The 144,179-nt window shown below is 40.2% G+C and overlaps 7 protein-coding genes across 14 annotated transcripts in view; 1 reads left to right on the top strand and 6 right to left on the bottom strand.

Moving 5' to 3' along the window:
- LOC130430364 (GTPase IMAP family member 8-like) overlaps positions 1-5,100 on the bottom strand; it is a 17,376-nt gene extending 12,276 nt beyond the window's left edge. The window contains exons 1-2 of the mRNA XM_056759452.1: positions 4,979-5,100; positions 3,727-3,833 (exon numbers count right to left, since the gene is read on the bottom strand). Of these exons, the coding sequence (XP_056615430.1) occupies positions 3,727-3,826 (100 nt within the window). The 5' untranslated portion in view covers positions 3,827-3,833; positions 4,979-5,100. The remainder of the gene's footprint in view (positions 1-3,726; positions 3,834-4,978) is intronic.
- Positions 5,101-33,651: 28,551 nt separating this feature from the next.
- LOC130430678 (eukaryotic translation initiation factor 4 gamma 1-like) lies at positions 33,652-34,560 on the bottom strand. The gene is made up of 4 exons (XM_056759823.1): positions 34,486-34,560; positions 34,015-34,293; positions 33,783-33,890; positions 33,652-33,696 (listed from the first exon to the last, which is right to left on the bottom strand). Exons 1-4 carry the CDS (start codon positions 34,558-34,560, stop codon positions 33,652-33,654), a joined length of 507 nt encoding a protein of 168 aa, XP_056615801.1.
- Positions 34,561-55,429: 20,869 nt separating this feature from the next.
- LOC130430363 (uncharacterized) lies at positions 55,430-75,906 on the top strand. Of its 5 annotated transcripts, XM_056759449.1 has the most exons (5): positions 55,430-57,607; positions 57,770-57,829; positions 57,896-57,962; positions 68,395-68,495; positions 68,798-75,906. In XM_056759449.1, the coding sequence occupies exon 5, from the start codon at positions 73,478-73,480 to the stop codon at positions 75,443-75,445; it is 1,968 nt and encodes a 655-aa protein (XP_056615427.1). In that variant the 5' UTR covers positions 55,430-57,607; positions 57,770-57,829; positions 57,896-57,962; positions 68,395-68,495; positions 68,798-73,477; the 3' UTR covers positions 75,446-75,906. The 5 variants fall into 5 exon arrangements, with proteins under 5 accessions (XP_056615427.1, XP_056615426.1, XP_056615425.1 ...); XM_056759448.1 differs by lacking the exon at positions 68,395-68,495; XM_056759447.1 differs by having other exon boundaries at positions 68,395-75,906.
- Positions 62,501-104,014, bottom strand: LOC130430365 (eukaryotic translation initiation factor 4 gamma 3-like). 2 transcript variants are annotated; one of them, XM_056759453.1, is made up of 12 exons: positions 103,666-104,014; positions 102,404-102,531; positions 102,082-102,231; positions 101,783-101,980; positions 101,553-101,693; positions 91,990-92,226; positions 91,792-91,896; positions 91,354-91,719; positions 63,403-63,543; positions 62,931-63,210; positions 62,697-62,804; positions 62,501-62,610 (listed from the first exon to the last, which is right to left on the bottom strand). In XM_056759453.1, exons 2-10 carry the CDS (start codon positions 102,449-102,451, stop codon positions 63,097-63,099), a joined length of 1,500 nt encoding a protein of 499 aa, XP_056615431.1. In that variant the 5' UTR covers positions 102,452-102,531; positions 103,666-104,014; the 3' UTR covers positions 62,501-62,610; positions 62,697-62,804; positions 62,931-63,096. The 2 variants fall into 2 exon arrangements, with proteins under 2 accessions (XP_056615431.1, XP_056615432.1); XM_056759454.1 differs by lacking the exons at positions 62,501-62,610; positions 62,697-62,804; positions 62,931-63,210; positions 63,403-63,543 and adding exons at positions 87,976-90,453; positions 90,578-90,856; positions 91,049-91,137.
- LOC130430366 (eukaryotic translation initiation factor 4 gamma 1-like) lies at positions 63,889-79,726 on the bottom strand. Of its 3 annotated transcripts, XR_008907777.1 has the most exons (8): positions 79,645-79,726; positions 66,784-66,911; positions 66,459-66,608; positions 66,160-66,357; positions 65,999-66,066; positions 65,660-65,850; positions 65,458-65,562; positions 63,889-65,386 (listed from the first exon to the last, which is right to left on the bottom strand). XR_008907777.1 is itself a non-coding variant. In XM_056759455.1 (6 exons), the coding sequence occupies exons 2-6, from the start codon at positions 66,838-66,840 to the stop codon at positions 65,802-65,804; spliced, it is 522 nt and encodes a 173-aa protein (XP_056615433.1). In that variant the 5' UTR covers positions 66,841-66,947; positions 68,393-68,489; the 3' UTR covers positions 64,061-65,801. The 3 variants fall into 3 exon arrangements, 1 of the variants encoding a protein (XP_056615433.1); XR_008907776.1 differs by lacking the exon at positions 79,645-79,726 and adding an exon at positions 68,393-68,489 and having other exon boundaries at positions 64,063-65,562; positions 66,784-66,947; XM_056759455.1 differs by lacking the exon at positions 79,645-79,726 and adding an exon at positions 68,393-68,489 and having other exon boundaries at positions 64,061-65,850; positions 66,784-66,947.
- Positions 104,015-122,480: 18,466 nt separating the features above from the next.
- On the bottom strand, positions 122,481-129,365 carry LOC130430479 (adhesion G-protein coupled receptor G7-like). Its single transcript, XM_056759592.1, has 11 exons — positions 129,308-129,365; positions 128,955-129,026; positions 128,667-128,821; positions 127,962-128,129; positions 125,022-125,134; positions 124,564-124,895; positions 124,031-124,112; positions 123,770-123,925; positions 123,517-123,676; positions 123,144-123,339; positions 122,481-122,986 (listed from the first exon to the last, which is right to left on the bottom strand). The coding sequence occupies exons 3-11, from the start codon at positions 128,694-128,696 to the stop codon at positions 122,919-122,921; spliced, it is 1,305 nt and encodes a 434-aa protein (XP_056615570.1). The 5' UTR covers positions 128,697-128,821; positions 128,955-129,026; positions 129,308-129,365; the 3' UTR covers positions 122,481-122,918.
- A 247-nt stretch (positions 129,366-129,612) lies between these two features.
- Positions 129,613-135,553, bottom strand: LOC130430677 (adhesion G-protein coupled receptor G7-like). Its single transcript, XM_056759822.1, has 7 exons — positions 135,475-135,553; positions 134,200-134,556; positions 132,228-132,341; positions 132,032-132,135; positions 131,788-131,940; positions 130,283-130,374; positions 129,613-129,763 (listed from the first exon to the last, which is right to left on the bottom strand). The coding sequence occupies exons 1-7, from the start codon at positions 135,515-135,517 to the stop codon at positions 129,613-129,615; spliced, it is 1,014 nt and encodes a 337-aa protein (XP_056615800.1). The 5' UTR covers positions 135,518-135,553.
- Between the last annotated feature and the right edge of the window lie 8,626 nt (positions 135,554-144,179).

Here is a 144,179-nt window from a genome sequence, read left to right as displayed (position 1 = left end):
GGCGCTTCTGGACAGTGCCCAGGAGGTGGCTATACCCCATGCGGAGTGAGCCCTCACTGCCAATGGGCATGGGAGATTCTGAGATCGGAATGCCGTCGTAACGGCATCCACGACCCAGTGCTCCAGCCTCTGCTTGGAGACAGCCTTCCCCTTCTGCTGTCCTCCAATACAGACACCGAGCTGGTCAGAGCTTTTTTAGCTCTGCGTGCGGTCCGGGTGGAGGCGCAATGCGCTGGACACAACACGAATCGGGTTGGGTCTTCCTCCTAGATGGGGAGCGCCTGCAAGTTCACCACCTCGTCCCGGGAGGGAGTAGTGGGAACTTTTTGGGCACGCATCCGGGCCTGGGTCTCAAGATAACGTGAGAGTTTCCAGGGCCGAATTCAAGGCAGTCCGGGGACACGGAGGATGCTCAGAGGTCCTCTACCCTCTTGAAGGAAGCGAGCGCCATCAGGAGGGCCGTTTTACTCGGGTGAGGAAGATCGGAACCTGGGGAAGGTCGCTGCAGGTAGGGACGATCCGCTGCAACACGTCGTAGAATTCATTGAATTCGTTCTGTTCGTAGTCATGAGCGAAGGCTCTGAAGAACAAAAGGTAAGTGAATGCTGCACGCCTGCTTCCTTTTATACCGGATGTCCGGGGGCGGAGCCCGGCATGCAAATTTCATTGGCCTCTTCTATAGTAGTCAGAGTTGATTGGTTCTCAAGGGGGAACCCCCATCTGTCGTTCTCGACACAACGTCGAGAGACCGACAGAAAGGGAACTCATGGTAGAACCCAATTTCAGGCAGGACTCAGGGATGACGGGGTTAACAGATATTTATTGTACTAAAAACAAGACAAAAAGGCATAACAAAACCCACGAGGGGGAAAACAAGCTAGGGTAATATATATAAATAAAGACACTGACTCACTAGACTATGAAAACACAAACACTTGATATGAACATAAAACTGACACTTACTAAGACACGGGGAACAGGAAACAGGAACAACAACTTAGCATAGAGCTACAGGTACAAGAAACAGCGAAAGCACAAAAGCTACAACTAGGTACAAGAAGTACAATGAACGGGCACAGGACAATGAACATGAGGATGTTTTAAAGGGAACAAACTAAAGAGGGAACAGGTGCAGGGTATGAACACTCAAAGGAAGCTAATTAACACAAACTAGGAAACAGGAGGGTAGGAACGATGACGCAGACCAGAGAGAGAAGAAATCGCCTCTCTCCCACATGAAACAGAGGATCCTGTATGATTCCACCTCTAGAACAAGAAATACCTGACAAGGTGAGGTGGAATCATGACAGAAAATAGTTTCCTTTTATATGGACAAGACTCTTTCATGGAAGGCTATCAAAACAGAGGATGCGAAGGCTCTACATGAATATGGTCTATTTCTAAGGAGCTGTTGCAATGCTATGGAAAGCATGAACTAAATGAATGAGTTAAACCACACTACCAACATGCAGATCATTCTCTCAAAGCTTCTTTACAAGCTCAGAGATAAATGGAGAGTTGTTGCAGATGAGTTAAAGGAACGAAACAAAAGTCAGACTACCTTTTCTGATATTGTAGACTTTATTGAGAGACTCAATAGAAATTATTTCAGATCCTGTGTTGGGTAATATCCAGGATACATTTCTTAGTGGAACTATAGAAGAAAAAAAATAGAATTATTCAGCCAATACCCAGAAGTAGTTTTGCTACCACTATTGGTTCAATGTCCGACGCGAATGAACACAAAAAGACGTTAAACAATAAAATATGTCTCTTTTGTGATGGTGAACATACCCTGAATGTATGTCACAAACTATCCAGAAAAGGTAACAGAGAAAAGATGGACTTCCTGAAAGCAATATGCTTTGGCTGTTTACAGACTGGACATATCAGCAGAGACAGCAGGAAAAGAAGTACTTGTACTATATGTAACTTTACACCTCCAGATCTTCATATTTTCCCACGTGAAAAAGCAAACACCTTGAACAAGCAATCTGAATTTAAGTCAGCTATTGTCTGTGCAATGATTTCTGTTCAATCCAGTTCTCCTACTGTACGGTTAATGGACCACTAAAAGGAATGGCCATAATTGATGAAGATGTTGCTGACCAATCTCCTGTAATGGTGAATAGGATTTCTGTAATGAAGGTGGAGGAACTGTGGAAGCAACAGTTTAAGGTGGATTTTCCTGAGACTGCTCATGGTGAACAGATTGGGTTATTGAGGGAAGATCAACAGTTTATGGATTTTGTGTCCTGTTTGATCGATGGCAATTATCACGAACTCCCATTTAGAAATATTGATGTGATCATGCCAATGAATAGCAGCGTGCTGTACATCTTCAACAAAAGGTTTAATGTGAATCCCATCCATGTTGGTGAGTTCTTGTTCCCTGGTGTTGTAGTGTAAGTCTAGTTGGTCATAGTTTATGTATGTAATATTTAGTCTTGTCTAGTCTAGTTTAGTGTAGTAAGTCTTTGCTCCTCTTGGTACCCTTTATGTTATGTTGTTTTACTCCCTCATGGGTTTTTGTTTCCTGTTTTGTATTATTCATTAAATGTCTTGTTTACCCTTACCCGCTGTCTGCTTCCAGGTTCTCTGTCCATGTCTCACCTCGAGTTTCATGCCAATTTCATTGGCTACTTCCAGCAGGATAATGCACCATGTCACAAAGCTCGAATAATTTCAAATTGGTTTCTTGAACATGACAATGAGTTCACTGTACTAAAATGGCCCCCACAGTCACCAGATCTCAACCCAATAGAGCATCTTTGGGATGTGGTGGAACGGGAGCTTCGTGTGTCCCACAAAGCTCCATCATATGCAAGATGCTATCCTATCAATATGGGCCAACATTTCTAAAGAATGCTTTCAGCACCTTGTTGAATCAATGCCACGTAGAATTAAGGCAGTTCTGAAGGCGAAAGGGTGTCAAACACAGTATTAGTATGATGTTCCTAATAATCCTTTAGGTGAGTGTATGCTTGTTGCTATGTTTACGATTGTGTTCGTAACTTGAACTGGTCTGTAGGAAAGCAGCCTGTCGCATCACTGACAGAGTGGAGGATAGTAGCTTGACCTCTCCAGAATGTATAAAATTGAGATTCGTCTGAGAAAAGGGGAATTTAATATTTTAAAGCAATGTTTGCTTAATTGTGACCACTTGGCAATGTTTTAAGGAATTAAACATTAATATATATATATATACACGTATCATTTTATATTCAAATTGTGAAATAAAGTTGGTTAAATGGTAAAGGCAGTGTGATCCAATAATGTTTACTATGGTAGGCTATTTGCTATCATGACATGTTCACAAAATTGACACTAGGGTGCTCTAAAATGCCAATAGATGTTCTGTGTAGAATTGATGTGCATAATTTGTTTTGCCTTTGAAGGTCACATAATCTGACAGCTGTCCCCCTACTTTTTCAATGGCTGCAACACCTCTGGGTTTAATTTAGCCTAATTGGTTGATTATCTTAACATGCTGTTTCTGAACTTTGTTACATTACACCGACACAACATATATATACTGTACAAATTTAATAAAAACATATTTTATTTCTACTTAAAACTGAAGTTTTTCCAGTTAAAACAATGGTCAAATTTGGAAATATCATGTCTAGAATAAACACCCAAAAACTGTTATAGAATATGTGTGAACAGGAACACAAGAACAAATATAATGCAATACCAAAAATTGTAATATTGTTGTTTACTTACAGACGCTGCTGTCTGATGAACTAGCATTAGTTTTATTAAGTAATCCACTGTCTGTGCCAGCAGATGAGTCCATATCATTGACTTGATTTCGATTTGTCATGATTTTACTAAAAAGAAAGTTAAATTAGTAAATACAGTGAAGAAACAAAAGTATTGTAGCACACAGGAAAGTAATTCAGACATCACTGGACATTGAATCATAAGGTTCTATTGGGATTCTTAGCAGTTTTGAGACATTAATCTTAAATGTTTTTGCATTAAATTTGACTTGTAGATGAAAACAAAAATCTTTTTGTTTTATAAAAAATGTCCCAAAATGTACACAACATAAAGAAAAAACACATCACTTAATATAAATTGTTACAGAGTTACAATATGTGAATAACAAACTTTTGCAAAAAATGTCAGATAGAATCTTATAATTCCAAGGCAACGATATGAACATGCAAACAGCTTTTACACACCAAATCAACCACACGGTTTCCTTGAAATCATGTGACATGGTGCAAAGTGAACATGTTTGGACGTGAGCAACCAAATGAATCCAGTTTACCCTAAATGAGGAACACAAAGTACACTACATCTCTAAAAGGATTTTCATAAATTATATTATCATGCTGTCTAGAACATTGGTTTCAGTAAAGACAAGTGTGTTATTATCTTAACTCGTAACTGAAAAAACTCACTACATTCTTCATCCTTCCTTAAAACAATCTGCAAACAAATGTGTTTGTTAAAAGACTGTTCACATCACTTAGTAAAATCAGTAAAATAATTTTCAGTGCCCCAGTACAGAGAACTCTATCACCAAAAACATTGACTTCACTTTGGAAACATTTTAAACTAACCTGCTAAACCTTTCACATATTAACAATTATTCAAAAGACACATTTGTGTCTTACATTATCTGACACAATTTGGTTATTAAAGTAGCTTGTACATCTAAATTTAACACAACTTGTGTTGTTCCAGACCACAATATAGACATGTAATTTTAAACTTATCTGTTTTTGCATTGTTGTAACACTTAAAGTAAGCGGAGTATGTTTCAATTCAAACTATTAATTGCATCAGAACCTCCTTCACAATAAAATTAAAAGTCAAAGATGGGCTTCTTTATAACTTGGAAAGAATAAAAAACTAATTAACGTACACACAGGATTTTTTGATTCAAATATATACTTAGACAATGAATGATGAAAACAAACCGATAAAATTCAAATAAATCAAACAAGTAAAAATATGGTCAAACCTGAGTGTATCTGTGTTTCAGTCCGTTAAGCTCCTGAATTCTAAGTTGCTAAAATGAAAGCTCTTAGCTTTGCACAGCACTGCGCTAACAATTATTCTTGAGTAGACAGCTCTCTATCCAATCACACGGTGTTTTGATGACATATGATCCCTCTACCAACACTGCATCATGTCCTGATTTTCTTGAAATCACGTGACAAAAAGAAAACCCTCTTGTGTAATCTTGCAATTGTTTGCATTTACTTACTGATTATATCTGCATATCAATGCTGTGTAATTATAAGGTTCTATCTGCGTTATGAGTAGTTTTGAGATATTGAGATTTTTTGAGATATTGTGCTTTCTCGCATTCCATTTGACATTGTCCCAAAATGTACACAACATAAAGACAAATACGACACATAATGTAAATTGTCAGAGATTAAGAATATGTGAATAACAAATTTTTGCAAAAAATGTCAGATAGAATCTTATAATTCCAAGGCAACGATATGAACATGCAAACAGCTTTTACACACCAAATCAACCACACTGTTTCCTTGAAATCATGTGACATGGTGCAAAGTGAACATGTTTGGACGTGAGCAACCAAATGAATCCATGTTACCCTAAATGAGGAACACAAAGGATTTTCATAAATTATATTATCATGCTGTCTAGAACATTGGTTTCAGTAAAGCCAAGTGTGCTATTATCATAACTCATAACTGGAAAAACTCACTACAGACTTCATCCTTTAAAACATTCTGCCAAAAAAATGTGATTGTTAAAAAACTATTGCATCTAAATTAAATCAGTAATATAATTTTCAGTGCCCGATTAGGGTTATCACTCATTTAAAAATGTAAGTGGCTTATGGTTATACATTCTTGATATTTCTATTTTGTTCTCCTTAGAAAAGACCGAATTCAAAGCCACTACCGTTGTTTTATTTGGGGTAGAATTACACCTAACGGTCAAAGCTGACTATATTTGGGGTTTCTGTGAGAGAAAAGTACTTTATCCAATATTCTTCTTTTGTTTATCAACTATATTTCTTTGATTTGAGACAATGTACTTTTCTGGTAATCTAAAAAAACAACCTAAGTTTTAGCTGTTTTCTTTATTATAAATTTTTGTTTATTCTCCTCTACAAAGGGAAACTTAACAGTCTGTAATGCTGTGTCGCCTTTGTGACGTAGTCGGAAATATCGAATCCTGTAACAGATGTGCTGTTGTGTTTGAGTCTCTTTTATTGGAGTGCACTTGCCACGCTCACATTTAACTTAGTTTTAATTTTACAAATAAAATACTCGGGTTTAATACACACTGTGTAGGCTAGTGAAGTGTTTTCATTAATAAAATTGTCATACACTGATGGTTGTTAGTGTGGCGGCGGTGTGGTGCCAACCGCCTTTTGGGGGGTAGAGGATAGTATACACTTCACTAAGGAAGACTGAGTGAAATACATGAGCTCAGTCCTCCCACCCAGTGCTTTTGGTCTCGTTTCAGCTGGTAACTGATTGTGGAACCCGTCTAGTTACGTTGCACGAAGCTTCAGAGATGATGAGGTGGGCTTCAAGATCTTCTTCATTCATGGGAGCCACCTGAAGTGTGTATGTGCATAAAGCTGGTGTATGAGTGCACAACCCACCCTCCTCAAATCTAACAGGACAGATGAGACGCCCCCACTCCTTAGTAAAAGTGACTTCAATTCATTACCGAGGCCCTGAATTATGGTCCTTCGAATGGCAGGGTTACGTCTGTACACAATGTTCTCATAGTTGCCAACTCTCGCGAGACAAATAAGCAACCTCAGCTTTAAAAACAAGCCCAAAACAAGCCAAATATAATTCGATTATTTATTTACCATCGTTCTAATTTATAATGAACTATTTTTTACAATAAAAGAGCCTGCAACATTTAAAGTGGAAATTCTCGTTTATTTTACAAAGGAAGAGAAGAAGATATTTAGCAAAAATCAGCAAACGTGAGGGCACGCTAACCACTCATCATCGATGACCTTTGAGCAGAATATGGTTGGAGAGATGGAAAAGAAGAAAAAGATAAGAGGCTTAAAGGGCTTTGTTGTACTTTTTTCCATACTTGGAATTGTTGGTGCCATTGTTTTCTCAAATTTACATGTTTTATTTATGTCCATCTAAATGTCATCGCTTGGATTAGAAAGTCACACCCCTGCACTTTGTATTACATTTTTCTCCAACGAGGGGAGAGGGGGAGGAGGGGGGCTGAATGTTTTAATGAAATACGTTACAGAATTTACATTACTTCATTGATTGGCAATTAGCTGTAATCTGAAAGTGTCAATCAATGCATGCAAGTAAAACGGTGACCATAAATTTAAAGAAACGAAATTGCTTGTCAAGTTTTCTTAACAAGCAACAAATATTTTTTTAAATAAGGCCAAAAAAACGCGGATTATAAAAGGATTTGGCAACTATGATATGTTCTCCCAGAAATTACCCTCGAGATCCTGACGCCAACAGCTCGATCGTACAAGGTTTGAAACGACGACGATACGTAGCATAGCCCATCCGATGACTTGACACTTCCTCCACGCAATGCATAATAGCAGATAAATAGCGTTTACCGTTCGTTTGAACAAGTAAAACCAAAAACTGACCAAAACGGAAAATAAACCACATGCGAGTAATTGACTCTGGTTACGTTAGTTGTTCGTGCTAGCAGCTAGCAGGCACGTTTCACTACTCCGCTCCCACTGATAATACGAAAACTCCTCTATCGCATCTTGTAACTCTCAAAGTTAACGCGATTAGACACTTAACAAAGTTAACAAGCGATACTACTGTGCATCATGGGTCTACGCAACTTTTAAGCGGTCAAAACTGCCCATAGATCACAGAACCTTTACGGTCGCACAACTTCACTCTGCCATTTCTTCTCGGAACACTTTACGTCTCTCTTACGCACAAATAAAAATGGCGGCGACCGTGGCAAAAACCAAATACAAATCTTTTACACAAAACAATTATTGTAGGTCCCCTACCTTAGCATTTTTATTTACAGCCTATTATCCCAAGGAACATTAGCTGGCAAACCATTTGACAGGAAATGTGTAGTCTATATAAAGGGAACGAATGTTATGGGGAGATTGGTCAAATTATGGCAGCGAGAAAGTGAATAGTTGTCTGAAATAAAAGACAGCACCGTCCGCGGAGCTAGTTAGTGGATTTGCAAAATTTAATTATAGATTATTTTAGTCCCCTGTCTACCATGTCAGAAGAATTCTCCACAGCTTTAGCCTACCAAGGGAGCAAATTCTGCAGCTCTCGCATCATGTTGGTCCAACTTTGTCGAGATAAACTCGACGGAGCAACCCCTCAGCCCGAAATTCAGCTGATGCATGGAGGCTCTTCGTTTTTATGCCGTGGGGAGTTTTCTGGAAGTGTTTGGGGATGTATATTGGTTGAGGAAGACCTTGGTTGACAAACTTCCTGCTCCTTCATGCCACCGATTACATAAGTATGCCTTTCGCTAGGCACGACGTGATGGAGGCACATTAAGACCTCCAAGCCATTGCGGGTGTCCTGCCAGTGATTGGTATTCTGGAAGGGACACTTATCCCGATACAGAAATGACTGATTTAGGCCAATAATGTGAATCGACACAGATCGTGGAGAACATTAACACATGATGGCAAACTATGAGAATATAAATGACCCTTTCAAAAACAAGCGTTATGCAGCGACTGTGTTCTTCCACAACCAGGGATGGCACAATATTTAGCTATCTTTAACGGCACGATTGTTTATTGCTTACTCGCTCTATCTGGTTCCGCACCAACTGCGTTACTTCAGAATTGTCATGCACGAACCAGTGGGCGGGGCTAGAGAAGTAGTCATTGATATCTTTCTGTGCGGAGGTCATTGATAGGTGCATTCCAGAACCTAGCGTTCGCTCGGCCTGGTGTCAAAAACAGAAGTAATCTCAGTAACAAGGGCGTTTTCAGTTCTGACACTTACATGATGTTCACGTGAATACAATCCCCACTTATATAACAAAAGCTCTGGTTAAAATTGTCATTTTAATTCAAGCCTCCTTTAAATGTTAAGCTTAAGTCAACGAACAACATTCGTGCATAAACTGCATCCTCTGTGCTCCTATTGCTGCAGTAGGCAAACTGATATGAGTCGATCGTGGATGGCAGAGAGCCTTCTGGCGTGCCAGGACCAGCCGCTCAAAGCACTTCATAATAATGGGTGCGAGAGGTACAGGGCAGTAGTGGTTCAGGCACGTTGGGCTGGAGTGTTTGGCAAATGCAAAACAAAAGTGGATTTAAAGCATGTTGACACAGCTGCTTTTGCAAGAGACAGGTTTAAATGTCTCTAAAAACTTCAGCCAGCTGCTATGCACATGCCCTAAAAATGTGTCCAGGGATGTTACCTGGTCAAGCAGCTTTGTGTGCACTGATCCAGCTTATTGCGTAGTAGACATCTATGGAGGAGAGTGTGATTGGTGGGTGGTCAACTGAGTGAAATGAGCTTGGTGGCAGTTTCTCTATTGTCTCTCTCCAAGGGAGCATAAACTGAAAACAGTATTTAACTAGACATAGATGAATAATAAGGGGTCTGTACATGGAAATGACATATTGTGAGCCTCAAATTCCATTCTTTCCCCCTTGTTGTGTTAATCGTGTGCATGAAAAAGACCGGTAAAAAAGAGGCCAATTCAAACATAACACCGACTGTGACGTAACAGTTGAAATGTATGCCCTCAACATTGCATATACCACTCCATGTTCTAGGCCAGCCGGAGGTGAAAAGCTGAATCATCAGATGTTCTACAGGCATTGTGTATAGGTTTGGGAAATTTCTACCAAATTGATATCACAATGTCTACACTCTACAGTGAAACCTCGCCATGATGATGACATCGTTGTCTTCGTTAAACAAGCCACAATGTTATGAAGTGAGTGGCTTCAAGTCACGAACTGCACAGAGACACGTCTTCATTATACAGCGTGAGCTGGGCAGTTATCAAGCCAGGCGTCTGTACTGTACAGTGCAAGCTTCTCAGGTAAATCCTCACGCACACCTTCTGTATGCAATTCAAGCTTGCGTCTTTGTACAATTATAAAGTCAGGCGGGTCTGCGCAAGTTTAGCGTCTTTTTTTTAGGGATGAAACCCAGCGTCTGTTGATATCTATGCGTTCCAGACAGTAATTGACTGCATAGGATTTGCAACCAAGTATTAAAAAGTGAAAGTTTGATTTATGATTATTATTCTGTTCCATTACTTAACAAGTGGGAGGCACATATGCAAACTGTTGTAATTCCTACACCGTTCACCTGATTTGTATGTAAATACCCTCAAATTAAAGCTGAGAGTCTGCAGTTAAAGCACATCTTGTTCGTTTCATTTGAAATGCATTGTGGTATATAGAGCCAAAAATGTTAGAATTGTGTCGATGTCCCAATATTTATGGACCTGGCTGTATATCACTAGCAGAAGCGATTTCTTTAAGACTGCAAGGGAAGCTCAGCTTCCCCTATAATTGTCAAAAAATGAATGGTCAAATATATGTAATATATATTAGATCATTTGTTCATTAATTCACATAGTCTGAACTAGCCAGCTAGCAAACTGCACAATATGGCAGACAGTGCTAATATTGTCGACCTGATTTTGGCAAAGCCATTAGAAAGTCTTCCTTACGAGGAGAAACTTAGAATTAAACAGCAGGGCAGATCAACACCTAAGATCGATTTAGTGCAAAAGATAGGGAAAAGTAACAGGTCTTTTCAGCTCTCCTGGTATGACAAAGTTAGCTGGCTGACTGGAAGTGCTGTGAAAAATTCTTAGAATTAGTCAATCCAGGGAAATTTGATGACATGAGACAAGCATTTCCAGAGGAGGCCTTCCAAAGTGTCCTGAAAAGTTATGGCCATCACTTTGATTCAGGGAGACTGAGGTCTGAACTTCAAGTCCTGTATTCAGATCAGGACTTGCAGAGTAACAGGGGAAAGCTGTGTGATTACTTGGTGTTCCTTAAAGACATGGAGTTGGACAGTGCAATGCCTCAGCTTTACAAACTGTTCTCATTAGTGGCAACAATTGGAGCTACATCTGCAGGTGTAGAAAGGAGCTTCTCCTGTTTAAAGCGGCTCAAGTCCTACACCCGTAACACAATGGGCCAAGGCTGTTTAAGCAGCCTAGCTCTGCTGGCCATTGAGAGGACACTGTTCAAGTCACTGGAAAAGACGCCTAGTTGGTACGACAGGGTTACAGAGCATTTTCTTGAAAAGGGACGTAGGGCAGAATTTACATATAAATACAGTTGAAAGAAAAAGTATGTGAACCCTTTGGGTTTACTTGGATTTCTTCATAAATTGGTCATAAAATGTGTTCTGATCTTCATCTAAGTCACAACAATAGAGAAACACAGTCTGCTTAAACTAATACCGCACAAACATTATACGTTTTCATGTTTTTATTGAACACAACATGTGAACATTCATAGTGCAGGGTGGAAAAAGTATGTGAACCTTTGGGTTTAATAACGGGTTGACCCTCCTTTGGCAGCAATAACCTCAACCAAACGTTTCTTATAGTTGCATATCAGACCTGCACAACGGTCAGGAGAAATTTTGGACCATTCCTCTTTACAAAAGTGTTTCAGTTCAGCAATATTCTTGGGATGTCTGGTGTGAATCGCTCTCTTGAGGTCATGCCACAGCATCTCAATCGGGTTGAGGTCAGGACTCTGACTGGGTCACTCCAGAAGGCGTATTTTCTTCTGTTGAAGCCATTCTGTTGTTGATTTACTTCTATGCTTTGGGTCGTTGTCCTGTTGCATCGTCCATCCTCTGTTAAGCTTCAGTTGGCGGACAGATGGTCTTAAGTTTTCCTGCAAAATGTCTTGACAAACTTTGGAATTCATTTTTCCATCGATGACAGTAATCCGTCCAGGGCCTGAGTCAGCAAAGCAGCCACAAACCATGATGCCCCCTCCACCATATTTCACAGTTGGGATGAGGCTTTGATGTTGGTGTGCTGTGCCTTTTGTTCTCCACACATAGCGTTGTGTGTTCTTTCCAAACAACTCAATTTTGGTTTCATCTGTCCACAGAATGTTTTGCCAGTAGTGCTGTGGAACATCCAGGTGCTCTTTTGCAAACTTCAAACGTGCTGCAATGTTTTTTTTGGACAGCAGTGGCTTCCTCCGTGGTGTCCTCCCATGAAGTCCATTCTTGTTTACTGTTTTCCTTATTGTAGATTTGTCAACAAAAATGTTAGCATGTGCCAGAGATTTCTGTAAGTGTTTAGCTGACACTCTAGGATTCTTCTTCACCTCATTGAGCATTCTGCGCTGTGCTCTTGCAGTCATCTTTACAGGACGACCACGCCTAGGGAGTGTAGCAACAGTGCTGAACTTTCTCCATTTGTAGACAATCTGTCTTACCATGGACACATGGACATCAAGGCGTTTAGATATACTTTTGTAGCCCTTTCCAGCTTTATGCAAGTCAACAATTCTTGATCGTAAGTCTTCTGAGAGCTCTTTTGTGCGAGGCATGGTTCACATCAGACAACGCTTCTTCAGAACAGCAAACTCAAAACTGGTTTGTGTTTTTTACTGGACAGGCCAGCTTTAATCAACACATCCAATCTCATCACATTGATTGGACCCCAGGTTGGCTGACTCCTGGCTCCAATTTGCTCTTGGAGAAGTCATTAGCCTAGGGTTTCACATACTTTTTCCACCCTGCACTATGAATGTTTACATGTTGTGTTCAATAAAAACATGAAAACGTATAATGTTTGTGCGGTATTAGTTTAAGCAGACTGTGTTTCTCTATTGTTGTGACTTAGATGAAGATCAGAACACATTTTATGACCAATTTATGAAGAAATCCAAGTAAGCCCAAAGGGTTCACATACTTTTTCTTTCAACTGTAAATGGACAATTTTTATGATTTAGGCCGAAAATGAGCTTCCCCTCTTTAAAAGATCAGGAGCCGCCACTGATCACTAGCCATACCCGCCTACGTTTTGCTGGGACTGCTGCGAAAACTTCACTCTCTCCTCCCCTCCTCCTGTCGCTCGTTCGAGATGCTTGTGCCTTCTAAAACCTGTGTTCTACGTTGTGAATCTAAGTGCGTTTTTTTTTAAACTACCAAATGAAGGACTTCACCAAAGAAGTATAACCCCAGGGTTTACTGTGCGCGCATCATTTCACCGAAGATTGCTTCAATTATCTTGGCACGTTCACTGCCGGATATGTTAAAAGACTATCCTTGAAAGGGGGAAATACCACCTTATTTGGACCTAGCTCCACCTAATCACAACCTGTAAGTGTGACTATTTATTTTTGTCTAACATCAAGAAATATTTGTGTACCTTTTGACTGTGTTTAGCTAATGCATATAACGCTAACGTTAACATGCACCGTTATTTCTGGGGGTGTTACAGTTTGTTTAGTTATCTATGAATGAAAGAACAGGATCTCAGCTTTTAAACAAAATAAACCGTATTCTTCTATCTTCATTTGTTCGTTTTTATCACTCCCACAAACAGATTGGCTGGTCGAACCTTCTTAATAGTGGTGGGTTAATCTATTCTCAAAGTTGGGTTGGGAGCTGGGTCTATACTACGCAAGCTATGATGAATTTCACCTTGATATTTTAGCGCGGATGTATACCAGCTTAACTGCACTGTACGGGGCGAGAACGAGATTTTTCAACTCGCGTGTTTCGCGTCATTCGCGGAAGCAGAAGCCGCCTCATCATCTCATAACCAGGGCTTCATTCACGTCCTTAGCGCCGCCTCATCATCTCATAAGCAGGGCTTCATTCGCGCGATTCGCGCAGCAAGTAGGTCTATTGGCTCTTTGCATTAACATATAAATCACTCGCGCTTGAGACGCCATTCGTGTTTGGTCTGAACACAACATAACGTTACTGTGAAATTACCGCATCAAATGTGACGTGCTAACATGGATGCAGCTATGAAGCCGCCGGGTTTGCTTCAGGGAATATTAATTTTTAAGAAGCTTCCCAATAGAAACATCGACAAGACTAAGGTTGTTTGCACCTTGTGCAATGCGGAATTGGTTTAAAAAAAACACTTTCTCTCAACAGGTAGTGGTCTAGCTTTAGTTGAAACCAGTAACTTTGTATTGAGATCTAATGTATTATGGCTCCTGTATGACATATCGCTTGTTGCTCCCTCACTCTTTGTAAGTCGCTTTGGATAAAAGCGTCTGCTAAATGACTAAATGTAAATGTACTGTAGGAGCTCTTCCAGTCTCAAGTACCACCTAAACGCAAATCATCCCTTAGCTAATGCGGAAGTAAACACAAGTTCATCTTATTGAACATAATTTAATTTTCATCACAAATTATCATAGTAGAACAGCTTTCTCAAGCAGTTTGTGATGCATTTTGGAAACAGGAGATGAGCCCCTCGTCTAATGCGCCACCTGGCTTGAGACACCCGTTCTCAAAGACTTACTTTTAGTCATTATTTGGGTAGCACACATATTCTGAATGCCTTCGGCAGAATTCAAATGAGCCATTTTAATCTAGATTAATCTAGATTAAATCCAAGATTAATCTAGATTAAATCCAAGATTAATCTAGATTTAAAAAATGTATCTATGCCCACCACTAGTTTTTAATCGAAAGTTAAAAACCATGATCCGGAAATTCGTACACAAAGACGCCAAACATTGGGATAAGTGGCTGGAACCCCTGTTGTTTGCGGTCCGCGAGGTCCCCCAAGCCTCCACGGGGTTTTCCCCCTTTGAGCTTCTCTATGGTCGTCAGCCGCGCGGGGATGTTAGATGTCACTCCAAGTGTCACTGTCGTGGCTCGCGTGGGCGTTGAAGTCCCCCAGCAGAACGACGGAGTCCCCAGTCGGAGCGCTTTCCAGCACCCCTCCCAGAGTCTCCAAGAAGACCGGGTACTCTACACTGCTGTTTGCCCCATAGTCGCACACAACAGTGAGAGACCTATCCCCGACCCGAAGGCGCAGGGAAGCGACCCTCTCGTTCACCGGGGTAAACTCCAACACATGCCGGCTGAGCTGGGGGGCTATAAGCAAACCCACACCAGCCCGCTGCCTCTCACCATGGGCAACTCCAGAGTGGTGAAGAGTCCATCCTCTCTCGAGGAGTGTGGTTCCAGAGCCCAAGCTGTGCGTAAAGGGGGATCCAACTACCTCTAGTCGGAATCTGTGAACCTCACGCACAATCTCGGGCTCCTTCCCCGCCAGAGAGGTGACGTTCCATGTCCCTAGAGCTAGATTCCGCGCCCAGGGATCGGGTTGTCGAGGCCCCCGCCTTCGACTGCCGCCCGATCCACAAAGCACCCGCCCTTACGGCCCCTCCAGCAGGTGCTGGGTCCACAGGAGGGTGGCCCCACGTCGCTCCTTCGGGCTAAGCCTGGCCGGACCCAATGGGGGGTCCGCCCACCAGGCGCTCGCATACGAGCCCCAACCCCAGGCCTGGCTCCAGGGTGGGGCCCCGGCTGCGCCCTGCCGGGCGACGTCACGGTCCTCCATGTAATTGCCATAATAAGGGTCTTTGAACCGCTGTTAGTCTGACCCGTCGCCTAGGACCTGTTTGCCTTGGGAAACAACCCTACCAGGGGCATATAGCCCCAGACAACATAGCTCCTAGGGTCTTTCGGGTACTCAAACCCCTCCACCACGGTAAGGTTAAGATTTAATAAAGACTTAATTAAATAAAAAATTCAATGGTAGTTCAATACAAAATAGTCCCATCCCATCGCTGAACTAGATTATATACAATTCTAGCTAGTCATCATGTAAACGTAAGCTTACCTTGTCATTGCTGCTGGTCACAGGGATCTTGCTAACTAGCTTCCTGAAAGCAGCCCGATAACACCTCACAATCCGACCAATCGGAATGAAAACCAGCCCAATTATTTTCCGGTGTCAATTCAAAGTTAAGAACTGCCAAAAGACGTTTCTATTGCTGTATTTGCTTATCTGAATGGTTTCCTATTATATATATTTTTTGTTCTGTTGAACTCAAAAGATGTTTTGGGGGATTTAGGAAAGCAAAAACTTCTGGGTCATCTTTGACTACCATTATGATCTTTTCTGCTATGGTAGGCAATGATGCCAAAACATTTTGAGTTTCTAACATTCTACCAAATATATTTGTGTTCAACCGAACAAAGACATTTAAACAGGTTTGGAACAACTAGAGGGTAAGTAATCCATAACAGAATTTTTAATTTTGGGGTTAGGTGTTCCTTTAAAAAAGATCCCATGGGTGCTCAAGGCCACGCACAGAACTGGACGAGAGACGTGTTTTCTGATCGTAAGAGATGCAAAAACTTGCTTAAGAAATAAGCATGGTAAAATGTATTGCATATGTATAATGTGTACAAACACGTCAATGTTTTAGTTGTTCAAGACTGTGTATAGCGTTGCTCGGAGGTGATATTTGGCAGCCGGAAGAATCAAATGTTGTACACTCACGCGTGATTTCTTTCATTGTGCAACGTGACATGCACCTTACGAAACATTGGTAAAAAAATAATTTGGATGCATTGTCTAATACCACCGCTATATTTTTCTCTTTGATTAAAATGTGCTCCCGCGTCCCTTCCTGTACTGTAGCCTGCCTGTCAGACTCGTTCCCCACACTTTTGAGAACGGGCCGGTCCTGGGGTAGCCAGGTATTCATCAGAGTATGAATATAAATGAAGCATCTCATCAGTTAACATTTATCCTTAGAATATAAATAAACATTTTGGCTGCCGCAGTACATTATGAAAGTAGCCCAAAAACCCGCAAACTGCAGCTCCATAATTTTATCCCGAAACTGCATTTCCAAAACAGCCCAATTGTGGGTGAAATCCGTGACCCTGGCAACACTGGTGCTAGGTTAACAGCACACTGGGGGAGGCCAATAACCTCAGACTTTTAGCTCAGAGACTGAAATCATGACAGCCAGAGGGAGATGAATGACACCAAAAGAGTCTATTCACGAACAGGAAATATAACTTACTTGCGGGATTTTTGAGTTGTTAATGTCTCGCTGGAGAAAAGTTTGTTGTAACACAAGCGTTACTGAACATGTACTGAGTAAAATATTACTGAAAATTGTTTAGTAATGCCTTACACTACTGCTTTACAGCAAAACGTAATATGTTACTATAATACATTACTTTTGTAACTCATTACCAACACTGCTGTCCTGTGCTCGTTTGATTTGTTTTTCTTTGTATTGCTCGCCTGTGAGTCGTGTCAAAGTTTAGTCTAGTCGAGTCTGTAAGTGTTATATTAATTTAGTCCAGTCCAGTGATTGGTTCCTGTCGAGTCGGTGTTCTCTTATTTCGCTGTCAGCATTATTTTACACCTCGTGGGTTTTTGTTTTGTGTCTATTTAATAAATCATTGTTTCTCCCGCACCTACTACCTTTGTTTGGGTTCTGTCCTTCCCCGGTCGTGACATATGTATAAAAGTGAATTTCTGGGAGCATCTGTTTTATTTCCAAAGCTTCAGTACATAATGGCACTTTCGTCTATGAATGTACTGCAAATGCTCTTAAGAACGCTGAAGGCGCAAAGAAATGAGACAAACAGCCAGTGGCGGAGTCAGACAATTTTCATAGGGGTGGCCAGACTGAGACCATAACTCACACAGGGGTAGCACATAAACTGATATCATCTTTTTTTTCTATGTGACAGTGGCAAGTCACCGTGATCTACTTGTGATTCTTAGTCACTCACTGATTTACTTAAACAGGCAGTGATTGCCATGTAGAATTACATTATGCAGATCCACATATACCTGGCGGTCCACTCTGGTCTGGGCTTTCACTGAAAGCCCAACTGCACTGCTGTGCCCTTGATCCGTATGAAGTCTTTCATCTGTCGATAAGATCTGAGAAAACAAAGTTAAAATGATGACAATTATGTCTTTATATCACATCAAAAACACATTTTTGAAATAAGATCATCATAATGCAAACAGATACAAACAGTAATAATGCAGTAACATCTGGATTGTTTTTGGCATCCTGTAACCTTCCTTGACATCCACTATGCTGAGCACATTGTGGGGGATCTACTCCACCATCACTGTCACTATCTGAATTGGCAGGGTGATCATCTATTGGTAATGACAGAAAAGTTAAAGTTGTCAGCGTGCCAGAATCAGAGCAGAATTGACTTGAAGGACGACTTTGATTGGGATGACTGTTTTAAGGGGACTCAAACACAGAAAACAGTTCTTCAACTGGTGCTACATTTGCAAGTCAAAGGCTATTTTATGCAATTGTTATTGAAAAAACTACTCATGTTTGCCATATTTCTGCACAAACTGCTGTGCGTGAAAGAGAAGCTGGGCTCAGAGATGGCTTTCTCGTGCACTAGCTCTGCGACATGCCTGATACGCTCCATCTTGTCGATCTGCAGCTCATTCACCTTCACCATCAGCTGGTCAAGCTTCTCGGGGTTCAACTTGTTGAGGACGTTCCTGAAGCTCAGCACAAGTTTCTACATAAAACACACACAAACATATTAATGAATGATGATCAAGATATTGGAATATACAATTTCACTGATATAGATTTTCATTCAGTTTTCTAGTAAATAATAGTGTAGTGGAGTAGGCGGGGCGAGACCGTGGTTCGAGACTGGTGAGTAATTTTGAATCAGTGCCAGCTGTGCACGCACTGGTCTCCAATCACATAGGAGATCGGGAGCATATAAGAGAACGAGCGACCGGACCGGCGAGGAGAGAGGCCCGGGCCTGAACATGTTTTATGGTTGTTTGTCTGTTTTACTGCCGTGTTATTGTTTTGTGATTTGTTTTGTTCGCCGGCGGTCGGCCGTGAGGGGCCGCCGGCTGTTATTATTTATATTAAAACTTTATTTAAATGTCTGCCGGTTCCCGCCTCCTTCCTTCCTTTTAATAAACCTCTCTACAAATAGCTTTTTAGAAACTATTCTTTTATAGGAGCAAGACATCTTTCATCTGCTAGAAGCAATAAATAAATTACGATTGAAATGTGATTCAAGTCAATGTGAATAAACACCTATAGATTTCTGTCTACCGGGTTCAGAAGGTTCTCCACAGACACTTCAGATTGGGATGAGGATAAGGCTGAGGATCGGATCTGGGACAGGGGAAACACTGAGATCTGTTGCCCCAAACTAGAATCCTCAGATAGGGCTGGAGATGAGATCCGGGGCAGCTCTGGTAGTTTTGCCTTCTTCATTGGTGCCGGGAAGAAGAACCATGGACTCTGTGATCTTCATGCTCTCATCTTCTTCGTTCAGCTCCTTGCACAGCTGGATGTAAATGAAATGTAAGTGATAGTAAAGAGGAACAACAACCCTCAACCAATGTAACCTCTAAATTTTTCCGCATTGAGCAAATTTCTTTTTTGTGAGCGCAAATTGTAAAGCTGTGAGCAACCTGAGTAAACATCTTCATTGATCACACAGTTTACACAAGAGGTCCATGTTAATAGGCTATAGTTTGGAAGATTGCTTACCCCCCTTTATTAATAGTCCGTTCCCTTCTGTTAATAAAATTCAGTGTAGCTAATAATATGACAGTACAGTATATTTAACCAAACACATTTTATTAAACCACATTTCATTTAAACCATGTACACACAACATAATGCTTCTTCAGACCTTCTTGAATGTGCCGGTCTGTGAAGATTAGAACCTCTCCCAAAACCGCATCTAAAAACAAAGATACACAACAATAAAAACTGCTTAGTTTTACTTCAATTATTATAGAACTTCTTATAGTTAGTGTAGCGATTTTAGCTGCATGTTAAAATAAGGATAAGTTTAACTCACCAAATAAGATTCTCCACCAGATCTTTCAAGATCAGATAAATGAAATGGGTTATTTAAAATGCCAATTTCAGTCAAGGAATTAGTTTAGCTCAAAGGAAAATATGTATAATAATCGTCATTACACATACATATTTTACAATTCTGATTAGCAGTATAGTGATAAAAATCCTATATGTATTCGTCCAGCAAATGCATTGATGAGTTATACACTAACGTTATCTCATGACAATAAGTAACGTGACTTTACCAAACAGAATTAAGAGCAGAGGTAGCATAGATCGAAACACAGTTTAAGTGACCCGTTTGTGAGCATGAACACAGAAAACCAATCACAAATGCCTTCATGGTTTTTATTAAACTCTACTCCAGGTACGTGCACAGGGGGGTTGCTCAGGTTGCCCGGGCAACTGCCCATATGCCTTTCTCGACTCACGTTGCCCTTCCGAGGTGAAAAAAAAAAAATCGTACAATGGATGCATAATTTCACGTAGGCCAAGATAAAAAAACAACGCAAAGCCTCATTCACTTCCATATTCGGTCACCGAAAATGAAAGTCAGTAGAGGAAGGGCAAACTCTGTTTACATGGCTGCAGCGCTGCACGCGTCCGGCACCTGAGCTGAGACTGCATGAGCCTTTCTAGAAGGAGATTGTCGCGGTTGTTGGGTGAGACGACTCAAAGTTGTCAGAAAAGGTGAGTTTGTGATGTATAACTAACGAACGAACGATAATCAAGTTTTGTGAAATGAATTAAAATCTTCATAAATCCACGCTGAGTTTGCCACGTTTAGCCTAAATAATAAGACAGATATAGGCTACTATTTTTTTGCTGATAGTTAGTTTCTCACATTTCGTTTTAGCAAGAAGAATGAATGATGGAAGTAATGCATCACATTAATTATTTTATCCAAAAAGGTTTAATGTAGTGGTGGGCATAGATTAATTTCTTTTAATCTAGATTAATCTTGGATTTAATCTAGATTAATCTAGATTAAAATGGCTCATTTGAATTCTGCCGAAGGCATTCAGAATATGTGTGCTACCCAAATAATGACTAAAAGTAAGTCTTTGAGAACGGGTGTCTCAAGCCAGGTGGCGCATTAGACGAGGGGCTCATCTCCTGTTTCCAAAATGCATCACAAACTGCTTGAGAAAGCTGTTCTACTATGATAATTTGTGATGAAAATTAAATTATGTTCAATAAGATGTACTTGTGTTACTTCCGCAATAGCTAAGGGATGCTTTGCGTTTAGGTGGTACTTGAGACTGGAAGAGCTCCTACAGTACATTTACATTTACATTTAGCAGACGCTTTTATCCAAAGCGACTTACAAAGAGTGAGGGAGCAACAAGCGATATGTCATACAGGAGCCATAATACATAAGGTGCCAATGCAAAGTTACTGGTTTCAACTAAAGCTATACCACTACCTGTTGAGAGAAAGTTTTTTTTTTAAACCAACTGTATGTAAACCAATTCCGTACAGTAAACCAATTCCACATTGAACAAGGTGCAAACAACTTTAGTCTTGTCGATGTTTCCATTGTGAAGCTTCTTAAAAATAAATTTTCCCTGAAGCAAACCCGGCGGCTTCATAACTGCATCCATGTTAATATGTCACGTTTAATGTGGTAATTACACAGTAACGTTATGTTGTGTTCAGACCAAACGCGAATGGCGCGTCAAGCGCGAGGTATTTATATATTACGTCAATGCAAAGACGCGATAGACCTACTTGCTGCGCGAATCGCGCGAATGAAGCCCTGGTTATGAGTTGATGTGGCAGGGCGAATGACGCGATTGAAGCCCGGTTTTGAAATGATGAGGCGGCTTGAAGGACGCGAATCACGCGAGTTGAAAACTCTCGTTCTCGCCCCCTACATTACAATTAAGCTAGATATACATCTGCGCTAAAATATCAAGGGGAGAGTCATCATAGCTTGCGTAGTATAAACGCAGCTCCTAACCCAATTTTGAGAATAGATTAACGGCGACATTTTTTTTATCGCGCGATAAGAGTCTCGCGTTAACGCAGCGCGTCAACGGCCCACCACTAGTTAAATGCCTAAATGCTATAACTATTTTGGGTAATGTTTGAAGCAAAGATGCCCACTGAAAAGAGGCGGATTCAGGAGAGGGAGAGAAAATTCAGGGAGGCAGCAAAGAGCAGCACATCCATACGACAGCGTTTTAGTACCACGTAAAGAAAAAAAAAAAGATTTCGAGAATAAAGTCGAAATGTTACGAAAATAAAGTCGAAATGTTACGAGCATAAAGTCGAAATGTTACGAGAATAAAGTCGAATTGTTACGAGAATAAAGTCGAAATGTTACGAAAATAAAGTCGAAATGTTACGAGAATAAAGTCGAAATGTTACGAAAATAAAGTCGAAATGTTACGAGCATAAAGTCGAAATGTTACGAAAATAAAGTCGAAATGTTACGAGAATAAAGTCGAAATGTAATGAGATCTGGTTGCATCAATCTTATAAAGCCACAATCCTTAAGGATTTATAAAAAAAATACAAATGTGAACTAAAGAGGTTTTTAAAATGACTGCTGGTGTTTTCAAGGCCTTCCGAACTAACTCACTGGTTCAGATGACGTGCTTAAACATAACTTAAACTCTTAAACTACAACTTTCACGTAAATAAATTACGTATTACGACGAGTTTATTCTCGTAACATTTCGACTTCAATCTCGTAACATTTCGACTTATTTCTCATAACATTTAGACTTTATTCTCGAAATCTTTTTTTTTTTTTTTACGTGGCACTAAAACGCCGTCGTAGCACATCACTGCAGGGTTGGCTGCGAAAAAGCCAACCAGCAGGTGAGACAGAGACTTTACACTGTGATTAAGATGACATGACACTCTGTAGGCGAATTGATTAATTAATCAGAGTTTTTCTCAGTCCTTCATATAGCCCGGGAGTTTATTTTTTACTGTCTCTGTGGTCGACCAGCAGTTTGCAGAGATCTGGACGTTTTTCTCAGTAGGAGGGCATTCCAGAGGGTTGTTTGTTTCACATTCCACTCGTGGTCAAAAAGAGTCCGATTTGGATTTTAAATCCTCCTGTTGAGGTTTCTTGTGGAATTAAATCCTTGGATGTCCCTAGGATCTCTGCTGTCTCAGACGTAGTTGCACTGTTCTTTTGCTCTCTGAATGGGTGTCATCCATGGTGTTGAGATGAATTCCTCGATGACTGTTGTGCTGGAACAGGTCAGTGGCTCCTAGGTTGCCAGCTGGGTTTCCACGGGGCGCCTTCTGTCGAGTTCGACCAAAGTGGTGACATCGTGTTGTCTCTGGGCATCCTGTCTGGTGCTTGGCTGTTCTCGGCAGGCTGTAACATCTGCTGAGTCTCTGCTGAAGATCTGCTACTGTAGTGCACCCTCCATAGTCAGTTATTTGTGCTGTGCAGAGATAGGCAGGATTTACACAGTCTTTATGGAGGCATCGCTATGTTCTCTGTAGGCCTTATGGGTTGAGTTCCGCAGATATCAGGTGATCGTGCCGGAAAAAGGCTGTAGCGCTTGGGTTATGACTCAAAGTGTCATGCGGATTTCTGAGGGAGAAGAGTTTTGCTTTGAAGTCTTCTTCCCTTTCGGCCTGTTCTGTCGTCTGACGTAGGCTCAGATGCTGGCTGTAGCAGAGGTGTTTTAGCTGCTGTAATCCGCTTTGACAGTTTCTGACTGCGGGTATAGGACGCTTTGGTCCTCTTGGCTGGAGGAGATCCTAAGCAGGTGAACTGTCTCTTGTGGTCACATTGGGCAGTGCTAATGCCTGAGAGTCAATGTTTTGCTGGTAGGCATTTGTTGTGGCCTCCTGCAGTGTTTAGGGTGACAGCATTTAGCGTTGACAGCTGTCATGTTTCTGGCCAGCTTGCTGGGATCTGTGGGGCCATGCACCGTGTGTGTCTGCAGGTTCTTCTGGATGGCTCCTGCCCCACCCCTCTGTGTTTGCTGGCTAGTAAGGTGTGAACAGTGGGGTTTCACCCCCCCCCCTTTTCGCAGCTTTGGGCTCTTAGCTGGGGGCCTGGACAGGAGAGAATCTGTTGCATTCTCCTGTCTGTTCATGCTGTAGACTGCAAGCTAAGTTCAGTTCATTTTGATTCCATTGCTGAGTCATGGCTTGGACTTCAGCATGGACTGCTTGCAGAGGGCCTTTATAGGCCTTTCCCGTGGCATTTTGTTGCTGTCTGCCGGGCCATTATAGATAGCTTCTGCATCTTGGAGTTTTCCTACCAGCTCCTTTCTGGCGTCTGCTCCAATTGCTCTCTTCGCTCAGTCTGTGTTGCAAAGGACTCTTGTAGCTTTTCATCTCCTCCTGTAACTCCTGGTCCTCTTCATCCACTGTCGTTTGCAGGTCCAGCTGGTCTAGGCAGTTCTGCACGTGCTTCTGGCTCCTCCCGGCTTCCATCGTTCTGGCTCTAGTAGGATGATCTGGTCGTAGGCGTGGTCACCGATGATCCTGGCTGTTTTGGCTCTCTGTAGCTGTAGCTCTGGACCAGATCGTGGTCCCTTCGACGGATTAGGTCGTCCGACTAACTGCTCTCAGCGTAGTTGCCGTGTGCCGATGTTGGTCCCAGGCAGGAGTCCATTGCAGCGCTTTGCCTGGTCTCTAGCTGGACTGGCAGGTGACAGGATTGGATGGTCTGGACATATTGAGACACAGGGGAGAGAGAAAGGCACAAACAGCAAGATGCAATTCCGTACAGATCTACTGAGCTAAATATATGGGGGCTATGTGTTGAATGCTTAACTGAGTTGGTCAGTTAGTGACACAAACTAAACGCTTATTATCCTACACCCTTGAAGGCAGGGGCGGATAATTGTGTGGGTGAACACAGGAAAGTTATGAAAAATGTTGCTGAAAAGTGTTACCTATGAGGTCATTCTGTGACTTAGGCTATTCGATTCATCAACCTAATTACCAAGAATTTCCCTGATGTTCAGACAGGCTCAGGCTCTGATAAGTAGAAGAAAAACAAAACCACATGAGTCAAGAGAAAGAGAGGTTTAGGATAGAGAAAGAGGGTTTCTTCTTTCTGGTGCGGGGTAGAACTGGCTCCACACTAAGGTCTATGACAGGGCTCATAGTTTGGGGGAGCTATTGAGTCATAGTAAAGTCAGTAAAATCATTAAATGAAAAACTTAAATAAAAACAATATGGCAATTGGGAGTTAATCCTAAACACCTTAAAGAGTGCAATCTTATTGTTATGATCAAAGTTTAAATTCAATTAAGTTGGTTTAATTTAATAAAAATGTAAGTATTATCAAATACAATTCTTACTGCAAGGGAGAGAATGTAAGAAATCCTGATTCAAATAAAGAAAAATCTAATCATTAAAACAATAACGGAATAATATTAACCTTTATTATAGTTTTTATATAATAATAAATAATAAACATTCTCCAATAAAGTAACGGTGAGATAGCAGAATAATTAACAGATAAAATAAAATCAAACAAAAGAAGATACTGGCTGAGACTTCACACCTAGCGTTGCCCAAACAAAAGGGAAAAGTCAGGCAGAGATGAGACAGGAGAAGTGTTTAGACACTTTAAGACAAACTGACCTCTAGTGTTAGTAGAAGGTTATATGTCTTCTGCCGGACTTCCGGTTCCACAATTCTGTGTGGAATTACACTTAAGTTTACGTGCAATTTCTATGGCGACGAGTGTAATTTCATTGCGTGTCTAATGGCTCGTATCAGTTTACTGAACACGGGTACATTGCTTTTCAACCGACACAAACAATAAACACACAATAATTCACTATAACTGACTAACAGGATTTCTTTGCCGTCCTGAAAGTTATTTGTGTGCTAGGTCGGGATTCTTCGCCGACCGTAACATAAAAACAGAACTTGATCAAGATTTTTGTTGAACCCCCCTTAAATAGTAAACTGACCCGGAGTTATTTACTAACAAAATCTGCTGGGTTAAGCGAATGGGAGAAACATTATCAGTCAGCTACACTGATTGTTCACCCCGGGGAGCGCAATAGCTTAGTTCGATAGCACTGGAATACACATCAGTAACACCTAGCTATGCATTAACAATAAGGCCTTTGGTAAGACGAGGGAGGAGCATTGCTCGCTCAGTCTTCTTCGCGCTAAAAGATGATTTCTACGCTCAATTTAGGGTGGTAAAATATTAATATAGTGCGCTATAAAGAGATTTCTTCGTCTTTATATTGTCACTAAATCTTTGACAGAGGTTGAATTTTTCTCTGCAAGGAGCTCAAGAGTCTGCCAAGGATAGGTGGGCGGGTCCACACCTTCATTCATACATATCAAAGTGCCATTTAAAAGAGTATTAGGTTTCAATAAACACAGATAGAAACTCATGAACAGTCACTTAGTTCTGCTCACAGAACAAGGTTTAAAACTGTGCCCTCATTATCCACCAATTTATGTAGCGATTTAGCTGCATGTTAAAATAAGGATGAGTTTTACTCACCAAATAAGATTCTCCACCAGATCAATTGTCGGAGGGAATGCGGGCGCAGTTTTAAACCTTGTTTTGTGAGCAGAACTCAGTGACTATTCAAGAGTATTTCTATGTTCACTGAAGATCAAGACGGGACGTCTGAAAGTCCATCTGAGTCCCAGAAAGACCTGGATCTAGAGACCTCCAACACGGAGGTGAGTTGATTTACATTTCCAGAAAATATACACCTATTCTAATACACAACATGTAATTAGAAACATGTTCATCGCAATATGTGTTAAGTTAATTATTATGTATAATATGCACTTTGGCTAAGAAATTAAGTAATCAATTCTATAATAAGTGAAGTAACAATATATAAAACACAACAACTAATTGTTAAAAATGGCTAAATGTAGTTTGATTGCATTCACCCAAGAGCCACTGCATTTATATAACAGAATTGGATTAATCATTTGATTGGAAGATTATTTCATACTAGTTTCCAATATTTATTGCCAAATGCTATTCATTCTGTGCTAAATCTCCAGGGGCCGTTTCAATAAGGAAGTTCAACCAACATCGAGTTAAAATCTGAACTCTGAGTTCATTTACTCAGAGAATCGCTACTCTGAGTTTTCAGTTTCAGAACAGCTGATTTGAGTTAGTTCAATCCACTCTGAGTAAGTTCACCCTAGGTTAGGCGCGAGCAGCATTGCGATGAAAAGCCATCATCAATTGAGTGAAGATAGCACGATTCACTATGGCAACGGCACGTGACAAAAAGCGCTCTGTTCATTTCTCGCCAATCGAATTGAAGGTGCTGTTACAAGCGTACGGTGAATATGAGCAGATATATAGAAAAAAGAGCAACACAGACGCAGCAGCAAAAGAAAGAGAGTTGGCGTGGGAGAAAAGTGCTTCACGTGCTAATGCGCAAGTTTATGTCAATAACTTTTATATGTATTTTGTTGAAACTGTGAAACTGTAATTCTCTCTCTCATGTAGGTGCAATCCTTTTGCAATAAAAAGATCTTGGCAGCAGCTGAATATGAAATATACGACGGCGTCGAAAAAAAATATTTCGACAAAAGTCGAAATGTTACGAGATAAAGGCGAAATTTTACGAGAATAAAGTCGAAAAGTTACGAGAATAAACTCATAATAGTTTGAGAAAAATCACAGAATTGCTAGAAACAATGGCTGTGGAGGATTTGGTTGAATCCTACTTTAGATTATGATTTAGCAATAAGGAAATTATTTGTCTTTTGGCGCATCATCACGGAGTTATAATTAGTAAAAGGACACTGCAGCGATCATGTAGGAAACTGAATTTATTCAGAAGAAAAAAATCAGACATGAACTAAGAACTAACTCACTGGTTCAGATGACGTGCTTAAACATAACTTAAACTCTTAAACTACAATTTACACGAAAATAAAATACATATTACGACGAGTTTATTCTCGTAACATTTCGACTTTAATCTCGTAACATTTCGACTTTATTCTCGTAACATTTCGACTTTATTCTCGTAACATTTTCGACTTTATTCTCGTAACATTTCGACTTTAATCTCGTAACATTTCGACTTTATTCTCGTAACATTTCGACTTTATTCTCGTAACATTTGACTTTATTTTATTTTCAACGTGGCACTAAAACGCCGTCGTAGAAATACAATAACATCATTCATTCAGGAAAGTTTAAAGAAATAAAATGCTCTTGATAGTAGGAAGCCTGATTGGGAAATGTTAAATATACTTCTTAAACTGGCCTTAAAAGTTCAGATAAAACGTCCAAACGGGGCCTCACAATTCTCTATCGACATAAATATAACTCTCTGCGAATTAATGCAGCTTCCTCATCTATGGGTTCCTGAATAAACGAACACGCCATTTTAAGTTCTGTGTGACTAAATAGAGCGCGATTAGGAACACGAATCAATAAACAGATGACGTATGCAATTTCAACACCGCTCGCGCTTCGAAAAGAGGGCGGAGATTGTAACAAACCCTGGGTTTGCGGAATAAAACCTGCTCCCGACCAGGTTAGGTTCACGGAGTAGGTTACTCTGGTTACTCACTCGGAGTATAAGATACCTTGATTTCTGAAATGGGCTTGACTAACTCCGCAGTCGCGGGTTTGACATATATCGCGTTCTGAAACTAAAAACACTGAGTATTCCGTTTTCTGGGGTTGACTTACTCTGAGTTTGCACTTACCCTGCTTTCTGTAACGGGCCCCAGCTGCCTGAAAAAGAGAAACAACAACATCAACCATGATGGAGGAGACAGTCACTGAAGATCAAGACGGAACTTCTGCAAGTTCATCTGAGTCTCAGAAGGACGGTAACGCTGAAAGGAAGGACCAGGATTCAGAGCTGAGGCGCTTTTATTCACATTTCGTATTTCAAGACAATAAACACCTTGAGGCTCTCGTGTGATGAAATTGATCACAAAGATCATTCAATAATCTTTTTATATATGTTTTATATTCCATAGGAGCTTCCCGTAGAAATCTGTGCAGAGGAAGGATAGTCATTCCTTTTATAGTTTGCAGGAAATGCCACCATGTCTGCAGAAGCCAGCGAGTCTTCCAAAGTACCCCATCATTTTGGAAAAGGTCAGTCCCTGTTACATCAAGTTCTTCTCTAACAGATCAAATAACCAGGTGTTCTCTTGAGACAACTTTTATTATTTAACTATTAGAAAGTTACCAGATGTTGTGATGTAATACAGCCAGATAGTAAACTAATTTCAATATGTGTCTGCTCTGTGATTGGCTGTTTTAACAGATGAATGAAAACAGGGTGCCAGTGGGACCAAGCATCACCAGAAGACACCGGCCTAAAATTCCACCAAGCAGCGGATCGCTGGTTTGTCTTTGTCTTATTTGAAACATCTATTTAAAATCTATTCTTATGTATTTCAATAGCTACTTTAAACTGAAAACAGTGTTATAGTCGTTTAACTTATAAACAAAAGTTATGTGTATTAAGATATAAGCATATAAGTTATGTTAAATGATTCTGTCTCTTTCCTCAGGACAATGAAGTGCTCCGACTACCTTCATGCTAAATTCTCAAAGTTCAGCTGGATAAAGACGTCCAGCCAAACAAGTCGGCTATTGCTTGGAGGCCCAGCATCAACAAAGAGTTGACAAGCAGTCAAGTTTCGAAGGACAAGAAAACTGAGGTGTGTTAAATCACTTTGACTCAAATATGCATCTCATTCAGCCAGGCAAAAAGGCGGAGCCAATCTTCCCTCCGGGGACCCCCCGCGACATATGGTTAGCTCCGCCAGCCTACGAACAACCCCCCGTGGGAATGGTGAAGCAGACCGTCCCCTTGGTCACCCTGTCACAGTCCCTGGAAGCTCGAGAGCTGCCCACACTGTCTCGCTGGCTAATGCGGGCGACCGTCTTGGTTCCTCGATCCAGTTCGCCTGAGACTCTCTCAAGTTTCAGGGCATCATCTCTCAGAGGCAGGGAGGCCTCCGTACTTCCGGTAGAGGTCTGCACACAGCAGCAGTCAAAACAACAAATGATTAATAAATACGCCACAAAATGAGCCTTTCATCTACAGTTCAGTCGTTGAACACATCACGTCCTATAACATACCACACTGTATGCTCATTTTTGTAACTTTTATTTATAGCTAAATTTGAACAATTAAGTGGTTCTATTATGACGTTTTACAAAGCCTCGATGTTTTTTCAATATTTATTTTTCAAATTTTCTACATTATTGAAGCACTTCTCCATCTGTAACAAATATAAATGAGTGATTACCTGACAAACATTAGACTCACCTAACAGCAGATTGACACAAAGCTAAGCCAGAGGCACTGGCGCAAACACAGACTAATGTGGGAAACACCTGGACACAATCAGGACAGGCCAACAAAAAACTAAAAAAGCATGGACAAGGACTACAAAACTTAATTTCAAAATAAAAGACACAACACTGAACTGAACACAGAACCCTTACAACAGGGGTGTCCAATGTCGGTCCTGGATGGCCAAAGTCCTGTAGAGTTTATCTTTAGCTTGGTTTAACACACCTGTTCTGAAGTTTCTAGTCTGCTTTGTGAGACCTTGATTAGCTGTTCAGGTGTGTTTGATTAGGGTTGAAGCTAAACTTTCCAGGACACAGGCCCTCCAGGACTGACTTTGGACACCCCTGCCTTACAACCACAAAAAGATGTTTCAGGTATACTTCACGTATATTAACACAGCAAAAAGTATATATTATTAAAATATTTAATCAAAATGCTGCCATTTATGATTTACACAACGAATCAATCCGTAAAGTTAAAAAATTAAATGATTAAAAATATGTTTTCTTCTAATGCATTTTCTTTGACTCCATGTAAAAAGATAGACATAATCTGTGTTATGCAGTTTAGTGTAACACACCTTACTGTATTTCTATCAGTTTATATTGATATAAAGGAAATCTGTATGAGTGTTTACATCAGCACCATGGACAGCTCTGATCATATTCAACTACATACAGGAGCAGAAGAGAGCAGAACATCACAGATATGATTTTGAACATATCAGAACGAGTCTATTAATAAACTAGCGTAAATGCAATATCTCACAAGACTACAGTTTCATAAAGCCATGCTGATTGAATATCTGCAATGCTCCAGGTGCAAACAAGATATCTTTTCAATATTCTGCCCAATGAACTCACCGTAATTTACTGAGATTAATGGCATGTTTAGATGAATTGAACACGGTTTAGTGGCCGATGGTTGATGGAATTTCTCTAAAAGTAACTGGTCGGAACAGGTTTCTCCAAGTACTGAAACTAGTACAGTTTAAAAGGATTTATCTCACATACACAGTCTGGTCTCATCCATACCAACCACAGCTGCCGAAGCACTAGTACTGCTTACCTGCGGATTACTTACCGGCTCGTCCTGATTCTCTGTTGACGTCTCCATTGCTCTTCATCTCTATATTAACCTCTGGTTCCTCCTGCGAATACCAGTAAAGACATGGAAAAAGTATCACATTCAATGACTTTGTTTATGTGTGTGGTTAGTCACCTGCTTATTCACCAGCGATACATCTATGCATGCCTCCACATTCGCATGCTGTTGATCTTTCTGTAAAACAATGATGCATGTTTTCTGCAGAACACATGCTTTTATTTAACTACAGTTTTGAATATTTTTTTTATCCTGCTGTTACTGTGAAAGATCCAGTGAATACATTAAAGTAATAAATACAAAAACTACAATGTGTAAAAACGATTCAAAGCTTACGTCATCTGAAGTCAGCACAGGGGTTGGAATCATCTCTCCACAGGTGTTGGGTCATCTGTAGTCTTCTTTAAGAATTCATAGAGATCCAAACTTGAGCAGGCATTATCTCAGAATACCGCCGGATTGTCACCCCGAGGTTGAAACAAAAAGCAAATTAAGAAAAGTTAGCGTAGCTGCTGTTCATAACATTTTGGAAGAAAAAACATTAGAATTTTATCTAATATAATTGAAGTATAAAATTATATTATGCATTATGTGACAATTTCTTTCCAAAGTTTAGGAGACAAATGCAAAAAATCTCATCTCACACCCAACATTTTTATTTTGCCATCGTAGAGTGTCATGAAACTGGGAGGGGAAGTACCCAAATGCAGGTAGGACACACGGACGGGGTTGAACAGGATATTTAATATACAAAAATGACACTACAAAAGGACAAAAGAAAACCCACGAGGGGGAAAACAGGACTGGAAAAACTATTAACTAATACAAGGACACAGACTGACTAAACTAAGAAAACAAACACTCAACTGCACGTACTCAACTGGACGTACTTAACTGCACTTACTAAACTGCACTTACTAATCTACACTTTCTAAACTACACTTACTAAACTACACTTACTAGACAAAGGGGTAACAGGAACTGGGCAAGACAATGCAATTTACATAGAGCAACGGCATACGCATACAGACAATGACCGACATAGGACAATGAAACATGAGGACTCTTTAAAGGGAAAAAAACACAGGATAATTAATAAGGACCAAGTGATAGGGATGAAGCACTGATGGGAAAGCTAACGAGACGAAAGGGCAGGAAACACAGACCCTAGGGAAACTATCTCTCCCTCCACATAACTTAAGGCTATGCCATGACTCCGCTGCAAGAACAAGAAGAAACATGGCCTGATAGCAGAATCATGACAGTAAAGATTTTAATGGATTGCAGAAAACTTAAATACACCACGTGTAACGGCTTTTTAAGTAGCAATGCTTCATATGAATCCATAACGAAACATGTTACCAGCATAGAGGTGACAGAAATGGGGTTATACGATCTTATTTTCTCGAGCTGGAATTATCTATGCTGTCTGTTTATTGAGGATAAAGAACAAACACCCAGTTGTGCAACAATAACCTCTAACACACATTTAGGCCACGTTTACACGATGAAAAACTGAAACTTTTTTCCTTTGCATTTGAGAAATTTCACATACACATGACAGCGTTATCAAAACGGTCTGCATTCATTTACATGGATCCAGGAGGGAAAAAACGCGGTAGTTTGCCCGCCAGGCCAGTGGGTTGTGATTTCAATCTCAAAGTTTACATGGAAACCAAAACGGTGGCGTTTTTTTTAAAAGTTGCACTTTGAGACCTGTTTTTCAAGTTTGCGTTTTCAATCCACCAAAACGCCGTTTCCATCTAAACGAACGGCTAAAACGGATAAAGGGCGTCGTATAAACGGCCTCTTATTCAAATACAATTATTAGTTTTCAAATTCAAAAATTTGGTAAATGAACACACAAGAACAAACATGTTGTTTCATACATTCATTTTATTATTTTATTAGGTCATAAGGTTTTATTGCACTCTAAAAGTTTAACTGTGATTTTATGGTGAAAATATTCTTTTTTTATAATGCACAACTATCTAAAACATGACGTCATATTTGACTTCAAACATTGATTAAAAGTATTTCTGTGAAATCCCTGTCAATTTTTCTGATGCTCAGTTTTAATACCTATTTTTTTATAATGCACAACATGGATAGCAGAAAAAACGTGTTACGTTACGTGAAACGTGTTCAAGTAATATTTTTTTTTAAATTCATGTAAAGATTACAGAGGGTAAGGTTAGGTTGGGTTTTGGGGGGGGAATCGATTTTTTAAAACAGTTGCCTTATAAGTAATAAAAAGACATTAAAATCTTTTTTGGGGGGGTTTTAGGTTTAGGTTGCCCAGTGGGGTCTACTGTGAGGTGGGGCAGAATAGATAGGTTCCTTGGGTGGGGCAGGGGACGAAGGGGCAGATGAGTGCTAGTTGTTTGAATGGGTGTTTGGGGCGGATACCTTCACCAGAGTGAGGACGACGCCAATCTTTGACGTCTTAATATGATTGACTGATCAGCTGTTTTAAGAAGTTCACAAAACGTTCTGCTGTTTGGTTTCCTGAGGCACCCAATCATTCTGAAAGAAAAAGAGAAAAAAGTTATAATACTGTGATAAAAACACATTTTAATATCCATAAACATCTAAAATCTCACACAACTCACCATTCTCAGGACCAGGACGTCCTTCATCATATTACGGATTCTCTTAGATCCCCTTTTTTGCTCCTTCACCAGGTTCTTCAGTTGGGTGAAGTGTGCGTCCATTTTAGACTAAAAGTGAAAAACAGGATTTTTGATTAATATCCACTGGCATCATTAACACACTCTTCAATATACTGTGATGTTATTCTGCTGACAAACAAAAACATAAACCATGAAGTGATCTGTCGCTTACCTTTGCTTCCCCAACATCCATCTCTTTACCCACACTGGTGAGAAGGTGACACAGGCACTTGAGTGTCTTGCCTTCTTGTTGTTTTAGCAATTTGACAACACACTCTTGCATAATGGCCTCTGACAGTAGCTTCTGTTTGAAGAGCTCAATGAAGAACTTGATGCTGTTAACTAAGCATTTTACGTCCTGGTCCGTTTCAATCTGCTTCCAACAGAACTGGAGCAGGAGAGATTTGAAGCCCACATCTATATAGGGCTTATTCTTCATAGGAACTCTCACCTATAAACACAAAAAACATAATCAGAGCGGGATCTGATATTTTTCTACAGAAAAACAGTCTAAAGCGGCATAAAATTTCAAAAGCAGTTTTAAAAAATGTTTAGCAGTCCACTGACACACTGAACATATATACCCAAAGTCTGTAGGTTAATCCATGAAATCATTATATATCCTCATAAACAAAAGACTGACCATGGCTAAACTTCTGCACATGCTGGCGTATGAGCCGGATGAGCTGGGATCAGAGATGGCTTTTTTATACACCATCTCTACGACGCAGTTGAGTTATTCATCTGTGTCAATGTGCATAGTCCTGATATTGTGTAGAAGTCCCTGCATAAACACACAAACATCTTAATGAACGATGTTCAAGATATAGGTAGTGTAGAATTCCACTGATATATATTTCCAGTCAATTTTCCAGGAAATAATAGATTTAGAAACTGTTCCATTATACGAGCAAAAACATATTTCATCTGCTAGAACAAATAGATAAAGCTAACCAAATGACGATTGAAATGTGATTCAATTCAATGTGAATAAACACACCTCTAGATTTTTGTCCTCTGGGTCCTGAAGGTTCTCCGGAGACTCTTCAGATTGGGATGAGGCTAAGGCTGGGATCTGGGACAGGGGAAGCTCTGGTATCCCTTCGCTCAAACAAGAATCCTTAGATAGGGCTGGAGATGAGATCCGGGGCAGCTATGGTTGTTTTTCCCTCTTTATTGGTGCCGGAGAGAAGAACGATGGACTCAGTGGTCTTAATGAGATGGGGCTTTCATCTTCTTTCTTCAACTCCCTGAAACAGTGGAAGATTGACTTTCTGCTGTTCTATCTCCTCTTCCCTCTTAGCCTCCTCATGGATCTGGGTGATGGTCTAGGGACCAAGATTTGCCCTTCGTGGTACCCATACATTCTAAAAAAACATATTACTGTGATTAAAATATATTTTTCAATATCGGCAAAGTGAGAATCTTTCACAACTTACAAATTTGAGGTCTATGACGTCCTGCATCATGAAATGGATCCGTGTTGGTGTTTTGCGCTCCTTCACCAACGTTTCCATCTGGTGAATGTACTCGTCCATTTTAATCTAAAAAGAAATCCAAGAGTCAAAAACATCCACAAGCATCAATAAATACATCATTATGTTGTTTTGCGGACACACAACCAAACACATAAACCTTTACCTTTCCTTCCCCGACGTCCAGTTATTTGCCCACGGTGGTGAGCAGCTTGCAGAGGGACTCAAGTGTCCCATCGTCGTGTGGTTTCAATGATTTGGTGAGAAACTCTTTTATGATGGTCTCCTTCAACACCTTCTGTTTGAAGAGCTCCCCGATGAAGTTGACGTTTCCAATGGAGCATCTTCTAGCTTTCGCATTGGTCTCTGCAAGCTCTTGTCTAAGTATTTCCTGTTCGCCAGCCTGAAGGAAAGCAAGAAATATAAATGAATTTCAACAATAATTTCATTAAAATACCTTTTAAAACCATTTGTCTAACTACGACATCTTTAGAAGGTTTCTAAACATTATATTTGATGAAAACATATTTTTTGAGTACTGAAACACTTACTGGTGCAGCCTCCATCTCCTTCTGTTTGGTGGCAAAGCTGTCCTCTTTTTCTTGGTCTTTGGCAATCTACTATTTAACTACTAATGCGCGTCACCCCTGCCAGGATATGGGCCGTCAACAACAGCTCTCCAGAGTCCCCTGTCCTGGTCCATTTTTTCTAACTGACTCCAGTTGTAGCCCATCTTGGTGGTGTCGGCCTCAATGTCGCGTCGCCAGGTGTTTCTTGGGCGGCCTCTCTTCCCCTTTCCCTGGGGGTTCCATTTCAGTACCTGTCGGGTAACGGTAGGTGCTGGCTTGCGTAGGGTGTGCCCTATCCATCTCCATCTCCTCTTCCTGATTTCTTCTTCAGCAGGAAGCTGGCGGGTCCTTTCCCAAAGGTCGGCGTTACTGATGGTGTCAGGCCAGCGTATCTGGAGAATACTACTGAGGCAACTGTTTGTGAAGGTCTGGACTTTCCTGATGGTGGTCTTGGTCGTCCTCCATGTCTCTGCTCCATACAGCAAGACTGACTTCACAACGGAGTTGAACAATCGGATCTTGGTGGTCAAGGACAGTTCCCTGGAGGTCCAGACGTTCTTGAGCTGGATGAAGGCGGCTCTTGCTTTACCGATCCTTGCCTTGACATCCGCGTCTGTGCCGCCCTGCTGGTCTATGATGCTACCCAGGTAGGTGAAGGACTGCACTTCTTCCAGGGGACTTCCGTTCAGGGTGACTGGTTCAGTACTGGTGGAGTTTATCTTCAGTTTCTTTGTCTTGTCCTTGTGGATGTTGAGGCCGACTTCCGACGATGTGGCTGCCACAACGCTTGTCTTCTCTTGCATCTGCTGTCGGCTATGGGAGAGAAGAGCAAGGTCATCAGCGAAGTCCAGATCATTGAGCTGGCTCCACAAAGTCCACTGGATTCCGTTCCTTCGATCGCAGGTTGACGTCTTCATAATCCAGTCGATGGCGAGGAGGAAGAGGAAAGGCGACAACAAGCACCCTTGTCGGACACCAGTTTGCACCTGGAAGTTGTCTGTGAGCTGCCCTCCGTGGATAACTCTACAGGAGATGCCATCGTTGGAGTTCATGATCAGGTTGACCATCTTGGCTGGGATGCCGTAGTGCCGAAGGAGCTTCCAGATAGTCTCCCGATCCACGCTGTCAAACGCCTTCTCATAGTCGACGAAGTTGATATACAACGGTGAATTCCATTCCAGGGACTGCTCGACTATGATGCGGAGCGTGGCAATCTGGTCCGTGCAGGATCTGTTCTGTCGAAAGCCAGCCTGCTCGTCTCGTAACTGTGGATCGACAGTATCCCTCATTCTCTCCAAGAGAACCCGGTTGAAGACCTTCCCAGGCACGGATAGGAGTGTGATGCCCCTGTAATTATTACAGTTGCAGAGGTCACCTTTCTTAGGAAACTTGATCAGGTAACCTTCCTTCCAGTCTGCCGGAACATCTTCCTCCCAGATCCTTTCAAAGAGTGGGTACAGGATCTCCACTGATGCGCCAAGGTCCGCTTTTATCCCTTCTGCTGGTATGTCGTCTGGTCCAGCGGCCTTCCCGTTTTTCATCAGGGTGATGGCCTTCCTGATCTCTTCTCTGGTCGGCTTCTCACAGTTGATATTTAGATCCACGTTGGCTGGTTCGATGACTGGGGAGTATGGTAGTGTTGGTCTGTTCAGGAGTTCCTCAAAATGTTCAGCCCATCTGTTCAACTGCTGGTCTAGACTTTTGATGGTGTTCCCCTGCTTGTCCTTAACAGGTCTTTCTGGCTTGCAGAACTTTCCGCAAAGTCGCTTGGTAGTATCGTACAACTGTTTCATATTGCTGTTGTACGCTGCCTGCTCCGCTTCAGCTGCCAGTCCATCCACGTAGGCCCTGTTATCTTTCTTGATGTTTCTCTTCACTTCTCTATTGGCTTCTGTGTAGTCTCCTTGGGCCTTGGCCTTTGCTGCTCTGGTTTTGCTGTTGTTAACTGCTGCCTTTTTCTTCTTTCTCTCGTCCATCTTGGCCAAGGTCTCTGCTGTGATCCACTCTTTCTGTTGGTGTTTCATTGGCCCCAATACTTCTTGGCACGATGCTCTTAGTGTCTCTTTCACTTTCTGCCACCTGGTTCATACACTGTCCTCCTCTTCTTCGAATAGTTCCTGAAGCGCTTCAAACCTATTCTTTAGCACAAAACTAAACTGTTCTTTTGTCGTGGGGTCTTTCAGTAGGTTGACGTTGTACTTCGATCTTCTTCCTGACGCGTCTATTTGGTTCCTCTTCAGCTTCAGCTTCAGTTTTGCCACCACCAAGTGGTGGTCGGACGCCACGTCTGCTCCTCTTCTCACTCTAACATCTTGCAGGGATCTTCGGAATTTCTTACTAATGCAGATGTGGTCGATTTGGTTCTCTGTCGTGCTGTCTGGAGATACCCATGTGCTCTTGTGGATCCGCTTGTGAGGAAAGATGCTGCCTCCGATGACCAAGTTGTTGAGTGCACATAGGTCCGCAAATCTCTCTCCATTTTCATTCATTACTCCTAGGGCGTGGGTGCCCATGACTTGTTTGTATCCGGTGCTGTCAGACCCAATCTTAGCGTTGACATCTCCCATAAGGATGGTGATGTCCTTGCCTGGATAGGTCTCAAGGATCTTCTGCAGTCTGCTATAGAACTGATCTTTCTCATTTTCTTCACTATCGTTCGTTGGAGCATAGCACTGGATGAGGTTTATCTTGATCTTTTTCATCTTGGTACGGAAGGATGCTGTGATGATCCTGGGGCCGTGCGCCTCCCATCCAATCAGTGCCTTCTGTGACTGTTTGGACAACATGAGGCCCACTCCCTGCGTGTGAGGTGCATTGTTTTTTTCATGCCCGGAGTACAGCAGTCACAGCAGTCACACCTCAGTCGTCTTTGTCCAGCTTGGGTCCACCGTGTCTCACTGATGCCTAAAACAGTCAGGTCGTTGTTCCTCATCTTCGCTGCTACCTGCGCTGTCTTTCCTGACTGGTACATTGTCCTAACATTCCATGTGCCGATGGTGGTTCTCCTGGTTGACAGAAGGATAGTCGGCTCTGTGGCTTCCTTTCAGCTTTCACCACCAAGCGTCATAAGTCTTCGTAATAAAGTACCTTCCTCACCCAGGATAAGGTTTTCTCTTTTTTCTGTAGTTGACGTTTCTGTAGCGTAATCTTTTTTGGTGGGGGAGCTAACCCCACGCCCAACCCTCCTCCTTTTTCAGCCGGGCTTGGGACCGTCCTTGGCAATCTGCTCTAAGTAGAATTGGAGCAGAATTGACTTGAAGGACGACCTTGGTTTGGATGGTTTTGAGGGGTCTTTCAACTACAAACACAAAAAAAATAAAAATAGTATAAGAAAATGACTCACGTTTGCCATATTTCTGCACATACTCCTGTACATGACAGAGAAGCTGGGCCCAGAGATGGCATTCTCACGCACCAGCTCGGCGACATGCCTGATACGCACCATCGTGTTGATCCGCAGCTTATTCACCTTCACCATCAGCTGGTAAAACTTCTCGACGGTCAACTTGTTGAGGATGCTCCTGAAGCTCCACACAAGTTCCTACATAAAACACACATGAAACATTATTTCAAGATAGAAATGAATTAAATTAAACAAAGACGGAATGAGATGCATATTTGAGTCGAAGTGATTAAACACACCTCAGTTTTCTTGTCCTTTGAAACTTGACTGCTTGTCACCTCTTTGTTGACGCTGGGCCTCCAATCAAGAGACGACTTGTGTAGCTGGACGTCTTTATCCTGCTGAACATTGAGAATTTGGTGTGCAGGTAGTCGCACTTCATTGTCCTGAGAAAAGAGACAGAATCATTTAACTCTGGATAACTTATATGCTTATATCTTAATACACATCACTTTTGTTTATAAATTAAACGACTATAAAACTGTTTTCAGATTAATGTAGCTATTGAAATCCATAAGAATAGATTTTAAATAGATATTTTGAAATAAGACAAAGACAAACCAGTGATCCGCTGCTTGATGGTCTTCTAGACATCAAAAGACTGAACATGTGTCACATGATGTCGACAATAAATCGCTTTGAGAAAGTGATACAAGTAATGTAGAGTCACGTGTCACTGTACTCGCAAACTGTGAGAGACAACAAGAAAGAAAACATCGATCGATCTTGGAGATGACGGGACAGTTAAAGTGTACTTAAATATAATTATGATCTTAACCGAGGAACACTTAAAAATAAGTGTAAATGATCAAAATACATACGTTAAATTAAACAAAATACATAAAAAATTGAAGAGGTATTTGAACTTACCAACCGTTTGATCAGATACGAGTGAGTTCGTCTATGACGTGCACAGGACGCCCGAATTCAATTGTCTGTAACGTTACTTAGCAACCACCGACATTACATAACATCAATCCAGTAACTGTAAGCAATTAAACACATAGAAATAGGGGAGAGCGGGGCACGTTGTCACACTTTTCACACTGTGTAACATTTACTAAGCACCATAAATCACAACATTATAAATGTTATACCAAATGAAAGAATGACGTCTTGGGCACATAATTTGTATTATTAACATTTTCATATCTTATCTCATTTGGGAGTTGTAGACGGTTGAATAGAGGATGTGCACTTGTGACAATGTGCCCCATCGGCGGGTAAGTTGTCACTCTAGATAATCTACAAATAAGAACACAACTTCTTAATTGTGAATATTGATTTTCATTTTTATATTCAAACCAGAACTGGAAATATAAACAATCATGCCTAGAGAATTCGAAAAAACAATTATTTCAAGCCAAACTGTACACATTTCAATCAAAACGCATTACTTTGAACTTTAAACTCAAACGTTCTCTAATCAGATCCATTCTGATATGCCCGGATGTCCTCTGGAGTTGGTAGCCTGCTGTCAGCAATAGCATTGCTGGGTCAGGGTGAGCTGGTGGAAGCAGAAGCATAACTGGGCATGCTAGACAGAGCAGAGTTGGTGCTGGGGCCTGGCAGGGCAGGGTTCTGAATAGGGCGATCTGTGACGTTGGATGGTGCAAACTTGGTTTCCAGAAATACATCTCTGTTGTAAAGTTGAACCCCAGCCACCCTAAAGCCAACCTGAATGTCCAGGGGGTTGCAGCCAGAGGATAGGCAATTGCCACAATCCCAGGAATGTCATAATTTGACATCCTCCATGGGATGTTCCTCATCCAGGAATCACAAGCGCTTTTGATGCGCCTATTTAGTGGCCTGTAGACAGACCTGTCTTATGGTCGGAGCCGATGTCTATGATGCCTATATATATTTGTACTGGGGCAAGTTGTCAGATGTGACGACTTGCCCCAAACTGACATGTGTGGTAAAGTTGGCTAAATCTTAAGGTTAGCTCAACATAGCACGTCAACTAAAGTATCAAAAGACACGTTATTGTCTCCTCTATTTTGTGCAAAATAATAATTTTTATCATTCATATCTAACAAAGTTGTATTGCATAAACTATATAGTGCCAATTTTTTACTTTTTAAGCAGAAAAATAAGAAAATTGTGCTAATATCAGATTAGAGCGATCTTGACCACATGTGAACAGGAAATTGACTATAGAAGAAGAAGTCACACAAAGTGGCTATTTGATTTCTGAGAGCCTCTAGTGTTGGAGTTATGGACAGTGTGACAACTTACCCATGTGACAACTTACCCCGCTCTCCCCTACATACATATATTTGTATATTATAATATAAAACATTCGGAGTACAATACGCTTTGATCACTGGAATAAATAACATGTTTTGTCAATTTTCTTATTTATTAAAGTCTAAAACTGAACTGGACTTACAGATCGCGCTTCTTCACTTCCGCCTGCGGACAAGTGTCATGCATGTAAATACTTCACAGGACATCAGAAGGGAGTCAAATGTGTGTAAAAAGTCAAATAAAAGGTTTAAAAACACACTTAATAATTATTCCTGTTTGTTGTCTGAAGAATTAGGCCTACATTATTTAGCGTTATACCCGCATAAATCACCCATTTCATGGCCGCTTTCTCATTCTTTCCCGGATATTGTTGCTGTTTTAAGATGGCGACGTTAATTTTCTCAACTAAAATTGAACAACTACACCAACAATTTTTTCACATCCGTAATCCTATGATAACAATTTTACTTTAATAATAGTACTCTTCATTTCATTTGCATCTAGATTCTTTTCATTACAGCAATCACAACCACTGAATGTCTCCAGTGTAACATGACATAACTTATTCTAACATCAAAACAACACAAACATGAAATTAATACCAATTGTAATAGACAGATATCACCATTAGGCTGCATAGTACATGAAATTATTTAGTTACTGTGTTTTAATCAAATGCTGTCAAATGTCTTAAAACCATGTTTGATAATTCTCGTAATAAAGTGTTTTACAAGCCCCAAAAAAATAATACAAACTCATTTACTAGTTATTATTATGTTATTATTATTATATTGTTCATTTTAGATCAAACTTTGGATTCCACTTGCATGATGTTTAATAGCAACAGAAGGGAAAGACTTGCAATAATGATAAAAAAAACATTACATTTTATCTGATACACATATAACAATAAAGAAGTGTTAATATGGTGCCAAATCACAGTATATTATGTATACAGATGTGCTTTTTCAACTTCACATTTACATGAAGATTTTACTTTCAGTAACAAATCAAATACGAAATTCAAATCCGCAAACAATTCAATTCAAGATTAATTATATAACGCTTTTCACAATGTGCATCGTTCCAAAGCAGCTTTACAGGGGCAAACAGGAAAAGCAGAAAAGGTAAAACACAGAACAGTGCATGGTGTTTATAGAACGAGCAAGATCATTCTAATAAATAATATCTAATAAATAAATAAATGCAGCCTCCCGGTGAGCAAGCCAACACTGCCCTGCTGTGGCGAGGAACCCAAACTCCAATGATTGATTAATGGAGAAAAAAAAACCTCGGGAGAAACCAGGCTCAGCCGGGAGGGCCAGATCCCCTCTGACGTGTCATAGCTGCACTCAGTGACCTCGACTAAAAGCCACCGAGCAAATATCCACAAGGAAGAGGGAGAGCCCACCATCTGCAACCCAGAAAGTCCCACTCGCCGAAAACCGTGCACGTTCAACTCGGTCCAACTCCACGATCGACACCAGAAAACAGAGGAACAACCAGGGAAAATAGTAATGGCATGTTGTAACTTTATTCCTATGTTGTCCGACATCGACCACAAAACAAGACCAAACCCGGAACCACACAGCCGCAACAAATGAATGCCCCCAACCACAACCAATGAGCCCCCCCACTTCCCACAGACACCCACCCAGGAACCTCCAATCAGGACTACTGAATGCAGCTATAACTTCAAACTGCTGACATGTGATGTAAGTGTAGTATTAAATAACAAGTATGCAATGCAAACGAGGTGAGCATAATTCATTCACATAAAATGTCAATGTTTCAGTCCAACAGCTAAATTGAATCGTTAATTTTTTTTAATATAGTAAGTTCTAAGGACCTGACATCTGAAATACTTGTAAACTGTAAAAGATGACTTGCAGTCATTCAGTCCACAAGGAGTGTTAAAACTGAGTTCATGTGATGTGTTCATGTGATCCAGACAAACATGTTGTATTAGTTTCATTTAGGTTAAGGTTGTTCTTGTTGACCTTGAGCATCGATTGAGGTGATGTCTTTAGTAAAGGAAACTAACAGTTCTGGTGACAGTTATTGGAAGGGTCTTTTCACCCACCTCAGGAGGAACAAAGTAAGCACTGAAGACTCCAATCATCCATTTATAAACTCCAAATCTCCTGCAAACCTGGACCTCATCCACTTTGAGAAGTATCCTCCTGGAGAATAATATTAATCCTCAGAGGATTTAGGCTGCATTATTTAGATCAACTGGAACCAGGAACACATCCAACAACAAATGATGTACTTGTTGCGTCAAAGAGTGCAGAACAGTACTCTACTCTCAGCCAGTCTTGTCTCTTTGTTCCAAGGTTACCGCAGGATGCAGTTCATGCCCAGACCTGATAGCAGAGCTGAGAATGGGAAGCGGTGACCTGACAAGTGCTATGAGGATAGAGCTGGATAAAGGACGCGACAACTTTGTTTTTCCTACAACATTTCAAATGCCATTAGATTGTTAATGATAATCAAGCAAGCACTGTTGAGCTTGTGCAGAGGCAGCAGCTTTGCCAGAGGGGAACTGGAATCCCCTGGTTGGGCCTGGGTTCCCCTGAGGTTTTTTTTCTCGATGGGAGTTTTGGGTTCCTCACCACCGTTTGCATATTGTTTTGCACTATCAGCCTGGCCGGGGGGGCTGCTTTAGAATTCATACTTGTATTCAATGTGTCTCATGTACAGCTGCTTTGTAACAATGAAAATTGTAAAAAGCGCTATATAAATAAAGTTGAGTTGAGAAAGTCTTTTTCCAATCAGTTTTTACCAGCTGTATGGTTATGCATGGATCACCAGCATCACACTGTGAGAAAACAACATTACAAAAACGCAATCAGACTTCTTTAAATAATAATCGTCTTGTTTAGTTCATCTGGACCTTTTTCTGTCCTTGTTAGTGACAGTCATTGAAAACTTTTTTCTTTTTTAACCATTGTACATTTCACCCCTCAAAATAACAATGCACTAAAGAGTTTCAAGAAAAACAACTGTTTATTTTGCCATTTCTTATCTCTGTCTTTATGTTGATGTCATATATCATCTTTATGTTAATTTCATAGGTTTAAAATACTTGTATTTGCTTTGTACTGGCATGACGGTGTATTTCACATTTTAACAGCATTTTTTTCTAGATTAGATTAGATTAGATTCAACTTTATTGTCATTACACATATACAAGTACAGTGTAAGGAAATGTAGTTTAGGTCTAACCAGAAGTGCAATTAGCAAGTGCAGGATATACAGTGTGAATAAATACAGAATACAATATTAGGAAAATACTTTACAATGGGCATGTACTATGAAAATGTGACAGTCGTTATGTACTATGAACAATATAAACAGAAGGCTATATACTGTGAACATTAATGTACAGGTGGTTATGATAACAGTATAGACTATACAATAGTGCAAGTGACTTGAGTGTGCATTAGTTACAGACATTAGCTATTAAAGTTACAGTGCAGTAGATGAGTTGATGCGGTTATTAAAGGTACGGTGCAGTACATGAATTAATGCAGTTATTGAAGTTATAGTGCAATACATAAGTAGATAAAGTTATACAGTTACAGTGCAGTAGAGGAGTTAGTGCAGTTATTGAAGTTACAGTGCAGTAGATGCGTTAATGCGGTTATAAAGGTTACAGTGCAGTAGATGAGTTAGTGCAGTTATTGTAGTTACAGTGCAGTAGATGTATTAATGCGGTTATTAAGGTTACAGTGCAGTAGATGAGGTAATGCAGTTATTGAAGTTATAGTGCAATAGATGCGTAGATGCAGTTAGTTATGCAATAGATGCAGTTAGTTATGCAACAGATGCGTTACAGTGCAATAGAGAAGTTGGTGAAGTAATTGAAGTTACAGTGCAGTAGATGAGGTAATGCAGTTATGAGTCCATAAGTGCAAATGAGCATTCAGTGTAATATTCCTGGTGTGCAAGTGAGCAGTATAGAGTGCAAATGATGCTATGTGTGTGTAAACAGTCCGGTAGAGCAGATACATGAAGTACTGGTGTGTACAGTTCAGTCATGCATGCAGCCCTGTAGTGCAATGTAAAAGTGTAATAGCAGCATTAAAGTTAAAGTTATGAGGGTAGTGGAATCAGTGGGGAGCAGAGTTCAATAATGAAACAGCTCTGGGAAAAAAGCTGTTTCCTAGTCTGCTGGTTCTTGTCCGGAGGCACCTGAAGCACCTACCAGAAGGCAGGAGAATAAACAGTCTATGAGCGGGGTGAGAGGAGTCCTTGAGAATGCTGCAAGCTCAACGCAGACAGCGTTTCTTCTGGATGTTTCTTTCTACCTGGGTCTGGACGGGAGTTTCCTCACCTATTGATGGTGTAAACTATAAATATAATCATGTTATTCCAGAACACTACTGCACCTTATAATCTACACGAATCTAGTAGAAGTGGACAAACTATAAAACTCTAGAAGGAACATGAAGTTCAAGTTGTTAGACAAACGTAATACATGCAATACATGTAGAAACAGCAGGAGTCACTGTGTTTACTGCAAATTAAACGTGGACATGCTGACATCTCTTAAATATAAAAAATTCCAAGAGGAGCACAAAAGTCTATATTTGTTTATATTAAATAAACGTTTTTATTATTAGTTTTACTTGATTTGAAAGTTGCTTGGGATGTTTTGTAAGGGTACGTTGACTCCCAAAGCAAATTTATTGCGCGCGCATTCAAACTGACAGTCGATCGACTCTTTTAAACTCAGAATAAACCTAATAAAACTTAATCGAATGAACAAAACCCAGATTCATTTTAACAATAACCTGAACGCGAGCAACACTTCTTCACGTGTCCGTTTTGTCTTTTGCTAGCAGACACTGAAGGAGACTAAATGTCCACTTAACAGGCGAACAATTCTTTTGAACGGTGACGTTCATTGGTTTAACCACAGATGAGTGACAGTTCACTTCTATCCAATGTGCAGAAAGCCTATCTAATGCTGCCCGTTTTGATTGGTGAACCAGCGTGAAGAGGCGTTAGAGGTGTGGAGGCCCCGCCTACAATCTCAGAGCCGTGTCCCACTAATCGCACATTTTAGCTGACAGATATCATCTTTGTGACAACATTTTAAAGTAATCTAAGAGGGATGTTGAATTTAGGTTGAATTTTCTTAACATTTACAATATGCTCAACCCACAAGAGAACACGTTTTTAGTTTATCACAAACATTTAAACAGGAAAGAAATGATATGAAAATTACAGTCAACACCTGACACACAACCACAGTGTAGATGTATTATTACTTATTGTCCCAAGTTCGTATTCTTTGTCTTTTCCATTGTGTTTATCTTTGTTTGTAGTGTAGGGGACTGTAATGAATTAGCAAACTCAGTCTGAATTTTTTTGAAGGGGTTTTATTTATGTTTTAACAAGAGTTATTATCAAGGCACACCATAAATGAACAGATAAAATATTACCATTAAAAAATAAAATTATTGCAGGATAAAGTGTATTTTACGTAAATATTTAACATTGCAGTTTTATAACCAAGGTATTCAGTAACATTTATTACACAGCTCCCTCGAATGCTTGATTCTGATTGGGCAGTCGCGACATTTAAAGGTTTTCTATTCCCAGATAACACCTTCTCAAAACTAAAAGTCGGATGCAGCGAATCATTTTGACTTTTTTTGACAAAATTAAATATAAAAATGTCTTTTAATAACATAAGTGACATTATTTTTACAAATGATTCAACCAAATTTCCTGTTCGTGACATTTGAATATCGTTTCTTTCCTAAAAACCGAAAGTATACCTCGCGGAAGGTCTGCATTCGGTAAAAATTTGCTAATAAAATATTTTAAATTCAGATGTCCATTTTTTCTCATGTGCCAAGCAGCCGTGTAAACAATAATGCGATAATGTACAAGCAGCCGGCTGTAATCTCGAAATAAACTCTTTCTTTATTCAAGATCACACTGTCGGGGTTTATTTCTGTGATTACCGGCTGCCTGTACATTATCCCACCTTCAGAAACCATGGAGGTGGTCCAGATATAGTTGCTTTGAAGAGGAGGAACACATGAATCCCATAAAGAAAATTCCAAGTGAACGTGGCCAACAAAAAGTAATCAAGGCTGTAAATATGGTGCAGGGACCCTCGTCTGAGTACTTCTTGTGATCTGACTCAGGAACTTTATTTTCTAAAAAAGAAATTGCATCTTTTGCATGTTTGACAGGATTGTTTATGCCAAACATGAAGAGAAGGTAGAAAACCGTCATGCTCAAGCAGATGTTCACCAAAAGCAGGGTAGGGCTGCACCCTCGTGACTTCCTGTGCCGGAGAACATATGAATTTATAAACTCAGTTTGTCTTAGTGACAGGGATGAGAAGTATAACAGCTCTGATTGTCAGCTGTGTAAAACTTTGTTTTACCTGGTTGCAATTTGATAAACCACTGTGACAGCCCATAAAAGGTTTTTTGACAGTTTTCAAAAAACCCATATGAAGACTACAATTTCGAGGACCGTGACGTCGCCCGGCATGGCGCAGCCGGGGCCCCATCCTGGAGCCAGGCCCAGGGAATGGGGCTCGTATGCTTCCCCCATGGGGTCCTGCCGGGCTCAGCCCGAAGGAGCGACGTGGGGCCACCCTCCCGTGGACCCACCACCTACAGGAGGGACCGTAAGGGGCCGGTGCAAAGTGGATCTGGTGGTAGTCAAAGGCGGGGGCCTTGACAACCCGATCCCTGGACGCGGAATCTAGCTCTAGGGAGCCGGAGCTTGTGCGTGAGGCTCAGAGATTCCGACTAGAGATAGTCGGGATCACCTCTACGCACAGCTTGGGCTCTGGAACCACACTCCTCGAGGGAGGATGGACTCTTTACCACTCTGGAGTTGCCCAGGGTGAGAGGCGGCGGGCTGGTGTAGGTTTGCTTATAGCCCCCCAGCTCAGCCACCATGTGTTGGAGTTTACCCCGGTGAACGAGAGGGTCGCTTCCCTGCGCCTCCGGGTCGGGGAAAGGTCTCTCACTGTCGTTTGCGGCTATGGGCCAAATGGCAGTGTAGAGTACCCGGCCTTCTTGGAGGCTCTGGCAGGGGTGCTGGAAAGCGCCCCGACTGGGGACTCCGTCGTTCTGCTGGGTGACTTCAACGCCCACGTGGGCAGCGACAGTGACACTTGGAGGGGCGTGATTGGGAGGAACGGCCCCCCTGATCTGAACCCGAGTGGTGTTCTGTTATTGGACTTCTGTGCTAGTTACAGTTTGGTCATAACGAACACCATGTTCAAGCATAAGGGTGTCCATCAGTGCACATGGCACCAGGACACCCTTGGCCGGAGGTCAATGATCGACTTTGTTGTTGTTTCATCTGACCTACGGCCATATGTCTTAGACACTCGGGTGAAGAGAGGGGCGGAGCTGTCCACCGATCACCACCTGGTGGTGAGTTGGATCCGATGGTGGGGGAGGAAGCTGGACAGACTCGGCAGACCCAAACGTACAGTTAGGGTCTGTTGGGAACGTTTGGCCTAATCGCCTGTCAGAGAGATCTTCAACTTCCACCTCCGGCAGAGCTTCGACCAGATCCCGGGGGAGTCTGGAGATATTGAGTCCGAGTGGACCGTGTTCTCCACCTCCATTGTCAACGCATTGGAGCTGTGGCCGTAAGGTCTCCGGTGCCTGTCGAGGCGGCAATCCCCGAACCCGGGGCTGGACACCGGAAGTAAGGGATGCCGTCAAGCTGAAGAAGGAGTCCTATCTGGCCTGGCTGGCTTGTGGGACTCCCGAGGCAGCTGACAGGTACCGACAGGCCAAGCGGACTGCAGCCTGGTTGGTTGGGGAGGCAAAAACTCGGGCCTGGGAGGAGTTCGGCGAGGCCATGGAGAAGGACTATCGGTCGGCCTCGATGAGATTCTGGCAAACCGTCCAGCGCCTCAGGAGGGGGAAGCAATGCCCTACCAACGCTGTTTACAGTGGAGGGGGGCAGCTGTTGACCTCGACCGGGGATATCATCGGGCGGTGGAAGGAATACTTCGAGGTCCCCCCGGAAGAGCTGGAGGAAGTGTCTAGGGAGAGGGAAGTCTGGGCATCCCTGCTTAGACTGCTGCCCCACGACCCGGCTAGTTTCTGGGGGACCACTGACTGCCGCTTGAAAAGGTTCAAGCAGTTCTGTACTGACTGTGCATGCTCGGTAGTCAGTTGCGCTGTCATGGAGACAGAGTCGAGTTCTATGCCGAGAAGAGGATTTTTGCACCGGAGAGAGCTTGCTATTTTCTCGGTTGACCTGTAAGTCCCAATCGATCTAGGTGCCGGAGCACCAGGTCCCTTTGCGTACACAACAGATCTCGCGAGTGTCCCAGTCGTCAGGATAGTTCAGTACCCGCACACCTTCCTCCCCTCAGGGAGAAAGGGCGGCTTCCACGATCTTCGTGAAGACCCGTGGGGACAGACCGAAAGGGAGGACTCTGTACTGATATGCCTGCCCCTCGAACATGAACCGTAGGAACGGCCGGTGTTGAGGGAGGATCGAGACATGAAAGTAAGCGTCCTTCAGGTCTATTGCCATCAACTAATCCTGACACCCGATGGATGTCAGGATGCGCCTCTGCGTGATCGTCCTGAACGGCAGCTTGTGAAGGTGCTAGTTAAGGGCACGCAGATCTAGAATGGGGCGTGACCCCCCGTCTCTCTTGGGAACGATGAAGTACGGGCTATTAAACCCACTGAACCTCTTGGCTTGAGGGACGAACTCGATGCCTGTTTCGCCAGAAGGGTGGCGACCTCTGCCCGAAGTACGGAGGCTTCCCTGGCTTTGACAGATGTGGAGAGGATGCCCCGAACTTGGGAGGGTTTCTGGCGAACTGGATTGAGTAACCAAGACGGACCTTCCTCAGAAGCCACCGAGTTAGTGTGGGCAGCTCTCAAGCTCCCAGGCAATGCACCGTGACCGCACGTTCCACCTGGGGGATCTCGATGTAACCTTTGGCTGCCCCACCATCGAGGGAAGTGAGGGAGCTAGAACTGGTTTGACTAGAGCGAGCCGTGAGTGGAGCGCTCCAAGTCTTGCACAGCTCTCCATGCACTTCCGGGAAGAATGGCACTGCGCGCCGACACCAGGAACCACGTATCCAGCCGCGAGCGTTGGGGGATGGTGTGCACTGCAACCCAATGCTCGTGGCTGCCCGAGTAAGCATGGTTGACATCTCAACCTCTGCTTCCTCCTGAGCTCGACCCCTCTCGAGGGGGAGCACGGAGTCTTCAGCGTCGGATGCCAGCAAGTCTCCCTCCGACGCTGCGAGCGACATCTCATCATCGTCACGCATCGTTTCTGAATACATGACTGAGGATCCGGACAGTTTACCACCGTCGGTATGGAGAACAGTCAGATGAGCGAGGCAGGGTGCAAGTGGCCCGTGAGCGCTTGGCTGGCGGGTTTACTCTCGCAGAGGTCCCCATATCACCAACGCTGATAGCCCTAGCTGACATAGGGGCCTTGGCCACCAATGTCACAGTCTGGGTAGCAGACGAAGTGGTGGCTGGTTCCCGGAGTAAGACAGCCACCCGTGAATGCAACTTCTGCATGATCATAAGCCCGCAGTCTACGAAAGCTACCTCAGCGTGCTGGACGCCCTGACATCTAATGCAGCTATCGTGTCCATCCCCCTCCTCGATGAGGGTGCCGCACCCAAGAGAACAGCGGGACATGCTGTGCTGTAGAAATGCTCTATATTTCCATATAACATGGAAATAGGATGAGAGCAAAAACACGGGCTGAGAGAACATGGAAAGAAAACAACAAAGATTGCCTTTCCATTAGTGGTGGGCATAGATTATTTTTTTTACTCTAGATTAATCAAGATTAATTCCAAGATTAATCTAGATTAATCTAGATTAAAATGGCTCATTTGAATTCTGCCGAAGGCATTCAGAATATGTGTGCTACCCAAATAATGACTAAAAGTAAGTCTTTGAGAACAGGTTTCTCAAGCCAGGTGGCGCATCAGACCAGGGGCTCATCTCCTGTTTCCAAAATGCATCACAAACTGCTTGAGAAAGCTGTTCTACTATGATAATTGGTGATGAAAATTAAATTATGTTCAATAAGATGAACTTGTGTTTACTTCCGCATTAGCTAAGGGATGCTTTGCGTTTAGTTGGTACTTGATACTGGAAGAGCTCCTACAGTACATTTACATTTAGTCATTTAGCAGACGCTTTTATCCAAAGCGACTTACAAAGAGTGAGGGAGCAACAAGCGATATGTCATACAGGAGCCATAATACATTAGATCTCAATACAAAGTTACTGGTTTCAACTAAAGCTAGACCACTACCTGTTGAGAGAAAGTTTTTTTTTTTAAACCAATTCCGCATTGCACAAGGTGCAAACAACCTTAGTCTTGTCGATGTTTCTATTGGGAAGCTTCTTAAAAATTAATATTCCCTGAAGCAAACCCGGCGGCTTCATAGCTGCATCCATGTTAGCACGTCACGTTTGATGCGGTAATTTCACAGTAACGTTATGTTGTGTTCAGACCTAACGCGAATGGCGCGTCAAGCGCGAGTGATTTATATGTTAATGCAAAGAGCCAATAGACCTACTTGCTGCGCGAATCGCGCGAATGAAGCCCTGGTTATGATGAGGCGGCTTCTGCTTCCGCGAATGACGCGAATCACGCGAGTTGAAAAATCTCGTTCTCGCCCCGTACAGTGCAGTTAAGCTGGTATACATCCGCGCTAAAATATCAAGTTGAAAGTCATCATAGCTTGCGTAGTATATACCCAGCTCCCAACCCAACTTTGAGAATAGATTAACGGCGACATTTTTTTTATCGCGCGATAAGAGTCTCACTGCCGTTAACGGCCCACCACTACTTTCCATATATTCCCAAGCTTCTTGTTACCTACAAAGCTCAATACAATAGACGTGAATAGGTACCTCCGTTGTTCGATTTCCAACATTCTTTGAAAGAGCATCTTTTGTGTTCTAAAACAGAAAGAAAGTCATGCAGGTTTGAAAAGACATAAGAAAGGGGTAAATAATAACAGAACTATAATTTTGGGGTAAACTGTTCCTTTAAGCATTTTTTGGGGTAGCTCTTCTTTGCCTCATAATCATTCACCTAAAAGCATTTGATCGTCTCATTTCATTCCTCTAGTCATTGTCTGAAACAAACTAGCGAGAGATGGAGAGAAATGTCACAGCATTTCAGGAAAACGCAACTTTCTCCAATGACCTTGAGAGATTATGTTAAACATATAGAACATAAGATTGGAAGTGACAAAGAAACACAATCATCTAACTTGGAGAAGCATTAGATCAATAAGACTGATGAAATGGTATTTTAAGTAGCATTGTTTCTGTAAATTTAGTTCCATTCCATTGCATTTTGGAATCAGCTTATCCGAACTACCTCGGGTCACGGGGAGCCTGTGCCTATCTCAGGAGTGTAAATTTAGTTAAGTCCTTAAAATACCTTGTCACATGCCAGCAAAGACTACTGCAAGACATTCATTGATTTACCAGCCCAAAAATGTAAACACTGTGGCTCTCTGGAATATCACAACAAGGGTCTCCATGAGCATCATGACATGTCCAACACAGTGACGTTGGCTCAATGAATAAACGGACATTCAATTAAACCAACCCAATGCATCTAGGGACCGTTCAGGATTAAAAAGTCAAAATTGGCTGTATTTGTTAACATTAGTTAATGCAGGGGTTCTCAAACCTTTTCGTTGTGAGGCCCCCTTTGGGACCCCCAAATATAGACTTAAAGTCTAAAACATAGAATTTTAACTAAACCAAAAACATATTCAGGTATACAATGCATTAGCTAAAAAAAATAACTAATATGAATAAAAGCTGTAGAAGTTTTGTTCGGTGTTGTTAGCTCGTGTTCATTTTAGTATTTAAAAATACATTACTAAAATCAAATGTTGTAATTGTTAACATTAGTTAATGGACAATAAACTAACATAAAAAACTGTACTGGCATTTACTAACATTAACAAAGATTGATAAATGCTGGAAAACAATATTGCTAATTTTTAGTTTATGTTAGCGAACGTATTTACTAACGTTAACAATTATAACCTTTTCGTTCGCGCTTGTCGCTGACAAAATGAACACTACTAACATCTGTCGTAAAAATCAATTGCAAATATTCATGCACAAAACATTAGGAGTCATTTTTCTATAGAAAAAAACTGGTTTATTCAGATTGGAATAACTCAAAAGACCATCAACAAAGTCACGGTACAGACAGGAGATCTCAGCCCTCTTATAAGTAGCTTAAATGTGCGTCAACACAAATCCCTCAGCACCATCGCAGGCCTGTGTTTTTATACGGCTGTGCATTTGACTGTTAAGTGTGACACTAACTGGTCACTTACCATCATGGATCGACATCACAGAGACACGTGATACCCAGGAATTCCAAGAACACGGTGCTGATTCAGAGACATTCCGGTTCAGGAGTGGGCTGAAAAATAGACGAAAATCTAATTACCTTAGCAGTTAAGGTGTGAATAAAACAGGCAAATTTGTGTTGTCAGCCATTCTCGGAAACCTTTTGGCCGGTACGTACCCTCAAAGTATGTTCCATGCAAATCAGCAGGCCTGGATGGAGAACCCAAAGCTTTTTACTCGCATCCAGATATCCCAGGCAGTATTTACCATTAAACAAACATTTCACATAATTGGGGTTCTTAGCCAGTGGTTTCTTCAAAAACACCCTTAAAACATTTAGGCTATAAAAACCTGGATAGAAATAAAAGAATTGCTTCGAAACTCAAGAGGAAGAAAGTCTGTTCTTTGTAAATGTAATTCATAACTTTTTCAATCATCTTGTCTCTGTGTTTACCTGTTGGTCCAAACAGCACATTTATGACAAACAAATAGTTTATGAAGTTCCTTCTCAGTCAAAATAAGATTTCTTTTGCTGTAGGCCATAAAGGAATGTTTGCGCCCTCTTGCTGCAGGTGAGATCATTACAACTTAGCAACATTGATGCAAATAAATGACAATATAACATTAGGACTAGCGGAGTGTTTCTCAACCTAGTGGATGTGGCCCACTAGGTGATCTAAAATAAGACTAAAAGAGGGAGCTAAAACAGCTAAAAAGCAAAACTGTTGTAATAGTGTGTATTTACAACAAAAAGACCTTCATCTATTTGTGCTAAGGTCGGGAATATTATTGGGTGAAGGTGTGCGTGGGGTCTTCAAACTCTATTGTGGACAATGGGGGTCAAAAAGGATGAAATAAACTGGATTAGGGGTCACAAATCCACACACACGTGACAGAACAGGTCAAAACTACGAAGATGACCAATATTGAGGTCATGGTCTACAGCGGAAGAGAAAACGCCTCAGTCTGTGAGGACGATAAACTATAAATAGTGAATTATGAGTTAAACAGAAGAGTCTCATTTAACTGTTAAACTGTAGGACAGGAGTACTGGACATGCGGCAAAAAAGTGGTCTGGCACCTGGTCCTAAACAACAGGACTTTAATAACCATGATTTTTTGTAAGAAAATTTGCATTACCCAAGTATAAAATTAAGAAACTTACTGTAAAATGTAAAAAAATATTTCAACATAAAATACATCCAACTAGCTTCCAATAAGGCAAGTAGGGCTGAAACGATTAGTCGACATTGTCGACAACGTCGACAATAAAAAATTGTCGACAAATATTCTTGTTGTCGAGTAGTCGTTTGATTACGTGACTTAATTTAAAGGCCTGCAATATCACAATTTGACCGCAACGGCACTGCAGCGCTAGAGTGTAATGCAGCCTTCCTGAATGCTATCGCAGTAGAAGGACACGCAGCGAGAATTATGGCGGAGTACAAACGAATGTGAACAAGTAAAGTGTGGGAAAGATTTACCAAATTGAGAACAAAAAAATGCGGTTGTGTAATGCAAGCAAGGCAGAACTTGCCTTTCACATCAGCACAACCTGCATGCTGGAGTATTTAAAATGAAACATCCCGGAGAATGAGCCGAAGAGAGGCGAGTGTTCTCAATCTAGACCTAACTAACTAATTTAGCGGTAAATCTTTTTATGAGAGAATGCAATAATAGCAGTAATGATAATAACAACAATAATCATATAATTACACTTATGTTTTTATTTGTTTTGCAAAGTAAAAAGCTTTCAGTCAAGCCTGTTTTGATTATTATAACACTATTAGGTATTACATGAGAGGAAAATGATTATAAGAGAGGGAAGTTAAGTGATTGGAGTCTTATATCTTGACTTTATTTTAAAATATTATGTTTCTTGCTCTTTTTCATTAACGCTTTCACCGACATGATTGATGATTTATCTCGTCATTTAAAAAAAACGGTTCCCCGCCAAACGAGTTATAACGGCAATCAGTGGTTATACTGTTGTACAGCAGGTGGCGCTGTTACACACATTTCGGGAAAATACAGAATCCCAGAACCTAAGTTTATTTCTTATCGGTTTTTAATGATTGTTCTGAGTGTAATCTGTGCGGAATCTTTGACAAAAAAAACCTTATTGACTCAAAATTATCTTTTAATCAAAGTGATGCATTTTTGAAGAAACCTACCCACATCTAAGGAGTGATAAAAAAGATCTAATCAAGATTGAAGAATACGGTTTCGTTTGTTTAAAAGCAGAGACTGTGTTCTTTCATTGGACATATTGTTTGTCCATATATTCTTTACAGAAAATGTAGTGTGAGCCATCAAAGTTTGGTTAAAATGTAAAAAAAACACTGGCGTAGGCTGGCAACTTTTTTTTTAAAAGGCTGACGGGGATAGAGTTAAACTGAAATGCTGCTTAATGCTTCTGTCAAGAGATTTGTTTACATTTTTAAAAAAATGCCTCTAATGTACCTGATTTATTTATTTTTATTTGTATTTAAAAGTTTCTAGAGAGAGAGTATTTGTGTGATTCGAGTTGGACAGAATCAGCAAACTTAAAGAGAGTAACCAGTTGGTTCAAGTTCATTAAAGCAAATTTCAAAAGCTGAATTGATTTTATTCATTACGTAAATTATCTATAACTCAATGTTTTAACTAGTTGCAAAAGCTGAATAATCATTAAAAACGTACTGATTAGTCATCAAAATAATAGCCGATTAGTCGATTAATCGATCTAATAATCGTTAGATTAGTCGACTATCAAAATAATCCTTTGTTGCAGCCCTATATGCTGGTAACATGTTTCGTTATGGATTCATATGAAGCATTGCTACTTAAAAAGCCGTTTACACGTGTGTATTTAAGTTTTCTGCAATCCATTAAAATCTTTACTGTCATGATTCCGCTATCAGGCCATGTTTCTTCTTGTTCTTGCAGCGGATTCATGGCATAGCCTTAAGTTATGTGGAGGGAGAGATAGTAGCGTAGTAAGAGTAGTGTAGTAAGAGTAGTGTAGTAAGAGTAGTGTAGTAAGAGTAGTGTAGTAAGAGTAGTGTAGTAAGAGTAGTTAAGTAAGAGTAGTTAAGTAAGAGTAGTTAAGTAAGAGTAGTTAAGTAAGTGTAGTTTAGTAAGTGTAGTTAAGTAAGTGTAGTTAAGTAAGTAAGTGTTTGTTTTCTTAGTTTAGTCAGTCTGTGTCCTTGTATTAGTTAATCGTTTTTACGGTCCTGTTTTCCCCCTCGTGGGTTTTGGTTTGTCCTCTTGTAGTGTCATTTTTGTATATTAAATATCCTGTTCAACCCCGTCCGTGTGTTCTGCCTGCATTTGGGTACTTCCCCTCCCAGTTTCATGACACTCTACGATGGCAAAATTAAAATGTTGGGTGTGAAATGAGATTTTTTGCATTTGCCTCCTAAACTTTGGAAAGAAATTGTCACATAATGCATAATATAATTTTATACTTCAATTATATTAGACAAAATTCTAACGTTTTTTCTTCAGAAATGTTATGAACAGCAGCGACGCTAACTTTTCTTCATTTGCTTTCTGTTTCATCTCGGGGTGACAATCCGGCGGTATTCTGAGATAATGCCTGCTCAAGTTTGGATCTCTATGAATCCTTAAAGAAGACTACAGACGACCCAACACATGTGGAGAGATGATTCCAACCCCTGTGCTGACTTCAGATGACGTAAGCTTTGAATCGTTTTTACACGATGTTGTTTTTGTATTTATTACTTTAATGTATTCACTGGACCTTTCACAGTAACAGCAGGATAAAAAAAATATTCAAAACTGTAGTTAAATAAAAGCATGTGTTCTGCAGAAAACAGTCCTTATCATTGTTTTACAGAAAGATCAACAGCATGAGAATGTGGAGGCATGCATAGATGTATCGCTGGTGAATAAGCAGGTGACTAACCACACACATAAACAAAGTCATTGAATTCCATGTCCATGTCTTTGCTGGTCTTCGCAGGAGGAACCAGAGGTTAATATAGAGATGAAGAGCAATGGAGACGTCAACAGAGAATCAGGACGAGCCGGTAAGTAATCCGCAGGTAAGCAGTACTAGTGCTTCGGCAGCTGTGGTTGGTATGGATGAGACCAGACTGTGTATGTGAGATAAATCCTTTTAAACTGTACTAGTTTCAGTACTTGGAGAAACTTGTTCCGACCAGTTACTTTTAGAGAAATTCCATCAAACCATCGGCCACTAAACCGTGTTCAATTCATCTAAACATGCCATTAATCTCAGTAAATTACGGTGAGATCATTGGGCAGAATATTGAAAAGATATCTTGTTTGCACCTGGAGCATTGCAGATATTCAATCAGCATGGCTTTATGAAACTGTAGTCTTGTGAGATATTGCATTAACGCTAGTTTATTAATAGACTCGTTCTGATATGTTCAAAATCATATTTGAGATGTTCTGCTCCTGTATGTAGTTGAATATGATCAGAGCTGTCCATGGTGCTTATGTAAACACTCATACGGATTTCCTTTAGCTCAATAAAACTGATAGAAATACAGTAAGGTGTGTTACACTAAACTGCATAACACAGATTATGTCTATCTTTTTACATGGAGTCAAAGAAAATGCATTAGAAGAAAACATATTTTTAATCATTTAATTTTTTAACTTTATGGATTGAGTCGTTGTGTAAATCATAAATGGCAGCATTTTGATTAAATATTTTAATAATATATACTTTTTGCTGTGTTAATATACGTGAAGTATACCTGAAACATCTTTTTGTGGTTGTAAGGCAGGGGTGTCCAAAGTCAGTCCTGGAGGGCCTGTGTCCTGGAAAGTTTAGCTTCAACCCTAATCAAACACACCTGAACAGCTAATCAAGGTCTCACAAAGCAGACTAGAAACTTCAGAACAGGTGTGTTAAACCAAGTTGGAGATAAACTCTGCAGGACTGTGGCCCTCCAGGACCGACATTGGACACCCCTGTTGTAAGGGTTCTGTGTTCAGTTCAGTGTTGTGTCTTTTATTTTGAAGTTAAGATTTGTAGTCCTTGTCCGTGCTCTTTGTAGTTCTTTGTTTGCCCATCCTGATTGTGTCCAGGTGTTTCCCACATTAGTCTGTGTTTGCGCCAGTGCCTCTGGATTAGTTTTGTGTCAATCTGCTGTTAGGTGAGTCATACGTTTGTCGGGTAATCACTCATTTATATTTGTTACAGATGGAGAAGTGCTTCAATAATGTAGAAAATTTGAAAAATAAATATTGAAAATACATCAAGGCTTTATAAAACGTCATAATAGAACCACTTATTTGTTCAAATTTAGCTATAAATAAAAGTTGTAAAAATTAGCATACGGTGTGGTATGTTATAGGACGTGATGTGTTCAACGACTGAACTTTAGATGAAAGGCTCATTTTGTGGTGTATTTATTAATCATTTGTTGTTTTGACCGCTGCTGTGTGCAGTTTTTGAACCAGGGAGGACCTCATTTGGCATGTAATCACTTTTTGAATGTTTTATATTGTTTTTATTGAATGTCTGGTTAAATAGAAGTGGTGTTTAATTGCTGTTAAATCTCTGAACCCAAACTAAGTCAAAAGTTGTATATATCCACCAGGGGGAGCCATTTACAAGAAAAAACATGTTAGATAGACCACCATCAAAACCCGCTAATGTACTCTGTCTCAAAAGAAGATATTTTGAGAAATGTCTCTGTGGTTTTGTGGCCATACAGTGGAAGTCAATAGGGTAAAATGTAGTTTGGTTACCAGCATTCTTCAACATATTTGTTTCTGCAGAAGGAAAGTCGTACATGTTTGGAATGACAATTTTATTTTGGGGAAAACTATCCCATTAATGCCATATTCCGATATTGTACCTTTCAATGGTCCGTTTTCATTTTTATTACCAAACTTCAAAGATATGTATATGGATTCCCAACATTTTGAGGGTGTGTGAATGAAGACAAAATTGTTATTTGAGGGTGAACTATCCCTTTATTCCTTCTTATGTTGCTTTCTTTCTTGCTTGCCTTTAGGGCTGCAACAAACGATTATTTTGATAGTCGACTAATCTAACGATTATTAGATCGATTAATCGACTAATCGGCTATTATTTTGATGACTAATCAGTACGTTTTTAATGATTATTCAGCTTTTGCAACTAGTTAAAACATTGAGTTATAGATAATTTACGTAATGAATAAAATCAATTCAGCTTTTGAAATTTGCTTTAATGAACTTGAACCAACTGGTTACTCTCTTTAAGTTTGCTGATTCTGTCCAACTCGAATCACACAAATACTCTCTCTCTAGAAACTTTTAAATACAAATAAAAATAAATAAATCAGGTACATTAGAGGCAATTTTTTTTAAATGTAAACAAATCTCTTGACAGAAGCATTAAGCAGCATTTCAGTTTAACTCTATCCCCGTCAGCCTTTTAAAAAAAAGTTGCCAGCCTACGCCAGCGTTTTTTTACATTTTAACCAAACTTTCATGGCTCACACTACATTTTCTGTAAAGAATATATGGACAAACAATATGTCCAATGAAAAAACACAGTCTCTGCTTTTAAACAAACGAAACCGTATTCTTCAATCTTGATTAGATCTTTTTTTATCACTCCTTAGATGTGGGTAGGTTTCTTCAAAAATGCATCACTTTGATTAAAAGATAATTTTGAGTCAATAAGGTTTTTTTTTGTCAAAGATTCCGCACAGATTACACTCAGAACAATCATTAAAAACCGACAAGAAATAAACTTAGGTTCTGGGATTCTGTATTTTCCCGAAATGTGTGTAACAGCGCCACCTGCAGTACAACAGTATAACCACTTATTGCCGTTATAACTCGTTTGGCGGGGAACCGTTTTTTTTAAATGACGAGATAAATCATCAATCATGTCGGTGAAAGCGTTAATGAAAAAGAGCAAGAAACATAAATATTTTAAAATAAAGTCAAGATATAAGACTCCAATCACTTAACTTCCCTCTCTTATAATCATTTTCCTCTCATGTAATACCTAATAGTGTTATAATAATCAAAACAGGCTTGACTGAAAGCTTTTTACTTTGCAAAACAAATAAAAACATAACTGTAATTATATGAGTATTGTTGTTATTATCATTACTGCTATTATTGCATTCTCTCATAAAAAGATTTACCGCTAAATTAGTTAGTTAGGTCTAGATTGAGAACACTCGCCTCTCTTCGGCTCATTCTCCGGGATGTTTCATTTTAAATACTCCAGCATGCAGGTTTTGCTGATGTGAAAGGCAAGTTCCGCCTTGCTTGCATTCTACAACCGCATTTTTTTGTTCTCAATTTGGTGAATCTTTCCCACACTTTACTTGTTCACATTCGTTTGTACTCCGCCATAATTCTCGCTGCGTGTCCTTCTACTGCGATAGCATTCAGGAAGGCTGCATTACACTCTAGCGCTGCAGTGCCGTAGCGGTCAAATTGTGATATTGCAGGCCTTTAAATTAAGTCACGTAATCAAACGACTACTCGACAACAAGAATATTTGTCGACAATTTTTTATTGTCGACGTTGTCGACAATGTCGACTAATCGTTTCAGCCCTACCAGCATAGAGGTGACAGAAATGGGGTTATACGATCTTATTTTCTCGAGCTGGAATTATCTATGCTGTCTGTTTATTGAGGATAAAGAACAAACACCCAGTTGTGCAACAATAACCTCTAACAAACTGAAACGTTTTTCCTTTGCATTTGAGAAGTTTCACATACTGTACACATGACAGCGTTATCAAAACGGTCTGCATTCATTTACATGGATCCAGGTGGGAAAAAAACGCTGTAGTTTGCCCTCCAGGCCAGTGGGTTTCAATCTCAAAGTATACATGGAAACCAAAACGGTGGCGTTTTTTTAAAAGTTGCACTTTGAGACCTGTTTTCAAGTTTGCGTTTTCAATCCACCAAAACGCCGTTTCCGTCTAAACGAACGGCTAAAACGGATAAAGGGCGTCGTATAAACGGCCTCTTATTCAAATACAATTATTTGTTATTCAAATTCAAAAATTTGGTAAATGAACACACAAGAACAAACATGTTGTTTCATACATTCATTTTTATTCTTTTATTAGGTCATAAGTTTTTATTGCACTCTAAAAGTTTAACTGTGATTTTATGGTGAAAATATTCTTTTTTTATAATGCACAACTATCTAAAACATGACGTCATATTTGACTTCAAACATTGATTAAAAGTATTTCTGTGAAATCCCTGTCAATTTTTTTGATGCTCAGATTTAATACCTAATTTTTTATAATGCACAACATGGATAGCAGCAAAAACGTGTTACGTTACGTGAAACGTGTTCAAGTAATATATTTTTTTAAATTCATGTAAAGATTACAGAGGGTAAGGCTAGGTTGGGTTTTGGGGGGGAATCGATTTTTTAAAACAGTTGCCTTATAAGTAATAAAAAGACATTAAAATCTTTTTTGGGGGGGGGTTTAGGTTGCCCAGTGGGGTCTACTGTGAGGTGGGGCAGAATAGATAGGTTCCTTGGGTGGGGCAGGGGATGAAGGGGCAGATGAGTGCTAGTTGTTTGAATGGGTGTTTGGGGCGGATACCTTCACCAGAGTGAGGACGACGCCAATCTTTGACGTCTTAATATGATTGACTGATCAGCTGTTATCAGCAGTTCACAAAACGTTCTGCTGTATGGTTTCCTGAGGCACCCAATCATTCTGAAAGAAAAAGAGAAAAAAGTTATAATACTGTGATAAAAACACATTTTAATATCCAAAAACATCTAAAATCTCACACAACTCACCATTCTCAGGACCAGGACGTCCTTCATCATATTACGGATTCTCTTAGATCCCCTTTTTTGCTCCTTCACCAGGTTCTCCAGTTGGGTGAAGTGTGCGTCCATTTTAGACTAAAAGTGAAAAACAAGAGTTTTGATTAATATCCACTGGCATCATTAACACACACTCTTCAATATACTGTGATGTTATTCTGCTGACAAACAAAAACATAAACCATGAAGTGATCTGTCGCTTACCTTTGCTTCCCCAACATCCATCTCTTTACCCACGCTGGTGAGGAGGTGACACAGGCACTCGAGTGTCTTGCCTTCTTGTTGTTTTAGCAATTTCACAACACACTCTTGCATAAAGGCCTCTGACAGTAGCTTCTGTTTGAAGAGCTCAATGAAGAACTTGATGCTGTTAACTAAGCATTTTACGTCCTTGTCCGTTGAAAATCTGCTTCCAACAGAACTGGAGCAAGAGAGATTTGAAGCCCACATCTATATAGGGCTTATTCTTCATAGGAACTCTCACCTATAAACACAAAAAAGATAATCAGAGCGGGATCTGACGTTTTTCTACAGAAAAACAGTCTAAAGCGGCATAAAATTTCAAAAGCAGTTTTAGAAAATGTTTAGCAGTCCACTGACACACTGAACATATATACCCAAAGTCTGTAGGTTAATCCATGAAATTGTTATATATCCTCATAAACAAAAGACTGACCATGGCTAAACTTCTGCACATGCTGGCGTATGAGCCGGATGAGCTGGGATCAGAGATGGCTTTTTTATACACCATCTCTACGACGCAGTTGAGTTGTTCCTCTGTGTCAATGTGCATGGACCTGACATCCCGTAGAAGTCCCTGCAGAAACACACAAACATCTTAATGAACGATGTTCAAGATATTGAGTATAGAATTCCACTGATATATATTTCCAGTCAGTTATCCAGGAAATAATAGATTTAGAAACTGTTCCATTATACGAGCAAAAACATATTTCATCTGCTAGAACAAATAAATAATGCTAACCAAATGACGATTGAAATGTGATTCAATTCAATGTGAATAAACACACCTCTAGATTTTTGTCCTCTGGGTCCTGAAGGTTCTTTGGAGTAGTGTTGTCACGATACTGGAATTTCTAACTTCGATACGATACCTAGAAAAATATCGATACTCGATACCACAGAGAAAAAAACTGCCACAACATTAAGGTGGTAATTTTTTTTATTATTATTTAAAGATAAATATAACATATATAATGTATTATAAAGAGTTATTAAAGGGTAAAATGCATTATAATTCTTCATAATGTGTATTGTAAAGCATTATGTACTGTTGCAGGTCGAGTCTCATCTTCTTTCTGGTGCTACAGGAGAATGCCAAACAATCTTTTTTTTGACCACACTTTTAAAATGAACTGAACTATGTAACTAATCTGAGAACTTAAGTTAATGGTAATAGATATTAGTTACATGAGTAAACAATTAAAAATACTTCCAAAACATGTATTAATCTTAGTTAAAAGTTCATTTAAACTAACATTTACTAATACATGTACTAATTAAAATCCAAAGTTCTATCTGTTAATATTTTTTTTCATTGGACCAGAGCAAAAATTATCCGTTGTATTTTATTACATACTGTCATCAAAGATTAAAATATACTGTAGCAAATGCATTGCTCGTCGTTCATAAATGCTGGTTAATACATAACATTATTTGATGAACATATTTTAATGCCGGATTCACATATCACCGATCAACACACGCAAACGTGCGTGCATCACACGCGAAAACAATGCTCACCAGATCGACATGAAGACAAATTACAGAATTGAAGTTAATTAAGCACAAGTTAATTTACATTTGACCACAGTTAAAGTATTTAAAGATTCACAGTTAAAGATTCCTCAGTCGGATTATATTAACTTTACGAACTACGGTGAAAAAACGAGACCACACTCATATTGCTATATTAGAGCTGTTAGCGCCTTTTGTTAGCACTGCTCTGTAGCAACTCTTGCATAGTGGCTGGTTTGTGTCCTTCGGCATTCCATGTTCATTTGCTACATATCCAAAATATTTCCAGATAGCACTTCTGCGGTGTTCTTTATCAACCAAAGCCGGTTGCGGAGGCGCCGCACACGCCATATTTATATTCACTTCACTTTTTAACCAGAGCGAATGAGACGAGACACGTGACAGGCACTGCGGTCACGTGTGGTGTTTGTTAACTGGCCTTTGGAGATATGTGAAAGTGGCAGCTCGGATAGGATCGGTGTATCGATACTTCGGGAAATTAGTATTGGTATCGTTCAGATATTTCAGTATCGATATTTATCGAAATATCGATATTTTTGACAACACTACTTTGGAGACTCTTCAGATTGGGATGAGGCTGAGGGTGGGATCTGGGACAGGGGAAGCTCTGGTATCGCTTCGCTCAAACAAGAATCCTCAGATAGGGCTTGAGATGAGATCCGGGGCAGCTCTGGTTGTTTTTCCCACTTTATTGGTGCCCGGGAGAAGAACCATGGACTCTGTGGTCTTAATGAGATGGGGCTTTCATCTTCTTTCTTCAACTCCCTGAACAGTGGAAGGCTGACTTTCTGCTGTTCTATCTCCTCTTCCCTCTTGGCCTCCTCATGGATCTGGGTGATGGTCTCGGGACCCAGATTTGCCCTTCGTGGTACCCATAAATTCTAAAAAAAATATTCCTGTGATTAAAATATATTTTTCAATATTAGTAAAGTGAGAATCTTACACAACTCACAAGTCTGAGGTCTATGACTTCCTGCATCATGAAACGGATCCGCGTAGATGTTTTGCGCTCCTTCACCAACGTTTCCATCTGGTGAATGTACTCGTCCATTTTGATCTAAAAAGAAACCCAAGAGTCAAAAACATCCACAAGCATCAATAAATACATCATTATGTTGTTTTGCGGACACACAACCAAACACATAAACCTTTACCTTTCCTTCCCCGACGTCCAGTTCTTTGCCCACGGTGGTGAGCAGCTTGCAGATGGACTCAAGATGATGGTCTCCTTCAACACCTTCTGTTTGAAGAGCTCCCCGATGAAGTTGACGTTTCCAATGGAGCGTCTTCTAGCTTTCACCTTGGTCTCTGCAAGCTCTTGTCTAAGTATTTCCTGTTCGCCAGCCTCAAGGAAAGCAAGAAATATGAATGAATTTCAACAATAATTTCATTAAAATACCTTTTAAAACCATTTGTCTAACTACGACATCTTTAGAAGGTTTCTACACATTATATTTGATGAAAACATATTTTTTGAGTACTGAAACACTTACTGGTGCAGCCAGTAGAATCGGAGCAGAATTGACTTGAAGGACGACCTTGGTTTGGAGGGGTCTTTCAACTACAAACACAAAAAAATTCAAATAAGTTTTCAGCTGGACCTACATATGTATGTCAAAGGCTATTTTATGAAATAGTATAAAAAATGACTCACGTTTGCCATATTTCTGCACATACTCCTGTACATGACAGAGAAGCTGGTCCCAGAGATGGCATTCTCACGCACCAGCTCGGCGACATGCCTGATACGCACCATCGTGTTGATCCGCAGCTTATTCACCTTCACCATCAGCTGGTAAAATTTCTCGAGGGTCAACTTGTTGAGGATGCTCCTGAAGCTCCACACAAGTTCCTACATAAAACACACATGAAACATTATTTCAAGATAGAAATTAATTAAATTAAACAAAGACTGAATGAGATGCATATTTGAGTCAAAGTGATTAAACACACCTCAGTTTTCTTGTCCTTTGAAACTTGACTGCTTGTCACCTCTTTGTTGACGCTGGGCCTCCAATCAAGAGACGACTTGTTTAGCTGGACGTCTTTATCCAGCTGAACATTGAGAATTTTGTGTGCAGGTAGTCGGTGCACTTCATTGTCCTGAGAAAAGAGACAAAATCATTTAACTCTGGGTAACTTATATGCTTATATCTTAATACACATCACTTTTGTTTATAAACTAAACAACTATTTAACTGTTTTCAGATTAAAGTAGCTATTGAAATGCATAAGAATAGATTTTAAATAGATATTTTCAAATAAGACAAAGACAAACCAGTGATCCGCTGCTTGATGGTCTTATAGACATCAAAAGACTGAACATGTGTCCCATGATGTCGACAATAAATCGCTTTGAGAAAGTGATGCAAGTAATGTAGAGTCACGTGCCACTGTACTCGCAAACTGTGAGAGACAACAAGAAAGAAAACATCGATCGATCTTGGAGATGACGGGACGGTTAAAGTGTATGTAACGGGGTGAGAGACACGACACAGACAGGAGGGGTGATAACAACAACCCCACTGGGGCATTTATTGCACAAATCAACAATAAACAAAATAAAAGGTTTCACCCAGGGTGCTCGTAACATAAAGTCCGCGCTCGTGCAGTTAGGTCGTTCACGCTCGTGTCTCCCTCGCTGTCCTCTCACTCTCTCGCGCTGGGGGTCAAACGAGGACAGCGGTGGGTGCGACTAACCAAGGACCCTTAGTGGTGTGAGCACGCTTCTTTTATGCCCGGCAGCTAATCAGCGTCAGCTGGACGCAATCAGCGTTAGCTGCCGGGCCGTTTCCAGGGCGACGCTGATCCTCGGTCGGCGCCTCGCCACATTTCCCCCCCCAAGCGTCGACCTGGTAACCGGGCAGCTCCTACAGGAACCTCGGGACGATAGTAGGGGTGGGAGGGAAAATATCGCCTTATAGTCCGACCCATACCGACTGGAAGACGGACTGGAAAGGCCGGCTGGAGGACGGAACTGGATCGCCGGCTGGCACACTCCTGGTACACTTTGCCGGCTGGCATCCGAACGGGACTCCCACCTGTGCAGCGCTCCATGACGGCTGGGCCGCATCTCCTGTCGGCTGAGTAGCTCGGTCGGGCGGCTGAGTAGCGGTCTCTGGCGGCTGGGTAGCTCTGTCGGGCAGCTGGGCGGCACTATCTGGTACCTGGACCGCGCTCTCGGTCGGCTCCACAGCATCTTCTGCTGGCTGGGATTGTCCCTCCGCTTGGCGCCATCGATACCTTTGTCACTCTCTCTTCGTCGTCCTCGGTTTCCTCCGGGTTGGACGCTGATGAGGAGAGCGTGTCCGTCCCTCGATGGACCCAGGAAACACGTACCACACGAACGCCTGCCGAGTCGGTCTCTCTTTGCCTGCATTCTCCACCAGTGTAACGGGGTGAGAGACACGACACAGACAGGAGGGGTGATAACAACAACCCCACTGGGGCATTTATTGCACAAATCAACAATAAACAAAATAAAAGGTTTCACCCAGGGTGCTCGTAACAAGTGTACTTAAATATAATTATGATCTTAACCGAGGTACACTTAAAAATAATTGTAATTGATCAAAATACATACGTTAAATTAAACAAAATACATAAAACATTGAAGAGGTATTTGAATTTACCAACCGCTTGACCAGATACGAGTGAGTTCGTCTATGACGTGCGAATTCAATTGTTTTTAACGTTACTTAGCAACCACCGACATTACATAACATCAATCCAGTAACTGTAAGCAATTAAACACATAGAAATATATGCATATATGTGTATATTATAATATAAAACATTCGGAGTACAATACGCTTTGATCACTGGAATAAATAACATGTTTTGTCAATTTTCTTATTTATTAAAGTCTAAAAGTGAACTGGACTTACAGATCGTGCTTCTTCACTTCCGTCTGCGGACAACTGCCATGCATGTAAATACTTCACAGGACATCAGAAGGGGATCAAATGTGTGTATAAAGTCAAATAAAAGGTTTAAAAACACACTTAATAATCTGTTTGTTGTCTGAAGAATTAGGCCTACTGTAATGACCACCTGCTCTGCTTTTGTTTTATTGGAAGGCGCCACTAGAGGGTGCCAGGGAAATTAAGGGTAAAGTTGCAGAGCAGCACTAAGTTTATTTTAAATATGTAATTTAGTTTCCCCTTTTTTGGTAATAGCGAGACGAGGTATGTTTTATTCATTTTGCATTTAATGCTATTGTGTTTATTTCCTATTTTGATGATGGAAGTAATTCTGTTTGAGTTTAATTATGTTATGTTTCTTTTGTATAGTTTTACGGTGATAAAAGCAACATGGCTGAATAAAACTGCTAACACCCGTCATAACTCTCTGCCTAATATTTCGAATGCCAAAGGGGCAGCTACAGTAAAACTCTACCGCTCCTGTTTCATCGCGTGAGTGCAACGGGACGCTGCATCTGCTTTCATCGCAACGCTGCTGTTCCACGTGTGGGTGACGCGACGCGGCATTTGAGGCTTTCACAGCATCGCCGCTGTTTCTCCGTGCGAGTGTGACGCGAAGCATTGTTGGAAGCTTTCACCGCATTGCTGCTGTTTCATCACGTGAGCAAAGGATTAATCGTGACATCTGACGGCCAACGTGTAACTGTGTGCACCATAGATAAGTCAACAGCAAGGTTACACTCTATTGCTTCAAAGAATTACACTTCATATGGAGAAAGGGAAAGATAAGTGAATCAAAGCAAATACGGTATCTTGTTTTTTGTGTGATTGTATTGAAATTTGGGACACTTGACAATTTAAATGCCTTTGAGATTTTACTGTGAAACTCAAAGATTATAAATTGTTAAATTTGCATACGGAACTACAGATTATATCCAACCTTAATGATATGGTGTATTCACTGCATGTATACGATATATATATATATGTATGTATGTTGAACAGGAAATTTGCCTTATTGCTGTCTGCTAAACATTTGAGTGTCTAAACCAAAGATGTCTGATGCGAGTGGGTCACAGCTCTTTAACTCTGAAAAGAAAGTGGAAGACACAATTAAGCAATTAACAGTGTCAGTAAGTCAAATCCCTACCTCCACAGAGGAATTAAGTGTTTCACCCAGAGAGCAACGTGTCAGATCAAGTTCACGTAAGGGAAGTTTGACAGAGAAGGGCCTAGAAATGCAAAGTCAAAAGGCGAAGAAGCATGAGAAAGCCTTTTACAAGGCTTATGACTCTTGGAAACAGACGGCTAAGGAATCTAGGTCTAAATTAAAAACCCTGTGCTCACTGGAGGATCTTGAAAGTCTCCAAAGACACATTCAGTGCAAACTTGATGCAGTTAGCCAGTGTTACACTCCTTTGTTACGTAATCAGACTACAACTCCGGATATTGTTAAAGGGATTGATGCCTGTACTACACTTACTGCCGAAATCTGTGATTTGGTGAGCAGACGAATGGAAACCATTGATGAGAGCCCTAATGAAAAGGTTGTGAAAGAGAGAGCAAGACAAATCCTAAACAAAGACGAGTTTGAATCCATCTTTGGTTGTACAAACACAGATACTGTGTTTCAGAGCCGTCAAGTGCAGAGAGCCAGTCAAGGATTTCCTCCAGGGTTTCCAGTAAGAGGGCTGACGCAGAAGCAGAACTTGCTGCCAAAGTTGAGCAAGCTACGGCCATGCAACAAATTCATAAGCAGCAAGAAAATTATGCCAAATGGAGAATGACTGGAAGATTAAAGAAGCTAGAATGCTAACAGAGATGAAAGAAAGGGAAACAGTAATGTGCCTAAGAATAGAGCAAGAGAGAAAAAAGTTGGAGAGGTTGAACGCCGAGAAGGAAGTCAAAGTCGCAGCAGCTCGCATGAGGGTGTACAATGATGTCGAGAGCTATCCTGAAGAGTTCGAGGAGGGCAGAGTTACTGAAACTGACATCAAACCCCAGCTTAATCCTGAGGTAGAGTCATTTCATCCTCAGCAAACAGTTCCTGAGGTGCTTACTGCTCAAGAGTCAGTGAACGTAGTACAAGCATTAGTGAACTCTCTAAGTATAAGTCGATTGCCTATTCCAGAGCCCGCGACTTTCAGTGGTGATCCTTTGAAATTCATTGATTGGAAATTGTCCTTTACGACACTCATCGACCGTAAATTAATTCCAGCAGGGGAAAAGATGTTCTACTTGAAAACATATCTTTGTGGTGAAGCACGGAAGGCAGTTGAAGGATTCTTTTATCGTAATTCTGAAGATGCGTATAAGGGAGCCTGGAAGGTTCTCGAAGAACGGTATGGAAATCCCTTCATTGTCCAAAGAGCCTTTCGCGAAAAGCTCATGAAGTGGCCTAAGGTAGGAGGGAATGACCCTGCGTCACTGCGGGAGTTCAGTGATTTTCTACAGGGCTGTGTAGAAGCCATCCCACACGTGAAGGGTTTATCCATTCTAAACGACTGCGAGGAGAACTACAAACTTCTCAAAAAATTACCAGATTGGATAGTGCGAAACTGGAATAAGATTGTGGTTGACGAATTGGACTCGTCCGGGGACTACCCAAGTTTTAAGCGATTTTCAGAGTTTTTGCAAAAGGAAGCTAAGCTAGTCTGTAACCCGGTTACCTCTTCACTGCTCATGAGTGCTAAAGTTTCTGACGAGAGATACCCCAAAAGAGCTAAAGCTTTCCATACAAGAGTGCAAGTTAAGGGTTCAACACAAAGGACACCTGAAGTTCAACAATGTCCTGTTTGCAAAGGTGAAGCGCACAACATTGCTAAATGTCCCATCTTCGCAGTAAAATCCATAGATGACAAAAGATCTTTCATTCGGGAGAACCACCTCTGTTTTGGATGTTTGAAGAAGGGGCACATCACCAAAAATTGCAAAAGACGACACACGTGTGGTACGTGTGGCCTACGCCACCCAACTTGCTTACATGAAGAACGAGACAAAAACAATGTGAGGACACTAAAGTCAAATCCTTATGTAGAACACTCAAGTCAAGAAATACAAACTGTTATGTCTCATGCCTTGACCCAACATGCTTCTGCAACCTCTAGTATTGTTCCTGTCTTCATCTCGCTGCAGAGGATCCCCAAAATGAAATTCTTACATATGCGCTACTGAAACTCAGAGCGATACGACTTTCTATTTAAAGGATTTCCTTGATGAGCTACATGTAAACTGTGAAGAAGTGAAGTTGAGGCTTAGCACTATGACTACTACTGATACACTCACTACCAGTCACAAGATCAGAGGCCTAAGGGTCAGAGGACTGCAAAGTGAGAAATGCATTCAGGTTCCACAAGCCTATACTTGCGATTTTATTCCAGTGGACAAGGCTTACATACCAACTAAGAAGACAGCATCGCAATGGCCTCACCTCAAGCACATAGCCCATGAGATACCTCCTCTTCAGAGCTGTGACATAGGGATGTTGATCGGATACGATTGTCCTTCAGCTTTAGCTCCTTTAGAGGTTTTCACTGGCGGTGACAACGAGCCCTTTGCCCAGAAAACAAGTATAGGATGGAGCATCATAGGTCGTTGTAATACTCATCTTGACAGGCAAGGTAACCAAAGCTTTGTGCATTGAGTTTCAGTGAAAGAAGTGTCAGTCCCATCTGCAAACGATGTCCTAAAGGTATTAGAGTCAGACTTTAATGAGAAGCATCCGGAGGACAAACATGTGTCTCAAGAAGACATCCGGTTCAAACGTCTTCTCAGTGATAACGTTCAGCACAAAGAGGATGGACATTACCAGCTGCCCCTTCCCTTCAAGAGTAGCAGCGCTCCTTTACTCCCCAACAACAAAAAGCTTGCCATGGCACGACTACAGCACCTAAAGAAAAGACTGAAGAACAACCAAGAGTATTATGAAAGTTACAAAACCTTCATGCAGGAAATGTTCAACAAAGGAGAAGCGGAACCAGCTCCTACACTTTCTGAGGATGAAATAGCATGGTACATTCCCCATCATGGATTTTACCACCCTCAAAAGCCAGGCAAGTTGAGAGTGGTGTTCGATTGCTCTGCAAGATTTTGTGGTGTTTCCCTTAATGACATACTCCTTACTGGCCCAGACTTGATTAACTCCTTGGTGGGAGTCCTTTTCCGTTTCAGGAGAGAAACAGTCGCTGTGACATGCGACATTGAAAAGATGTTCCATCAATTCTTTGTTCCCCCCGAGGAAAGAAATTATCTGAGATTCTTATGGTGGGAGGACGGAGATCTGGGAAGAGAACCGCGAGAATACAGAATGGCCGTACATCTTTTCGGCGCAGCTTGGTCTCCTGGATGCGCCAATTTTGGCATTAAATACTTGGCAGAGCAATACAAGTCACAGTATCCCACAGCTGCATCTTTCATTCAGAAAAACTTCTACGTGGACGATGGCCTGATGTCTGTTCCTTCGATTCAGAAAGCTGAGAAGCTAATTGTTGAAGCCCAAACATTGTGCAAGCGTGGAGGCTTACGTCTTCATAAGTTCAGCTCTAATAAAAAGGAGGCTTTACATTGTGTAGATCCATCTGAATGGGCAATACCCACCAAACCGCTCAATCTCCATCCTGAGGCAACAGGATGTGTTCTTGGCATTCAGTGGGCTGTGAAGGATGATACGTTTAGATTTGATGTCAAACTGAAAGACCACCCTTCAACTCGTCGTGGAATCCTGTCTGTCACTGCTTCCTTGTATGACCCTCTGGGGTTTCTTTCCCCATTCTTTCTGAAAGGAAAGATAATTCTTCAGGAGCTCTGCCGCAGAAACATTGGTTGGGACAACCCCCTTCCAGAGGACATAATCCCATGGTGGGAGAAGTGGAAGAGTAGTCTTCATGAGCTGAAGCATATCAGCATTCCGAGATGTTACCACCCACCAACCTTTGGTACAATCATTAGAACAGAACTGCACCACTTTCAGATGCAAGCAATCGAGGTTATGGTGCATGCTCTTATCTTAGGTTCAAGAATGAAAGGGATGAGGTACACTGCAGTCTAGTAATGGCCAAGGCTAGAGTTACTCCCACAAAAACTCAGAGTATTCCAAGATTGGAATTGTCTGCAGCTGTTGTTTCAGCAAAATTGAGTGCTATGTTAAAGACCGAACTGGAGATGAAGATTAATCAGGAATTCTTTTGGACTGATTCCCAGGTTGTGTTGGCATATGTCAAAAATGAAGCCACAAGATTTCATGTGTTTGTTGCAAATCGCATACAGTTAATCAGGAGAATCACAGATGTAAGCCAGTGGTATTATGTCAACACTTCTAAGAATCCCGCCGATCATGCCTCCAGGGGCCTTTATGCCTCAGACATATCCACAACTTTTTGGCTGTCAGGACCAGAGTTCCTATGGGAACCAGAAGTTCTTTCAACGACCCACTTCTCAAATGATTTACTCGTTGGAGATCCTGAGGTCAGATTAACTCAAACCTTCGCAACCAAAGTCAGTGATAGTTCGGACTTGCTTAGCCGATTCAATCGTTTTTCCTCTTGGATAACACACATCAAAGTTGTTGCTAGAATAAAGAGGCTTGTTTCAGCACGGAAATACCCCAATGACATCATCACCGTGGAAGAATGTGAAAGAGCTTCAGAGGCTGTGATTAAGATTGTCCAACAGGAAGCTTTCTCCCAAGACATTAGGGTGATTCAAGGAAGAAATGTTCTTCAGAGCACAAGTGCACTTTTCTCCCTTGATCCCATCATGAAGAGAGGTCTTCTTTGTGTAGGTGGAAGATTGAAACAGTCTTCTCTGAGTGAAGAGTTAAAACACCCAGTGATTCTGCCAAAAGACAGCCACATAGTTAAACTTATTTTGGCCCATTATCATGCCAAGGTCTGTCATCAGGGACGCTATATGACACTCATGGAGCTCAGAGCAAACGGATTCTGGGTTATCGGTGGTAGTAGATCTGTTGCTAAATTGATTCAAGGATGTGTCCAATGCCGTAAACTCAGGCGGCCAACAGAAGAACAGCAAATGGCTGAGCTGCCCAAGGAACGGGTCGAAGCCTCTGCACCTTTCCTCTACACTGGCATGGATTGCTTTGGTCCGTTTAGTGTAAAAAGGTTTCGGAAAGAGCACAAGAGGTATGGAATCATTTTCACCTGCCTTTCATCACGAGCGGTTCACATTGAAATGCTCGAAGATCTGTCAACAGACACATTTATCAATGCCTTGAGATGCTTCATTAGTCTCAGAGGAGCCGTTCGGCAACTTTTCTGTGACTGTGGAACGAACTTCGTAGGAGCTAGAAATGAGCTTGGAAATGCTCTCAAAGAGTGTGATGTCAAGAGTCTGGAGTTGTTTCACAATGAAAAACAATGTGAATTTGTCTTCAATGCTCCCTCAGCAAGTCACACAGGAGGGGTCTGGGAGCGCCAAATAAGGTCTGTTCGCAGTGTGCTTAATGCCACACTTTCTCAATGTCCAGGTAGACTTGACGACTCATCTCTGAGAACATTGTTTTATGAGGCAATGGCTATCATCAACAGTCGTCCATTGACAATAGATGGAATAAATAATCCCAAATCTCTGGAACCTTTAACCCCAAACCATCTCATTCTGATGAAGTCCAAAATTGCTCTTCCTCCTCCTGGGAAATTTCAAAGGGAAGATATGTATGCTTCAAAGAGGTGGCGTAGGGTTCAATACCTAATTGAGCAGTTCTGGAGCCGCTGGAAAAGAGAATATCTCTTGAACATTTCTACAAGGCAGAAGTGGCACGTTCCACGTAGAAACCTCAGCGTCAATGACATAGTCATTATTAAGGAGGACATGCTGCCAAGAAGTCGGTGGCAGTTAGGTAGAATCGTTGAAGTCACTCAGGGGAGTGATGGTTTAGTGCGACGAGTTAAGATTCAAACTGGTGAGCAAAAACCAACGAGTAAACAAGAGCCGCACTCCAAGCCTACTATTATTGAGCGACCAATTCAAAAGTTGGTGGTTCTGCTTGCGAGTGAGTGATTTGTCAAACGGTGACACTCTTGTATCAGACACTTTCTGAAGGTGATATATCAATGCATTATACATTTTTGTTTGAGCAGTCATTCAGGTTTAAAATCATGTATCATTTATTTAATTGTTTTGTTGTGTTGTGTTAACACATTAACATGATTGGTGGGAGTGTAATGACCACCTGCTCTGCTTTTGTTTTATTGGAAGGCGCCACTAGAGGGCGCCAGGGAAATTAAGGGTAAAGTTGCAGCACCATAGAAGAAGTGTCTCACGTGCATCGCATAATCTCACATCAGAGCAGCACTAAGTTTATTTTAAATATGTAATTTAGTTTCCCCTTTTTTGGTAATAGCGAGACGAGGTATGTTATATTCATTTTGCATTTAATGCTACTGTGTTTATTTCCTATTTTGATGATGGAAGTAATTCTGTTTGAGTTTAATTATGTTATGTTTCTTTTGTATAGTTTTACGGTGATAAAAGCAACATGGCTGAATAAAACTGCTAACACCCGTCATAACTCTCTGCCTAATATTTCGAATGCCAAAGGGGCAGCTACACCTACATTATTTAACGTTATACTTGCATAAATCACACACTTCATGGCCGCCTTCTCATTCTTTCCCGGATTTTGTTGCTGTTTTAAGATGGCGACGTTAATTTTCTCAACTAAAATTGAACAATTACACCAGGGTTCCTCAATTGGCGGCCCGCGGGCCACATCCGGCCCGCAAATTAATTTGTTTTGGCCCGCTTGATGCAATAAAAGTGTGTTCAGTTTCATTAGGGTCGGCATGACATCACCGCACGAGAGCGGCTCGAAAGCACACGATGCATTCTGATCTCACAAAGCTCTCGCGGTACTCTATCAGCCAATCACAATGCTGGCGCGAAAATTCAAACGGCGCAGCTTCATTGACAGTTAGTGACAAGGGGTGACGGCGAAATAAACAACTTCTAAATCACGATGCGAAAACTACGACGGCGTATTAGTGCCACAAAAAAAAAAAGATTTCGAGAATAAATTCGAAATGTTACGAGATTAAAGTCGAAATGTTTCGAGAATAAAGTCGAAATGTTTCGAGAATAAAGTCGAAATGTTTCGAGAATAAAGTCGAAATGTTTCGAGAATAAAGTCGAAATGTTTCGAGAATAAAGTCTTAATGTTTCGAGAATAAAGTCGAAATGTTTCGAGAATAAAGTTGAAATGTTTCGAGAATAAAGTCGAAATGTTTCGAGAATAAAGTCGAAATGTTTCGAGAATAAAGTCGAAATGTTTCGAGAAAAATCACAGAATTGCTAGAAACAATGGCTGTGGAGGATTTGGTTAAATCCTACTTTAGATTATGATTTAGCAATAAGGAAATTATTTGTCTTTTGGCTCATCATCACTGAGTTATAATTAGTAAAAGGACACTGCAGCGATCATGTAGGAAACTGAATTTATTCAGAAGAAAAAATCAGACATGAACTAAGAACTAACTCACTGGTTCAGATGACGTGCTTAAACATAACTTAAACTCTTAAACTACAACTTTCACGTAAACAAATACGTATTACGAAGAGTTTATTCTCGTACATTTCGACTTTATTCTCGTAACATTTCGACTTTAATCTCGTAACATTTCGACTATATTCTCGAAATCTTTTTTTTTTTGTGGCACTAATACGCCGTCGTAGAAAACAAAGAAAATGGTTACGGAGCTATTACAGCAGGTTCCATTATATGATTGCACGGTAACAAGAAGAGTGGAAGCATTGGGGGGTGAGTGCCTGTCTAATCTGTTATCCTACATAAAGAAAGCAGAAGCCATATCACTCGCAATAGACTCGTCTTGCGACCGAACCGACATTGAACAGCTATCGGTGTTCGTCAGATTTTTTGATGGGAAGGATTTCCGCTGCTTTGTTTGCTGCCGATGCATGGGCGCATAACCGTAGACATACTTTTTAACAAACTAAGACATACTTTTCACAACAAACTGTTGTTGTGCGCTAAATTGTCTGGAAAAATTAAAGAGACGATCGATACTGTGACGAGGCTGGTAAACATTACAAAATAAACTATGTACATTTTAAGTAGCATCCAGAGTCAGAAAGCAGAGAATTTTTTTAGGTTTTTGAACGACAGCACAGAGATGGAATACGCAAGTTTTTTGTGCAATATCATGTCTCATCTAAATCTGTTTAATTTGCAATTGCAAGGTAAGAACCACACTATTGCAGACATGCACAAAGCTGTTGAAGCTTTCCGTTTAAAACGGACTCTTTTTGAACTGGATCTTCAAGGAAGAAAGCTACACTTTCCACATTTGCAACAGCATTGCGAGAAACACCATATGCGAGAGGACCCGGTAATGTTTATGTAATATAATGTTATAGTTTGATCAAAACTGAGAAAATAGAACTAATAAAAAATATAATTTTATATAGTGATTTTTTTAAACAAATAAACAACAGTAAAATAAATAATAATAACAACAATAATAATAGCAGAAAAAACATTGTATTCATCAAATTATAGTTTGTGGCCCTTGACTTTCTATTGTTGGTAGAATTTGGCCCTTAGTGAAAACTAATTGAGGAACCCTGAATTACACCAACAATTTTTCACATCCGTAATCCTATGATAACAATTTTAATTTAATAATAGTACTCTTCATTTCATTTGCATCTAGATTCTCTTCATTACAGCAATCACAACCACTGAATGTCTCCAGTGTAACATGACATAACTTATTCTAACATCAAAACAACACAAACATAAAATTAATACCAATTGTAATAGACAGATATCACCATTAGGCTGCATAGTACATGAAATTATTTAGTTACTGTGTTTTAATCAACTGTGATTACTGTGTTAAAACCATGTTTGATAATTCTCGTAATAAAGTGTTTTAAAACCCCAAAACAAAATAAATACAAACTCATTTACTAGTTATTATTATGGCTATATTGTTAGTTTTAGATCAAACTTTGGATTCCACTTGCATGATGTTTAATAGCAACAGAAGGGAAAGACTTGCAATAATGATAAAAAAAACATTAAATTATGTCTGATACACACACAACAATAAAGAAGTGTTAATATGGTGCCAAATCACAGTATATTATGTATACAGATGTGCTTTTTCAACTACACATTTACATGAAGATCTTACTTTCAGTAACAAATCAAATACGAAATTCAAATCCGCAAACAATTCAATTCAATTCAAGTTTATTTATAAAACGCTTTTCACAATGTGCATTTTTCCAAAGCAGCTTTATAGGGGCAAACAGGAAAATCAGAAAAGGTAAAACACAGCACAGTGCATTGTGTTTACAGAAAGATCATTCTAATAAATAAATAAATAAATGCAGTCTCCCAGTGAGCAAGCCAACACTGCCCTGCTGTGGCGAGGAACCCAAGCTCCAATGATTGATTAATGGAGAAAAAAAAATCGAACAAGGCTCAACCGGGAGGGCCAGATCCCCTCTGACGTGTCATAGCTGCACTCAGTGACCCCCCCCCCCAAAAGCCACCGAGCAAATATCCACAAGGAAGAGGGAGAGCCCACCATCCACAACCCAGAAAGTCCCACTCGCCGAAAACCGTGCAGGTTCAACTCGGTCCCACTCCACGATCAACACCAGAAAACAGAGGAACAACCAGGGAAAATAGTAATGTCATGTTGTAACTTTATTCCTCTGTTGTCCGACATCAACCACAAAACAAGACCAAACCGGCCCCCCAACCACAACCAATGAGCCCCCCCACTTCCCACAAACACCCACCCAGGAACCTCCAATCAGGGCCACTGAATGCAGCTATACCTTCTAACTGCCGACATGTGATGTAAGTTTAGTATTAAATACCAAGTATACAATGCAAACAAGGTGAGCATAATTCATTCACATAAAATGTCAATGTTTAAGTCCAACAGCTAAATTGAATCGTTAATTTTTTTAATATAGTAAGTTCTAAGGACATGACATCTGAAATACTTGTAAACTGTAAAAGATGACTTGCAGTCATTCAGTCCACAAGGAGTGTTAAAACTGAGTTCATGTGATGTGTTCATGTGATCCAGACAAACATGTTGTATTAGTTTCATTTAGGTTAAGGTTGTTCTTGTTGACCTTGAGCATCGATTTAGGTGATGTCTTTAGTAAATGATACTAACAGTTCTGGTGACAGTTATTGGAAGGGTCTTTTCACCCACCTCAGGAGGAACAAAGTAAGCACTGAAGACTCCAATCATCTATTTATAAACTCCAAATCTCCTGCAAACCTGGACCTCATCCACTTTGAGAGGTATCATCCTGGAGAAAGACTTTTTCCAATCAGTTTAACAGCTGTATGGTTATGCTTGGAGCATCAGCATCACACTGTGAGAGAACAACATTACAAAAACGCAATCAGACTTCTTTTAATAATAATCCTCTTGTTTAGTTCATCTGGATCTTTTTCTGTCCTTGTTAGTAACAGTCATTGAAGACTTGTTTTCTTTTTTAACCATTGTACACGGTTCATCCCTCGAAATAACAAAGCACTAAATAGTTTCAAGAAAAACAACAGTTTATTTTGCCATTTCTTATCTCTGTCTTTATGTTGATGTCATATATCATCTTTATGTTAATTTCATAGGTTTAAAATACTTTTATTTGCTTTGTACTGGCATCAGGGCTCTAGAGTGCGACTAATTTGGTCACACATGCGACCTTATTTTTCAATGGTGCGACTTAAAATTATCAGAGGTCGCACCGGTGCGATCAGCCATTCGAGGGGAAAAAAGTATCCGCAACTCTGAAAGTCTTCCTGTGATTCAATAACAGACACACATTAGACCCATATCGTGGTCTAAACCAATCAATGATAGTGAGGGGCGGACCCCCCTCTGATTGGCTATGGTCCAGATATTCCTGCACGTGAGTGTACCATAGGTCTCGTTAACTGAAAATTCTCTGTCATTGACGGATTTTTCATCCGTGACGGAAAAATCTGATGGCCGTCATTTTGGCGGATTACAATGAGGGCAATTTGTAAATCCCCATTTCCCTTCAGCGTGATATGCTCGAAAAGCAACCTGCGTGTTTTCACCTGTTATTGTTACTGACTTGACATACGCGTCGGATGTCGCGCTGGGACGCGGGAAAGACAGTTCACCTATCCAAGTAAACCACATAACATGAAGAATGAAGGAGTATTAATGCACATTTCCCGCCAGTCCTGTGTAAACTATGTCACGAAAAGTTTTTTATACAATGTTTTCGTGAGTTGACGGAGCTCCCAGTCTGCAGCACCAGGAGTTCCCTTTCGAGGGAACTCGCACTGCGTCGCCATGGCAACGCTTTGGGGAACGCCTCAGCGTGACCAGCTCTGAGCACGTGTGTCAACATCGTCCAGTAGTGGAATGCTACGTCATAGATGACGTATGGACCAGGAGGTATAAAACGACATCCGAAATAGTGAACTTCAGCTCTTTTTTTCTCAGCAACGGCTCTGTGTGTAGTGTGTGTTTGTCTAGTTAAAAGAAGCGTGAGTGTGTTCTGTAAAAGAAGTGTGTTTGGTTAGCCAGTTTGCTAACATGTCAGAGAAAAGTTTCAGACATTGTGCTCCTCCTTGTTCGCGTTTTATCACGAGCAATGATACGCATGATCTCTGTGTAGTCTGTCTGGGAGCGGAGCATGCACAGTCAGCGCTCGAGGGAGCTGACTGTGAAGCCTGTGGACTTTTACCACAGCGTACGCTCCGTTCCCGTTCAGCACTATTTGATAAGCACGGCCAGGTGCGAGCTCCGCGTGGTGACGGTCCCGCTTTTGCCGAGGCAGAGCGGAATCTTCGCTCGTGGGGCTCGCAGATGGACGTCAGGGAGGCTGAAGAGACATGCTCCGGCTTCTCTTTACCCTCCGTAGCTTCCACCTCTCTCTCTGCTGAGTCGGGAGCACGCACTGCGGTTTCTCCCGCTCAGAGAGGGAGTCCGGTTCGGCAAAGTTCTGCATCTGAGGATGTAGACATAACTGGTATCGAAGCAGGAGAGTTAGATTGTGTTCCCCCTCTTGCTGCTTCGGTTCACGCCGATCTGGTGGAAGTCATGACAGCTGCGGTAGCCCAACTAACAATAGACTGGCCGCAAGATAAACCTAACGCTCGCCCTGAGAATAAGATGGACGAGCGATGTCTCAAGCATAACACACAACACTCACGACGCAAACTCCCTTTCTTTTCTGACCTACATCAGGAGGTGTGTAAGTCGTGGCAGCATCCATATACCGCACGAGTATTCACGCCACAGACTTGCATTTATTCTAATGTTCAGGGCTATAAAGAAAGAGGTTACGGGGCGATGCCGAGAATAGAACAGACGCTTGCGAGCTATCTGTCTCCATCCACGGCTTCGTCCCTAAAAGCCCCTACCTTGCCATCAAAGCCATGCAGGGTGACATCGACTTTGATTGGCAAGGCATATGCGGCAGCAGGGCAGTCCGGGGCTTGCTTACACTCTGTGGCACTACTTCAGGCGTATCAAGCAGATGCGCTACGTGAATTGGTCGACACGGGACTGGCGGCGGCGGATGTTTTACAACCCGTCCGTCATGCTTTGGATGTTTCTCTCCGTGCTACTCGGGAGACTGCTCGTTCTTTAGGCCGTTCCATGGGCGCTATGGTAGCCACTGAGAGGCATTTATGGTTGAACCTCTCAGACATGAAACCATCTGACAAAGCATTTCTTCTGGATGCCCCATTGTCCCCTACGGGCCTTTTCGGCAACGCTGTAGATACCGTTGTTGAAAGGTTCGAGGAGGCTAAGAAACAGGCTGCGGCATTTAAACTTTATCTCCCCCGCCGCGGACAAACTCCCCAGGCGGCGGGGCGAGAACAGCCACAGGCGTCCACTAGCTATCGTGAGCGTCAGAAGCGGAGTGTTGCTTCCCGAGCCCCACCCCAGAAGGATGGGGGTTCCGGAAGAAAATTTCACCCGCAGCCTTACAAACCTAGGACTGACCTGAGGGCAGTCATCCAGGCGAGGAAAGGGGAAAACAAGTAAAAGTCCTGACAGCCATTTCCCCCCGAGGAGCGTGCGCTCGCACCTCATTATACGTGCCCGTTCCTCCTCGGTGTCCCCAGAGGGTTCAGCCGGCTCTGCCAATCGAGGTTTGCCGTGCCGTTGCGGTTCCCGTAATAATATCACCAGAGGCTGGCCCCAAGAGGCTAGTCCCCTTAGTTGACCATTTGGCAGCCTGGAAAAGTCTACCAAATGTGTCACAATGGGTCCTGCGCACGGTAGAGCAGGGTTACCGGATCCAATTTCAAATCCGCCCACCCCGCTTCAACAGGGTTTTGTACACCGAGGTGTGCCCTGAGTAGACTCTGGTGATGGAACAAGAAGTTCTAGCAAAATCACATCTGTCGGTTCAACATCGAGATGTTGTTCTCGCACATATGGAGGAGCTAGGGCTGAGGCTGAATACCAAGAAAAGTGTGCTTTCTCCAGTACAGAGAACCATTTTTTAGGAGTAATATGGGATTCCATCACAATGCAGGCGCGGCTCACGCCTGCTCGTATTGTTGCAATCCTGTCAGCCGTTTGCAGAATAAAGCTAGGCCAATCACTGACGGTAAAGCTTTTTCAGAGGCTGTTGGGACTCATGGCAGCTGCGTCCAACATCATTCCTGTCGGCCTGCTGTATATGAGACCTCTACAGTGTTGGCTCAAAACCAAAGGGTTTTCCCCGAGGGGCAACCAGTTGCGCATTATCAAAGTGACACGCAGATGCCTGCACACGTTGAGAATGTGGAAAGAACCTTGGTTCGTTTCCCAAGGACCAGTGTTGGGAAGCAGTTGTCGGCGCGTTGCACTGACAACCGATGCTTCACTCACAGGTTTGGGAGCTGTTGTGGAAGGCCAATGGGGCCAAAACCGATGGGAGAGCCAATTTCGATCTTGGCACATAAATTGCCTAGAGATGATGGCAGTGTCTCTGGCGTTGACACACTTTCTCCCACAACTCAGAGACCAACATGCGCTTGTCGGACAGACAACACAGCTGTGGTCTCATACATAAATCACCAGGGGGGTCTGCGGTCACGGCAACTATACAAGTTGGCACCTCAGATCCTCCTTTGGTCTCAGGGGGAGCTGCTCTCCTTGAGGGCAGTTTATATCCCCTGTCACCTGAACCGAGGAGCAGACATCCTGTCGAGGCAGGGGCTGAGGCCGGGGGAATGGAGACTCCACCTAAGGTGGTGGAGCAGATTTGGATGAGGTTTTGCTGGGCAGAGGTAAATCTGTTCGCGACTCAGGTAAGTATGGCACAGGTGTGGCCGAGGTTTCACCTGTACGCCTTTCCCCCCGATCGCTCTACTCCCGGGAGTTCTGGAAAGGGTGCGCAGAGACTGAGTTCACCTACTGTTGGTAGCCCCGTTCTGACCGGCCTGAGTGTGGTTCTCAGACATCTTAGACCTGTTGGAGAACTCTCCATGGGAGATTCCTTTGAGGAGGTACCTCCTTTCTCAAGCGGAGGGTCAGATACATTACCCACGCCCGGAGTTATGGAAACTATGGGTTTGGCCTCTGAGAGGGCTAGCCTTCTATACACTGGTCTCTCAGCTGAGGCTGTGGAGACCATACTTAATTCCAGAGCTCCTTCTACAAGGAAGCTTTATGCCTTGAAGTGGGGAGTCGTCACTACTTGATGTTCAGCTCACCGTTTGGACCCTGTAACTGCCCAGTTTCTACAGTGCTTGAGTTCTTACAAGATCCCTTTGCTGCGGACTTATCCCCATCTACTTTATAGGTATATATGGCAGCCATTTCTGCCTTTCATGTTCGGCTAGGGGGCATACCTGTGGTAGAGACCCCTTGGTTCTACAGTTTCTTCATGGTGCTCGCAGGTTGAGGCCTGTGAGCTACACTAGGGTACCTACCTGGGAAGAGAACGGTAGAGAAAGAAATATCAATCACAGCTCTGCTAAATTAAAAGCAAATTTTAAAAGAGCTATGTTTGAACAAGTTAGACAGGGAATTACACAAAGACTAAGCGCTTGTCCGGGAATTTTCATCCATTCAGTCGCTCTTAAGTTTCTTACTCTTAAGACAGTCTCCCTGATGGCTATTACTTCTCTCAAGAGAGTGGGAGATCTTCAGGCCCTGTCGGTTTCCCCTACGTGCCTTGAATTTGCTCCTGGTTTGGTTAAGGCGTTCCTTTTCCCCCGGGCAGGATACGTGCCTAAGGTTATGGATGATGTACCGAGACCCATTACCTTGCAAGCATTCTGTCCTCCACCTTTCAGGAGCAAGGACCAGGAAAGGTTAAATTTGTCGTGTCCAGTGCGAGCACTGGACTCGTATGTACACAGAACTGCGGCTTGGAGGAAAGCGCAGCAGCTCTTCGTATGTTTTGGTTCACCGAAGAAAGGTCTGTCGGCAACCAAGCAAACCATCAGCAGATGGATAGTTGAGACTATCTCTCTGGCCTATGAGGCCTCTGGCAGACCATCGCCTTTGGATGTCAGAGCTCATTCTACTAGGGGTATGGCGGCCTCCGTAGCCTTAAGGTCGGGGGCGTCTATGCGGGACGTGTGTGATGCGGCAGGCTGGTCCTCTCCGCTCACATTCGTGAGATTCTATAGTTTGGACATGAATCTCACCCCGGGAGCCCAGGTGCTTGTGTCTTCCACGTGACATTTTTGTACACACAGACAGGCATTTGGGCGTATGGCGGTTTGGGTATTTCGTTCCCCAAAGCGTTGCCATGGCGACGCAGTGCGAGTTCCCTCGAAAGGGAACGTCTCGGGTTACGTCTGTAACCCTTGTTCCCTGAGAAGGGAACGAGACACTGCGTCACCTTGCCATACTCCCTACATCCCTGTAAGCCTTTTGCTTGAAGTTTTTCTAGCTGAAGTTCACTATTTCGGATGTCGTTTTATACCTCCTGGTCCATACGTCATCTATGACGTAGCGTTCCACTACTGGACGATGTTGACACACGTGCTCAGAGCTGGTCACGCTGAGGCGTTCCCCAAAGCGTTGCCATGGCGACGCAGTGTCTCGTTCCCTTCTCAGGGAACAAGGGTTACAGACGTAACCCGAGACGTTATCACCGCTCCGCTCCTCACGCGAGCCGGACCGCGATCGCAAAACATACAAGAGATGATCAAAAGTCTAGATAAACACACGATAAACAACGTAAAACTTGCTTCACTGCTTATTATTTGTTGTCCGTAATGTTTGCTAATTTCTTGTGTAGTGATAATGGCAGAGCTCTCGTTCTTTAAATGTGCGCTGCACCATTTTCATTACTTTAGTTTTATTCAAACGGTTTTGTACAGTATTTTTATAGACTTCAACACTAGGATTATTTTAAATAAATTGTTAATAGAGTAAATCTCTCACCACTGGAAAGTGACTTTTTCTTGTGATACGGGACTGTTGTGCTTTTAATTTCATCATTGACCTTTAAACACGATTTACTCCAAATTCCGTTCCTAAAAATCACAGCGCTTCAGTCGACATCAGCCATAACTTTTGTTAAATACACAAGATATGAGCAAAATAAAAAGTGATTTGGAAAGGGCTTGAATATGGTATCAAAAACTGTAACGGCTTTATTGGGCATTCGGTTGTATCACAATACAACAAGTTCCGGGACGCCAGTACAGCGTGATGACGTCACGAACATACAAATTAGCACCTAACGCCACCTTGAACCATAGTGATGGGTAATGACAGATTATGACGGAGTTTTTACGAGCATGTCAGTCAAAATGAAGGACAAAAAAAACACTAGCGCAACCTCTGGTGTGTACGTTTGAAAATGCGTGTGCTGCAGTGAGACAGAGAGGTGAGGAGACTAATGCTGTTAGTTAAACAGAGTGAATGTAGAAGGGGATGATGAGAGAAGATGAAAAGAACAATTCACAACTTTTTCGTAAATAATGTTAATTTAAGGCCTGATCCGTCCAAAAATCATAAGCAATGCTCCGACACAGAGCCTTCAAGCATTGGTCCATTTATCTTTAGATCTTTTAAGTTTAAATTTCACTTCACTGAAGCAATTTAACAGTTTATCTTACAGTTTGTAAGATAAACATTTACAAGTAAATTTTGGCCATATGGACATTAAACAAAAGTGAACTGGTCAAAGCAGGTAAATGTTAAATGCGATGCGGTCTAAAATTTGGGTGCACCTAACTTTTGTGCTGGTGCACCCAAGAAAAAAACTAAGGCGCACCAGTGCAAAAAGTTAGTCTAGAGCCCTGGTAATGCTTCTGAATATTGATAGTTTGTGTTGTAAGTCTGCAAAAGGACACTTTTTAAAACATTTTATTTTATTTAAGGCTGCTAAACGCGTTTTGTTGCCATTTGACCATTTTTTCTTGTTTCTTGTTTTTCTTGTTGTTCTTGTTCTTTTTTCTTGTTTCAACTTAAAAAAATAAGTTACCTGGTCGCTTTAATATTTTGAGTTCCCTTTCTGTCGGTCTCTCTCTTTCATCTATTAGTGCATTGCCGGATCTACGACGTGGAGCAGCGGATCAACGTCAGTGTCATCACGTCTGGTGTCATCACGACACGCCTTGAAACTTGCCCAAGGGGGACCCCCATCCGCAGCAACATCATTGAAGACCAAGGGGTTAAGGTGCATCGGCAGAGAGGCGTGATAACCATACACCTGCTGCCGGTGTGCCACGCTCTCCATGGAGCCTGACTCTGTAGCCAGTGCTGGAGAAGAGCCTCTGAAATAGTTTCAGGGTGACCACTGACTGCCGCTTGAAAAGGTTCAAGCAGTACTGTACTGAATGTGCATGCTTTGTAGTCAGTTGCGGTGTCATGGAGACAGAGTCGAGTTCCATACCTAGAAAAAAGATGCTCTGCACGGGGAGAGCTGGCTCTCCCGAGTTGACCTGTAGTGCCAAATTATCTAGGTGCCAGAGCACTAGGTCCCTGTTGAAGGGACCGATGCCATGGCTTCACCTTTCTTCAAATATACAGTCAGTACTTTTATGTGGTTTTGTCAAATATTAATAAATTATTATTCAGTATTATCTTATTTTAAATTGATGATTTAAAGCTGCAGTATGTAACCTTGGTATTTGACCACAAGAGGGCGCATTTCCAACAATAACAAAGGCGAAGCTTGATGACGCTATGAAGCAGGTGACGATGGGAGATGTCGTTTTAAATGCGTTTTCGCCATAGCGATGTATCTAAATTGGATAAACGAATCATGATCACGGATGAGGTAATTTATTTGTTTTTGTATTACCTGTATATCTGATCGTATTATTTTATGTCATCATAATTAATGAACTGCAAGGAACGTGAAATGTTATGCTATATTATCCCGTTACAACTTACAGCTATTTGTTAAATGGTTTGTTGGGTTAATGTTGTGCAGTGTTACGTGTTTATGGTTAATGCCGTGTTGTTTAACGTGCTCAAACCAATCGTTCTAAAATAAATAATTGATTTGCTTACCTGTCTATCAATACACTCACGAGAGCAGAGTCTCTGTCAAGTCCAAGATTGTCGCGCAGCTCTACCCATCTCGAAAACGCCTGGCCGATATTTATCCTGGTTTTATTCCTCCGTTTGTCACACAGTCTGCGTGTATCCAAATATGGACGCTTCCGTTTTACTGGCACTTCAATACTCGCCAAAGAGTAATCGTGATCCATAACAACCACTTCCGCATTTGACCATGTGATATTCTGGTCTACACCGGAACAAAGTATAGAGCGGACATTGCGTCACTGAGAGGCGACATTTCTTTTCCGGGACGGCCAGTTATTTAAAATCGGAATTTCTCTGAAATAAAAAATCTTTAGAGACTTTTGAAATATTGTAAGTACACAACTGGAGGAAATATATCACACTGTGCAAGTTATTTTCTGAAATTTTATTACAAAATTATTACATACTGGAGCTTTAAGCACGATTAACACCCACCTTTACTGATACAGAAAGTAGAGAATAATTCATGATTTAAAGTCTCAAATGAATGCCTAGACTCTCCCTGCTAGGTCAGTGTGAAGGGACTTCATATCATCATCTACAAAAACGAATTCTGTTACCCTTGAGAAGTTTGTGTGTGATTGTTCTGTTTCGGGAAAATGAGAAAGAGTGGAAAATCACGAAACAGACATAACGTCATCTTTTAATTCGTATCATAGAAGATGCCTGTCATCTTTGATAATCTATAGGACTATATGTCCTGTCTCATAATTCCAGAAATGTTTGAGAGCTTTTTGTTCTTGTTTATCTATTGATAACCAATCATGTGAGCTTGATTTACCCAATGATGTAGTTAGTTGACTCTGTTAGCTTAAATTCTACTGCATTTCAAATTTAAAGCTGGTCGGCCTGTGGATCTCCTGGAGAGTGCTGAAGCTGACTTCTGCTGCCAAAACTACCAACTGCCGTACAGTGCAGCCCAATGCTCATGGCGGCCTGGGAAAGCATGGCTGACATTTCGACATCCGCTTCTTCCTGGGCTCGACCCACCGACAGAGGGAGCTCCGAGGAATCGTCTGGGTCGGATGCCAGTAAGTCGCCCTCTGATGCTGCAAGGGACATCTCATCATCATCACTGCTCTAGGGCTGCAACAACGAATCGATAGAATCGATAAAAATCGATTACTAAAAGAGTTGGCAACGAATTTCATTATCGATTCGTTGTGTCGCGCGACGCGGAGACGTTTGATTATTAAAAAAATAAAAAACTTTATTTGAGCGCTGAGCGGAGTGAACACACTCGGTCTCTCTCGCGCACTGATGCTAGCAGAGTTCGGCGCATCATAAACAGGGAGGAGCAAAAATAAAATAAACCAGCGGAGTTAGAGAAAAGATACATGGCGGAGGCAGAGAAATCAACGCGAACCAAGTCATCAAATATGCGGGAGCATTTCAAACTTAATAAAATGAAAAAGTGTTTTAATTGCAATATATGCAAATACGACATGGCATGACACGGGAGCACCACAGTAATGATCCAGCACCTGAAACGGAAACATGTTGGGTTCTTTGATGAGGAGGAAGGGAGTTCAACAGCAGGTTAAGTCACTACAGAATCCCACTTTTGTTCCGTTTTGAAGTGAAGAACGTAATGTCGCTGGTGCTGGTGTTTACTCGTTATCCAGCTTGACAAGTTAGCGTTAACTCGCTATTAACAATAGTAATGCAGGGGTGGTAACATCCTTTTTTGGACCATTCATTTTTCAATCTGTTGTCATGTATAGCTACACTGCAAAAACATCTTTTCTTACCAAGTAATTTTGTCTCGTTTCCAGTCCAAATATCAAAAAATTATTAAATCAAGATTACTAGAAAAGAAAAATGGCATGAGAAAATTAAGTGATGCTTAAAACTTCTGTTTAAGATTATATCTCATTAAGATTATTTTTCTTACCCCATTGGCAGATCATTTTGCTTGTTTTAAGCAAACAATTACTTAATTTTGAGGTGTTTTTTCAGAAAGCAAGACATACTTTCTTATGCTATTTCATGTGTCTAGTTAATGTTTCTTGATTTAAGATTTTTTTGATATTTGGACTGACAACAGGACAAAACTACTAAGTTAGAAAAGCAATTTTTGCAGTGTGTATTCTGTGCTATGTCCCATATAGGTTATTATTGATAATTATAATTTAATGAATAAGCTTCAAGTCAATTTGAGAGAGAGACAAAGTGTGTGTGTGTGTGTGTCAGTGTGAGAGTTTGTGAGAAATCCTGTTAAATTTTCTGATTTGAATTGTTCTTTATTTTTTATATTTTTATTTTATTATTATTATAACAGCTCAGTGGTTCAAGGAGCAAATGTTTGTGCACTTCTTCACACTTGTGCAGTTCTGTTTTTGTATAAAAGGTTGGATATTAATGCTTTTCTTGTTTTTTTGGTTTTTATCCGATTCATCGATTAATCGAACAAATCATTTATAGATTAATCGATTATTAAAATAATCGTTAGTTGCAGCCCTACACTGCTCCATCACCAGGTTCTTCAGTTGGGTGAAGTGTGCGTCAATTATCAGACTAAAAGTGAAAAACAGGAGTTTTGATTAATATCCACTGGCATCATTAACACACTCTTCATTATACTGTGATGTTATTCTGCTGACAAACAAAAACATAAACCATGAAGTGATCTGTCGCTTACCTTTGCTTCCCCAACATCCATCTCATTACCCACGCTGGTGAGGAGGTGACATAGGCACTCGAGTGTCTTGCCTTCTTGTTGTTTTAGCAATTTCACAACACACTCTTGCATAAAGGCCTTTGTCAGTAGCTTCTGTTTGAAGAGCTCAATGAAGAACTTGATGCTGTTAACTAAGCATTTTACGTCCTGGTCCGTTTCAATCTGCTTCCAACAGAACTGGAGCAGGAGAGATTTGAAGATCACATCTATATAGGGCTTATTCTTCATAGGAACTCTCATCTATAAACACAAAAAAGATATTCAGACCGGGATCTGACGTTTTACTACAGAAAAACAGTCTAAAGCGGCATAAAATTTCAAAAGCAGTTTTAGAAAATGTTTAGCAGTCCAATGACACACTGAACATATATACCCAAAGTCTGTAGGCTAATCCATGAAATCATTATATATCCTCATAAACAAAAGACTGACCATGGCTAAACTTCTGCACATGCTGGTGTATGAGCCGGATGAGCTGGGTTCTGTGTAAATGCTCATAGCCCTGACATCCCCTAGAAGTCCTTGCATAAAAACACAAACATCTTAATGAACGATGTTCAAGATATTGGAGTATAGAATTCCAGTGATATATATTTCCAGTCAGTTTTCCAGGAAATAATAGATTTAGAAACTGTTCCATTATAGGAGCAAAAATATATTTCATCTGCTAGAACAAATAAATAAAGCTAACCAAATGACGATTGAAATGTGATTCAATTCAATGTGAATAAACACACCTCTAGATTTTTCTCCTCTGGGTCCTGAAGGTTCTCCGGAGACTCTTCAGATTGGGATGAGGCTGAAGGTGGGATCTGGGACAGGGGAAGCTCTGGTATCGCTTCCCTCAAACAAGAATCCTCAGATAGGGCTGGAGATGAGATCCGGGGCAGCTCTGGTTGTTTTTCCCTCTTTATTGGTGCCGGAGAGAAGAACGATGGACTCTGTGGTCTTAATGAGATGGGGCTTTCATCTTCTTTCTTCAACTCCTTGAACAGCGGAAGGCTGACTTTCTGCTGTTCCATCTCCTTTTCCCTCTTAGCCTCCTCATGGATCTGGGTGATGGTCTTGGGAACCAGATTTGCCCTTTGTGGTACCCATACATTCTAAAGAGAACATAACTGTGATTAAAAATATATATTTCAATATTGGCAAAGTGAGAATCTTACACAACTCACAAGTCTGAGGTCTATGACGTCCTGCATCATGAAACGGATCCGCGTTGATGTTTCGCGCTCCTTCACCAACGTTTCTATCTGGTGAATGTACTTGTCCATTTTGATCTAAAAAGAAACCCAAGAAAAACATCCACAAGCATCAATAAATACATCATTATGTTGTTTTGCGGACACACAACCAAACACATAAACCTTTACCTTTCCTTCCCCGACATCCAGTTCTTTACCCACGGTGGTGAGCAGCTTACAGAGGGACTCAAGTGTCTCATCGTCGTGTTGTTTCAATGATTTGGTGAGACACTCTTTTATGCTGGTCTCCTTCAACATTTTCTGTTTGAAGAGCTCCCCAATGAAGTTGACGTTTTCAATGGAGCATCTTGTAGCTTTCGCCTTGGCCACTGCAAGCTCTTGTCTAAGTATTTCCTGTTCGCCAGCCTGAAGAAAAGTAAGAAATATAAAATTAATTTCAACAATAATTTCATTAAAATACCTTGTTAAACCATTTTGTCTAACTACGACATCTTTAGAAGGTTTCTAAATATTATATTTGATGAAAAGGTATTTTTGGAGTATTGAAACACTTTCTGGTGCAGCCTCCATCTCCTTCTGTTTGATGGCAAAGCTGTTCTCTTTTTCTTGGTCTTTGTCAATCTGCTCTAAGCAGAATCGGAGCAGAATTGACTTGAAGGACGACCTTGGTTTGGATGGTTTTGAGGGGTCTTTCAACTAACATTACACAAAAAAAAAAGTTTTCAGCTGGACCAACATATGTATGTCAAAGGCTATTTTATGAAATAGTATAAAAAATGACTCACTTTTGCCATATTTCTGCACATACTGCTGTACATGACAGAGAAGCTGGGCTCAGAGATGGCTTTCTCATGCACCAGCTCGGCGCCATGCCTGATACGCTCCAGCGTGTTGATCTGCAGCTCATTCACCTTCACCATCAGCTGGTAAAACTTCTCGGGGGTCAACTTGTTGAGGATGCTCCTGAAGCTCCAAACAAGTTCCTACATAAAACACACATGAAACATTATTTCAAGATAGAAATTAATTAAATTAAACAAAGACTGAATGAGGGGGGCACGGTGGCTTAGTGGTTAGCACGTTCGCCTCACACCTCCAAGGTTGGGGGTTCGATTCCCGCTTCCGACTTGTGTGTGTGGAGTTTGCATGTTCTCCCCGTGCCTCGGGGGTTTCCTCCGGGTACTCCGGTTTCCTCCCCTGGTCCAAAGACATGCATGGTAGGTTGATTGGCATCTCTGGAAAAATTGTCCGTAGGGTGTGAGTGCGTGAGTGAATGAGTGAGTGTGTGTGCCCTGCGATGGGTTGGTACTCCATCCAGGGTGTATCCTGCCTTGATGCCCGATGACTCCTGAGATAGGCGCAGGCTCCCCGTGACCCGAGGTAGTTCGGATAAGCGGTAGAAAAAGGATGGATGGAAGACTGAATGAGATGCATATTTGAGTCAAAGTGATTAAACACACCTCAGTTTTCTTGTCCTTCGAAACTTGACTGCTTGTCACCTCTTTATGGATCCTGGGCCTCCAAGCAAATGCTGACTTGTTTAGCTGGACGTCTTTATCCAGCTGAACATTGAGAATTTTGTGTGCAGGTAGTCAGTGCACTTCATTGTCCTGAGAAAAGAGACAGAATCATTTAACTCTGGGTAACTTAAACAAGAGCTTCTTAATACTCATCACCTTTTTTTATAAGTTAAACGACTATAATACTGTTTTCAGTTTAAAGTAGCTATTGAAATGTAGCGGCAAAAACAATGTTGGGTTTTTCCTGTAACCCCCTGTTACTGTTTTCGACCACCGGGAGAATGCGAGTGCAGGGTCAGACTCACAGCCCGAATCCAATAAATTCCAAGAGTGTTTGTAGTTGAATGTTTGTCAATGTTTATTGTAAAATAGATGGAGTAAAAGACTAAACAAAAATGAGAACTGTTTTAAATGTCTTTAAGTATTCCTGTGTAGCGCTTTCTCGTATAAGCCAAGCTTTCCGGTATTGCAGATCCGGGCCGAGGTCAAAGACTGTATCTGCTGGCACTTCTTCTCCCCAATCATGCGCTACCTGCTCCAACTAATAGGGTGGCGCGCCCCCTGGCTTTTTAGAAGGTGTACTACCAGAATTCAATAGAAAAGAAAACTATAAGTAAATTATGGAACCAAAAACAAACTCAAATGCGGCTCCTACACACCGGCCCCTAATTGTTCTCTATAGAACCAATTATTTAAAATAAATACAAAAAAGGAGCCAGAAATAAACAATCTCTTAATGTTTTTAGAAAAATATGTATTTATGCATTACATCCCTTATTGGTGATCTTTAGGAGGCACCGGACACTCTTCAGTCTCCAGAATTCGGCACAGCTTGGTAATGGGTCTATCAAGGATTGAAGTCTGTGTCTGGAGCTTCACGGATCGGACCAGCCCCTTTCGATCAGGCTTAGTCTCTAGAACTCTTCCTAATGGCCATGATCCTCTAGGAGCAGTGGGGTCAACCACTAGAACAAGATCTCCAACATTCAGGTTCTTCTTCACTACAGTCGTGTTTAGTTTCATCAGGGAATGCTTGCCTCTGAACATAAGAGATAACTGACCTTTCTGCCTGTAAGAGATCTTCCACTGAGAGGAGCTGTCCACCGGGTTTGGCCCTGAGAACCTCAAGTTCTGGGCTCACCTTTTGGCTGTGGGAGCGGGTAATAACTTGATACGATGGAAAGTCCTTTTGTTTTTTGATTCTCAGTATCAAGGCCTTTTTTAGTTTGATGTACCATGCCACTGCTTTAAGTAGCCTAATCCAATTTGGAAAGTATGAAATAAGCTGGTCTGTGGGTGTTTCAGTGTTCACCACTGTTATAAAAACAGTAGTGTTTCTCCTGACCTCTGGATCATCCTGTAACACTGAGCCCAATGCCTCCACCTCTAACCAACTTTCCTCAGGTTTCCATAGGAACTCTGGGCCATGCATCCACCTCCTTTGTTCCATGAATTTGCCTGCACTCAATCCTCTTGAGGAATCATCAGCTGGATTGTCTTTACTTCTTGCGTATCTCCATTGAGACAGCTCCGAGTTATCCCGAATAAGATAGAGCCTGTTTGCTACATACGTTTTAAATCTTGCAGTATCACTTCTAATGTACTTCAGTACGGTTTGGCTGTCGGTCCAGAAAACCGAGGGCTTTAATGTTAGATGTAGTTCTCTCCTTAGCATTTTGTCCACCTTTACCAACAATGCTGCGGCGGCTAGCTCCAGATGTGGTATTGTGATGTTCTTTAAAGGAAGGACTCTGGACTTTCCCATGAGAAAAGTGACATGTACAATGTCCTGTTCATTAGCTTGTCTTATGTAGCTCACTGAGCCATAGCCATTCTCACTGGCATCAGAAAAGTGGTGTAGTTCTGCACACTTTGTTGTTCCATAGTCTTTTGGTTTCAAACAACGTGCAACACTGAAGCCTTTTATTCTTTCTAAACTGTTTGTCCATCCTTCCCACCTGTCTACTAACACTTGGGGCAAAGGTTCGTCCCATCCAAAGCCTCTCTGACAGAGCTCCTGTAGCAATTTCTTGGCTGGGAGAATGAGAGGAGCAAGAAAACCGAGGGGATCAAAAATGGAACTTACAACAGAAAGTATTCCTCTGCGGGTATGTGGCTTCTGGTTTAAATTGATGTTAAACTGGAAATGGTCAAGTCCACACACCACTGCAATCCCAGGGCTCTTTCTATTGGTAGGCTGTCTTTGTCAAGATCCAGTGTTTTAATTTCTTTTGCCCATTTTTCTTTTGGAATGGATGCTAGAACTGCCCGATTATTGCTAACCCATTGAGTCAGCTGGAATCCACCTTTGTAACAGTGCGGTGAGGTCTTTTACTAGCTGGATGGCTTTAGACTCTTCAGCCACGGACTTAACACAATCATCCACATAAAAGTTGTGCCGGATTGTTTCAGCTACGTGAAGGGGAAAACAGCTTTCATTGTCATCAGCAGTTTTTCGTAATGCAAAACTTGCACAACTTGGGGAGGACACTGCACCAAATATGTGCACAAGCATACGGTATTCCTTTGAGGTTTGACTGGTGTCACCCTGTGGCCACCACAGGAAGCGCAAGTAGTCCACACCTGATTTCTCTACTCCCACCTGATGGAACATTGACTTAACGTCAGCCAGAATTCCAATGGGTTCTTTGCGGAATCTCCAAATGACTCCAACAAGAGAATTAGTCAGATCAGGACCCTGTAGTAGCTCTGTGTTGAGGGATACACCTTTGTAAGTAGCTGCACAATCAAACACCACTCTAAGTTTCCTTTTTTTAAGGTGGTACACTCCGTGGTGTGGTATATACCATACCTTTCCAGGTACCTGTGTGAGTTCTTCCTCTGGGACCTCCTCTGCATAATGATTTTCAAAGATGTCATTGATAAAAGTAACATTCTTGTTTGTATTGTCCATCTTTTTTCATTTTCCTTTTTAGAGTTTGGAGGCGCTGTTCTGCTACTTGCCGATAGTTAGGCATACTGACATCAGTTTTCCTAAAGGGCAACTTCAGATAGTAATATCCATCTTGTAAGAATGCCTCATTGGGTATCTCTAAAAACCTTCTGTCCTCAATTGACATTTCGGTCTTCTCCTCAGATGCTACCTCATTGAAATCCTGATTATACTGTGTGATCAGAAGCTGTTCTAGACTTGCAACCGATATCCTATTCACAGTCACACTCTATGAACTGCAATCAGCACTTCTCAATGGCCCGTTTACAACCCATCCCAATAAGGTTCTAACTGCGTAGGGGCCCCCACCTTGACTATTAACAACCTCCCACGGTTCTATACACTTTGGAGCATTTGTGCCAATCAACAGCTCCACCTTTGAATTAATGTTGGGAAGTTTGACTCGACTTAGATACTTCCATTGTGCTAAGTCTTTCTGCTTTGGAATGCTGTTATTGGTAACTGGCATTTCTTTTTGAGTGAAGAGATCAGGAAGAGGTAAGAAGTTATTGCTGTCCAGTGCTGCAACTTCCACTTCAGATACGACATGAGTTGGAACAGTTTTTTCTTGATTCATTGTGCGTAGAAGAATTTGAGTTTTTCTACCCTTCAGATTGAGCCGAATCATAAGATCCTCTGAGCAGAAGGTAGCGGAGGATCCAGGGTCCAGGAGAGCATACATTTGTAAGACTTGGCTGCCCTTAGCTGCCTTAACCTGAACTGGGACAATGGACAGCACACTCTCTTGGTCTCCGGCCCCTATATGACCACATAACCCTGCTGATGCACTGCCTGTAACATCGGAGGATCTTTCTGCCTTTTTAATGATACTATCTTTGGCCTTAATATGTAGGACACTAGGGTGAGCTTGCTTACATACTTTACAGCTGAGACGGCTTTTGCAGTCTTTGCTAATGTGGCCTGTGGAGAGACATCCAAAGCATATGCCTTTGGTCTTTATAAAACTGAGCTTGTCTCTATGGTTTATCTTTAAAAAATCTTCACACAAGTCCAATGTGTGTCTTGAGCTACAGAAGGGGCAAGAAAGATCAAACTTCATCTGCTTTTGGCCAATAGCTATACTAGTGGCAAAACTACTGCCAGATGACTTCGAGGCCTGTGATTTGACTGGGGATCTAGCCTTTCCTCTACTGGCCGATTGATCTTGAAGATCACCAAATACTGGATCAGCTGCTATGCGAGCTTGTCGTTCAATAAAGCAGACTAAATCTAAAATTCTTACCCTACCTCTACGTTGTTCCTGTAGCTCATAGGCCTTGTTACGCCATCTCTCCCGAAGCTGTGTATGGTAGCTTGAGCACAATGCTTCTCATATTGGATACTGTATCCAGCTCCTCCATATATTCCATTTCCTCCATAGCATTGCAGCAGCTCCTAATAAACATGGCATAATCCTGTAGTGATTTAAAATCCTCAGATTTTATTTGGGACCAGGATAGGGCTTTTTCAAGTAAGCACAAGAGATCTTGTATTCCTGTCCAAAGTTTTCCTTTAGCAACTCCTTTGCTCTCGGATAGCCTCTATCTTGTGACAAGTACTCACAGCTCTTGACAAGCCTTTGTGCCGAGCCTCTAGTATATTGAATAAGAAACTGCAATCTATCCTTATTGTTATTAGTTTTGCTTTCCACCATATTTTCAAAGGAGTGAATGAATGACTTGTACTCAAGAACTTGTCCATCAAAGAGTGGAATGCTACCTTGCGGTAGTGTAGAGAGAAGTTGCTGTTTCATAAGAATCCTTGTTAATTCATTCTGCTTTTCCAGAATTTTGATCATATGGCTTTCCTGTGCTGTATTGGGTGTAGGAATTTGCCGTTGAGGTACAGTGGACTGAATGGCTGTGGCTGAACTTGCAAGTGACTGGGGAATGACAGGGGGAATACTGTACGCAGAGGACTGTTGTACTACTTGCTGGCTAGCCCTGGGCTGGAAGACAGATCTGCTGTGATGCCTTTCTGGGCCTAAATTAAGAAGAGGAAATTGAACCTGAACCCCTGGCTTGCTTTTTACTACTGGGGAAGTCCTGTCATGTAAACAAAGAGAGCCATCAAGCCTTTCATCCAATGGTAAATGTGTCACTGTTGATTTTGTCTTCACTTCATCTGCTTCTGCTCCTAATGAGGGCATCTGAACTGTTACATCAGAATGAGCAGGTTTATACATTCCTTGTTCTGCTTCTTTCAGATAATTAATTTTTGCAGTAGTGGCTTCAATTTCAGAATGCAACTCTAAAGATTCTCTCCTTTTTCTTAGAATATGCTCCTGCTCCTCAATTGCATGCCTTTCTTGCAACTTTGCAGCTTTAGCCATTAAAGCTACTCTCTCTGCCTCTGCACTAATGCGCAATGATACAGATGATGTCTGTGATCTAAATGATTGTGCATCAGTATCAGTACCTTCATCTTCTACTTGGGTGACAGAAGAGGAGACTTCAACTGTGGCTTGGGAATCTGGGTTTTCTATGCCTGAAATCCAATTTTCAACGTTATCCATAAAAGCCGTTATCTGTACACATCTAGGCTGATACCATGTCTCGTGGTCTTCTTGATTTGCTTCTTCATCCAACACCTCACTATAGGAGGCGTGCAAGGCCTTAAACTCTTCAAGAAATTCATTAAACTTAATCATGTTTTGTTTAACTTCATCAAGAAATTCCGGATCAGTCATTAAATCTTTCACAATGTTGATTCTCCTTGTTACATGTGACATTTTTCCTCCTCTAGATGAGCGCAATTGCGCGACAATTTCACTCATGTCTTTAACAGGAGTTGTTTCTTCTTCGTTGGAATCAGCCATTATTCTCAAAAATAAAAAATAAACTTCGAAAAAATCACTGAGAATATTTACTTTGCTTCAAAAATGTTTTCAAAAATGTAGAAAACAGTTCGTATTCTTTGCAAAGATCAACATATCGTTGCATTTCATTTGTTCCAATTAGGCTGTGCTTTCCCCGATCTTGATTTTTTGTCACAGTTCATCAACTCAAAAATCTGCAGTGAAATTCATTTCTATATCCTTCTAATAATATTCACTTTGAAAACACATACCTCCACTGAAGTGTTTCTTTGTTTGGCTTACCACGCTTAGATCGACGTTTCCTTCATCTTCATATCGCGTAGTTTCAACATAAATCCGCCTTTGACGAATTCACAGCCAGTCTTTGACGAATTCACAGCAAGTCTTTGACGAATTCACAGCAAGTCTTTGACGAATTCACAGCAAGTCTTTGACGAATTCACAGCAAGTCTTTGACGAATTCACAGAAAGTCTTTGACGAATTCACAGAAAGTCTTTGACGAATTCACAGCAAGTCTTTGACGAATTCACAGCAAGTCTTTGACGAATTCACAGGAGTCTTTGACGAATTCACAGAAAGTCTTTGACGAAATGTAGTGGCAAAAACAACGTTGAGTTTTTCCTGTAACCCCCTGTTACTGTTTTCGACCACCGGGAGAATGTGAGTGCAGGGTCAGACTCACAGCCCGAATCCAATAAATTCCAAGACTGTTTGTAGTTGAATGTTTGTCGATGTTTACTGTAAAATAGATGGAGTAAAAGACTAAACAAAAAATGAGAACTGTTTTAAATGTCTTTAAGTATTCCTCTGTAGCGCTTTGCCAAGAGTATAAGCCAAGCTTTCCGGTATTGCAGATCCGGGCCGAGGTCAAAGACTGTATCTGCTGGCACTTCTTCTCCCCAATCATGCGCTACCTGCTCCAACTTATAGGGTGGCGGGCCCCCTGGCTTTTTAGAAGGTGTACTACCAGAATTCAATAGAAAAGAAAACTATAAGTAAATTATGGAACCAAAAACAAACTCAAATGCGGCTCCTACAAAAATTATATAAGAATAGATTTTAAATAGATGTTTCAAATAAGACAAAGACAAACCAGTGATCCGCTGCTTGATGGAATTTTAGGCTGGGGTCTTCTAGCGATGCTTGGACCCACTGGCAGCCTGTTTTCATTCATCTGTTAAAACAGCCAATCACAGAGCAGACAATATTGAAATCAGTTTACTATCAGGTTATTTTACATCACAACATCTGGTAATTTTTCTAATAGTTAAATATTCAAAGTTGTCTCAAGAGAACACCTGGTTATTTGATATGTTAGAGCAGGACATGATGTAACAGAGACTGACCTTTTCCAAAATGATGGGGTACTTTGGAAGACCCGCTGGCTTGGCAGACATGATGGCATTGCCTTGATCAACAGGAAGTCATGACTATCCTTCCTCTGCACAGATTTCGCTGGAAGCACCTACAGAATTTAAAACATACATGACCGGATACTGGAGTCTCCGGAGACTCTTCAGATTGGGATGAGGCTGAGGGTGGGATCTGGGACAGGGGAAGCTCTGGAATCGCTTCCCCCAAACCAGAATCCTCAGATAGGGCTGGAGATGAGATCCGGGGGAGCTCTGGTTGTTTTTCCCTCTTTATTGGTGCCGGAGAGAAGAACGATGGACTCTGTGGTCTTAATGAGATGGGGCTTTCATCTTCTTTCTTCAACTCCTTGAACAGTGGAAGGCTGACTTTCTGCTGTTCTATTTCCTCTTCCCTCTTAGCCTCCTCATGGATCTGGGTGATGGTCTTGGGACCCAGATTTGCCCTTCGTGGTACCCATACATTCTTAAAAAATATTACTGTGATTAAAATATATTTTTCAATATCGGCAAAGTGAGAATCTTTCACAACTCACAAGTCTGAGGTCTATGACTTCCTCCATCATGAAACGGATCCGCGTAGATGTTTTGCGCTCCTTCACCAACGTTTCCATCTGGTGAATGTACTCGTCCATTTTAATCTAAAAAGAAACCCAAGAGTCAAAAACATCCACAAGCATCAATAAATACATCATTATGTTGTTTTGCGGACACACAACCAAACACATAAACCTTTACCTTTCCTTCCCCGACATCCAGTTCTTTACCCACGGTGGTGAGCAGCTTGCAGAGGGACTCAAGTGTCTCATCGTCGTGTGGTTTCAATGATTTGGTGAGACACTCTTTTATGATGGTCTCCTTCAACATTTTCTGTTTGAAGAGCCACCGATGAAGTTGACGTTTCCAATGGAGCATCTTCTAGCTTTCGCCTTGGTCTCTTGGTTTTCTGTTCGCCAGCCTGAAGGAAAGCAAGAAATAAAACCATTTGTCTAATACCTACGACATCTTTAGAAGGTTTCTAAATATTATATTTGATGAAAAAATATTTTTTGAGTACTGAAACACTTACTGGTGCAGCCTCCATCTCCTTCTGTTTGATGGCAAAGCTGTTCTCTTTTTCTTGGTCTTTGGCAATCTGCTCTAAGTAGAATCGGAGCAGAATTGACTTGAAGGACGACCTTGGTTTGGATGGTTTGGAGGAGTCTTTCAACTAACAACACACAAAAAAAAAGTTTTCAGCTGGACCTACATATGTATGTCAAAGGCTATTTTATGAAATAGTATAAAAAAATGACTCACGTTTGCCATATTTCTGCACATACTGCTGTACATGACAGAGAAGCTGGGCCCAGAGATGGCATTCTCACGCACCAGCTCGGCGACATGCCTGATACGCACAATCGTGTTGATCTGCAGCTTATTCACCTTCACCATCAGCTGGTAAAACTTCTCGACGGTCAACTTGTTGAGGATGCTCCTGAAGCTCCACACAATTTCCTACATAAAACACACATGAAACATTATTTCAAGATAGAAATTAATTAAATTTAACAAAGACTGAATGAGATGCATATTTGAGTCAAAGTGATTAAACACACCTCAGTTTTCTTGTCCTTTGAAACTTGACTGCTTGTCACCTCTTTGTTGACGCTGGGCCTCCAATCAAGAGACGACTTGTTTAGCTGGACGTCTTTATCCAGCTGAACATTGAGAATTTTGCGTGCAGGTTGTCGGTGCACTTCATTGTCCTGAGAAAAGAGACAGAATCACTTAACTTGATAACTTATATGCTTATATCTTAATACACATCACTTTTGTTTATAAGTTAAACGACTATTAAACTGCTTTCAGATTAAAGTAGCTATTGAAATACATAAGAATAGATTTTAAATAGATGTTTCAAATAAGACAAAGACAAACCAGTGATCCGCTGCTTGATGGTCTTCTAGACATCAAAAGACTGAACATGTGTCACATGATGTCGACAATAAATCGCTTTGAGAAAGTGATGCAAGTAATGTAGAGTCACGTGTTACTGTACTCGCAAACTGTGAGAGACAACAAGAAAGAAAACATCTATGGATCTTGGAGATGAAGGGACGGTTAAAGTGTACTTAAATATAATTATGATCTTAACCGAGGAACACTTAAAAATAATTGTAATTGATCAAAATACATACGTTAAATTAAACAAAATACATAAAATATTGAAGAGGTATTTCAACTTGCCAAACGTTTGACCAGATACGAGTGAGTTCGTCTATGACGTACACAGGACGCGCGAATTCAATTGTCTGTAACGTTACTTAGCAACCACCGACATTACATAACATCAATCCAGTAACTGTTAGGGATGGGAATTGATAAGAATTTAACGATTCCGATTCCATTATCGATATTGCTTATCGATCCGATTCCTTATCGATTCTCTTATCGATTCTCCTTGGATGAGGGAATAAGTAGCCTATAAATTTGTTTGTTTGTATTAACTCGCTTTAATATCTGATAAGAACACAGCACATACTCAGAGTATACACAAATCATGTGTAGCAACCTCAGAACAAACCTAAAAGTAGGCTACAAAGTTAAGTCCAGGGACCTATAGAATTTTTCAAATTCATCATTGGTCCAGACAAAAAAATAGAATAAAACTGCCATTTAAGTGCCTTTAAGTGCCATAAAAACTAAAAACAAAGACTAAACAGTCAAGGAAGAAGCAAAATTCAACTCGACTGACATACACAATGAAATGGCGCTCACTAGTGATTATACGTTTTAAATGCATTTTAAATCAGGCGCTATTTTGCAGTAATTTCAAAGAAATGCGCGAGTGGCGTAGGGATGGTCTCTTAAAGCCGAAATGGAGTCAAAACAGATCCGAGAGAAGTTTAAAAAGGGAGAATTACAACAAAAAAAATTGGAAAGAAAGAAAAGTACCGTGTGGGAGCGTTTTAACGAACTGGCTTAACAAGGATGAATCAAGTGCTGAGTATGTAATATGCAGCGACTGTGAGGCAATGTATGTTTATGAAAGCCAGACAGTAAACCGTAAAAATCAGTAACATTTCCTGAGTATTTAAAGTGACGATCGGGGTGGATCATTTATTTGAAGCAGCAGATGCGGGTGACATTAGCTTATCCGCGCATCTCTAGCGCTCACATGAACTAAATAGAGAAGTTACCTTCGGCATTAATAGAAGATGGCGTCTCGTTAGCTCCGCTGCTGCTTGACTCACTTGTTGTTGCTCTGTCGCTAAGTAGTAGTGTATCAAACACGCGACAGTCCTGCAAATGAATTGCGTGCTGTGTGGCCAAATGTTTCTGCATATTGGAGGTAGTTCTTCTCTTTGCCGAAATTAAACTTTTACAGTTGTTGCAAATGACCGCATTGGCGTCTTTTCTAGTGAAATATATTCACGCTTTAGATCGCTTCTACCTCGATGACATGTTTGCTGCGTAACCAAAACAACGCAGCGCGTGCGTGTGATTATAATGATGACACATTTGCAACGAGCGGAACCGATAAGCGGAATCGATAAGCAGGTACGCTAATGATTCCAAGGAATCGATTCACTGGGAACCGGTGTTGTGCCGAGAAAAGCACGCCTGCCGTGGAAGGCACCCCAGTCGCGGGAACGCGCATTTGCTGAAATTCTTCTAAATATAAAAGGCGGAAACTGCAGTGCTGTTTAAATCCACTAGATGCCCTCAGTGTGTAAAATTACAGTAATAAGACCCTCTAAGCATTTATAAAATTAAATTGCTTTTATAAAACGGTTACTGCATACGCGTAGCATAGTTTCATAATTACTAATCAGGCATTTTATAATTTTATAAAGCAATTATAATAAAAAAATATTTAATAATTTTATAAAGCAATACAAATCAGGACCAGAATTGGCAGGATTTTTTTTGCCAATAACCTTGTAAAGTGACATCTGCTGTGTAACAATGTACGTGCACACATAGCAAGTTTACTGCTTTTCAGGACAAATCAACTCATTTAAATGAGCCAGTCTGCACCCTCCCGTATCTCCCACTAGCAATATTTGAAGAGCTCTTTTACAAAACGCTATAAATCCATTTTAATAGGTTTCATGAAAATGACATTTTTTAACCTAGACCCATATATTTTGTTAATATTCAATTTATCCTGTTAAAATGGTCTGTTGGCTCAGTCTGAACATGTTAAACAACGATTGTTAAATGAAACAACAATATTGTCGATTCTAAAGTCTTTTTTTTTCAAAACGCTACAATCCATCCTTTTAAAAAAAATTGGTTTATTTCTTTTAAAAACAAACAAACAAGAGAACATGAAACGTATGTCATCAGGGACTCATACTATAAATTAATTTAAATCAAATAAATGCAAATGCATGAAATAAATAACAGCCAAATAAAATGAATAGTAACAAACTAAATGGTAAAATAAAATAAATATTTTCATGTTTCAATATTTTCCACCACATACAACAAATAATTTGGAAATAAAACATACAAATACCACTAACGAACGAATTCTGATTGGTCCAGAGGACATATCGCATTTAGACTAAAAACAGGTTCGGGACTTATAGCGTTTTGGAAAGAAACTGCATCTTGCAGTACATTTTAAACAAGGAAATATAGCGATTTGGCATGAAACATTGATGGAGCAGTGAATAGTTTTAGTAAACGGCAAAATGGCGTGACAAACTATTATTTTTAAATTTGGCACTTAATGCGTTTTGGAAAAGAGCTCTTAATTTATTTCACGCTGAGGCACCTGTCTGCCAGAAAATGCACCCTCCCTTATATCCCACTAGGAACGTGTCACAAGCATGAAACTCACCCCATCAGACTGTATGAGTCCTATAACCATACTTTCATAATAGTTACATTCTGGGGTGAACACAAGCAAATTTAAAAGGGGGGTGCTTTTCACGGCTAGCCTTTCTGCCAGAAAATGCACCCTCCCGTATCTCCCACTAGGAACGTGTCACAAGCATGAAACTCACCCCATCAGACTGTATGAGTCCTATAACCATACTTTCATAATAGTTACATTCTGGGGTGAACACGAGCAAATTTAAAAGGGGGGTGCTTTTCACGGCAAGCCTTTCTGCCAGAAAATGCACCCTCCCGTATCTCCCACTAGGAACGTGTCACAAGCATGAAACTCACCCCATCAGACTGTATGAGTCCTATAACCATACTTTCATAATAGTTACATTCTGGGGTGAACACGAGCAAATTTAAAAGGGGGGTGCTTTTCACGGCAAGCCTTTCTGCCAGAAAATGCACCCTCCCGTATCTCCCACTAGGAACGTGTCACAAGCATGAAACTCACCCCATCAGACTGTATGAGTCCTATAACCATACTTTCATAATAGTTACATTCTGGGGTGAACACGAGCAAATTTAAAAGGGGGGTGATTTTCACGGCAAGCCTTTCTGCCAGAAAATGCACCCTCCCGTATCTCCCACTAGGAACGTGTCACAAGCATGAAACTCACCCCATCAGACTGTATGAGTCCTATTACCATACTTTCATAATAGTTACATTCTGGGGTGAACACGAGCAAATTTAAAAGGGGGGTGCTTTTCACGGCAAGCCTGTTTGCCACAAAATTGATAATCCCTGTCTCCCTATAGGAACGTGTCACAAGCATGAAACTCACCCCATCAGACTGTATGAGTCCTATAACCATACTTTCATAATAGTTACATTCTGGGGTGAACACGAGCAAATTTAAAAGGGGGGTGCTTTTCACGGCAAGCCTTTCTGCCAGAAAATGCACCCTCCCGTATCTCCCACTAGGAACGTGTCACAAGCATGAAACTCACCCCATCAGACTGTATGAGTCCTATAACCATACTTTCATAATAGTTACATTCTGGGGTGAACACGAGCAAATTTAAAAGGGGGGTGCTTTTCACGGCAAGCCTTTCTGCCAGAAAATGCACCCTCCCGTATCTCCCACTAGGAACGTGTCACAAGCATGAAACTCACCCCATCAGACTGTATGAGTCCTATAACCATACTTTCATAATAGTTACATTCTGGGGTGAACACGAGCAAATTTAAAAGGGGGGTGCTTTTCACGGCAAGCCTTTCTGCCAGAAAATGCACCCTCCCGTATCTCCCACTAGGAACGTGTCACAAGCATGAAACTCACCCCATCAGACTGTATGAGTCCTATAACCATACTTTCATAATAGTTACATTCTGGGGTGAACACGAGCAAATTTAAAAGGGGGGTGCTTTTCACGGCAAGCCTTTCTGCCAGAAAATGCACCCTCCCGTATCTCCCACTAGGAACGTGTCACAAGCATGAAACTCACCCCATCAGACTGTATGAGTCCTATAACCATACTTTCATAATTATTTCATGCTGGGGCAAACACGAGCAAATTTAAGAGGGGGGTGCTTTACACGGCAAGACTGTTTGCCAGAAAATGCACCCTGCCGTATCTCCCACTAGGAACGTGTCACAAGCATGAAACTCACCCCATCAGACTGTATGAGTCCTATAACCATACTTTCATATTTATTTCATGCTGGGGCAAACACGAGCAAATTTAAGAGGGGGGTGCTTTTCACGGCAAGACTGTTTGCCAGAAAATGCACCCTCCCGTATCTCCCACTAGGAACCTGTCTCAAGCATGAAACTCACCCCATCAGACTGTATGAGTCCTATAACTATACTTTCATATTTATTTCATGCTGGGGGAAACACAATCATATTTAAGAGGGGGGTGCTTATCACGGCAAGTCTTGGATCTTTCCGTCAATGTATAGTTTTTCATGATTACATTACAATTTGTATGTGAAATATAATATAAACTCAGATGTATGGTGATATGGGACGACGGAGGTTTTAAACATATTCGCCTCAACTCTTCTTCTGGGAAAGCATACACAAAGCATTTATTGCAATTTAGTTCAAATTATTACAAGAAACTTTTTTTACTTTGTTTTTAATTTAAAAAAAAATCTGTAAAACATCTTGATAACAAAAGAAACAATCTAGGAATTAAATAAAATATTACTGATAAAATCTTCAAGGCTTGCATTGTCAGAAAAGTGAAAAAGAAACATTTTCAAGATACCTCGACAAATACAAGTTAAACATAAACTACATGGCACAGGTAGTAAAACAAATATTGCAGCAAGGGACACTTTTACTGGCATGCAGGACACAAGTAATCCACATCCACTGGGGGGCTCTGTACACAATCATGGTGGTACCACCTTTCACATCCGTCACAGCAAACCTGGGAAAACAGTGACATGTAGTGGTACATGTTTTGAATTACTGTATATGGTATTTCTAAAAATAGGTGATATCTGAATAAACTGATTTTTTATATTCTTACTATTCCTTTAATTTTGGAATTTCTCAACAACATAATCTTGTGATCTGACTACAATAGGACTTCCTACATCACACCTTGTTCAATAGAGAGTTATCACAGATTTTTACACAAAATCAACATTAATAATGAATACATTAATAGATGATGTAGAAAGAAGTAATTGCTACTGCAATCGTACATTTTTTTTAATATTTTTGTATATTTTGTAATGTGAATAACTCACCCATTGTGTTTTACCCTTGTCCTCCATCCCACAATAAAAGCACAAGCCGCTTAGATCATCTGGTAAGACTAACAGTATTCAACAAATAAATTCACTAGCAGAGAGCTGCATTTTTATGATAGGCCTATTAAATGCATAAAACCAACAACATGAATTGATTAACATGCTGAGCAAAAAAAAATAAACAGACCTGATTCTCTGAGGAGGGAAGTAGCTATCTCAAGTCTCAACTTGTCCACTGCCTTCTGTGAGGTGTGAATATTTATCACCTCCCCCTGTAAAATGTTCTCTGCAAACTGAAGCGAAGTTTGATTAGCAAAATGGCACAATCCATGCACTATGCCAACCAACACTAGGAAAATAGCCCATAACACCCAAATGTACTTGTTACTTTATGAATGAATGGCATCTACACTAATATTTGTTCGTCTGTTTCATTCTTATTCCAATGTCACAGTAGTCATCTTGATCTAGTTTGTATCCAGTCCAGATGACCACTGTAGTCACCTGGATACAATCCTTATTCAAACAATGAAGTGACCACAACAGCACTGACAACTAGACGAGTCTTAAAGACAAATCGCCTGTGAAGACTTTGTCACTAGATGTCCAACTGCACAAAACCTCAGCTAAAACATGAGAACCAGACCAGTCCTCAGCAAAAAGGACTCCATTCACCTGTAAAACTGAATGAATATTATGAATGGTATCAAACCACAAGAGAATTTCATTTAGCTGGATTATGACATAACTGTTGTATATTCCACTGTCTTGCACTCTATCCACCATTATCTATCTTATTCTTCTTTTTAAATATCCCTGCTTGTAAATATATATATATATATATATATATATATATATGTGTTATCTGTGTGCACCAAAGGTCTGAGAGTAATGCAATTTCAATTCTCTATATGTATGTAGTTTACATGTGGCAGAATTGACAATAAACCAGACTTTGACTTTTACTGATGGTTACAGCGTTTCACACCCACTTTTAAGGCCAGGACACCACAGGATGAGCCATCTTGCTGACGTCTATGAGGGAGACTGCTGCATGTCCACCTTGAGACATTGCAGCCCTTTTTCCTCATGAATGCTCTAAAGGAAATAGTATCTGTGAAATCTGTTACACATCAAAATTTAACAACAGAAAAGACAGTACAACTACATTATACTTCAATTTTACCTTGTAGACTCCAGGCATCTATTGATCTTTGTTTCAGTTTCTCCAAGTGGATCAATGAAAATGGTTCTTTTCTCGTGTGGGTACATAACCTTTTATTATTGACATGGAATCACAACATACATTAGGCAGAAACCCATGGTATTAGTGATATTAGTGAAATTGCACAGTATGGGGTTTTGTAGATCAATTTTAATAATTTAGGGCATGTATGGGTTAAATATAGTATAAATATAGCCCAATTTAGGTAAAGGGATAGTTCACTCAAAAATAAATTCTGTCATGAATGACTCCCTCTCTAGTGCTCACTTTTCTCTGTGCTCATCTGTGACATTCTCGTCGGTCCCTAGTCTTGTTTTCCCCTTTAGTGCCCAAGAACGTTGGAACAAGGAACTTTTCCCATGCTCCCTCATCGTTGACTGTTTTCCCCTCTAGTTTATCTAGTAAACTAGATAAACTAGTTTCCTCTTCTATTTGTCATCAGTGAACGTTACATCATCAGAACAAAGAAATGTGTACAGATGTGAAACAACTTGAAGAAGAGGAAATTATGACAGAATTTTTATTTTTGGGTTAACTATCTCTTTAATAAATAGCTTATTTTGTGGAGTGTATATATCACTATAGATAAAGAGCTTAAAGAAGTGAGATCTGTGCAATGCTCTTGTTCTCACCACCAACATCCAATGATGGTGCTCATTCACAATTCCCACAATAATTGTGTGTGCCATTGGATCAATCTGAAAGTGGTCACAAGAAATACAAAGTCACTTTTACCTGAAAAGTGCATATTTGCATCATTTACAGAATGTGAAATTATTATGATCAAGTACAGACCCGGATTCTCCCAAAGGTTCCCTTCCAGATTGCATTCATCGCAAAGCTGTCAATTACAGCTGCTTCACCAGCATTGCACTTGTTGTAATTCCGAACAAGAACTGTCAAATATGCATTGATCACCTATAAAAACAAATTGTCCCACAAATGGCATTATGTGTTAGACAGATTGTATTTTTATCAACTATTTTGTTGTTGAAGTGTTGCTGAATTTCCTAGCATGACTTAAGGTCTTTGTGTTGTAATACAGTGTGTGGTAACTGTAAATGTTTGAATCCTAGACATTAGGGAATGGAAAGTCGTAATGTAATACAATAACAAAAAAGGGATACCTCACTCTCAAGCTCCCTGTTGGGACGAATCTTCAAAATATCGTCATAAAACAGTCTGTATGGACCAACTTTGGAAAGAAGTACATGCACATCTTTCCCTGCCCATGCCTCATGCAAATCTAAAAAATACAGTGGTACTTTATATTGTAAAATATACATTATAAAAAATATCATAGGAGTCAAGGTGATATTTATTTAGCTTATGGTTCTGTATATTTCTTTAGCGTTGCTTTATAGAATGTTGTTTCTCTCTTTAAAAAAACATGTACTGTATTGTATTCTATCTCTTTCACATTTAGTCATTTGGCAGACGCTTTTATAAAAAGCTTCCATCTTTTAAATGTTTTTCTTTTTTCCTTTAAAGCTACTTTGAAACGATGCAACATTGTCAAAACTATACAACACTATATAAAAAATGATTTGAAAAAGGTCTTACTTTTTCATGATCGTACTACTTACATTTTTCAAGTAAGATGGATGTTAAGACAGGGCCTGGTGCTGCAGAGGAGCTTGGTGCTGCTTGGACAGGGCCTGGTGCTGCAGAGAAGCTTGGTGCTGCATGGGAGAATGGTGCTGCAGAGGAGCTTGGTGCTTCTTGGACAGGGCCTGGTTCTGCAGAGAAGCTTGGTGCTGCATGGGAGAATGGTGCTGCAGAGGAGCTTGGTGCTGCTTGGACAGGGCCTGGTTCTGCAGAGAAGCTTGGTGCTGCATGGGAGAATGGTGCTGCAGAGGAGCTTGGTGCTGTTTGGACAGGGCCTGGTGCTGCAGAGAAGCTTGGTGCTGCATGGGAGAATGGTGCTGCAGAGGAGCTTGGTGCTGCTTGGACAGGGCCTGGTGCTGCAGAGAAGCTTGGTGCTGCATGGGAGAATGGTGCTGCAGAGGAGCTTGGTGCTGTTTGGACAGGGCCTGGTGCTGCAGAGAAGCTTGGTGCTGCATGGGAGAATGGTGCTGCAGAGGAGAGTGGTGCTACAGAGGAGCTTGGTGCTGCAGAGGAGAGTGGTGCTGCAGAGGAGAGTGGTGCTGCAGAGGAGAGTGGTGCTGCAGAGGAGAGTGTTGCTATTATGTCGGGAGCTGCCGAGAGGATGGAGGATGCTGGTGCTTCCATAAAGTCAGAGGCTGGAGAGAGTGGTGCTGCTGGTGAGACTGGTGCTGGTGAGGCCAGTGGTTGCTTTATTTTATGAGGAATTCGGGGCAGCTTTACCCTAGCAATTTTTAAGTGATCTACATTCACTTTTTTCAAAACAGTACCATCCTCTCTGAGCAGATCAGAGCTTTTCCCCTGTAGTGCAATCACTGTAAAAGGGCCAAGGAAGTTTGACTCCAGCTTGCCACCTTTTCTCTGTTGGCTTCTAACATTTTGTCTCCACACCTGGTCTCCTATTTTTAAGGCAGGTTTCGGAGCACCATGCTTCATTCGCCTCCTTGTGCTCTCCTGCTGTTTGGTGATATTGCCCTGAACAATATCCTTAATGTCGTCAAGTCGCTTTATGTCCTCTGAAACAGCTTCCTCAGCCACAACAACCTCAACACTGCTGTCTACCTGTGAACACATTTTTTTTTCTTTCATTCCATGATTTCAAATTTGTGTCGTTAGACATAAAGTTAAATTTAGTAGGGGAGTAACGGTATTTGTTTTCGTACCGAACCTTTACGGGGCAAATTTCACATGGAACTGATCATTCCTTTGCCCTTCTTCCTCCAACTTCTGCTAACGGACACCATGCTGCATTGTCATGGAACATGCAAGCTGAAGATAATGAGGAAACTATGCTGCTCCATTTTGCCATGTGGATTCCAAACATCTACATAATGGTATGCACATGCCCTGCTCACTCCAAAGTCTAAACTCGAAGGTCTCTGCCCTTCAAAGGGAGTTTGAGAAAGGTCGGCGACCTTTTTGAAATGGCGTGTCGTTTAACTTTTTTCTTGGTAATCACTGTGCCGAATCAAAAAATGTGTTTCAATATTAGTCTCCAGTATATGTAATCTTCTTACCGTAACATTAGAATAATTTTTGAAGAACAATTATAATCTTTTTCAGTGATCTTATGGTGTTTACTTTCTACTACATTGTCTGCATGCAGACCTACCTTTTTGTGTAGCACCATTACCTCAACAGGACCTGGCTGTGCACTAACTAAATGAGCCCTGGAGTAGGGCATACGAATGATCAGTTCCATGTGGAATTTGCTCCGTAATGGTTCGGTCTGAATCCACATACCGTTACACCCCTTATATTTAGACATTCATTTACCAACCGTAAAGTTTTCTGGCACTTCTGTTGGGTACCGAGCCTCTCGCCCAAACATCAAAAAGAATGGGGAAAACTGAGTTGTTATTTGCTTCTTAGTCCGCAAGCCAAACATGACAGCTTCCAAGTACTCGTCCCAATTTTCTGTTTTTTTTTCCACCAGCTTAACGAGAGCTCTAAAAAGCAAAATTGTTACTGAGAATAGGAATCTATTAGGCCGATTTGTTTTATAATTATTGCCCCACTTGCATTTGCTGCTTTAAATTTAAGACCACATGGTAAAAATAAAAAATTATGTACATTAAGTTTTATAATGCACACGTGTTAAATCAACTATTTATCTTACCTCTGTATGGTACCATTCATCCTCTCCACCAATCCGTTGGTTTGAGGATGGTAGGGAGAACAAAGGCTCCTTTTAATTCCCAACATGGCACATAGATTCTTGTTTATCTGTTAATAGAGAGAACATATAGGCTTAATGTCGAACCTCACATGCAGAAATCGGAAAACAGGTCTCATAGAATCCGGAATAAGTCTTTTGTACGCACTTAATTAAGTAGAAAGCCGTTTCAAAATACCTTTAAATGAGCTACCAAAGATTAGATAAGATGGTAATCATCAAAACAAACTGAGAAGAAAAATAAAAAACCGGACTCACAGACTTTTTAAATATTACAACACCATAAAACTCCAAAAAATGGAAACACCTAACTATGTTTACTGATTACCTTAAAACTCCATAGATATTTCTGATAGTTAATACTGCTGTTTTTTCAACAAGCGGATGTAATGAGCGGTTTTAACCAGTTTAGTCAAGTGACATCCGACATATACCCTATTTTAACCTATATTATCCAAATATTGAAATATTTGTAAATAAAGGGTAAATATGTTTGTGATAGGAAAGCATAGATCAAAACATTAAAATTAAAAGTTTTTTGAAAAGTACCGCATTCACAAACTCAGAGCCTTGATCTGTCAGTATCCTCTTCGGAGCCTCAAACTGATGGAAAAATTTAATGATGCATTCAGACACCTCAGCTGCTGTTTTGTTGCGAAGAGGATAAGCTTGTGGCCATTTAGTCTGGTAGTCCACCATGACACAGATGTACTGATATCCACTTTTTGTGGTTTTCAGTTTACCTATCAGGTCCATTCCCAAAAGCTCAAATGGATGTTTAACCTAAAAAAAACAATAATACAATAAAATATATCATATCGTCAATCTGCCTCTTTACAAAACAATGTCTTCATAGGAATATAAAGACCTTACATAATGAACCGTTATGTTTAATTACTTGGAATAAGTTATTATTATCTACATACATAACAGGCTGCATGGAAGGCTTTCGCCATATTTGGCCGCTATGTTTTGCACAGTAGCCCTTAACGGACAATCAGCTCTACAATCACGTTTCTTATATGTTGCAGCTTTTGCAATAGCTTACTGGTTAAACGGATACTACGTCAAAATATTTTCTTAGGGTAGGGCTTCGTTTTATCCCTTAGTACATATAGAAAACATAATCCGCTCTGACTATGCCGGGCCCTTCCTGCAGTGTATTTATATCTGTATGTTATATATATTTTGTGATAAAACAACAGACAGTGGATTTTGATTATGTGTATACAATACCTACCTTTATCGGGGTGTACTCCACCTCTTGTTTGATAATATGACCAGCTGCTTGGCACACTGTACATTCTGACACCTGTTTAAAACACACACATTATATATATTTATAAATTTGCCTCTTTACATCATGGCATCCTAATCAACCCCTATATGTACTAATTGGCTTCATGTAAATGTCTCTTATCAAACAATAAGCTGGTGTTCCTTGGGCGTTTTGGTGCGTTATGGCATCATCCTGGAGGATACGGTACATTGAGGAGATTCTCCCCTTCCATACTAAAAGTTAAGCATTTTGGGCTTGTTTTGTAGCCACAGGACATGGGGACCTTGCAGTCACCGAGTTGACCATGATCTCCACTATATTAAAGACAAATGTGGGACCATCTGTCCAACAGATAAAGCTTGGCTAGTATTGGGCATGCAACAGGACCATTACTGTAGCCTATCTAAAGCAGAATGTCCGAAAAAGAGAAGAATAATGGCACAGTCACGTCCATATCTCATCTCAACTGAAATACCGAGGTGATACAGTACTAGAACTGTGCATAAGCATGATGCCCACATCAATGAACTGAAGCACCGCTGTAAAGAAGAACCAAACATATTGCTGCTAAAAGTGGACCTAAAAGCAACTAAATCATAAGGTGTCCTTACTTTTTCATCCCTGGCTTTTTCATTTTGGTTTTATTATATAAATAATTACACTGTGTAGTATGTCATTTGTTTTGTGTTTTCGTAATTTTAAGTCAGGCCTTAGTGATTTTTTATTATGTCCTGATAAAGAAACCATACAATTCAATGGGCTGTCCTAGCTTTTTCAAAGCAGATCAATCTGCAGATAATCTTGATGGCAAGTTGGAATCACTTGGCGCTCGGTTGGTGCGTTTTTCTTTCGCCTTGCCCTGCTTTTACGGGAGAGTTGCACAATAAATGGAATGAGATCCTTTTACTAGAAAGTGATCCAGACTTATAAAAAACTTTCCGAAACAAGTATGAAGCACAGAAACACTACGTCACACGTCCAGTATAAGAAGACAGCACGTATAACAGTGTAAAGAAGTCAGAAGTCAGAATGCATGAAATAGCATGTTACCCGATCTTTAATATTGTACATTTAAATTATTGATTTTATTGTAAAATATATAATAAAGGTATGTTTTCGTTTAGCATGACGCCATAAGGTTACGTAAACCTTTTAAATTGATACTATCAAATGGCAAATATATTTTTTAATTAAAAGTGCATATTTTAAAAAAATTCAATCCAGTGTTCACTTACCCATTTGTCAATGTCATTAGACATCCCAGGCCAGAAAAACCTTTTGGAAATGGCGTCTCTGGTCTTTTTTTGTCCAGTGTGAGCACCTGTGGAACTGTCATGAAAATCCCTAAAAATGTCGTTAGCCTCCTCCGTGCCTCTAACCACTTTGGTTTTGATGGCTTTACCAGGACCTTTCAAATAGTGCAATGCTCCATCTATAAAAAATAAAGTATACATTTACATCGGAAATATATCAGACTGAGTAACGTTAGGCTATTAGACAATGACAATATCCAGAACACAATCAATGCCTTGGCCTATATTTAGACAAAATCATAAATCCTAACCAAAATTTACCTTCCAGGACATACTTTGAAGCCTTTCGTCTAATTTCATTTTTATCCCTCTTTGAAATGTTTGGCGAATACTGGCCTTTGGTTTTGTAATCCAGAATAATCTGGTACAGTACTGGATCCATATTGTGCTAAAGTCGTAAGTGTTAACCTCGTGTAGTCGTCGCTCTCTAATTCCGGGGTCTTAATGGGGCTCCCACAAATTTGCCTTCACCCGCAATTTATTAATAATAATATGCTACAATAAAGGCATTTAGCATCATATACTTATATGTATAGTTAAATGGGGTCAGATTCATGCTTGTGACACGTTCCTATAGGGAGACAGGGATTATCAATTTTGTGGCAAACAGGCTTGCCGTGAAAAGCACCCCCCTTTTAAATTTGCTCGTGTTCACCCCAGAATGTAACTATTATGAAAGTATGGTTATAGGACTCATACAGTCTGATGGGGTGAGTTTCATGCTTGTGACACGTTCCTAGTGGGAGATACGGGAGGGTGCATTTTCTGGCAGAAAGGCTTGCCGTGAAAAGCACCCCCCTTTTAAATTTGCTCGTGTTCACCCCAGAATGTAACTATTATGAAAGTATGGTTATAGGACTCATACAGTCTGATGGGGTGAGTTTCATGCTTGTGACACGTTCCTAGTGGGAGATACGGGAGGGTGCATTTTCTGGCAGAAAGGCTTGCCGTGAAAAGCACCCCCCTTTTAAATTTGCTCGTGTTCACCCCAGAATGTAACTATTATGAAAGTATGGTTATAGGACTCATACAGTCTGATGGGGTGAGTTTCATGCTTGTGACACGTTCCTAGTGGGAGATACGGGAGGGTGCATTTTCTGGCAGAAAGGCTTGCCGTGAAAAGCACCCCCCTTTTAAATTTGCTCGTGTTCGCCCCAGAATGTAACTATTATGAAAGTATGGTTATAGGACTTATACAGTCTGATGGGGTGAGTTTCATGCTTGTGACACGTTCCTAGTGGGATATAAGGGAGGGTGCATTTTCTGGCAGACAGGTGCCTCAGCGTGAAATAAATTAAGAGCTCTTTTCCAAAACGCATTAAGTGCCAAATTTAAAAATAATAGTTTGTCACGCCATTTTGCCGTTTACTAAAACTATTCACTGCTCCATCAATGTTTCATGCCAAATCGCTATATTTCCTTGTTTAAAATGTACTGCAAGATGCAGTTTCTTTCCAAAACGCTATAAGTCCCGAACCTGTTTTTAGTCTAAATGCGATATGTCCTCTGGACCAATCAGAATTCGTTCGTTAGTGGTATTTGTATGTTTTATTTCCAAATTATTTGTTGTATGTGGTGGAAAATATTGAAACATGAAAATATTTATTTTATTTTACCATTTAGTTTGTTACTATTCATTTTATTTGGCTGTTATTTATTTCATGCATTTGCATTTATTTGATTTAAATTAATTTATAGTATGAGTCCCTGATGACATACGTTTCATGTTCTCTTGTTTGTTTGTTTTTAAAAGAAATAAACCAATTTTTTTTAAAAGGATGGATTGTAGCGTTTTGAAAAAAAAAAGACTTTAGAATCGACAATATTGTTGTTTCATTTAACAATCGTTGTTTAACATGTTCAGACTGAGCCAACAGACCATTTTAACAGGATAAATTGAATATTAACAAAATATATGGGTCTAGGTTAAAAAATGTCATTTTCATGAAACCTATTAAAATGGATTTATAGCGTTTTGTAAAAGAGCTCTTCAAATATTGCTAGTGGGAGATACGGGAGGGTGCAGACTGGCTCATTTAAATGAGTTGATTTGTCCTGAAAAGCAGTAAACTTGCTATGTGTGCACGTACATTGTTACACAGCAGATGTCACTTTACAAGGTTATTGGCAAAAAAAATCCTGCCAATTCTGGTCCTGATTTGTATTGCTTTATAAAATTATTAAATATTTTTTTATTATAATTGCTTTATAAAATTATAAAATGCCTGATTAGTAATTATGAAACTATGCTACGCGTATGCAGTAACCGTTTTATAAAAGCAATTTAATTTTATAAATGCTTAGAGGGTCTTATTACTGTAATTTTACACACTGAGGGCATCTAGTGGATTTAAACAGCACTGCAGTTTCCGCCTTTTATATTTAGAAGAATTTCAGCAAATGCGCGTTCCCGCGACTGGCGTGCCTTTCACGGCAGGCGTGCTTTTCTCGGCACAACACCTGTTCTAAAGAAGAACCGGTTCTCGATTCCCATCCCTAGTAACTGTATAAGCAATTAAACACATAGAAATACATACATATCTTATAATATAAAACATTCGGAGTACAATACGTTTTGATCACTGGAATAAATAACATGTTTTGTCAATTTTCTTATTTATTAAAGTCTAAAACTGAACTGGACTTACAGATCGCGCTTCTTCACTTCCGCCTGCGGACAACTGCCATGCATGTAAATACTTCACAGGACATCAGAAGTGAATCAAATGTGTGTAAAAAGTCAAATAAAAGGTTTAATAATTATTCCTGTTTGTTGTCTGAAGAATTAGGCCTACATTATTTAACGTTATACCCGCATAAATCACACATTTCATGGCCGCTATCTCATTCTTTCCCGGATATTGTTGCTGTTTTAAGATGGCGACGTTAATTTTCTCAACTAAAATTGAACAATTACACCAACAATTTTTCACATCCGTAATCCTATGATAACAATTTTACTTTAATAATAGTACTCTTCATTTCATCTGCATCTAGATTCTCTTCATTACAGCAATCACAACCACTGAATGTCTCCAGTGTAACATGACATAACTTATTCTAACATCAAAACAACACAAACATAAAATTAATACCAATTGTAATAGACAGATATCACCATTAGGCTGCATAGTACATGAAATTATTTAGTTACTGTGTTTTAATCAAATGCTGTCAAATGTGTTAAAACCATGTTTGATAATTCTCGTAATAAAGTGTTTTAAAACCCCAAAACAAAATAAATACAAACTCATTTACTAGTTATTATTATGGCTATATTGTTAACTTTAGATCAAACTTTGGATTCCACTTGCATGATGTTTAATAGCAGCAGAAGGGAAAGACTTGCAATAATGATAAAAAAAAACATTAAATTATGTCTGATACACACACAACAATAAAGAAGTGTTAATATGGTGCCAAATCACAGTATATTATGTATACAGATGTGCTTTTTCAACTTCACATGAAGATTTTACTTTCAGTAACAAATCAAATACGAAATTCAAATCCGCAAACAATTCAATTCAATTCAAGTTTATTTATATAACGCTTTTCACAATGTGCATCGTTCCAAAGCAGCTTTACAGGGGCAAACAGGAAAAGCAGAAAAGTTAAAACACAGCACAGTGCATGGTGTTTATAGAACGAGCAAGATCATTCTAATAAATAATATCTAATAAATAAAGAAATAAATGCAGTCTCCCGGTGAGCAAGCCAACACTGCCCTACTGTGGCGAGGAACCCAAACTCCAATGATTGATTAATGGAGAAAAAAAACCTCGGGAGAAACCAGGCTCAGCCGGGAGGGCCAGATCCCCTCTGACGTGTCATAGCTGCACTCAGTGACCCCGACCAAAAGCCACCGAGCAAATATCCACAAGGAAGAAGGAGAGCCCACCATCCGCAACACAGAAACTCCCACTCGCCGACAACCGTGCAGGTTCAACTAGGTCCCACTCCACGATCGACACCAGAAAACAGAGGAAACAACCAGGGAAAATTGGTTCACTGGTTCACTGAATGCAGCTATAACTTCAAAATGCTGACATGTGATGTAAGTTTAGTATTAAATATCAAGTATGCAATGAAAACAAGGTGAGCATAATTCATTCACATAAAATGTCAATGTTTCAGTCGAACAGCTAAATTGAATCGTTAATTTTTTTAATATAGTAAGTTCTAAGGACATGACATCTGAAAAACTTGTAAACTGTAAAAGATGACTTGCAGTCATTCAGTCCACAAGGAGTGTTAAAACTGAGTTCATGTGATGTGTTCATGTGATCCAGACAAACATGTTGTATTAGTTTCATTTAGGTTAAGGTTGTTCTTGTTGACCTTGAGCATCGATTGAGGTGATGTCTTTAGTAAAGGAAACTAACAGTTCTGGTGACAGTTATTGGAAGGATCTTTTCACCCACCTCAGGAGGAACAAAGTAAGCACTGAAGACTCCAATCATCCATTTATAAACTCCAAATCTCCTGCAAACCTGGACCTCATCCCCTTTGAGAAGTATCCTCCTGGAGAATAATATTAATCCTCAGAGGATTTAGGCTGCATTATTTAGATCAACCGGAACCAGGAACACATCCAACAACAAATGATGTACTTGTTGCATCAAAGAGTGCAGAACAGTACTCTACTCTCAGCCAGTCTTGTCTCTTTGTTCCAAGGTTACCGCAGGATGCAGTTCATGCCCAGACCTGATAGCAGAGCTGAGAATGGGAAGCGGTGACCTGACAAGAGCTAAGAGGATAGAGCTGGATAAAGGACGCGACAACTTTGTTTTTCCTACAACATTTCAAATGCCATTAGATTGTTAATGATAATCAAGCAAGCACTGTTGAGCTTGTGCAGAGGCAGCAGCTTTGCCAGAGGGGAACTGGAATCCCCTAGTTGGGCCTGGGTTCCCCTGAGGTTTTTTTTCTCGATGGGAGTTTTGGGTTCCTCACCACCGTTTGCATATTGTTTTGCACTATCTGCCTGGCCGGGGGGGCTGCTTTAGAATTCATACTTGTATTCAATGTGTCTCATGTACAGCTGCTTTGTAACAATGAAAATTGTAAAAAGCGCTATATAAATAAAGTTGAGTTGAGAAAGTGTTTTTCCAATCAGTTTTTACCAGCTGTATGGTTATGCATGGATCACCAGCATCACACTGTGAGAAAACAACATTACAAAAACGCAATCAGACTTCTTTAAATAATAATCATCTTGTTTAGTTCATCTGGACCATTTTCTGTCCTTGTTAGTAACAGTCATTGAAGACTTGTTTTCTTTTTTAACCATTGTACACGGTTCATCCCTCAAAATAACAAAGCACTAAATAGTTTCAAGAAAAACAACAGTTTATTTTGCCATTTCTTATCTCTGTCTTTATGTTGATGTCATATATCATCTTTATGTTAATTTCATATGTTTAAAATACTTTTATTTGCTTTGTACTGGCATGACGGTCTATTTTATATTTTAACAGCATTTTTTCCTAGCTGGGTCTGGACGGGAGTTTCCTCACCTATAGCTGGTGTAAACTATGAATATAATCATGTTATTCCAGAACACTAGTGCACTTTATAATCTACACGAATCTAGTAGAAGTGGACAAACTATAAAACTCTAGAAGGAACATGAAGTTGAAGTTGTTAGACAAACGTAATACATGCAATACATGTTTTGAACAGCAGGAGTCACTGTCTTTACTGCAAATTAAACGTGGACATGCTAACATCTCTTAAATATAAAAAAACTCCAAAAGGAGCACAAAAGTCTATATTTGTTTATATTAAATAAACGTTTTTTTTATTAGTTTTACTTGATTTGAAAGTTGCTTGGGATGTTTTGTAAGGGTACGTTAACACCCAAAGCAAAGTTATTGCGCGCGCATTCAAACTGACAGTCGATCGACTCATTTAAACTCAGAATAAACCTCGTAAATCATTAATCCCGAAATGACTTTAATCGAAGGAACAAAACCCAGATTCATTTTAACAATAAATTATAATTTCATAATTTACCTGAACGCGAGCAACACTTCTTCACGTGTCCGTTTTGTCTTTTGCTAGCAGACACTGAAGGAGACTAAATGTCCACTTAACAGGCGAACAATTTACAGTCTTTTGAACGGTGACGTTCATTGGTTTCACCACAGATGAGTGACAGTTCACTTCTATCCAATGTGCAGAAAGCCTGTCTAATGCTGCCCGTTTTGATTGGTGAACCAGCGTGAAGAGGCGTTAGAGGTGTGGAGGCCCCGCCTACAATCTCAGAGACGTGTCCCACTAATCGCACATTTTAGCTGACAGATATCATCTTTGTGACAACATTTTAAAGTAATCTAAGAGGGATGTTGAATTTAGGTTGAATTTTCTTAACATTTACAATATGCTCAACCCACAAGGGAACACTTTTTTAGTCTATCACAAACATTTAAACGGGAAAGAAATGGTATAAAAATTACAGTCAACACCTGACACACAACCACAGTGTAGATGTATTATTACTTATTGTCCCAAGTTCGTATTCTTTGTCTTTTCCATTGTGTTTATCTTTGTTTGTAGTGTAGGGGGCTGCAATGAATTAGCAAACTCAGTCAGAATTTTTTTGAAGGGGTTTTATTTATGTTTTAACAAGAATTATTATCAAGGCACACCATAAATGAACAGATAAAATATTACTATTAAAAAATAAAATAAAACTATTGCAGAATAAAGTTTATTTTACGTAAATATTAAACATTGCAATTTTATAACCAAGGTATTCAGTAACATTACACAGCTCCTTGGAATGCTTGATTCTGATTGGCCAGTTTAGACTTTTTTTTGACAAAATTAAATATAAAAATGTCTTTTAATAACATATATGACATTATTTTTACAAATGATTCAAGCTAATTTCCTGTTCGTGACATTTGAATATCGTTTCTTACCTTAAAACCGAAAGTATACCTCGCAGAAGGTCTGCATTCGGTAAAAATTTGCTAATAAAATATTTTAAATTCACATGTCCATTTTTTCTCATGTGCCAAGCAGCCGTGTAACAATAATACGATAATGTACAAGCAGCCGGCTGTAATCTCGAAATAAGATCTTTCATGATCCAAGATCACTGTTGGGGTTTATTTCTGCGATTACCGGCTGCCTGTACATTATCCCTTACTCAGAACACACAAAACATCAGTTCACCATGGATGCAACTTTAAATAACCATTTTTTGTTTAAGGTACACAGTTAATTTAATAGACCTGTGTTATTCATTACATTGTTCCCTGATGCTGATGTGATCAGCAGTTTCAACATCCAATGATCTCGAGCTCTCTAATGAAAAACAAAAACACATTTTGATATGTTTGCAGCTCTCACAAAACAGCAGAATATCCATTATATATCCAATATATGTGATACATTAACATAAATATAAGATAATGTATGTCCAGTACATGTCCGGTTTAAAATAACTGTTTACAGTATTTACCTTTGATGACATGGGGTGGTCTAACAGGGTCAGGATTTGTGGGTGTGTAGGTTTCTTTGCTTTCCGGTAACTTAACCTTCCATAGAAAGAAGTTTCTTCTGTGAAGGCCAATGTCTAGTGCATTCACAGCATTCAGAAGAGCTGGATTTGACTTTAAGATAGATCTTAGTGTGAATAATACGAATATCTGTATGCCCTTTGAGAATGGAAAGAAAATGTGTAATGAATATAGAAGCACTGCATGTTTACAATCCATGAATTAAGCGATATGACTTGAATTCAGCAACACAACTCTATTTTTAATAACAGGCTGGCTGATGGGCCTATTGGGGTGCAACACATAAAGCAAGCGGTTGGTAAATACTTCTCACACCTGTGTTGTGTTGCAGACACAGAAAACTATGCTCAGGATGAGGTTGAGAGTTTTGTCATGGGTGATGAGCAAAATGTAGCCGATGACCCAGGTCAGACCAAGCATCACAGCCAGAGAAAAGCTGTTCAAAAGCTTCTTCCTCAGAGGAGTCTTTCGTGATCTAGACGACAAGAGCACTTAAGCCTATTTGGGTGACACCAACAAAATTGCTCAAGTATGAATGAATTAATCTGAAGAGAATTGGTTTAGATACCTTAAAGCAGGGTTGGTCTTAGAGATGTTGTGAGAGAAATGCAGCAAGATTGCGGTGTTGGAGATGAGCATGATTACCAGAGGAAGCAGAAAGGCCCAGAACATTGGCTTTCTCATATCAAACTGCTGTTTTTGGTTGGAAGAAGCCAGCCAGCAACTTTAGAAAAGAAGGGTTACAAGTGAACTTAAAACAAGTGAAAGTACTGAGAACTTACATTAAAGAATAGCATATTATGTTAATAACCCTATATTTAGTACTTACAACTCTTCTTGTCGATAACCTAAAGGCTCATCCATTCTGTAAGTGGAACCCAACGAGATACCAACAATAATAGCTGGAAACCCTGAGACAAGAACATTTATATGGACAGTTAAAATATACAGTAGCCTACATGAACATTCCGGCAGTATTCTTCTGAATGCTAAATAGTTTCTTTATTGATTCACCCTCATGTCATTCCAAACCTGTTTGACTTACTTTCTTCTGCAGAACATAAAAGAAGATATATGTTGGTAACCAAACAGCATTGGCCCCCATTGACTTCCATTTTATGGACACAAAACCCCTGAGACTTAATATCTTCTTTTTTTTCTACAGAAAAAAGAGTGACGCAGGTTTTGAAGGACAAGAGGGTGAATAAATGATGACATTTTTTTGTTTCCTGTTATAAAACCATCCCTTTACATGTTTACTTACAATAAAAATACTAGCATTAGCTAACAATATTTGGCTATATCTCAAATATATGTTGTTTCAAATAAATTCAGGTTATGTTAACTTTTAATGTCTCCTACCCCAGCCAAATGCTACGGACACCTTCAGAAACCATGGAGGTGGTCCAGATATAGTTGCTTTGAAGAGGAGGAACACATGAATCCCATACAGAAAATTCCAAGTGAACGTGGCCAACAAAAAGTAATGAATCAAGGCTGTAAATATGGTGCAGGGACCCTCGTCTGAGTACTTCTTGTGATCTGACTCAGGAACTTCATTTTCTGCTAACGAAATTGCTTCTTTTACATGTTTGACAGGATTGTTTATGCCAAACATGAAGAGAAGGTAGAAAACCGTCATGCTCAAGCAGATGTTCACCGAAAGCAGGGTAGGGCTGCACCCTCGTGACTTCCTGTGGCGGAGAACATATGAATTTATAAACTGCAGGTATATTGGCAAAAAATGCCTCAGTTTGTCTTAGTGACAGGGATGAGAAGTATAACAGCTCTGATTTTCCTTGTGTAAAACATTGTTTTACCTGGTCCCAATTTGATAAACCACTGTGACAGCCAGACCCACCAAGGACAAAGAACAGCCGGTTGTGCTGATCCAATGTAATGCTTCTGAATATTGATAGTTTGTGTTGTAAGTCTGCAAAAGGACACTTTTTAAAACATTTTATTTTATTTAAGGCTTTATACCATAAATCACTGCACTACTACATGAATAATATACTGTATAGATGATTTATTATATCAGCTGCTAAACGCATCTTGTTGCCATTTGACCATTTTTTATTGTTTCTTGTTTTTCTTGTCGTTCTTGTTCTTTTTACTTTAATGTTAAAATTTTTTGTTAACACAATGTCTTGGTTATGTAACCTCTGTTCCCTAATGGAGGATGAGAAGAGGCTCCACTTAAAGGCGTAGAACTGCCTAGTGGCAGGGGCCCTTGCCTGAGTGATGCTCAACCACCACAGGGGTAGGCAACTCAGGATCTTCTTGTCCTGTCCAGGGGTGAGACATGGAGGTTCCAGAGGTCTGGTCTCGGATGCCAAAACGTGCCTTTCCCTTGAGAAAGAAGGTCCTTCGACAGGGGAATCAGCAGGGGGGAGTTGTCGTCTGGATCAATAACTCCGAGAACCAATTCCGGTTGGGCCAGTATGGCGCAACTAGCAACACTTGATGCTCCTCTTCCCTGACCTTTCACAGAACCTTTGCAATGAGGCTCAATGGGGGGAAGGGTACTTCCGCTTGTCTAACTGCTAAGGCGAATGCCACCATGGGGATTGATCACAGCACCCCAACCCTGCATGGAGGCGTCTGGTGTCATCACAACACGCCTTGCAACTTGCCCAAGGGGGACCCCCGCAGCAACATCATTGAAGACCAATGGGTTAAGGTGCGTCGGCAGAGAGGCGTGATAACCATACACCTGCTGGCGGTGTGCCACGCTTTCCATGGAACCTGACTCTGTAGCCAGTGCTGGAGTGGTCTCATGTGCATCAACCCGAGGGGGATGACCGCCGCCGAGGACGCTCTGTGACCCAGGACCCTATAAAATAGTTTCAGGGTGACCACTGTCTACCGCTTGAAAAGGTTCAAGCAGTTCTATACTGACTGTGCATGCTCGGTAGTCAGTCATGCTGTCATGGAGACAGAGTCGAGTTCCATACCTAGAAAAAAGATGCTCTGCACGGGGAGAGCTTGCTCTTTTCCGGGTTGACCTGTAGTCCCAAATGATCTAGGTGCCGGAGCACTAGTTCCCTGTTGAAGGGACCGATGCCGTGGCTTCCCCTTTCTTTAAATATACAGTCAGTACTTTTATGTGGTTTTGACAAATATTAATCAATTATTACTCAGTATTATCCATCCATCCATTTTCTACCGCTTATTCGAACTACCTCGGGTCACGGGGAGCCTGCGCCTATCTCAGGAGTCATCGGGCATCAAGGCAGGATACACCCTGGATGGAGTGCCAACCCATCGCAGGGCACACACACTCACTCATTCACTCACGCACTCACACCCTACGGACAATTTTTCCTACTCAGTATTATCTTATTTTAAATTGATGATTTAAGCACGATTAACCACCACCTTTACTGATACAGAAAGTAGAGAATAATTCATGATCTAAAGTCTCTAATCAATGAATGCCTAGACTCTCGAATTCTGTTACCCTTGAGAAGTTTGTGTGTGTGATTTTTCTGTTTCGGGAAAGTGAGAAAGAGTGCAAAATCACGAGACAGACATAACGTCATCTTTTAATTCGCATTGTTGTACATGCATGTCATCATTTATAATCTATAGGACTATATGTCCTGCCTCATAATTCCAGAAATATTTGAGAGCTTTGTGTTCTTGTTTATCTATTGAAAACCAATCACGTGAGCTTGATTTACCCAAGTAATGACGTAGTTAGTTGACTCTGTCAGCTTAAGTACTACTGCATTTCAAATTTAAAGCAGGTCGGCCTGTGGAACTCCTGGAGTGCTGAAGCTGACTTCTGCTGCCATCACTACAAACTGCGGGACAGTGCAGAACAGTGCTCATGGAGGCCTGGGAAAGCATGGCAGACATTTCGACGTCTGCTTCTTCCTGGGCTCGACCCCCCGAGAGAGGGAGCTCCGAGGAATCATCTTGGTCGGAGTCTGTCCCCTTCCTCGAAGAGTGTGTTGCACCCACAAGAACAGCGGGAGATGCTGCGCTGGAGAAATGACCTCTTTTAGAGAAACTCAAACATTTCTGTAACCGCCGAGACGCCCAAGAGACGTCGCTGCAGGAAGGAACAGTCCGCTGCACCACGTTGTTCAGAATCTTGCAGTAGTTAAGATCAGAGTAGATCAGGAAATGAATCGTCGGATCGAAGGCTCCGAAGAACAAAATGGTATTTATGATGCATTTTGGTGATTAAATTTGAAATCTGTATAATTTCAGTGGAACATTACATAGCTGTTTAGTTTATGTATATACTGAGTTTCTGGACAATGCACACCAAATACATTTAATATTATATTATATTTAGCATTTTTTTCAAAAGATTTAACTCATTCTTTATATCTAAGTCCCTATTGGCCTAACATGTTTTGCGTTAAAAAGAACTGTATAGACGATTTCACCGGACGCATTATAATTATTCAATTACATTATTAAATGGTAAATCTTTAATTCAAAATCAGTTAGATGCTCAGTTTACCCCCTTTATGGTTCAACTTACCCACTGCCTCGGATCAACTTCCCTAACTCTCTTTTTATTGTGTTATAATGATTTATTGTGTTTTATTGTGTTAGTTACAGTAGCTGAATTTTTGTAGTAATTATAACTTACAAAAAACACAGCTTCAGTGTTATTGATATAAATTGGAATGCACAATAAAAAACGTGATTTCTTAAAATGAAAAATGGGTTGGCAAATGAACTCTTCATATATAATTAATAAATTATTAAGATGATTTTCTTGTAAATATTAAGCTTACCATGAGGATGGCAAAGTTTAACCTATTTTCATGCCGATTAGATTTACAGCTGCACTGTACATGGCCCGAGAAGCTCTCTGTTTTTTCGCAGCCTTCTGTACTCCAGTCTTTTTTGGAGTAACTCCAAAACACACATGCAAAGTTGTAGAGATCCACCGTGGAATCATTCTGAAAGAAAGTTAGATAAAATGTAAATAATTAAGATCACCTTTGTCAATACTTTCACATTTCTTTTTTTAATGAGTGGATGCAAATAAATATTGTCTGCCAGGGAAATGTGTAATAAAAAACACCACCAGTTTGTTAGTCATTTATTGACTCTGGCAGGGCTTTAATAGCCAATAGAAACGTTTTTATTTCTCAGTTGATCATATGATTTTATGAAATGTTCAGCTGTGTATAAGAAGCAAATTTGTTTCCCTTAAATTGTTAGGAGAAATAAAAACAGACAAAATGAGACAATTGTTTAAATACTAAAAGTCTATGAAGATGTACAGAAGTAAAATATACGAATTTGGATAGATTTCATGAGAAATGTTTCAGTTCAGTTTGAGATCTTCAATAATATTGACTTTAGTTTTGACTAGCAATATTTAAGCTCAGTTTGTGACATTGTTACAATCTCTTCTGAATCTGTAATGGAGACATTTGTAAGATTTCAGCTCTTTTTCTCAGGAGAAATATCACAGAGAGAAGATTGCTCACCGACGTTGTAACTGCAAACTGAAGCTCCATGTCTTGATATTCTGACAGGTTAGCAGAGAGCACTCTTATCTTGGTATTCAGGAAAGATTTAAAGCTTTGTGACTGAAAAAATTGATCACTATCATAGAGAACAAACCCGACAATTTTATCAAAACCTAGAGAGAGAGAGAGAGAGAGAGAGAGAGAGAAAGAGAGAGAGAGAGAGAGAGAGAGAGAGAGAGTCATTTACTGAAATACTATTCTGTGTGTACAAAGTCTGGTTGTTTAAAATGTGTTTAAAAGATATACCTTCCTTAAATGTGATATTTATCTGCAGATCAACCTGATCTTTTGGGATATGCAAATTCCCAGGCAGAGAATCTAGAGGGAGTGTGTGAGAGAGAGCGAGAGAGAGAGAGAGAGAGAGAGAGAGAGAGAGAGAGGTGTTTAGAGGTATGCAAACTCCATACAAAAAGACCATCTGGCTCCACCGCAAGAAAATGTTGATGTAAAAGCTCCTTTTTATATTTTTATGAAAATAGGTGTTGCTTTTTTAACATGAAGGAGAATAATGCATGTTGAAGAATATTTTAAAACATTAAAGAGCAACAGATGTAGGCTACATTTATTAAATTCTCTCTTCTTATGACTGTCAACATTACCTTCAGGCACATTCTTGCTCGAATTCAGTTTAATTCTGTCAGGTAAAAGAGCATCACCTTGTCCTGTAGATGAGAAAATAATCAGGAGATATTACTGTTACCGTAAAGACAATATAAAATGACTAATAGGAATGCCAATTGTGCAAGACCCACAATTACTTTTTACAATGGGAGTAACATTTTAACATAACTTTTTTACATGTTCAAATTTAAATTGAATTGTGTTTGCCTATTTGCTTTTAGTACTGGTTATATAGATATATATATTTACAGGTCACATATTAAAAGTATCAGCCAAATTTGTTTTAAATTGTTGTGTACTTGCCCTTAAACAAGGTTAACTGCACTCGTTGAATGGGACTTGTCCCCTTAAAAGATTGCACTGCCAAATTTGGCTGCACCAGGAATGTGTTCAAGTTCTCGAGCACTGAAACTTTCTGCAGAGTCCTTGTTAGTCTGCACAAACACATACAAAATCAGATTTACGGTACACGCAAGCATAATAATGGCACAGTGTCTGTACATTGTGAGATTTGTAGGAGTAGAGATGGGAATCATAAAGAATTTAGCACCTGAAAGGGATAGTTCGCCCAAAATTAAAAATATTTCTTTATTCTGTGACACATATCCTGAGAAACATCTTAGTGGTTTTGTTTTCATAATGCAAGTCAATGGGGGTCATTATTGTTTAGATTAGCACATTCTTCAAAAAAAACAATTTGTTTTCTTCAAAACTATAGTCTCAGAAGTACTTTTGTGAAAATAATTATTTCTAACTACAAAGAAAAACTTCTCTGTTTGTTTATCCACATATGTATAAGTATTAATACCATAAAACACAGGTAAATGCATTTTATATATGTCACACGATTTTAAGTCTTTAAAAAGTATTTTTCTAAAATCAAATCTTGAACGGGGGTTTGTCTTAAATGATTCCCAGCCCTAGCTGGGAGTGTGTGTGACATTTTTTAATACTCAGAAATAGCCTCTTGGTCGATGTGAGAGAACTTCAGATGATTGGTGTTCATGAGTTGACTGACCACAGCTACTGTAGACACAGCAATATCCTGCACAGCAAACAAAGAGCTTTAAAACCTTTATTTCTTGCACTCAGAGGCCGATATTTATTTATTCATTTCAAACGCCATTCCAGCATCTATGGCCATATTAATGGCAGGAACCATCCATACAGATGTTAGTCAAGTTGATCCACACAAGCTGGAGGAGGGACAATTTATATTCCTCTATTAACCTAACCGTTTTTGTCTGTGGGAGGAAACCGGAATATCCCGAGTAAACCAACTCTCACTGTGCCATCTGTCATGTCTTTGGTGGCGCAAAAAAGTCGTTTATTGTACCTGGGATAGTCAAATTACCAAGTTTATCTATCTGTTTCATCTGAACCTTGGCAAATGAGGTGGAAAAGATTGTGATATAAAGAGGCCAATATGCAAACTAGCTCCATGAAAACAAAACACAAAATATCATCCACATATAGAAGAAAGCAGGTTAAAGATAGGAACAAGTAAAACATGCGTTTAATGGGTAAAATAAACCTAACCTAGGTTAGTTTATAAACCAAAGGTTGGTTTTGTGTGATTTTGTCGACAATGGGTTATAAAAAACCCAGCACTGTCCCACATACTGTAATTAAATGGACAGGGAAACGAACCTCAACCCCCAAAAACATTCTAACTAGCTACTATATTTCTAACTTGCAGTATTAAGTACTTTGATTATTTAATGCCAATGCAATTTCAAGTCCCATAGCAAGATTTTGGTCCCAAAAGATTGTTATGTGTAATTTACTCATGCTCATCTCATCCTATGTAAATTAATTCTTACACAAAAACAAATTATTTTTATGTGCCAGTCATGCTTTCTTCATTCACAGCGGTGGTGACAAAACACGCATATGACAACTAGTGTGATATGAAGTTATTGACATGCTGTCTTATTGAAGTCCAGCACTTGATCAAATGAAATGCTGGAGTTTAAATCAATGGAGTTTACATATTATGTCAATTCTAAAAACTTATTCAGATAAAGTTTTGCTTAATATTGAGTTGACATTTTTTTTTTTTTTTTTTTTAGTTAAAAGAACTTACTGTATTTACCTTTAGGGAATTTCACTATTAGGTTTTAAAGTGCACCTGTCGGTAAACATTTTAATACCACTAAATAGGCTATTCATTTTAGCCTATTCGTCCACTGTACTCACTTGGATTACTTTATTGATGGATGTGCTTCTTGAAACTTCACCATTTTTGAGCCCCATATACCATAAAGTGCAAAGAAAATGATGATATTGGCATATTAATATAAACTATTTTGTTTGAGTTTGCTGAAGTCGGGAGTAAATTATGAGAGAATTTCTGATTTATAATATTTTTATGACAGATGTTACTTTACCGCTCCCCGTGACCTGAGGTAGTTCGGATAAGCGGTAGAAAATGGAATGGAATGGAATGTTACATTACCATTGATTCTTGGGAGCTAACAGCAGAGAGCAGAATGTTGGCTATCTTCACTGCGTTTTCGATCTTTTGAGGAGTTAGATTTTCTGGCTTGGATGTGAGGATTTGGGTGCTGGAAGCCAAACGAATTTTTTCTGTTAAAGAAGCTCCAGAAATCTTAATAGGAAAAAACATAAACAAACATTTCTAATTTATATTTTCTGAGTTTTATCTGATTTAATATTGTATAAAGACATTGATTGCTTACCGTTTTAAAGACGTTTTCTAAGGTCAAATCACAGTTTAGAATATTTGGATCATCAAACGTGCGAGTGGTTATGTTACAGAGGGCTGATCCCTTTGGAATCCCAGCTGAAAAATAAAAACTTGTTATGGAAAGACATTCAGAAAAACATTCATTCTTAGTTTGTATATCAAGAAACAGCATTTACGAGGATAAATACCATTTTGTGTTTCCATAGGACATAGATCTGTAGAGGAAGCAAACTGGCCCAGGACAGTTTTGGGGAAGGTAAAGTTGTTTGTTTCTGTGGGTCTTTGTTCAGGGCAGAAATTTGCTGTAAAAAAATGAGAGTGACTGTTGATAATCTTGTGAATTTTGCATTAAATTTTACAGAGTTTATGGATAGTTTAACATAAATGTAAATTCTGCAATATTTTAAAGATCCAATGTGTCATTTTTTTAGGATCTATTAACAGAAATGCAATATAATATACATAACTTTGTCTTCAGAGGTGTATAAAGACCATCTGATGCGTTATGTCTTAATTATCTTAGAATGAGCTATTTCTATCTATATTACCCTTGTATGGAATTCACCATGTTGTTTCTACATTTGCCCTAAACGGACACACTCGTCTACAGAGCTTGTTTTTTTAAATACACTAAACAAAATTATAGATTTTATTTTGTTTTTAACCCATTTTTCATGAGCTAAAATTAAAGATCTAAAACTTTTCTTATGTACACAAAAGGCCTATTTCTCTCAAACATTGCTCAAAAATCTGTGTAAATCTGTATTAGTGAGAACTTCTCCTTTGCCAAGATAATCCATCCACCTCACAGGTGTGGCATAACAAGATTCTGATTAGACATGATGATTATTGCACAGGTGTGCATTAGGCTGGCCACAATAAAAGGCCACTCTAAAATGTGCCGTTTTATCAAACAACCTAATGCCACAGATGTCGCAAATTTTGAGGGAGCGTGCTATTGGCATGCTGACTGCAGGAATGTCCACCAAAACTGTTGCCCGTGAATTGATTTTGTATTTTTCTACCATAAGCGGTCTCCTATGTAGCCTGTAGCTCATGGGTAAGAGCATTGCGTTAACAATGCTAATTGCACATACCTAAGTATAAATATATATAGGTTAAATGCAATGTAAGTTTCCTTGGGATAGAAGTGTCTGCCAAATGCTTAAATGTAAATGTACCCAAAGGCATTTCAGACAATTTGGCAGTGCATACAACCGGCCTTACAACCACACCAGTCCAGGACCTCCACCAAGATCGTCTGAGACTAGCCACCCGGACAGCTGCTGCGACATCGGTTTGCACAACCAAAGCATTTCCTGCACAAACTGTCAGAAACTGTCTCCGGAAAGCACATCTGTATGCTCGTCGTCGAGATCCTGAGGCCCATTGTTGTCCCATTCATCTACGACCTTCACCTCATGTTGCAGCATGATAATGCACGAACCCATGTTGCAAGGATCTGTACTCAATTCCTGGAAGCTGAAAACATCCCAGTTCTTGTATGGCCAGCATACTCACTGGACAAGTCACCCATTGAGCATGTTTGGGATGTTTTGGATCAGAGTATACGACAGCGTGTTCCAGTTCCTGCAAATATCCAGCAACTTTGCTGGATATTGAAGTGGATGGATTATCTCGGCGAAGGAGAAGTGCTCACTAACACAGATTAAGACCGATTGGTTAACCATATTTGAGAGAAATAGGCCTGTTGTGTACATAGAAAAAGTCTTAGATCTTTGAGTTCAGCTCATGAAAAATGGGGCCGTTATAATTTTGTTCAGTGTATGTCATCTATTTCAGCAAATAAGCAAAATCATGACGACATCTTTGTCCCGTGTCAACTGAAGTGCTTTGAAAGGGAGGGGTTAAGTGAGACCTTGGTTGCAATTTGCAGATGCAGATTGGCTAGATGTTGCTAAATTTCATACACTAGACCTTTAACAAGATTTTTTTAGATCAACTGTCCCTATAAGTAAATGTACAACATAAACTGTCAATGCATAAAAAATCTATGGTCTATACATATTCTACAGACAAATATACCGAATACAATGTTACATAAATTTGAAGTGTAAAATGTGACCAAATATGTAAACAGAAATATTGCTTGAGAAAAGAGATAATATCAACATTTAAATATAAATATAATGGTTTTACGAATATTGCAGATGGATCCACTCCAATCATATGAACAGAGACAAAATCCATGTATGGAGACCCCATTTTGGCACCCCAGATCAGTTGTGCCGTTGAGCGTTGTTGCGCTGTTGACTTGGAATGTAATACTGGTTTTTGCAACGTTGTGTGTTGTACTCCTGACTGTTGTGTCTTGAAATGTAGAACTTATGGTTGTTGTGTCTTGGAGTGTTGAACTGATGAGTGTTGTAGTTTGGAGTGTCGAACTGATGAGTGTTGTGTCTTGGAGTGTTGAACTGATGAGTGTTGTGTTCTGGAGTGGTGTTACTATGGTGTAGTTAACCGTGTTGTTTTGAGACCAACTCTTTTCAAGAACAGCTGTTAACAGTGAAAAAACATTATTAATCTTGCCTAGTCACATTTATAATTATCAGCATAAAGTCTGTTGAGCTTGAAGCCCATGTTGGACAACACTGCCGCAGTTAAAAAAAACTATTGAAGCAAAAAAGTATTGCAGCAAATCTTTATTGTTGATTGTATTAGCTTTGTAAATCTGTCTGTAAGTGACACTTTACGAAACGTACGGGAATAATGCATTAGCTGACAATAACTAACAATAAATAATCCTACTAAAGCATTTATGAATGTGAGTTCAAGCTCATTTCAGCATGTACCAATACATTTTTTTAAACATTATGTACAGTATGTGAACATTAGTTACTGCACAATGAACTGACATCAACAACTGTATTGGCATTAACCAACATTAAAATTGGTTAATAAATCATTAAAACTGATGCTTATTAACTCTAATATTGACTAATTAATTTTATAGTACATTTATACAGAGACTTACTATACCAACTGCTTTACAATATTTTTAGTACACTATGTATCAGATGGTTATTGCATGACTTTTTCAAATGCAATTAGTTTTCGGCAGTGTTTGAACAGTAGTCTGTTGTGTACCTGGGATAGTCAAATTAGTTTGTTACTGTGCTCGTGTGAACTTGGAAAATACACAATGATGCAGAATGGATACACTGTGGAAATACTATGGTAATATGCAAAGAACTCACAAGTCACGCCAACAGAATAATAAGAGAATACAAAAAGATATGAACAAGAGTGAAGTGTTTTACTATACACATACCGATGAACAAACAAAACAACCCAACCTTACAAAAGTAATAATATTATTAATAATGATATATTAATAATAATTAATCTATGTGACAATCAATGTATTAATTCATTTGTATAATAATTTTACACATTTTCAAAAATGAATCTTACCCAAGGTAAAGACCAAGAAAATACAGATGTCCTTTCCAGACATGATGGATAATATCAAGTAGTACAAGCCTAACAACCACTGAACAACAGAATGATTCTTATTACTGTTTGCTTTATAATGCGGCAGAGTGGGCAGTACATCAATGGAGGAAATCAAATATACAAACATAAGAGGCGGAGACTAATTAGTTAAAGTGAGACACTATAATAAGAAAACAACTGTCAAACTTCATTCACATGGTATTTTTAATCCGGAATTAAAAACAGGGTTAGGGTTACCACTGAGCTAAAGGAATGCTGTAGATACAGATTAGGTAGGTACTAGGTACAGGTTGATGTTGATGCGTCATACATGTCAAAGGGCATACATGTCACTTGATAATAAAACATGGCGGATGCAGTACGTCTGGAATCTATTCATACTACCCCCATATACACTCACCTAAAGGATTATTAGGAACACCTGTTCAATTTCTCATTAATGCAATTATGGTGGTGGTGTAATGATGTGGGGGATGTTTTCTTGGCATACTTTAGGCCCCTTAGTGCCAATTGGGCATCGTTTAAATGCCACGGCCTACCTGAGCATTGTTTCTGACCATGTCCATCCCTTTATGACCACACGTACCCATCCTCTGATGGCTACTTCCAGCAGGATAATGCACCATGTCACAAAGCTTGAATCATTTCAAATTGGTTTCTTGAACATGACAATGAGTTCACTGTACTACAATGGCCCCCACAGTCACCAGATCTCAACCCAATAGAGCATCTTTGGGATGTGGTGGAACGGGAGCTTCGTGTGTCCCACAAATCTCCATCAACTGCAAGATGCTATTCTATCAATATGGGCCAACATTTCTAAAGAATGCTTTCAGCACCTTGTTGAATCAATGCCTTGAGAATTAAGGCAGTTCTGAAGGCGAAAGGGGGTCAAACACGAACGTACTGTTTTAACGGTCGATAGGTTCTTCATTTTAATTAGTGAGTACTGTCATATAGTAAGCGATTTCGGACCCATGTAGTATAAGACCAAACAAAGTTCAAAATGACTAATGTGTTGCCGTTCTGCCTTTTGCTGTTAAATAAAATAGTTTATCAATAATTAAACAATACAAATCATTAATAATAACTAATACATGACTAATATATAACAAAAACAATTTGTTTTCTTATTTCTGTCAGTCCAAACTAATATGCATGTGGAATATGTTATCTGAAACAACACTTCATCATTTTAACACAGCCAATTTTCATACGATAACAGTATAATGGTGACAATTAGTGTCAAGCTCAGATAAGTAAAAATAAAATAATCATAATAAGGAGTGGTATCATTGACATTGTTCCTATAATCTCTGGAAATCATTTGCCTATTATCTGTTTAATAGATTATGAGGAGACAGTATAAACCTTTCTATGTGAATATCATGCTATACATAACAATATTATAATTTGACTAGAATGTTATTTTATTGTGATGTATTTTTTCAGAATAGAAGAATAATAATATTTGGAAAACATGTTTTTGATAAAGGAGAAAAGGGCATTTACACTTCTACAGTAGAAACGTTAACATTTTAACACTAGTCAATTGGTTTAAAACTCTAAAACACATGAGAGAAAATACAGATTGAGTCACCAGGCAACTGCTAACTATCCCTAAATAAATGGGAAAATATTGGCAAAAAACAGCTTGAGACACTTTGCCAAAAAACTGTAATTTTACAAAATTGGACTGTTTTTTAATAGATTTTTGACACATATTTTTTTAATGTTATTTAACCATATTTTACTGTCCTTTAATAGATGTTTATTCTATTTTTGAAATATCAGAAAAAGATTGCAAACATAAAAAACATGACAAAACTGTTATTACAGGATTTTACCGGATTCTTACAGTATAGGCCAATTGCGGTGTGTGATCCCTGTTTTATGTGTCCAGAAACAGATCTGTTTTTATGGAACCGTATTTGATTCAGTCTTTAAATCCGTATTATAGCGAGCTTTCTTCTGGAGAAATGGCTTTAGTGTGAAGAAAATAAAAATCTGAACACCCTTTAAAAGACCAAAAAGAACAGTCAGTCATGCAAACATAAAAACAAGGTAATGAAATATCACCCACTCCATTAACTATCATCACATATATCTCAGATGTATTTTTATAAATGCAAATTGAACATGAGGAAATACAACTGCATTATCACACCTGTGTTGTGTTGCAGAGACAGAAGAGTGCACTCAGAATGATGTAAAGCGTTTTATCGTGAGTGATAAGCACAAAGTATCCAATGACCCAAGACAAACCGAGTACAACAGCCAGAGAGAAACTACTCAGAATCTTCTTCTTTAAAGGAGTCGTCCGTGAACTTAATAAAGAAAATGCTGTTAGTTACCACAGGTCCCTCAGTTTGTACAAACAAGCCTTTATGTTGTCTACCATAACAGACAATTTCAACAAAAGGAGAACTTGCTAATTGGAAATGTTTATGATCAACCTTTTTAACCCTTGTTTTTTATAACATGTACCTCTTCAGGTTGGGCTTTGCACGGCAGATGGTGAGAGAGAAGTAGACCAGAACTGCGATGTTAAAACTGAGCATGACAGCAAGAGGGAGCAAGAAACCCCACAACATGGGCCGCTTAGGATCGAACCTCCCCTCCTTATCCAGAGAAGCCAGCCAACAACTGCAACAGAGGAAATGGAAAAATAGAAATCAAATGTTTGAATTGGTTGAATCGTAGAGAATTACTGAACAGTCAACTTACAATTCTTCTTGTCTATAGCCTAAAGGGTCTTTGGAGCTGTAAGTTGTGCCCAGTGAGATGCCAACAATAAGAGCAGGCAGACCTAAAACATGAAATCGAAAACGTAAGTTGAGACGATCTGAATGATTCTCAGTCAAGTTGACACACTTGAGACGTAGCCTCAAGTAACCTACCCCAGCCGGCTGTAATGGCAAAGGCAAGGAAACCCGCTGGTGGACCATTTAAGGCATTTCTAATGAGAAAGAACACGTGTGCGGCATACATGATGTTCCAGGTAAAGGTGGCGAGCAGGAAGTATTGAAGCAGAGCCGTGACTGGTGTACATGGACCCTCATCCAGCGCCTGATGCCAATCTGAAGCAGGAACAACGTTCATCAATGATTTTGAGTCATTCTTGTGCTGGATGGGGTTGTTGATTCCAAACATGAAGATCAAGTAGAAGAAGGTCATGCACACACAGATGTTTACTAAGAGCATGGTGGAATTGGTTCCTCTTGATTTCCTATAGAGAAAGTGGGTCATGTACATTTTTTAATGAACCATATAATAACGATTATAGTTTTAGGGGTTTCAAAAATGATTTTATTTAAAAAAGTACAGTATTAGACATGGGATCAGGGCAATAGCATGCTATTCAGATTAGGGGCGTCATAATATATCTGCATTGACAATAACTGTGACATTTAAAACCACGATTGACAGTATTGTGGCAATAAACACATATGAAGATCTTATCTAATTTTTATTTAATGAACCTTAAATTTAATTTGTTAGGCCACAATAATCCTGCAGTAAAAATCTGATATTGTGACTTCTTCTATTCAGAGAAGTTAACAGAAAAGTTGAAAATTGAAAAAAAGTGCATCTCATCCTTGATGGATCTGAACAGAAACAAGTCGACCATGTTGTCATGGTATGTCTAATTTAGCAATAATAAAACCAAAACACTACCAGTGATGTAATATTTTATCCCGAGACACACATGACATCCCTATTGTTTAGGGCTCATATATGTTGTATTGGTTTCAGTTTGCTAAGTGAGATGGATGTGTGTTTTGGAGTTTTAACATGGGTACTATATATAGAAATGATATGATGACATTTTTATAAAAAGAAAAATCTTTGTGTCCAGCTGAAAAGGTAACTCATATACAGTACATCTGGTATTATATATAAAGTATGGTATTAGGGAAAATAAATGATACAATAATTGTAATCTTTGTTTGAATTTTTGCTTTAATGGTTTTCCTTTAAATAATGAGTTGAATTGAATTAAAAATTCAGAGCATGTTTCGTAAACCTGTAAAAGAAATGGACATGATTCTTGAATTGGCATAATCTGTACGTACCTGGTTTGAATTTGATAAAGAACAGTGAGCACCAATCCCACAAGAGACATACTGCATCCAAGAATGCTAATCCAGTTTAGCGCCTCAGAATATTGATAATCTGCTTTATAGCTCTGCAGGACACATTAAATAGGAGTTTTGCATTTATTTCTCTTTATCTAATAGTGGATTTATCTAAAACTGGTCTGATAAATCAATTTCTCCTAGATTCCAAGTCTCAGAAAGTAATAGTTATTTGCAGGGAGATAGATGTCTAGATGATAAACTAACCATTAGAACTGCAAAGTTGGTGGTGTGGTTGCATTTACACTGCACGCCTCCAGAGGGAGTGAGTATTTTAAAGCATCCCTCTGTGCTCCAGTCTCTCTCAGTGTAGTCCCAATACACACACGCAGAGCTGTGAGGCGTTACGCCGGATATGTTCTGAAAATACAGTTTCAGACAAAAGACAGTGTCTTTATGTGTCTACATAAACAAACATTCATGTGCTTTGTATAATACAGAAAGCTGGTAATGAGGAAATGCATACGGGGCGATGGTGTACTTCCGCTATAATCTCAGCCAGCTAGGTCACTTTCGTTGGGGATTTTCACCAAGTCATAACGATGTGTTTAGCAAGAAAACAATCAAATTTTGGCAAACCAAGAGCATTGTTAAGTGCCTCGGTGATCATGCCTCTGGTAAGTGCAAAAGTTGACTTTGCATTTATCATATTTGATGATGAGACGGATAAAGTGCTTCTCCTTTTTGGTTCTGGACGTATAGCGTAAGTGTTTCAATAATTAGATTCACGTTGATGATGGTAATCATTTGCATCCTGAAGCGAAACACTATTGTTCCCAATGGCGCCGGATGCAACAGCCTAGCTGAGATTTTAGCATAAGTAGGCGTACGTCATAGACTCATTTACATATACCCCATTTTCATTTGTTTGAAGTCATTGTTTGAACTCAATGTTAGATATTATAAATACATGTGACAGTGGTACATTTGGTCATTTACCTTTGGCATGATGTTGAATTTTATATGATCAAGTATTCGTTTGTCTGTTAGACCGGCTGACACTACCCTTCTCTTGGTGCCTATTTCCATATTAAAGCTTTTTGACTTGAAAAAGTGATCATTTTTATACATCACCACTCCAATACCTACATTTTGGTTCTCTACAGAAAGAAAAAGAGGCAGGTGTAACAAAACAAGTGTTTCTCAGTTATGTCCTCGAGATGGTCATCAAAATAGTTGCAAGAACTACAGAAAAATGTATGGTACCCAGGATTTTCTGGACATCTTTTTGCAGGTGAAGAGTTAACTGGATCTCAGCGGGATATCCTGAAGAGGATCTTGTGTTATCAGCTTCTGTGCCTGTGCCTAAAAACGTATCTGGAAGTCCTAGAGAAATGCAACACTTGTATTAAAAAAAACTAAAAACCCATCTCTTCTGTGAATACTTGACTCACATATGATAAAAAAATGAACACTAACCCTCTCTCTAAACTCTTTGCAAGTCACTTTGGATAAAAGCGTCTGCTAAATGACTAAATGTAAATGCAAAGAGTTGCTGTAAAAACGTCTTTCTAACATCAACAGTTATAAACAGACCGATGTACACACTATAAATACTCCAAAAAAATATGGCTTTCATCCAACACCGTAAAATAACTGTAATTTTAAGGAATGTTACTGTTTAATTTTACAAAATTCTTTTGAAATTACCGAAATACAATGTAAATTTACAATAGTGTAAAATAACATGTAAATGTCATAACATAAATATTATTTTATTGATTTTTGTTGGTGCCCCAGCAGACAGAATATTGCCGTGATATTTTTTTTTCAGTGCATACATGTTGGTTAAATGTGTTCAAACTTTTGTATGAATAAGTCTATGCTCAATTGTTTTAACAAAACCATGGCTGAAACAAAACATTACGTATTACCCACTGCTTGTTGATTCTGTCCATAAAACAACCATGAGTTGAAATCAACCCAGCATCAATACCTCTCGCAGAATCTTTTAATATTTAAAAACTAAAAGAGAAAAATATATGTATATTTTATACTATAGACTGACCTGTTAGTGTGTAGAACTGCACTTGTGGAGTCCCGCTCGGCACTTTAATGTATTGTATAGCCAGGTTTGGCTGCACCAGGCCACCAGACGTTGTATCGTTCATACTCATGTGCAAAGCAAAATCCTCCAAAGTCTTAGTAAGACTAAAAGTATAACATGCAAAGGTGAAAAACTCATTTTTGTATCCTGACTGAAATTTGATTTTACTGCTTAAGTTATTGTGCCTTACAAAACACTTACATGGCAATGTGTTTGGTGTCAATACTGCAGTAACAATCAATATAACTGTTACTGCAATAACATAACACTAACATGCAATTTATCACAACGGCTTTATGTTATTATTTATGTATCAGTGGTACATGCACTAAAATTGGCTGTTAAATTATTTATAGATAGTTCTTGTATGAACAACAGTACTTCTCAATAGCTGTGTAAGAGTCTTCAGAGTATTGGGTATGAGCAGCATCCATCAGTTGACTTATGGTGGTGACCACTGCCAATGCAATCGTCTATACAATAAAAATAAACATTTGTATTGTTAGATTACATATATTATTACATTTTTAAAAAGTACAATCAAGTGAAGCCTGTCTTACAATCCTTGCAAAGGCTCATTTTAGGAGGAACACATTTATGTCGGCAAGCATATTAAAGGGGAGGTCTGATGGAATTTCATTTCTTTTAGTATAGTTGCAACGCTCAAAGTTAAAAAATCTACAACACAAATCACATTTTAAAGACTACAATATGCGGCTCCATGTGACTACAATGAGCTACTTTCTGCAGAAGTCACATCACGACACCCACATTTTTACACAAACCCTGCCTCATGAAACACAGATGGGAGTGACAGAGTATGTTTACACAATAAAAAAATGAAAAGTTTTTCCTTTGCGTTTTTGAAAAGTTTCAAGTACACACCAATGCGTGATCAAATCGATCTGCATTTACATGGATCCAGGAAAAAGAAAAAAAACAATGTATTATGCATGCCAGGCCAGTAGATGGAGCTGTTGCGCAATAACGAAACCCTATGTGCTTGCGCACATCCGCATAGACTGTTTTCAGCAAAAAGCACTTTTAGTTCACTTTGTCGGCGTGTATATGTGTTTATAGTAGCGCATATAAATACTATGTCAACGCTGGTTATAGTGGTGGAGTAAATCTACTTTCTGCTGAAGAAAGGATAGTAAGTGTGTCACAGCACAAACATGCAGCATGGAAACCGCCATTATTGTTTGCGGAATACTCGCGCATGCCTAGAGACCGAACTTGCACTTTGAGATTTACGTTATATAATACAACGGTATAATTCATAATTTCTTGCCTTGTTTAACAGATTGGAGGACAGCAGTCTACGGGCAATAGTAGCAGCTGAGGTGATGTTCTCGTGGGTTAGTTGTTCTGGTTTGGATGTAAGCATCTGTACACTGGAAGCAATTGACCAGTGCTTGTCCACAGAGGTGTCAGATGCCTATATAAACAACCAAAAAAACTTGACATCAAAATGAAAAAAAGAAATGTAAAAACACTAACCCTCTCTTTTTCTCTCAACAGGTAGTGGTCTAGCTTTTGTTGAAACTAGTAACTTTGTGTTAGCACCGATTGTATTATTGCTCCTGTATGACATATCGATTATTGCTACCTGAACTCTCTGTAAGTCGCTTTGGATAAAAGCGTCAGCTAAATGACTAATGTAAATGTGAAAACCAAGCTCTGAGTTTGCTGGCTATACTTGTTCTTGGGTCATTTATTAAAATTGTATTAACTAGGGCTAAAACTGGCTTCCAAATCTGGCGTCCACATCTTTTTCTAAGTTAGAGAATGAACATTGCCAGGCATGTGCTATAATAAGAAGGATTGGGTTGTGGCTAAAAGGGATACAGCTACGGCCCCAAACCTCGTGAAATATCCCCAGATGTGCTCTGTTTGCATATTAATCCTACCCCTGATGCTAAAATCTTGCCATATTTGGCCGTGGTGTATACCTTCTAGCCCTTGCCGAAGGAATGATGACTTACATTGACCATGTCTTGCAGGTTCTCCAGTGTCCAGACACAGTTCATAAATTGAAGTTCACCAAATGAGCGAGTGGAGTTCAAACAGACAGCTGATGCCATTGGGACACTAGCTACTGTGAACAAGAGAAACACAACAGAGATTAAAAAGGTTTATGAACGCTTGTTTTACTGTGTGTAAAAAAACTGGGGAACATTAGATACCATCGATTGTTCCTTGAGGACATAACTCTGTTGAATAAGTAAGCTGACCGACCTCCGAAAGTGGAAATGTGAAACCATTTAGTGTTTCCTCCTGACAGAAATGACCTGCAATAAAGTTATTTAATTCTTTTTTTTAAATACACCTCAATAAGCAAGCAATGACCTGTGTCATTCTCAATAAGATAAACCACAAATAAGAGATATTTATTATCTTGAATGTTTCACTACATCTATGGGATTAAAGTAAGATAAACTGAAATTCAACAGGACATCAATAATTGCTTAAGTGTT

Source organism: Triplophysa dalaica, chromosome 10 (assembly GCF_015846415.1).
Source record: "Triplophysa dalaica isolate WHDGS20190420 chromosome 10, ASM1584641v1, whole genome shotgun sequence".
Classification (NCBI taxonomy): Eukaryota; Metazoa; Chordata; class Actinopteri; order Cypriniformes; family Nemacheilidae; genus Triplophysa; species Triplophysa dalaica.
The sequence above is the reverse complement of the archived record's forward strand: the minus strand, read 5'-3'. Positions and strand labels throughout refer to the sequence as shown.

Excerpts from the sequence above, each read along its gene's own strand:
- LOC130430479 (XM_056759592.1), bottom strand. The coding sequence starts at position 128,696 with ATGGAGCTTCAGTTTGCAGTTACAACGTCG. Across the intron at positions 124,113-124,563 it reads GTCCGTAGCATTTGGCTGGG|GGTTTCCAGCTATTATTGTT; the intron begins GTAGGAGACATT and ends TTCTTGTCTCAG. Across the intron at positions 123,926-124,030 it reads GGTTATCGACAAGAAGAGTT|TTGCTGGCTGGCTTCTTCCA; the intron begins GTAAGTACTAAA and ends TCTTTTCTAAAG.
- LOC130430677 (XM_056759822.1), bottom strand. The coding sequence starts at position 135,517 with ATGTCTGGAAAGGACATCTGTATTTTCTTGGTCTTTACCTTGG. Across the intron at positions 134,557-135,474 it reads TTTCTTGGTCTTTACCTTGG|CTGTTCTTGAAAAGAGTTGG; the intron begins GTAAGATTCATT and ends CACTGTTAACAG. Across the intron at positions 130,375-131,787 it reads TTAGCTCCCAAGAATCAATG|GATATTGCTGTGTCTACAGT; the intron begins GTAATGTAACAT and ends TTTGCTGTGCAG.
- LOC130430363 (XM_056759451.1), top strand. The coding sequence starts at position 73,478 with ATGGCCAAGGCTAGAGTTACTCCCACAAAAACTCAGAGTATTCCAAGA.
- LOC130430365 (XM_056759453.1), bottom strand. The coding sequence starts at position 102,451 with ATGTTCAGTCTTTTGATGTCTAGAAGACCATCAAGCAGCGGATCACTG. Across the intron at positions 92,227-101,552 it reads AGGAGATGGAGGCTGCACCA|GCTGGCGAACAGGAAATACT; the intron begins GTAAGTGTTTCA and ends ACTTTTCTTCAG. Across the intron at positions 63,544-91,353 it reads CAGAGGAGAAAAATCTAGAG|GGACTTCTACGGGATGTCAG; the intron begins GTGTGTTTATTC and ends GTGTTTCTGCAG.
- LOC130430366 (XM_056759455.1), bottom strand. The coding sequence starts at position 66,840 with ATGGGACACATGTTCAGTCTTTTGATGTCTATAAGACCATCAAGCAGC. Across the intron at positions 66,358-66,458 it reads CAAAGGACAAGAAAACTGAG|GAACTTGTGTGGAGCTTCAG; the intron begins GTGTGTTTAATC and ends TGTTTTATGTAG. Across the intron at positions 66,067-66,159 it reads TGTGCAGAAATATGGCAAAC|TTGAAAGACCCCTCCAAACC; the intron begins GTGAGTCATTTT and ends TTGTGTTTGTAG.
- LOC130430678 (XM_056759823.1), bottom strand. The coding sequence starts at position 34,560 with ATGGTGTATAAAAAAGCCATCTCTGATCCCAGCTCATCCGGCTCATAC. Across the intron at positions 33,891-34,014 it reads TGGATGTTGGGGAAGCAAAG|TCTAAAATGGACGCACACTT; the intron begins GTAAGCGACAGA and ends TTTCACTTTTAG. Across the intron at positions 33,697-33,782 it reads ACGTCCTGGTCCTGAGAATG|AATGATTGGGTGCCTCAGGA; the intron begins GTGAGTTGTGTG and ends TTTTTCTTTCAG.